This window comes from Schistocerca nitens, chromosome 9 (genome assembly GCF_023898315.1).
Source record: "Schistocerca nitens isolate TAMUIC-IGC-003100 chromosome 9, iqSchNite1.1, whole genome shotgun sequence".
Lineage (NCBI taxonomy): Eukaryota > Metazoa > Arthropoda > Insecta > Orthoptera > Acrididae > Schistocerca > Schistocerca nitens.
Genome location: NC_064622.1, coordinates 212402761 through 212507826, shown reverse-complemented (window position 1 = coordinate 212507826; position 105066 = coordinate 212402761). Strand labels below are relative to the sequence as shown.

At 42.1% G+C, this 105066-nt stretch overlaps 2 protein-coding genes and 1 pseudogene across 3 annotated transcripts; all 3 read right to left on the bottom strand.

Annotated features, from left to right (window-relative positions):
- Nucleotides 1-741: 741 nt before the first annotated feature.
- On the bottom strand, nucleotides 742-58580 carry LOC126202909 (uncharacterized). Of its 2 annotated transcripts, XM_049936990.1 has the most exons (6): nucleotides 58534-58580; nucleotides 11302-11365; nucleotides 8735-8941; nucleotides 8604-8648; nucleotides 5510-5743; nucleotides 742-928 (listed from the first exon to the last, which is right to left on the bottom strand). In XM_049936990.1, exons 2-6 carry the CDS (start codon nucleotides 11347-11349, stop codon nucleotides 854-856), a joined length of 609 nt encoding a protein of 202 aa, XP_049792947.1. In that variant the 5' UTR covers nucleotides 11350-11365; nucleotides 58534-58580; the 3' UTR covers nucleotides 742-853. The 2 variants fall into 2 exon arrangements, with proteins under 2 accessions (XP_049792947.1, XP_049792946.1); XM_049936989.1 differs by lacking the exon at nucleotides 58534-58580 and having other exon boundaries at nucleotides 11302-11440.
- On the bottom strand, nucleotides 3170-3287 carry LOC126204696 (5S ribosomal RNA; annotated as a pseudogene).
- Nucleotides 47879-58604, bottom strand: LOC126202911 (uncharacterized). Its single transcript, XM_049936991.1, has 5 exons — nucleotides 58476-58604; nucleotides 55516-55722; nucleotides 55389-55433; nucleotides 49902-50135; nucleotides 47879-48064 (listed from the first exon to the last, which is right to left on the bottom strand). Exons 1-5 carry the CDS (start codon nucleotides 58521-58523, stop codon nucleotides 47990-47992), a joined length of 609 nt encoding a protein of 202 aa, XP_049792948.1. The 5' UTR covers nucleotides 58524-58604; the 3' UTR covers nucleotides 47879-47989.
- Between the last annotated feature and the right edge of the window lie 46462 nt (nucleotides 58605-105066).

Genomic DNA, 105066 nt, shown 5'->3' with positions numbered 1-105066 from the left:
TAAATCTAAACTTTCTGCAATCTATGAACAACTAGACTGCATTATTCCTTGGTGAAATTGGTCGTTTTTCTATCTTGATTTCTAAGTACTCGATTTCGTGTTGACGTCCTTGAGCATTGACACGGAAGAACGGGAGAGAGCAGGAACGTAGTCCACTGGACAACCGTGTCCCGAATCTACCATGTCTGTTAAAACTAGACTTCCTTTCCTTTGATTAAGACACTACGAAGATATTCGCATTGGAACTTTACATAGTGGATTTCTGACTAGTGAGTGGTAACGATGAAGTGGGCGCAACAGTTCAGATATGGGGGACGTTAATCATCTGATCTTTGCTTGCCAAAAGTATGATAAAGTTAGATAAAAATTCCTCTCTGAGCTAGGGTATCTAGGGATTCCGTTCCCTTTAAGTATTATTAGCCTACTAATGCTTCTATGTCTCGCGAGGTGCATTTTAAGCAGTAATATGAAAATACGAGAGAATCGATTACAAGTGAAGTGATTTTCTAAAATGTATGTGTTTTCTAAAACACTGTGTAGGAGATGTGTCATATTTGTTGGACCTGTCCGTGGCTAAATAGTGTTATATGGGTGAGTGCCAAATAAAATAAATAAAACAGCCTTTAGTCATCCGCGCAGAACTTCTTTAAAATAAGGTATGGTTCAGAACTGAAATGCTTGGCTCAGTGTTACCAACGACTCCAGAGCTTATAAAAGGAATATTCAGAAAGAAAACGCTAGTTATTTCATTTACACATTTTTATTCAGCAATTCCGAATGGCGTCGCATCATTACAGTACATCTGTTAGGACAAAGAAGCTGATGAATCTCTCCTCCACGCTGGCGCCGACTTTTAACGTCTGCTGCTCGTGCTGTTGCTGCTGGCGGCTACCAGAGAATCCACCAGTGACGTCACAGTGTCCACAGCCTGAAACACGGCATCAGTGTCCTCCATCTGAGTAAACGGGCTATGTAGATACTACTCGCAAACTCGAAAACGCGTATTCTCTTAAATCTGCAGTCTGTCAAATGCTTTGATGCTGCTCTCCATCGCATTCTACGGCGCGCTTAATCTTTTAATAACCGGATACTACTACGCTCAACATTCTCTACTTTTTTCACTTGGAATGGAGTCCACTGCCACTGACAAATTTCATAGATGATAACAATTTGCCGCACTGGCTCTTATTGTCGAGATTAAACTAACCTTTCATTGTTCACTACTGGCTGCATAACAATATCCAAAGCGTAAAGTTTAATCCTTTAAGCTTTCATACTTTGGCCGCATTCAGCATACTCGTCTATATCACACAATTTTAGAAGGAGGTGTGTGGCTGTCTGGGTTTTAGAATTACAGGCGTAACATCCGGTATTACGAAAATAATAATTACCAGTACAGTTACAACAGTAAGGGAGTACTGTATCTAACGGATTAAGATTTGCAATTGAGACTCGCTACGCAGCCGAAGCAATGTATCAGTCAACTAACTAATGTAAAATAAATCGTTTAATCCTAACGAGAACAGCCAGTGCGGAAAACTGATTTCATTCATGACGATTTCTGCTCTATATTCTGCTAATCTTACCTGTCCCACTGATTTTCCACTGTATTTCATCTCGTCGCCATATTAAGTGTTCGTAGACGCGTTAGGAAATTTCGCTCTAAGACAGTGGCAGTCAACCTGGTCCCTTCCGCTCACTAGTGTGTGTTCCGGCTTTTATGTTGGGTGTCAGGCGATTTGCATTAAAGATATTTTCTTTACGTTTTCATAAAATTTTGACATCTAGTATTTGGTAAGTAATTATTATCTTATTCTTCATCTTACTGTAACACTGCTTAATAGATTTTATGGTTCAAAAATGGTTCAAATGGCTCTGAGCACTATGGGACTCAACTGCTGAGGTCATTAGTCCCCTAGAACTTAGAACTAGTTAAACCTAACTAACCTAAGGACATCACAAACATCCATGCCCGAGGCAGGATTCGAACCTGCGACCGTAGCGGTCTTGCGGTTCCAGACTGCAGCGCCTTTAACCGCACGGCCACTTCGGCCGGCAATAGATTTTATAAAGTAGTTTCTCTAGTATGCAAATATCAATTACTGTGAACTTCTGGGCTGTTAAAATGTTACTACTAACAGAGATGCATAGGTGGGCAGTAGGTAAGAAAGGTCCGCCCTAATACCTGAACGGCCAGCGCGTTGGAATGCCACGCCTGGGTTCGATTCTCGCCTGGGGTGGAGATTTTCTCCCTTCGGGACTGTTTTTTGTGCTGTTATCATCATCATTTCACCCCCATTGTAGACGCGAAAGTCGCCCAATGTGGCGTCCCACTCCATAAGACTTGCACTTGGCGGCCGAACTTCCCGCATGAGAACTCCCGGCCACTGATGTCACACAATCATTTCCAGGTAAGAAATTTTGACTATCCCTAACTAAACTCTTCATTCTTCTGTTAAAGATATCTGTCGACATGCTTCTTGGCTGAAACTACGTTAGTAGCCTAGTGTGCAAGAAAATGAGTAAATTAAATCAGTTGTACTATGTATAGCTTGTTTTTCGTACCCGAGATGTCATCGTGTGTGGCAGTCCCTGAAGACCTACTTCTTAGGAAGATAGGAACAGGATGTACACAACATTGCCACAACAAATTTGAAACTACTTCAAGTCAGCTGGGGGCTTCGGTTTGCAATTAACGGCCGAAAGAGCATGTGGTAACCATGAGATCGTCTTTGCTAATATTAACTATATTATTAATCCAGAGTTACACAATCGTTCAGAAAAGAAATTTTTAAAAGCCAGCCATTTCTCTCACAGCCACTACCGCAGATTTTCGAAAACATCTTGGTAGCATGTAAAGCGATGTCTGTCGAGCGTAATATAAGCTCTAATATGCACTGACGAAAAATATTGGAAGATCAAAGGTTAATATAGGTGTGAGATAACTAAAACTAAACTAAACTCCTATCGAACAGGCCATGAAGGCCCAAAGGTACCGACCGGCCGCCGTGTCATCCTCAGACCACAGGCGTCACTGGTTGCGGATATGGAGGGGCATGTGGTCAGCACACCGCTCTCCCGGCCGTATGTCAGTTTCCGAGATCGGAGCCACTGCTTCTCAGTCAAGTAGCTCCTCAGTTTGCCTCACAAGGACTGAGTGCACCCAGCTTGCCAACAGCGCTCGGCAGACCGGATGGTCACCTATCCAAGTGCTAGCCCAGCCCGACAGCGCTTAACTTCGGTGATCTGACGTGGACCGGTGTTACCACTGCGGCAAGGCCGTTGGCTAGGCGTGATATAAGCCACTGCAAAAGAGAAATGCTAGTACAATAATAACCGATGTAGCTGCCAGAATGTTTAAAGCAAGCATTCAAACGTGCATGCATTGTCTTGTACAGGTGCCGGATGTCAGTTTGTGCGATGGAGTTCCATGGCTGTTGCACTTGCTTGATGAATTCAGGGACGGTTAGTGGTGTTTGTAGTTGACACTGGTGTTCTCCTCCGATGAGTGGCATCACAACAGGTCGAACCACCAGACTGACGTACAGACTGGCAGTCAGAGCGCTTGGGATAACTACGAGAGTCCTACAGCTGCCATACGAAATCGTACCCCGGACCATAATTCCAGCTGCAGGTCCAGACATGTTGGTTGCAGGCTCTCAGCTGGCCTCCTAATCAACACACGGCCTTCACTGATACCGAGGTAGAAGTGGCTTTCATCGGGAAACACAACAGAATTCCACCCCTCTGCTCCAATGAGTTCTCGCTTGACTCCACTGATGCAGCAGATACTGGTTGTTTGGGGTCTTGGAATGCACACTACAGGGAGTCTGGCTCGGAGATGAAGTAACCGATTTCTAACACGAACTTCCAGCATCCTGGAGTAGCGTGGATCAGCATTTAGTTATCCGTATGTATTGTAACTGTTCATTGCACATTTTCGACATCTTCGGAAATTCCATTTTCGACTATGTTACGCTGATTTGAAAAAGGGGTCTCGGCCTGAAACAAGTCATCGAGTGAAATAACGTATATATTTGCAGCTTTGGATTGGTTATCTGTTCTGCCGATTTGTAACAGTTGGTTGTGTCACTGTGGAGGCAACTGCTGCTCAAACTGCACGACCATGCTCCGAACACATCTCGGCTCTCGGTGGTGCCACGTGGCCTTCTGAGATCCGTTCTTCTTCCGACCGTACATTCCCGTGACCACCGCTGCCAGCAGTCATGTACAGTGGCCACTTTCCTGCCAAGTCTTTCTGTAATATCGCAGAACGAACATCGAGCTTCCCGTAGCCCAGTTACATAATCCTGTTCAAAGCCTATGAGGTGTTGACAAAGGCGTCTTTGTCGCCTTAAAGGCATTCTTGACTAACATCAAGTCACCACGTAAAATCCCAGAGGTGATTTTCACGACCGCTACAGTGTGTAATTAAAGCAAACCTGGTTAGCATCCTCGTAGAGGTATTCCTAGAGCCACTTTGGTGCCCCTGGCGTGAAATTTGAGTAGACATCATGTATTAGATGAGAAAAACGCCCACAAATTGTTTTATGTCTTGCAACTCATACTGTGTCAGCGTATAAGAGCCTGTTACAAGAAGTAGAAACATATGTATGTATGTATTGAACTGGGGACCTAGAAACGACGGGGAGTTTCGTCCCCGCCTTACCCCTCAGTGGAACACAGCACCACAACCGGCTGCAGCAGTCCACTCACCCCACAAAAAATGGCTCTAAGCACTATGGGACTTAACATCTGAGGTCATCAGTCCCCTGGACTTAGAACTACCTAAAGCTAACTAACCTAAGGACATCACACACATCCGTGCCCGAGACAGGATTCGAACCTGTGACAGTAGCAGCAGCTCGGTTCCGGATTAAAGCGCCTAGAACCGCTCGGTCACAGGAGCTGGCATTACCCCACCGCCGCCCCACACCGAACCCAGGGTTAATGTACCGTTCGACCCGTCCCCCCTCGGGAACGTCTCATTCCAGACGAGTGTAACCCCGATGATTGCGTGCTAGAGTAATTCTGGTGTACGCGTACGTGGACACTGTTTGCGCAGCAATCGCCGACATAGTGTAACTGAGGCGGAATAAGGGTAACCATCCTGAATTCGCCGAGACAGATGGAAAACCGCCTTAAAAACCATCCACAGGCTGGCCAGCACATCCAACCTCGCCACTAATCCGCCGGGCGGATTCCTGCCGGGAAGCGTCACGCCTTCCCGCTCGGGAAGCAGTGCGTTAGACCACACTACTTGCCGGGCGGGCTAACAAATATATATTTACAATAAAATAAAAGTTGCAATATTAATCGGAAAAACACTTGCCATTGCTGAACAGAAAACTGTGAAAAACAGTCGTAGGCAGTAGCAGTTATCGACTTACCTTAGTAAAATGGGTCAACTGTAAGAAGCAAATGTTTTGCAATAAACACCTGCTCAACTCTATGCAACGAAATTAGCATCCCAAAATTCACCATTAATCCAACAGGCTGCTATTCTTACCCCTTTGAGTGAGGACACGACCATGTTAAGCTTCGCGTTGCCCACTGCCTGAGCGAGGTCCACCAGCTGGTTCAAGGAGGCGGTGGCGTCGGCCGTCAGCTGGACGATGGCGTCGACGCTGTCTTCGGCCGCGTTGTCGAGCAGGCCGATCACCTGAGCCACGTCGCTGCCGACGCCGTTGGCCAGCGAAGACACAGAGTTCAGAACGCCAGACGAGACGCTGCCGGTCAGGTTCTAGAAAAAGACACGAGAACACACGGATAACTGGGGCCGAGGTTTACAACCAAATGATTGGAAATGAGTTATGGAACGTATTCTGTTTCCTTCTCGGAATGGAATCTAATTTGAAACGAGTGTTTACAGCAGTTCCTCACGTAAGGCGGTTGATTTAGCAAGCAGCGTTCTCACCTGAAGATGGCCGCTAACGAAGGGCTCAAATATCGTGAAAAGGTGATTGCTTTATCCGGCTACGTATTCAACAAGAATATTTTCACTTAATTCGCCGGCAAAGTCTATGTAATGTTGTTACGGTCATGTGCGGAGTGCATAACCGCATTTTCGCAAGCATAGATTTAGCAAGGGAACTTTCGCTTAAAACTTCTATTTTCTTAGCATCTATAGAGAGCTAAACTGGTTAGGGTTAATCTCACCAGTCTGTCGTCTCAGTTACAGATGAGTGACGACAGATTCCTTTGCATGCAAAGGGGAGTAACAGTAACCGTGAAACCCGGGAGCGGCGTTTGAGAAAATAAATAATATGAAACAAGTACCGACTTCATCCATTAATGTTATAAAGTCTATCGAAATCTGCGTGTTAATACAAGTTCCTGACATAAGATTATTTTTCGATATTTGCTGAATAAAGAATTAAAAATGAAGACTATTATCTGGAGTTCAGACAACACTGAAATGCATAATTTCTTTGCTCGGTTGGAAAATACAATATTGCATCAACGTCGGATTTTATAGTTTCAATTTCTCTACTGCAGTTGTAATTTTCGTCACTTTATATGAATTTCGTGTGTGAAAGATGTTGAGAACAGATGTGGAGATCAAACTACAGCTGATATGTGAATCATTTCACATGTGACTGTAGGAGTGGAGTTCTACTTCTTAGATAATAATTTACGCATCTCTTCATTTTTACGTAGATTTAACCACCAAAACTTTCTACTCAAATAAATATCAGCTTGCTTCCGTCATATGATTAACCACCAAGACGACATAACCAACTCATTTTTCAGGTAGAGTTATTATTCCTGTTGGCCTTAGAAAATCAGTTCTTATTTAAACAGAGTAGCCTCCTCCTGTGCGTCTATCCATTAGCATCATTAGTGTTTTATGCCACGATAGTCAGAAAACATCACTAGCAGTTCGGCTCAGCGTGTAAGTAAACAAATAACACATTCCGTAAGGACTTTAGTTGTGCCTTTAGAATTCTCCCCTCTGACACTGACAAGTGCAAAGAAGAAATGTACGTTATGCACCGTACACGCTCCCATAAACGGATACAACTGAATAAATCCGAAGGAAATGGGAGTGGTAACGGACTTACTGAACAGTGTGAAACTTTTGACCGAAAAATCATGTTCACTTTCTACGTGAGACTTACCAGCAAAAAGAAAATTAGTGTTCGCCGCGTAGAGACCTTAGTGAATATCAGCTGTCATACTCCCATCTTAGTAGGAATCGTCCGAGGAATTAATAACGTAGAAGTTCGAAAAGAAACTAATCTAGATTCGAATCATTTCGACACACGTATAAAGCTGAGACATATTCCATTAAATAAAAAATGTGGCAATAAATGCGAACCATGAAAGGCTGCAGGAGAACACATGTGAGTTTCACAGACTGTTACTGGAAAAGAAAAATGGAATCCGGAGATAATATCCGGGAAATTCTGTCAAATCATTACAACTAACGCTCAGACGCAGATAGTGAACTGAAGACTGCGATCAGGCAACTGACAAGCGAGCAGACAATCGTTAAGCTTGATATGTAGAAAAATGGAAGACAAATTTGACAGATAGAAAAAAGCGTGCATACCGACAGCGACAATCCTGTAGCAAGCCAAAAGAAATATATCTCCGGGAAATATAAGAAGAGCCTTCGACATGACTATCAAACCATACTTAAATGAGAAGCAACCATAAATCATGAATTTTTGAAGAGAAAATGAGAAACTGTCAGGGAATAAGGACGAAAATTGTGAGATCTTAGCCAGATACTTAGAGAACTTGTTAAATTGTGAAGAACGCTGAAGATAAATGGCAAAGAACAATTATAGAACAAAAGTTGAAATCCAAAAGACGAAAAATAATTACTTAAAATAGCTGCGGAACCTAGAAATAACAAAGTGGCAGCTAGAGACACAGTCACAGCAAATATTCTGAAAAAGGGTAGTGAAATACCGTTTAGAAGTTCAAAGCAAGAAACGGGAAAGGTCTGTGAATCTGAAGTAATACTCATTCATTCAAATAATAATTATTTTCGTCCTTCACACACAAAAAGTTGAAGAACATTTTTGGTGAAATAATTATTTTAGTGGTTTGGCATGAAATGACAAAGTGAAAAATTCTTAATTTCCCGACACTCAGTAGTCCTCGCTCCGGTTGAAACGGAAATCTGTAACGTTCAACAGGGATAAGTTTCGCCGTCGTAAGATGAACTTGAACAATTCTGTATTAGGGGGATTTATATGAAGACGAATGTAATCACTGTTTTCTTCTGAAGTATGATCATATTTCTTAACATTGCTTGAACCTCTACCCGACTCACATAAAAAATATATCATCTTGACGAAGAGTTCATGGGATGTACTACAAGCGTTAAAAACCACTAACATAAAATCATGTAATTCTCGAAGTAGAGGTATGTGAAAAGGATGTTATTTATTTATATGAAAAAAGTGGCACAAAACACCACATTATGAGTTGTATGTTGCTTCTAAGAAATATTCGCTTGTCACCTGTTATCAAAAATGTATCTAAGCTATGATGTAAGAACATAAAGTGTGTTTCTGAATATCTACCTTTGCAAAAAACTATGCAATACTACAACAATGTTACATCACGTCTGTTACTTAATTGCTTACCAGAACTCCTTCTACCGCGGTCTCAACTTGGTCTTGGACATCCTCCTGCAAAGAATGAAAGAAAATGTTTTCACTATTGTAATGCCTCTTGTAGATCGTGACCGTCTTTCAGCCACAGTTTATAGTCCCACCTGTATGTCAGACACAACGTTAGCAGTCGTGTTAAGGGCGTCCACGAGAAGATCCTCTCCCGTCTGGATAGCAGTGTTGACAGTATTCTCGATACCCGAGACGACATCGTGTGTGGCGTTGACCATCGTACCTACGGCCTGTCCAAGCGATCCGAGTACGTCTCCCAGACCGCCGATAAGGCCCCACGTAGGGGTCGATGTGCCGATCTGTAAAGTAACAAGAGACAATAAAGTCACTCTCTCCATAACATGCAGAGTGTCTGGAACGCTTTGTCTCCATTAGGACTAACGGCAAATCAGGATGGTTGTACCATGAAACAGTGTGTTTTATTTCAACTTTGGTTCCGACTCCTATGTCGATACCACCTAACCGGTTGAACGATAAGCTGAGTGTAAGCAGATATGTACCACCGAAAAAAATGTCGTGTTCTAGTTGGACGATGACTTTGCAAGAAACCAGGCTGCTTGTGTTAATGGAAAACCCCGGAGTGTAAGATGAAGTTTGTTTCAACAGACTTCTGGTGGTAGTGACGGAGTAGCTAAATAGCTTGTCTGTCTCACATTGGCGGCCGGAGTGGCAGAGCGGTACTAGGCGCTTCAGTTTGCAACCGCGCGACCGCTACGGTCGCAGGTTCAGGTTCGAATCCTGCCTCGGGCATGGATGTGTGTGTTGTCCTTAGGTTAGTTAGGTTTAAGTAGTTCTAAGTTCTAGGGGACTGATGACCTCAGAAGTTAAGTCCCATAGTGCTCAGAGCCATTTGAACCATTTTTTTTTGTCTCACGTTATCCTGTCGTGAAAGACTGATAAAAGGTTTGGAATCACCTCACAGTCTGGTTAACGGTATGGTCGTACCGTTGCTTATTTCCGATTAGGCAGCCAAATTTTAACAGTGAAAATATATTCCACAGCTAGAAATTAAATGACTTCCTATACTATCAATATTCACTGAAGTTCCGTAATAAGCTGGACTTCTTCACACTCGGGAAAATGTGATTCGAGGCCCTTATAAATGTTTTACTGCTATGGAAGTGGATACAGCTAAGACTCGAAACTAATAATTTTGTTTCGGAAATGATGCAGCTAAAAGACTGCGAAACTTTTATATATAGAAAATTCCATAAGCTGGTATTGGATGTGGTGCATTGTGCAACAGCTAAACTTTGCATTTTCGATGCAATTTGTACAGGAAATAAAGTGAGACATAAATATGACTTCTGAGGAGAGACTCACATCAACAAAAAAAGTTATGAAACGTCAGTTGAAAAGTCACATAGAAAAATGCCCAAGTTTAGGATCTTGTTCAGAGAATTAATGCTACCATTTCTCTATCAGAATGTATCTCAAGTATGTGATAGTTCGACACGTAAAGTAATCTACTTATTTTAATTCGCTTATGACGTATGGTACTGTATTTTGGGGTAACTCTTCCAATTCTCAAAGGTTATTTTTGGGTCAGATACAGGCGGTTCGAGCGGTTAGTAGTGTAAGTAGTGTAAGTTCGCGAACATGTTGTAGACTCTTGTTCATTAGTCTTAGTATTCTGAAACTGATTTCTCAATGTATACAGTCTTTAATGTCAGTTTTTGTTAACAATATCAGCTTTCACTCAGCGCATGCTAGGCAGAAATCCAATCTGCATTTGGATCCCAACTCCTTCACTCTTGAGCATCCATTTTGAATAAAGAATAAAATTCAAAACTCTCGTCAGTAATACTCGTGTTTGCGAATCCAAACTGAAGAGTTTCCTCATGGGTAAGTCCTTCTATTCTGTCGAAGAATTCCTTGAAAAATCTACAGTTTACAGTTTCTAACACGCACCTCAACAAAACCTGGCGTCCTAATTACACAGAATGGGTGTATGATTAGTGAAAATCAACATTTAAAATTTGTAGGTGTTCAGACTGATAGTAAACTGTCGTGCAATGCCCAAGTTTAGGATCTTGTTCAGAGAAGTAATGCTACCATTTCTCTATCAGAATGTATCTCAAGTATGTGATAGTTCGACACGTAAAGTAATCTGCTTATTTTAATTCCTATGTTACATTGTCGATTGTTTTTATATAAACTGATAGCTTGTCGTTTTATAGGATTCATAAACATTTTATTCGAGCTATTATTACTTTTCTGTTGCAATTTATGTACTCACACGTTCCATGACCACGGAGATTTGCTCATCAGTTTAGTTATAATTAACTAGAGGCGCAAAATAAAATAAAAAAACAGAAAATAAAAAAAATTAACCAGAATCCGCTTCCGCAGTTCAGGGGTCAGTGTGTGTAAGACAGTCACATACAGCAACAACATGTAGGTGCAGGTGGTTTTATTGCTATTTCGTTGGGGAAGACCGGATCTACTTGGTGGGGAAACCGGTTTGTTGATTACATGTGACCTCAGTACCCCAACGGTATACACTATAGGCAGAATGTGCAGTAATGGCTGATCTTCAGGGCAATTCCATACGTGAGTGACTGCACAAAACCCGAAGATAAAAAAGACACAGAGCGCCCGAGGCGCCACAGCCAAGCTCCTGGCCTGCAGTAGGCTCGAGAGTGAAGACTGCACGTACCTGGAGCACAGAGGCCAGAGCGAGAAAGATGATCAGTTTGGACGCCATGTCGGTGAATGCTGCTCCTGCTGCTGGTTTTGCTGCTGCTGAGAAGTGCCACTCCGATGCGGAATCAGCGCAATTTATACCATTTTTCCTCTGAAAACACAGCTTTTGCATAATGTTACAACGATACCAAATGTAACTTCTGCAAACAGCTTGCGTCAGGTCATGAAGTTAGTACAGGTGCAGAGGAGGACCTTGAAACAGTGGTGACGAGGTGATGGATGTGACGTTACTTGCAGTTACCACAAGGAACCGGTTGAACTGTAAGTCACAAGGCCACATTGGTGTACCCAGCTGTTCGCCTTACTGGAAATTAGCGTCTCACCGCCGTCCTTATTCACTCATCTCACACTCTGAGGCTGTTCTGTAGCACCATCAGCCCTGCTTTTTTAATTCATCTCCAAACTTCAACAAGACATTAATCCTCAGCAGCACAAAGCAGTTTACACTCAGCATATCGTCCACCTAGACGAACTCTTGAAATTGGCACAAATACCGAAACAAGCCTGTCGTGAATCCATGCAAAAACAAGAAGGGATAAACTATTTGCAGCTAATTTTGTAAAAGTAAAGAAGATGCCATGTTTTGAGGTTATGCAAGCTGCGGACCAAGCAGAGAAGAAGCCTTGTGCATTTGAAACTAAAAAGTGCTAGTTGCATAATTCCTAAGGGTGTGGCAAAACGATGTTTCATATAATATCTTTTCTGCCCAACTAACTTGTGGGTGAGGTTTCGGAGCAAAACATGTGTTTGGTTCTGAGCGAGCGATAATTAATCTACCCTTATCTTGATGGTTCCTATAAGAGCAGAGTTTAGGGCAACTGCCTAGCCGTTAGTTACGAATCAAATACTGCAACACAGTTTCGTGAGCACCGGTCGGACATACAGGAATACTGAATTTTGTTCAATATAATTTCACAACGTAGAGTTTCAAATGCTCATTTCTGTCATGTAGAAGCCTGTGAAGACTTACTGTGCAGTGTAATGTGTCTCACAAAATTAATAATACGAGAAAGAGAAATTTTGAATGTTAATTTTTCCGAAGGTGGGACATAGCACGTTGAAGACAGAAGACGCACATTAATTACATAGATAAGTAAAAATTTGAGGGGAGTGAAATTAAAACGTCTACAGTAGAAGACAGCGCTATTACCTGGATACTTAAGTGCCTGTAAATTTAGACGCACGAATCGTCCTTGGAGAAAGGAGAAACTAGGTGTCGCCAGACCGTGATAGCATGAAACTAAATGTAATAAATGACTTACATTACGACAACAATAGCAATCGGACTTCGTACTATGAATTTGGTCTACAGGTTAGTATTATGAATGTGATAAGGCACATTTGATAGCGCGTTGATGTCTTGTTATCGTCACGTCACCGAACCAATCGCTCCCAGTGTATTTAGCTTGCTGAAACATATTGTAAATACAAGTTTCATGCATTTTTAGTGTAGGGTATTAATTTCCCAATAAATAAAAACATAGTAAGTACAAGTAATAGTAATATTTGTAACCTAATTACGTATAATAAATAACAGGTCCTTACAACATGGCAGTCTGAGATACACGGTAACAAGAATGAGGCTTACCGTGTCTCATTTCTTTTCAAAAGATAAGCGAAGTTTATGAACGGATGGTTTCCTACGTCAAAGGTATAACTTCAGCTACAGACACAAAATTACCTGAACGTTGATATATAGAATACCGTGATTTGTTATAGCAGGATACGCTTTCGAGAATGAATCTTTAACCCTGTGGTGGAAAGTGCGCTGAAGTGAAACTCCCGGAAAAATTAAAACATTTTGCTAATCCATATCTCTAATCCGCAGTCTTGGTCTTCGCAAGCAGTTGTATCACTAGCCGAGTTATCCAAGCGCACCACATCATTCATCTCAAACTTTCGTTCTGCCAATGTATCTCTCCTAGTGTCTGATCTATAGAGAGGCTTTTAGTATATTCCTTGAGCACTACATATTATGTAGCAAAAATATACCCAAATAAAAGATAAGCGTTGTGAAATATGTTACACTTGTAAAAAATTACATCTGTCATCGCAGAATACTCTTCCCAAGTATAACGTCAATGAGTGGAAAATTGTTTGCTCAAGATATGCGATGTAAAATACTAAACTGCTTTCAGTTTCATGATGACAGTTTCACCTACTTTCTGGAGGGATGCTACCTCAGAGACGAACATTTGAGACAGCAAAGAAAACTATGGAGTGGCATCATGGCTGTGACGTCAGCAGAGAGCGTGTGTACGTCATATGTTTACTGTATGTAGAGGCCCATGGTGAGATGAAATCCTCTAACGTTTGTTCCGAAATTAACTAGATTCTACATAATTGTAAACCTGTGCGTCCGTTAACTTTTAACATTGCTTTATTGTTGGATTAAATGACATGTCTAATACCACTGTTAAATGATCTGTACATGAAAGACTAACTTATCTGCTGCAGTAGCAGCCCTCAAGAGGAGGATTTGGTAAAAATGACACTGGAACAATTTAAGTGTGGCCTGTTTTGGAGAATCATTGTCAATTCACGAGACATCCCTGAACAGTCCGTATAGTGGAAGCAAGGTGAGGGCCCAGGTTCCTTTGGTCCGCTACATGAGTTGGCGTTTTCGATACACTTCCCCCTTGTAATTTAGTTCTTGTATCTTAATAACGCTGTTTTCTTGCGCAATTGAATATCTTATAGATATTTCTCAGTCGAAGAACGGTGAGAAAACATTGAGTGCGGTGTGCTTAAAGTACCATCTCGGCAGTCGCTTAAAAATCATTTGAGGAAGCCATAGAAAACTTAAAATTGGTCGGCAGATGGGTATTGAAAGTCCTCCATACGAATTTGTATCCAGGGACTTAACCATTGCACTATCTCCTTTGGTCGATACTTTAAAATGCTTTGTGAGAAACAGACTAACCAGATATCGCAAAGTACCGAAGTTGTACTGTATTCCATAGTCTACTAACAGATACACTAGCGACACTTTCTGTTGATCCATTTGACAGGAGGAGCAACGCTAGTTCTCTCAAAGCGGTGAAATCATACCATCCGATAACGTCATAGACACCGTATGCTCAAAGGTATCCGGGCACTCCTATGTAATGTGGAGCTGACCACTAGACGTCAAGAGAGACGGACCGCTACAATAGGATGCCGGGAGATTGTCAGTAGAGAAGCTGTAACAACAGAATGGTTCGATCAGGAGAGCTCACTGACTTCCCGTCTGGACTATTCATCGGACTTCGACTGAGTAATAAATCCATTAGCGACATTTCCGGAGGATTATATCGTAATTATGGAAAGAGCAAGCAATCAGCAATATTGTGCTGCTGCTATGTACATGCCTCATGAATAAGGAAAAAGTAAGAATTGATATAAATTTAGGTTAGGGTCAAAGAGTTCGTACTAAGATGTCGCGATCGCCTTTGATTCGATAATCGATAATGATTTTAACACCATTTTCTCCTAGAACCAAGTTTTAAAAATGAACGAAGATTCTAATGTAACGTCTCGTCGACAAAGACCTCGGAATACTTGAGGACGGGGAAAGAAATCGGCCGTGTCCTTTCAAAGAAACCATCCTGAAATTTCCCGTAAGTTATATAGGGAATTCACATGAAACTGAATTGCAGTTTTGAACTCTCTTTCTCCCGATTGTGAGTTCAGTGTGCTAAACACTGCGCCACTTGGTTTGCTACCGAGCTGTAGCTCTTGCATTTAGTACACATCGGCGCGCAGATAATCTGCTTCTTCGAATTAACGACCGATGATGTGATCGTAAAAATCGTGCCTCCATACTTTCACAGACTCGCAATCTTTACAGTAATTCATCACTCACGTGATTCAGAACCATTCCAACTATAGCGAAAATTCAGAAACGTTGAGACCGTTACTTTGTACACGCAGCAGTTGTTCTGCTGCAGCTGTGTAACCATATCGGAAGTCTGGACGTGACGCCCCAGGATATCCGCTGCGTGCATTCAGTTGCCAGGTAGCAGCTGGCACGGGAGCTGCTGATGCGCTGGTAGCACTAACCTGAGCAGCTGCTATACTTCACTGCGAGTATTATTAGGAACAGATGCTCTCAGCTTTGTTATATTGACTGTAACTGCTTTTCAGGTATTGTGAAAAGCGATGACCTCTTCCACAAAACGCCGTGAATTTAAAATAAAACTATCAATATTTAAGGCAATTATGGAAATAGCCTAAACGTAGGTCCTATTTGTAGCTTGTCGCGCAGATGACGTTATGCACATAATATGGCTACTCTTTATTGTATGGATCCAACGAGTTCAGTAAACACGAGAGGACAAAATACAGGGTGTCCTGGCTAGGGGTAAACACAAAAAAATGCTTACAACGAAAAACTCGTCATTTTTTTACGTTTTGGGTAAATATACAATCGATAGAGACACTCTCCAAGGTGTGATCCTCACCATTTCATGTACGGCACTGATTCATTTGGGGCCTACACGAGCATTAGAGAAAGTAAATCCTCCCACATGTAAATCACCTGGACCCAACTCTTCGGGGGAAGGGAAGTTTGACTTCAAATGCTGAAAAGTCTTAAAAGGCACGTGAATGAAGAGACGGTGGAACGCGTGCGCGAGGCATTCTCTAGAAAGCCACATAAATACATTAGACAAGCCAGTAGGGACCAGGTGTCCCCAGTTAGACGGTGCGCGCCATTGCACACAAACATTTATGCTTGCGTGTTTACAAACTTCTGTTTTTGCATCACATTAAGCCTGAGAGTCACAGAAAACAATGTGGTATTGCTGTTGAAATGTTGCATCGTATGGACGAAAACAACGATTACCTCAATGCAGTGCTGTTCATTGTTAGATCTACCTTCGACGTCTGTGGCAAAGTTGAGCGACATAACTGTCAAACAGGGGAAGTGAGACTCCAGGAGAAGTGTCTGAGTACGGAAGACACACACTGAAAGTTAATGTGAAGTTGGGACTATGTAAAGTCTGACTGGTCCATTTTTATGTAGTGGCACAAATATCTCGACATGTTGGCGAACTATGCAGTTGCGCAGATACCTTCCGACGTCATTTTCGAGCACCACTCTGTCCTCACCCCCCTCCCCCCCGCCGCCCCTATCATGAGGATGTTACCACATTTATTCATGAGACGTTTCCTGATTCCTGGACTTCGGATCAGAAGTAGTCCCCATTGTTTGAGCTTCTCGGTCTCCCGATCTGACACCTCTTGATTTTAGTGCTTCGAGGCTTAAACTGGGTAGACAAAAGTCGTGGGATACTTCCTTAAGTCATGTCGGACCTCCTTTTGCCCGGCGTAGTGCAGCAACTCGACGTGACATGGAGTCAAAAGTCGTTGCAAGTCCCTGCAGAAATGTTGAACCATTCTGCCTGTACAGCCGTCCATAATTGCCGAAGTGTTGTCGATGCAGGATATCGTGCATGAACTGACAAATGTTCGATGAGATTCACGTCGGGCGATCTGGGAGGTCAAATTATTCACTAGAATTGTCCAGAATGTTCTTCACACGAATCGCGAACAATTGTGGCCCGGTGACATGGCGCATGGTCAGTCACAGAAATTCCATCTTAGTTTGCGAACAAGACGCCCATGAATGGCTGTAAATGATTTCCAAGTAGCCGAATACCGAGACGACCCACTTTATTCCATGTAAACATAACCACATCTGACCATGCCACAGTTTTCCAGTCGTCTGTGGTCCAGGCAATATGATTACAAGTCCAGGAGAGACGCTATAAATGATGTCGTGCTGTTACGAAAGGCACCCGTTTCGGTCCCCTGCTACCATAGCCTATAAACACCAAAGTTCGCCATACTGTTCTAAAGGATACGTTTATTGGACGTCCAACATTGATATCGGGGGATATTTCACGCAGTTGCTTGTCTGTTAGCACTGGCAACTTTTCGTAAGCACCTCTGCTTCCGTGGTAAGAGGCAGTGCCTCAAATGTGATATTCTAGGCACACTCTTGACATTGTGGATCTCGCAATATTCAAATTCCGTAATGTTGCAGCTCCACAAGCCAGTCTGCGCTATGGGACCCTCTTCATCTCTGCATAACTACTGCAACCTGCGTTTTCTTGAAACGGTTTATTGCAGTCAAGCCCCGATCTCGCTCTGGAATTCTTACCCTCCACACTTGCCTCAAAATCCAATTAACTGTTACCTGACGCCTCAGAATGTGTTCTGTCAACCGATGCCTCCTTTTAGTCAAGTTGTGTTCTAAAGATATTTTCTCTCCATTGGTGTCGTTACATCGTCAGCCTATTACTTACTCGATCAACACAATTAATCTTTAGCATTCTTTTGTAGCACCGCATTTAGAAATCTGTTCTCTTCTTGTCTCAATTATTTATCTACTACATTTTTAGACAAATACATATGGAAAAGATATTCTAACTCTTTAATTTATATTCGAGGTTAGCAAGTTACTCTTGCTATTATCACTGTGTGTTTTATACGTTACTCTTGCTATTATCACTGTGCGTTTTATATCGTCTCTGCTTTGGAAATTGTTGACTATATTTTTGTTCAAATATCTGTGGTTGTCTACTATTTACAGTGATTCAGTTTTTGATCTAATTCCCTCAGCATCACCTGTTTCACATGACCAGACTCCATCATCGTTGTTTTCCTTATGTTGATGTTTATTTCATAATCTTTGTCAAAGATACTATCCGTTTTGTTTAACAGATCTTTGAATGTATTTCCCGTCACCAACAAAATTACTGTGTCATCACCAAACTGCGTTTTCGTTTCCGCGCTCTGAGCTTCAATTCCACTGACAAATTTCTTTTAGCTTTCCTTCACTGCTTGCTCAATGTTAAAACAGAATAACATTAATGATAGGATAAAACCGTGTCTCACTCTTCTCAACCACAGTTTTCTTTTCATATCCTTCCTTTCATCCGACCGGAGTCTGGTTTCTGACAGCTTTCGTTCCTATTGCTTTATCCCTGCTACGTTTTGAATATCAAGGAGCTCTATATTCACAGCTGCTAAATATTAGGTTTGCCTTTCTTCAGTCTGTCAGGCTGTCTCCTGAGTTTCTCCAGAACCTAAACTGACCATGCCTGAGGTTGGTTTTTGCCAGTCGTTCCGTTCGCTTATAAATAATTTATGTTATTATTTTGCGTAAAGTATAATGGTTGTAACGCTACTGCCCTTAATCGGACGTACGTTAGCTGTATAAAGCCTGTACTGTAATAAGTTCACGGGCTTCACCTTATAAACAAGGATTTTCGTACATAAGTTGACCGCGTGTACCTAATAGAAGCAAGATCGGACTTGTATTCAGTCAATAACTACAGCGATGCATCAAGCAAATGTAAAGTATAATTGCGCGTTCGCATGGACAAGAAGTACACACAGTAGATGCTACCTATAATTAATAATTCGGTCGCCAGCCTACTTAGGCAATGAGTGAGTTTTTCCTTGTACAAGTGGGTGCATATACAAGCATAGTAACACGTAGTAATGATGCGTTATATGGCAAAGTTTGGAACCAGAAAAATCCACTGAACTAAAGTTTTCTCGTTTTGTACTAACTTGGACGAGCTAAATTCACACAACACCACACAGCAATGATTACTACGAACTGCATTCTGTATATTGGTCAGACTGAAATCGGGCATAGATTTCCCTAGAATAAGCAGTTTTGAAAGCACACATACAATGTCACTATTGAAATTGGAAAACAACACTAATACACTTAGGATTAATATAGAACTTAACTTTACTGGTCAAATCTGATCGACACATTTCAAGGTTTGAAAGAATGGACAAGACAAGAGGGGGGGGGGGGGCCCTGAAACTGTTATGGTCGTTATACTGAAACTGTTAAGTACAGAAGGCAAATTAACACTCAAAATTATCAATCTATGGATAACTACTCCTTTGCCTTACTTCTGAATAATTTAACTGTCATTAGTTCTGTCTCAAATTAATTAAATAGCATCGCTAACTCAATTCAAACAACTCTCTTCCAATTTAGTCATACTTTTGTTCTTTACCAACATTTACAATAACACACACACCTTTTAAACTTCTTTATAGCATAGATTGATCTACTGATAATTCTTATTAACACTGATTTTTAAACTTTCAGTTCAGGATACTCGGGTTGCACAATACGAGGTAAGGATCCTGTCTAGGTCAGTGATCAGGATAAGTCATGGCTAAGGCAATTCTGGTAAAAGTCACGTTATTATTGAACAATTAGAAACAGTTTCGACACTGGTCCACACAGATACACTTCTAAAGATGAAATAAATGTTTGACCTGTGCAAGTCGGTGCGGCGGTTGGCGGGCAGCGAGATAGCGGGCAGCACGGCACACATACAAGCACGGCTAAGGCTCACACTACATCGGCACTTTCCATCTTCTTAGCGTCGTAATCTTTCCAACTTTGTGCCTCAGATTATAGCCATGCCAAGTATTCGTCGGAATCGGTGCACCCGAGGCTCAATGGAATCCACTTTTCCTTGGTAACCGCCTCGGTACAGTACGTGTTCCTCTGACCAATTCACCACTCCAACTATTACTGTTGCTCGCCTCCGACTGACTACTGAGCCCGTTGTGCCGAACCGCGCCCAGTGTGCGTTTTCCCGCGCTCGCCTGCCTCCACCTTTTCCCGCTCCCCTACAGGTAGGGTATTCACCACAGGTTTTCTACTACACATATCCTAATGCATTACCTACGTATGGACCAAGTGTTTAAATTACAATTTTCACATCTTACAATAGTTTTAACCATAGTACACTTTCTTTTGATTATCACATTATTTGAAATCCAACATAAATAATAATATTCATTTCAAAAGTTGCTCACTATTTCTTCAACACGACACGAAAAGAGAAAGAAATTAAATCACACTTTGTTCACACTAATTTATCGAAATTCATAAAGAAAAAAATTATTATATGTACAGTTGTCGTTACATGGTACATATAATTCTGATTCTTGTTTTCATAAATACTATCTCATATGTTCGGTGAATATTTGTTCTGTACTATGACTTAAGAATATTTCCCTTTTAGCAATCTTTTGTAACCTAGGGAACAATGCAATGTCACAGTGGTCCACACCTGAGGAGCAGGGTGTGTGCAGAAACACTGGAGTTTTGGCTTCACTGAAGAATGACTGATATTGAACGCTGTGTAAGTGGGAAGGTTATCGTGGTAGAGGAACCAATCTCTTGTTCGCTATAATGCAGGCAGTTTTTTTCTACAGCGCCACAAGCACAGTCCGGAGATAAAGCTGGTTAAGAAATGCTTGGGGAACAAATCCTTGGTGGACTATATCTCGCTCTCCCTCAAAAAGCAAACCTCTATACACAGTTTAGTGACATTAATGTGATCACCGCTAATGTTCGACATACATGCATGTCCGAAGGAACGTTGCATCGTAATTCGGGATAATACAGGCACTGCAACATTTTTTCAAAGTGCCCGATGTAACTATTAGCAATGCCATCTGATCATACAGATAAAATTAGCATAGGTTTATGCTCCATATAAGATCTGTAGTAATTACATTCTATGTGCTCACTGATAGTGACAAAGAACATAAATTAAAAAGTTAAAAAGATAGAACCTGTATCTTCATTTAACAAATAAACTAGAAGTAAAAAGAAATCAGCACCAGTGCGAGCGCGAATGTTAAACCGGCCAATAGAAGTGACATATATACAAAAAATATTGTATACGGTTACAACTACACTCACTATTACGACCCATTCGACTATGTAATTTTATTGTAGTCGTCTACAATAATTTTATAGTCATTTTGGCGAATTACCCTCAGACTTCAAGAAGAATATAATAATTCCAATCCCAAAGAACGCAGGTGTTGACAGATGTGAAAATTACCGAACTATCAGTTTAATAAGTCATAGCTGCAAAATACTAACGCGAATTCTTTACAGACGAATGGAAAAACTGGTAGAAGCCGATCTCGGGGAAGATCAGTTTGGATTCCGTAGAAATGTTGGAACACGTGAGGCAATACTGACCTTCCGACTTACCTTAGAAGAAAGATTAAGGAAAGGCAAACCTACGTTTGTAGCATTTGTAGACTTAGAAAAAGCTTTTGACAATGTTGACTGGAATACTCTCTTTCAAATTCTAAAGGTGGCAGGGGTAAAATACTGGGAGCGAAAGGCTATTTACAATTTGTACAGAAACCAGATGGCAGTTATAAGAGTCGAGGGGCATGAAAGAGAAGCAGTGGTTGGGAGGGGAGTGCGACAGGGTTGTAGCCTCTCCCCGATGTACTCAATCTGTATATTGAGCAAGCAGTAAAGGAAACAAAAGAAAAATTTGGAGTAGGTATTAAAATCCATGGAGAAGAAAAAAAACTTTGAGGTTCGCCGATGACATTGTAATTCTGTCACCGACAGCAAAGGACTTGGAAGAGCAGTTGAACGGAATGGACGGGGTCTTGAAGGGAGGATATAAGATGAACATCAACAAAAGCAAAACGAGGATAATGGAATGTAGTCGAATTAAGTCTGGTGATGCTGAGGGAATTAGATTAGGAGATGAGACACTTAAAGTAGTAAAGGAGTTTTGCTATTTGGGGAGCAAAATAACTGATGATGGTCGAAGTAGAGCGGATATAAAATGTAGACTGGCAATGGCAAGGAAACCGTTTCTGAAATTTGTTAATATCGAGGATAGATTTAAGTGTCAGGAAGTCGTTTCTGAAAGTATTTGTATGGAGTGTAGCCATATATGGAAGTGAAACATGGACAATAAATAGTTTGAACAAGAAGAGAATAGAAGCTTTCGAAATGTGGTGCTACAGAAGAATGTTGAAGATTAGGTGGGTAGATCACGTAACTAATGAGGAGGTATTGAATAGGATTGGGGAGAAGAGAAGTTTGTGGCACAACTTTACTAGAAGAAGGGATCGGTTGGTATGACATGACCTGAGGCATCAAGGGATCACCAATTTAGCATTGGAGGGCAGCGTGGAGGGTAAAAATTGTAGAGGGAGACCAAGAGATGAATACACTAAGCAGATTCAGAAGGATGTAGGTTGCAGTAGGGAGTGGGAGATGAAGGAGCTTGCACAGGATAGATTAGCATGGAGAGCTGCATCAAACCAGTCTCAGGACTGAAGACCACAACAACAACAACATGTCATTTTGATTGACTCTGTAACAGTCACTTCGCATCCAGTATGGTTTGCATTTGAATTGAGATGACATTTGAAGTAAGTTCAGCCCCGAGTGGTTTTTCATAACCCCTCTCCCTCCATCCCCCTCTTTTTCATGGATGATACTTCGCAGGACCCCTCTAACTGTGGTCGGTTTTGCATTCGCGCCCACACCAGTGCGGTTTTCTTGTTACGTCATGATGTCTTGTGAATTAAAGATATAGGTTACTGTTGTTTTCTCACACAGTATGTAATTACTACAGATTTTATATGGAGCATAGGTCCATGCTAGTTTTGTATGAATGGTCAGACGGAATTCCTAATTTTTATATCGGGCACTTCGAAAAAATACGCCTTTATTTCTGGGGCACCGACATTAATTGCTTCTAACCATCATTCTTGTCATCATTTAGTTCGTACGACACACGCTACGCAGCGTCGAGATAGGTAACTATAGCGGTTCCCCACCTTTACGTTCACACTCCGCCGGTAGCGCAATGTTGTGTGGCAGTCGTGTGAGAACCAAGTTCGACTCCAATATGCACGAGTCATATGAGGATATTGTCAACTGTGTGCAGTTTGTCAACAGAATTTTTATCAAGATACGTATTCCTGCGGAGCGGCGTTTATGTTTTGACTCCAGGTAACGTAAAATGGTAATTCCATAAGCAGTCCCCTAATATATAATGCATTTTGTATTTTACTTAATTGGTGAAATTAATTGTAGCCTCTCTCCCCGTTTCTTATTATCTTTATGTTTTCTCCTTGGATCATATAATGGAAAGATAAGACTGTTGAAACCTGTCATCATGGAACAATGGAAAAGTCTGCACTGCGATTGCGGCGTACGAAGTCTGTTCTTCATTCCCAACAGTTTACAAGCACGTTCTCTCCGGCCTTCTTTTTGCAAAACTCAATTTGTCCCTTACATTCCCATAAAAATGTAGAAGAGAAATCTGAATACTACGCAGTGTTGTAGAAAGCGGGGGATCCACTGTAGAAAATGTAATTCCGGCATATGTTAATAGTATGCTCACTAAGGATTGAAAGTTTTAAACTTCGTTTGCCTGATTTCCGCGTGGCCTATTGTTAAAGTGACAACGTTTAGAAGTTCCGGAGCAATTATATTAATTGTATTACTGTATGTGTGATATCAACATAATAAGACACTCAGTTGGTAAAATTAACTATAAATGAGAAATATGTAATTCTTAAGTTCATATCATTTAGCGTATAATGGCTTTGTGGGTTTTAAACCTCAGTGCATCGGAGATATGGACGTGTATGGACTATTTGTATAATGGCTGAAGTAAACGACCAATTATATCTTTCTTCATTTGTCACTTCTTTGTAAAGGGAGCTGTTAGATTCGGGGTGGACAAGGTTATTACATTAACTTTTTCTTACAACCACGTAATGAATTTACCTTACAATCAATGCATAAACAGTATTAATTGCAATATAACATTTAACAAATTATATATTACATTTAACTGTGATTTTTACATTATTATTTCTGGAACTATGACTGATTTTAACCTCAAACGTGTTACGTAACAAACATTAGTTAACGCTACCCTTCTATGAACAGCATTACCAAGGTTCTGGTCTATCTTGTTAGAAATGGTTCAAATGGCTCTGAGCACTATGGGAGTTAACATCTGAGGTCATCAGTCCCCTAGAATTTAGTACTTAAACCTAACTAACCTAAGGACATCATACGCATCCATGCTCGAGGCAGGATTCGAACCTGTGACCCTAGCGGTCGCACTGTTCCACACTGAAGCGCCTAGAACCGCTCGGCACACCGGCCGGCTATCTTGTTAGACTAATGTAACAACGGTGATACCAGTATGGCTATACTAATACACTGTTACAAGACATTAATGCATATACAACTAAACGACAACTTGTAACAATGAACGATGGCAGTGTCTTCCGGGCAGGCCACTGCCGTGGTAATTCCCAGCAGGCAGCTCACCTTTCATTTTGTTTCGATGATTGTGATACAATTTCATTCATATTTGGTGTATCGAAATTTTCCCTGACTGATATTAATCTGATGGACTATTAGGGTTAGTGTAAACCATTGACTGATCTCACAGTAACTACATGACTTGAGTAGCAGTAGTAGAATTAAACTCAGCTATAGAGATAGATTTTTGGACGCTGGAGGTGACCATTGCATGAGAGGCAACTTTAGCACTTTCCCCGAGCAGCAAGCCAGTTTGAAGATTCCTTTGAAGTCACCGAAATAGGCTGTTGGCCTGGCAGGGCAGGAGTTTATGGGCCACCATTCTCGTAGCCGGCCTTGATCCACTAGTGCTCAAGCAAGAGGCTTGGAACGCCGTGGCTGAATGTGAAATGACACTTCTTTAGAAACGGGCAGCGTCGGGCACCCTGGTGCCAGCCTAACTGCTATATTAGTGAGTGGATGTGGTGTGGGAGCCTGATCTCCTTATCCTGTGTGCGGGTTCAGGTAAAGCGGCATCGGGCTGGCGCCTGGCTAATGTGTTTATTTCAAGAACAGCGTACCCTGTGAGACGGGATGACGAAATTCTCCGGATGTCGCGTTTCTTAGATGCCGCAGCGCCCTGTGAAAACGGCAGTAACTAAATCGTTTTATGGGCGAGACAGAGCTTGTTTTCACTAGAAAGCTTCCCTGATATTGTGAAATGCTCCGGTGGTTTGGCTGCAGAACCTGCAGCCATTGTGTGCTGTTTTTTCGGAGAACAGAATGTGTACAGCACTACAGTGATTGGTTGAGGAAGATCGGATCTCCTTGCTAGAAAACACGATTGGCACAGTAATCATATGCAGGGGCATGATAGTTTTATTCTAGAACACTGGGGTAAATGGTTGTTTTTCTGAAAGTTTTGAGCAAAGGGGAGAGGGGAGGACTTGCTTCTCGACCGTCGCGGAGTACAGTCGTGAGAGCTCTTCTGTTTCTAAGGAGAGCAGTTAATTGTAAAGACGTGCAGACACCCGGGCGAAACTTAATTTTTGTGCAGACATGAGACAATCACCGGCAGACGTGGTGTCATCTCCCACAGAACGACAGTTCGGCAGTGCCTGCTCGCAGACGACAGCATCTCGTCTTTCACCAGCTATATCAGTAACGTTGCATAGCTTCGGCAAATTCAGAAGCCTATCAATCGTTTTCACGACTATCTTTTTTCATGGTAGCCTTGTGCTTGCAGTAGTCACTCGGAGTGTCCATTGCACGCCAAATTGTATCTTGGTGAGAGAGACAAATCAGTGGAACGATCGATACAGTAGCCAGTCTCATTTACATGTAAATGCCAGTTAGCTTCCCCAAACTTATTGCCAACCAACCTGAGCTGGTGTTAAAAGAAATGTTACACAGTTGAAGTTTCTGTTTATGTGTTTGTTCTTTCTTGACCCTGATATTACTTAATAAATCTTTTTTGTGATACCATAGGTCCTTGTTATTAATTTTTCAAGGACACACATTCTCCTTCCCTACGATGTAATTTATTTTGTTGTGAGTTTAAAGTAATTAAATAAATTTTATGTCTAGTTAGCCAACTCAGGGGTAATCCACACAGGGGTCACTGTTTAATGTCAGATTTCCTTGAGCTATTGTTAAATATGGCACCTCTTGGGTATGGTGGCTACGACTTTTTAGTCAAAAAAATGTTGAAATGTGTGTGAAATCTTATGGGACTTAACTGCTAAGGTCATCAGTCCCTAAGCTTACTCACTACTTAACCTAAATTATCCTAAGGACAAACACACACGCCCATGCCGGAGGGAGGTCTCGAACCTCCGCCGGGATCAGCCGCACAGTCCATGACTACAGTGCCTTAACTTTTTAGTCGTTTGGCAGACGGAGAACTGCCAACACCGTAGGCTAGCTTGCAATAACTCTATTTGCTTGATTTCTTATAGTAAAAGGATTCAGATACTATATACTGAGATTGTTGCCAGTAGCAGTTGTAATGTCTGGGAAAATGAAGAACTTACATGTCAATCGCCGGCCGGTGTGGCCGAGCGGTTCTAGGCGCTTCAGTCTGGAACCGCGCGACCGCTACGGTCGCAGGTTCGAATCCTGCCTCGGGCATGGATGTGTGTGATGTCCTTAGGTTAGTTAGGTTTAAGTAGTTCTAAGTTCTAGGGGACTGATGACTTCAGATGTTAAGTCTCAAGGTGTTCAGAGCCTTTTTTTTTTTTTACATATCAATCGTCATTTATGTCCACCTCCGGTAGCTGCAGTTCCGCTTGGGACGCGACAGCGACCGGACGTGTCGGTACTTCCGCGTGGTCGTAGCGCCGCAAGCCGTGTTTATAGAAATTCTTGGATTGTGACCTGTGATATTCTCAATGCTTGTTCACTACCGTCGTACACAAGCTTCTTAATTCACTCACAGCGGTCTCGGCTGCTCATATAGTGCAGTTATGGCTCCCAGTGTACCTCGTAAGAATACCCTGCGTTTTGCATTTGAGAAATCTTCCAGGAATTTGAAACCGAGTTCTCGAGAAATCCATGACTGGATAGTAGATATAATTGGAATCACGTCCGACCAGGTCCACACAGCATATTATGACAAAGCGAAATACTGTTTCTTTGTGAAGTTTTTAGATCAGATACAACTGGAGAAAAATTTGGTGAATACTGGTGGGAAAGCAGAGTTCCGACATCGTGATCAGTCAGTGAGTTTAGTTTCTATTACTAACGCTGACATAGAATACAAACAAGTGTGAGAGTTCAATTTGCCACCTAAGGATGAGAATCGTTTTCTTAGAGATGTCCTCGCAAAATACGGTGACATCTGACAGATTAGAAACGAAAAACGTTCGAGCCGTCACAAACTCCCATGTTATAGTGGGGTTCGCTCAGTTGGCATGGCCGTTAAAGTCAATATTCCATCCTATATAATAGTTTGTGGTTATAAGGCTCATATCATTTACGATGGACAAGTAGGCACTTGTTTTATCCGTAATACGAGTTGCCATTTACGAGATGATTGCCCACGGCGCGTTGTCTTACTTCGAAACAATTTGCAACAACGACAGAGATTAACATTGGCTGATGTTCTAACTCAAAATCAGACGCCTTCTGTGATTGACTCCCAACCCAGTTCATCTGTGCCAGAGGACAACGATCTCGGTAACGGCACCTTCCCACCCTTACCTCAGAAACCTGTGGCCATCCACCCCCTATCCGCCGGTGTTGCATTATCTGTCGGCAACAAACGACGCCGTACTAGTGACGGCAGTGACTCCGGTGACCAGGTCGTAAAAAATCAAACCGATGACGCGGAGTCACGGGCCTCCACACAGGACACGCATATGTCGGATGGCTCAGTTACGACCTGCCAACTTCACATTGAAGCTCCCGACGCAGAAACTGTCAATACGAGTGCAGTCGAGTGTTTACAGCAATCCGTTCCGATGCCGCTTCTCGACTCGCCACAGGTGGTCAACAAACAATAGGCGGAAGTCAGTCAACTCATCATCATCATCATTTAAGACTGATTATGCCTTTCAGCGTTCAGTGTGGAGCATAGTCCCCCTTTTAAAATTCCTCCATGATCCCCTATTCAGTGCTAACATTGGTGCCTCTTCTGATTCTTAACCGAATCCAGGTATCTTCTCCTTGGTCTGCCCCAACTCCTCCTACCCTCTACTACTGAACCCATGAGTCTCTTGGATAACCTTGTTTCTCTCATGCGTGTAACATGACCCCACTATCTAAGCCTGTTCGCCCTGACTGCTACATCTATAGAGTTCATTCCCAGTTTTTCTTTGATTTCCTCATTGTGGACACCCTCCTGCCATTGTTCCCATCTACTAGTACCTGCAGTCATCCTAGCTACTTTCATATCCGTAACCTCAACCTTATTGATAAGGTAACCTGAATCCACCCAGCTTTCACTCCCATACAACAAAGTTGGTCGAAAGATTGAACGGTGCACAGATAACTTAGCCTTGGTACTGACTTCCTTCTTGCAGAAGAGAGTAGTTCGTAGCTGAGCAATCACTGCATTAGCTTTGCTACACCTCGCTTCCAGTTCTTTCACTATGTTGCCATCCTGTGAGAATATGCATGCTAATTACTTGAAACTGTCCACCTGTTCTAACTTTGTTCCTCCTATTTGGCTCTCAATCCGTTTATATCTCTTTCCCACTGACATTACTTTCGTTTTGGAGATGCTAATCTTCATGCCATAGTCCTTACATTTCTGATTTAGCTCTGAAATATTACTTTGCAAACTTCCAATCGAATCTGCCATCACAACTAAGTCATCCGCATATGCAAGACTGCTTATTTTGTGTTCACATATCTTGATCTCACCCAGCCAGTCTATTGTTTTCAACATATGATCCATAAATAATATGAACAACAGTGGAGACAGGTTGCAGCCTTGTCTCAACCCTGACACTACTCTAAACCATGAACTCAATTTACCGTCAACTCTAACTGCTGCCTGACTATCCATGTAAAGACCTTTAATTGCTTGCAAAAGTTTGCCTCCTATTCCATAATCTCGTAGAACAGCCAATAACTTCCTCCTAGGGACCCGATCATATGGCTTTTCTAGATCTATAAAGCATAGCTACAATTCCCTGTTCCATTCATAACACTTCTCCATTATTTGCCGTAAGCTAAAGAGGCCTAAACCCACACTGATTTTCATCCAATTGGTCCTCAACTAATACTCGCACTTTCCTTTCAACAATACCTGTGAAGATTTTACCCACAACGCTGATTAAAGAGATACCTCTGCAAGTGTTACAATCTTTGCTGTTTCCATGTTTAAAGATTGGTGTGATCACTGCTTTTGTCCAGTCAGATGGAACCTGTCCCGACTCCCAGGCCATTTCAATTATCCTGTGTAGCCATTTAAGACCTGACATGCCACTGTATTTGATGAGTTCCGACTTAATTTCATCCACCCCAGCTGCTTCATTGCAATGCAATCTATTGACCATTTTCTCCACTTCCTCAAATGTGATCCTATTTCCATCATCATTCCTATCCCATTGTACATCGAAATCTGAAACATTACTGATCGTATTTTCACCTACATTGAGCAACTCTTCAAAATATTCCCTCCATCTGCCCAAGGAATCCACAGGATTCACCAGCAGTTTTCCTGACCTGTCCAAAATACTTGTCATTTCCTTCTTACCTCCTTTCGAAGACTGCTAATTACACTCCAGAATGGTTTTCCAGCAGCTTGACCCTAAGTCTCCAACCTGTTTCCAAAGTCTTCCCAAGTTTTTTTCTTGGATGCTGCAATTATCTGTTTGGCTTTGTTTCTTTCTTCAACATAACTTTCTCCGTCTACCTGAGTTCTAGTATGTAGCCATTTTTGATACGCCGTCTTTTTCCTTTTACAGGCTGCCTTGACTGTGTCATTCCACCAAGCTGTTTGCTTCATCCTACTTTTACACACTACTGTTCCAAAACATTCTTCAGCCACTTCTAGTACTGTGTCCCTGTACCTTGTCCATTCCTTTTCAAATGACTGTAATTGACTACATTCAACTAACTGGTACCTTTCTGAGATCATTGTTATGTACTTGTGCCTGATTTCCTTATCCTGAAGTTTCTCCACTCTTATCCTCCTACATAGGGACCTGACCTCCTGCACTTTCGGCCTCACAATACCAATTTCACTGCAGATTAAATAATGATCAGTGTCACCAAAGAATCCCCTGAATACAGGTGTGTCCCTCACAGCCTTCCTGAATTCCTGATCTGTTATTATATAGTCAATGACAGATCTGGTTCCCCAGCCTTCCCAAGCATACCGGTGAATGTTCTTATGTTTAAAAAAAGGAGTTTGTGATTACTAAGCCCATACTGGCACAGGAATCCAAGAGTTGTTTCCCGTTCCTGTTGGCCTCCGTATCCTCTCCAAATTTACCCATAACCTTTTCGTACCCTTCTGTTCGATTTCCAATCCTGGCATTAAAATCACCCATGAGCAGAACACTGTCCTTGTCCTTTACTCTAACAACTACATCACTGAGTGCATCATAAAAACTATCCATCTTATCTTGATCTGTCCCTTCACAATGAGAATATACTGACACAATCCTAATTTTCTTGCTAGACACTGTCAAATCTATCCACATCAGTCGTTCGTTTACATACCTTATTGCAACTACGCTGGGTTCCATTTCTTTCCTGATGTAAAGCCCTACACCCCATTGTGCTATTCCTGCTTTGACTCCTGACAGGTAGACCTTGTATTCTCCCACTTCCTCTTCTTTATCACCCCTTACCCGAATGTCACTAACAGCTAAAACGTCCAGCCCCATCTTACTTGCAGCCTCTGCCAGCTATACCTTCTTCCCAGAGTGGTCCCCATTGATATTAATAGCCCCCCATCTCATTACCATTTGTTTGCCAAGTCGTATCTTAGGAGTCCCTGGTTTGTCAGTTAGAGGTGGGACTCCGTCACCTCCAAAGGTCCGAGGCATTTTGCTCTGATTGTTGCCAGCATCATATTTAAAGTACCAGGGAGGCAGGTTGCTAGCCTTACTTGCCACGAGTCCCATTGAATTTTACCCCTAACGGCTGAGGGACTAACAGGTGGATTTGGTAGTCTTTGCCGTATGAGCACAAAGGCGACCACGACTCAGGATATGTCCGAGATGCCCAGCCTTATTCCAAAGTAACTGGTATCCCGACTGTCGGGCCACTTACTTGGCCACTCACACGTTGCCCGTGGTTCATGAACTAGGACATGACAACAGGAACCCATACCATGAACCAGTCAACTGCACATCGTAAACACAGAGGATGATCCACGCGGTGTAGAGCATAACATTAACACCCGCCACCTCGGAACTGCTACCAAACAACGCGAGGAACCGGAAAGCTGTATAGAAACAGCCAGTGCGGCTCAAAACAAACACAGTGAGCCTAATGAAGCCGCGTCTTCGGACTTGCCGTCACCAGTTCTGAAGCAAAGACTTTCACATAGTGCTTACAGCTATGACTCGCCGACTCCGCCGTCTTCTATGACACTTCGGACGACTGTGCGACAGCAGAATAAAGTTATACCAAATGACTCTGTGGCTGAAAGTAAGTCAAAGAGTAAAGTCAGCACACAATGTGCTACGAAACCTGCGGATGTAGGTTCGAAGTCCGACGGTGAGGTGGACTGGGCTTCCTACGCTTCCCAACACCCACACGTCTCTGATGATCATGAGTCAAGCTTATAAGTTTATGACCCTGAACATTAATAAAGTTAGGACAGATTTAAAATCAGCAATGCTACGGCAGTTTATCTATGAGTCCGAAGCTGATATATTTCTGTTATCGGAAGTGTCTATCTTAAGTTTTCTTGTATCAGGATTTGCAACAATTGTAAACCCCGTGGTGGACGGGTGTACAGGTACGGCCATTCTATCACGAGACATAATCCCAGTGAGCAATATCGAAATGTTGGACTCCGGTAGAGGCACAGCTCGCGAAATTTTTGACGTCACCCTCGTCAATATCTATGCTCCATCTGGAACGATTCTAAAATCAGAAAGAGCTCACTTCTTTAAACAAGACATCATATACTTGTTACGCCACAACCCCACCTAGTTGATAATTAGTGATGATTTTAACTGTGTGATCCACAGGAAAGATCAATCACCAAACTTTAATTACTGTAGGGGAACTACATGATCTGGTGCGTCACCTGCAACTGAAGGATGCGTGGGAACGAAAATTTCCTACCCTGGTAAAGTACACGTACCTGACCTCCACCACATGTAGCCGTCTAGACCGTTTGTATATCTCTGAGAACATTTGCCAACATGTTCTGGACACCGATGTCATTCCGGCTAGTTTCTCCGACCACTGCGCCCTCTGTGTCACGATAAATCTGGCCAAACAGCATACTAAATGGCATAGGATTCCTTGGAGCCTAAATGTTTCTATTCTCGCCGAAGCCGCGCTACGAGATGTCATCTCCACGACATAGGCGGATTGCCTCAGGCAATGCTGCATATATCCGAGCAACATAGCATGGTGGAGTGTTTTGGTCAAACGGAAAATGCGATTAGCCTTAAAAAACTACAGTTGGCAACGGGCGCAAGATGTCAAACGCACGATTGATTTTTACCAGACAGTTCTGCGAGATTTGCATGCGACTACGTCACCAATCAACACGCAGCTGACGACCATCAAATAAATAAAGGCGAAGCTTATAGGCATAAAGCGAACGCAGCTTGAAGGACTGAAGATCAGATCTAAAGCAAAATCGCTTCAAGAGGACGAACTTGCATCGCTGTATCACCTCATAAAACATCGTGCCCATCGCAAGCGAGGTTTTATCGGGTAGCTGGACGCAGATGATGGACTCCGTTTGACCCGACAGAGTGATATTCTTACTGCAGTTTACCGGTACTTCACGGATCTGTACTCGCAATGCGATACATATGGTGATGACGGCGGCGATATCGTGCGTGCCCTGCCCACCGTGGTCACGCCTGCGGAGAACTCGGCGGTCGAACACGATTTTCCTCCAGACGAAGTCCTTGAACTGATTTCTGGCTCGCCATCGGATAAATCCCCTGGCCATGATGGTCTGCCACGGGAATTTTATGTGCGTTTCTGGCCCAAAATCGGACACGCTCTTACAGATGTTCTCAATGAAGTGATGCGAAGGAGTGACGTACAGGCCGAAATGAAGGAAGGTCGAATTATATTGATACCTAAAGGAAATAACCGAAAAACCTTAGATAACTTCCGACCGATTACTTTACTCAATTTTGATTACAAAACTTTTGACAGAGCACTCAACAGCAGATTGTCTCCATTAATGAAGCAAGTGATTCACAACCATCAATCATGCTTCCCTGGTCGCACTATTATGACGCCCCTTTTGGAATATAGAGATGTAATAGCCATAGCGTCAGTCACTAACGTGAATCTCGAATTGGTGTTTTTCGACTTTTGCGAGGCATTTGATCGCGTCCGCCACGAGTACCTCCTACAGCTACTGCAGTGCTGTGGTTTTGATCAACATTTCGTCACCGGCGTTACAACCATAGTCAGAGTAAATGGACAGCTTACTCAGCCCATCGAGGTCCAAAGAGGAGTGCGCAGGGGAGCCCTCTCTCCATGATTTGTTTTATCACTCGAGCCGCTCTTATCAACACTCAATACCGCGGTAGACGAGTACTGTCGTGCTTCCGGTGCTAAAATCAACGCCGATAAATGCACCTTTGTCACCATTCGAGGATTCAACGCCGTTATTGTACCTTGGGCGAAGAGTGTCGAAGCCCACACCACTCTGGGGATGATTATCGACAAATGCCCGCTAAAAATGAATGCAAAAAATTGGAAGCAGGTCACCACCAAAATGCAAGGTGCCATCTATGAAAACAATTGGCGGTCCGTTGACATTTTCCAACGCATACGATTGCTCAGCAGTTGTATATTCAGTAAAGCGTACTATATAGCCCAAATATTTCCAGTCCCCAAGATGCAGGCCAAACACGTGATGAAACTCTCTAATATATTTATCTGCAATGGCATTTTTAAAGTGAAATTCACCACGCTGACGTCTTCCAGACAGGGTGGCTGACTCAACATGCCTGATATCAACAGAAAGTGTATTGCGTTATATATTAAACGAATCACCCAGTTATTGGACAGGGAACCTCTCAGCGTAACCATTTGACTCTTCCGAACCATACAACCCACTGATATGCCCCCACCCATTGATGTAGGTAAAATACATTACAAACTACGACATGTCAAGCAGTTTTTCTTGAAGTAAGCTAGATTGATGGACATTATTTCACGCAGGATTTACCGACGACGCACCTGTTATTAAAAAGATGGACGTCTCCAATAGCCCTGAATCCCATTGAACTTAAATACCCGAGTGTTCATTGGAAGGCAGTTTGGAACAACATAAGTTTAACCGTCCACACTGCTGAGGTGGCGTCCACATGGTATAAAGTGGTAAACGATGTTATACCCACTAATGAAAGGTTGCATAGAATCGGATTATGTGACAGTGACAAATGCGTTCGCTGTGGTCTGGTCGAAACATTACGCATCGCTTCACTTGTGGTGGTCATCTCTGGCCGGACACGATAACATCTTCCTGCAACCAAGAACAACACCACGATGTGGCTGTTAGGACAGTGTGTGACAAATACCATCATCCACAATAATGAAGATAATATCATTAGTTTCGAGTCTTGTATGAGAACGGCACGTTGGAAGATGAAACCTTACCCAAATTTCAGGACGATGTTTGGTAACATAAGACGTAATTTTTGAAAAACAAGGCGTAGGGTAATTCCCGACGCCGGTAAGAACACAAATCACAAGCACGACGATGTAGCGGACAAAATACACAACGAATAAGGGGTTACACCTGTTCTCAGGACTGCTACCGACTTCTCAACGGTGTTATTAACTTAATTTGACGTTTAATTTATGTTGCCTGTGCATGTCTTTGTTATTCGTTTGTATGCTCCAAATGACTTTCTGTGAAGAGTTTGGACGGTTGTGCATCAAATGAACTGCAATTATAGTTAAATGGCTCAAATGGTTCAAATGGCTCTGAGCACTATGGGACTCAACTGCTGAGGTCATTAGTCCCCTAGAACTTAGAACTAGTTAAACCTAACTAACCTAAGGACATCACAAACATCCATGCCCGAGGCAGGATTCGAACCTGCGACCGTAGCGGTCTTGCGGTTCCAGACTGCAGCGCCTTTAACCGCACGGCCACTTCGGCCGGCAATTATAGTTAAGACAATCATTTATATGTATATTTTGTAATTATCTTTAATATGATTGCGTTTTGGTTCTATGCCTCTGTCTGGACTGGAGGTGGTATTGTCAGTTTAAAATTTTTGTTATGTTTTGTAAGCTTAAAAATGGCACTGTTCTTCAGTCTATTGTAGGAAACAATTTGTTTTGAAACAGTTCCAGTACTTCATTATTTTGTTTTTGTGCTTATGTGCTTATATGATTGTTTAACAAAGGAAAAAAAAAGTGGCGAGCGGGTGACCCTGGTTCGAGATCCTTCTGTGCTACTTTTGTTTCCTTTTTTTTTTCAAATGTTTTAATTTGTAATTAATCAAGAAAATTCCGCAAGGAATTGATTGGAAGGAATTGCAGGCTTCTATAAATCAGAATTACACATTTAATGCCAAATTTTTGTTTTAATCTTTTTTGTTTTTTTTTATTTGAACAGGAAATTAACCGCAATGTAATTTCAGCAAAAATTTTATTATTGTTCAATTTTTTTTAAAAGTGGTCAGCGCGACAAAATGTCAATCCTAAGGGCCAGGGTTCGATTCCCGGCTGGGTCGGAGATTTTCTCCGCTTAGGGCCTGGGTGTTGTATTGTCCTAATCATCATCATTTCATCCCCATCGACGTGCAAGTGGCGTCAAATCGAAAGACTTGCACCAGGCGAACTGTCTACCCGACGGGACTTTTACATTGATTTTTATCGTCATTTATGCCAAATATATCACATTTGGTCTAATTGCTGTGGTTTTCTGACTTTTTTTCAGAGAGGTACAATGAGATTTTCCTGCACTGTTGTTGAAATGGACGTCATCTTTTGGAAACCCTTGACAATTTGGTGGTTTAGCTTCAGTTTCCTATTCATACGAGCTTGATCGGTATTGCTAATGATACTACCCGACAAGACTATCCGGCAATATCTTTTTTCAATAGCATATCGGTTTATGTTTCGCTGCTGTTGGTAATCGCTGCTTATAGCACAACAAACGTTCTCTGAAAATGACCATCGATTCTTCAACTTTTGAAATCCTGTCTTCCTCAGTTGTGTGTAATATTACGGTACAGTGCCCCAAAATGTAAACTAAATAGTGACAATACGTATATATTCATTGCCACCGAAGATTCTTTACAGCGAATAAAGGCGAAACGCGTATGGCACGGAAATTGTGTTTCATTCAGTTGCATTCAGACGGTCCAAAAAGTAAAAATTATCAATATACCGTAAATGACCATCGATTGTTTGTAGCAGGGGACAAAGGGAACGATGAATTCCCTCAATATACCGTAAATGACCATCGATTGTTTGTAATAGGGGACAAAGGGAACGATGAATTCATTTTTGGGGAATCTGCAATCCGTAAGAGGCAAGTAGTTCGCTTTCACATGTAGGTTTGCAAGTAAAACAGATATTTATGACGAGACAAAGTTTGTTCTATCGTCACCTGTAATTGGGCGTCACACAAGGAAGTGAAAGAGAGAAAACCTCGCACAATATGTATCAACACAGGCGCGCAATTCACATCACCTGTGCAAGCACATTCTTAGGCAACCACAGGGACCCTGTCCTTGAATATAACACACAAGCTGCACTCAGCGAAGAATCAGACCATATGCACTACTCAAACTCCCCAAGAATAGCAGAGGCTCTGTAGGTTTCGCTGAGTTATCATTTTCTGAAAAAAGTAGTTTAATTATTTGCCTTACCAGCATTGATGACATCTAAAGAAAGAAAAATACAGTTGATTGGAGATGTAAATAAAAACACAGAAGCGCTCATATAGGGATTTCGAGAATCAATATTTATGTATGTTGCCCAAATTGATCAACTTGTAGAACGGATCTTAAACACAGAATTTCAGCATTTACCAGGAATTTTTTTCAATGGAGAGAAACTCTAATTCATAGCATCCTTTACGTTACAGTCTCCGCTATCTGACCTGTTCCAGTTTAACAAACCACCTTCTCCAGGGACATCCCATACTACATTTTTAAAAGGAACAGTAGCGCAGAGCTAGTTTTGGTACGCGATTTTTACCCATTCACAGCATTTAATGTTCGCAGCGTATTTCCATGCCAAACTATTTATTTATTTGTCCGTTAGTTTTAGATCCTGTGGAACTAAAGGGTCAGGCAAATGAAAAGGAGACAGTTGAAAAAAATTAGTAAACAGTTTATCATTTCAAAAGTAATAGGCCATATAGTTAATACATGTATCCCACTGTGAGACAAGATGGCCAATGCCTGTATTGGAAAAATGTTTCGGGTTGCCAATGGAACTATGATTGAACCCAAGCGCGCACCTCTACGTCCTAAGCAACTCGCAGGCCATGAATGTCTTTCTTCAAAGATCAAGAATATGGAATCGCATGAGGAGAAATCGGGACTGAATGACGAGATGTGTAAGGATTTCCCAGTGAAACTTCCGCAAGCAGGAGTTACATCATCTCTGGGAAAGCCATGATGATTTTCCTCGGTCTGTAACGGCCGACTTCTTATTGACCTTCTGGAATACAGCACTATAGTTCACACACAGCATGTTAGTAACGGTGGGATGTGAGACACAGTCATTAGCACCCTGAACCCATTACAGATTATTTTCGAATGGATACCAAGATATAGATTGTTGGTCAGAATTTGGTGTTTATTATCATAATAGTTTGCAGAATGACCACTGATAGCTAAGGGTTTGCGCAATTGTTAATCAACACTCTCGCAGCTAACACAAACATTGCCCGTATTACCTCATTCCAAAGAACAGTCACACCAGAAAGAACAGTCACACCTTGTATTCCATCCGAGCTACCCTCACATTATCATCAACAACGGACTTCTGCTAATAGCACCTGAACTCATGATTGATTATTTTGGAATGGATACCAAAGTATAGATTGTTGGTCAAAATTTGGTCTTTACTATCATAATGGTTTGCAGAATGAGCGCTGATACCTAAGGGTTTGCGTGGTTGTTAATGTACACTCTTGCAGCAAATACGAACGTTGCCCATGGTACCTCATTTCAAAAGTACATAAATGTTTATTATTTCAAGAGTAATCGGCACAACTTTTAATACTTTTATCCCACTGTGAAGCAAAACGGCCATTCCCTTCACGAAAAAATGTTTGTGGTTGGCTATGGAACCATGATTGTATCCTGACGCCCATCTCTTCGTCTGAAGCAAATCGACGGCCGCGAAAGCCTTTCATCAAGGCTCCAAAAATATCTAAATGGCATGCGGGAAGATTGGAACTGTATGGAAGATGTATGAGGGATTTCAAGTGAAACTTCTGACCCGTAGTCGAAACTTCTCGGCAACATGTGGGCAGGCATTATGCTGCACCCGCGTACGGCAATCCTGATTTACATTTTCTGTGATTTCCCTAAATCGCTCCAGGCAAATGCTGGGATGGTTCCTTTGAAAGGGCACTGCCGACTTCCTTCCCCGTCCTTTCCAAATCCGATGAGACCGATGACCTTGCTGTCTAGTCTCCACCTCCAAACAACCCAACCCAATTATGCTGCAAGAGAATAATGCGAACACGCAACATGGAAGGTAGGCCATCTGTACATACACAACCAACTTCGACCAATGAATTTCTTTTGCTCAACGAAATTCTTCACTGATCCGAAAAATCTTCACCACATGTATTAATTTTGAGAACAGATATTCTTCTTTGAGGCCGTCATCTTTTACGCATCGAATGTAGACTGGCAACCAGGAACAAGCTGCAACATATATCGATTCATCTAACTGTGGTGCAAAGAAATGACTTCATCTTATTTCGTTGAGTACGGTGTCCAAAATATCCAGACTCATGTCTTCGAAACGTTTTCTGGTCGTTATGAACAGATATCTTGTTTATCTTCTCCACATCTAGCTCTCCTTGAACTCGCCTCATAGCATCTATTAAGCAAAACCTATGAAATGGTTTCCTATTATATGAAGTTTCTTGGTTTCAGTGATTCCGAGAGGATTCGCTATGAACGTTCAAGACCAATTTACATTGACAAGAAAAGGTAGACATGTGTATCTTTACGTGAACTTTCCTGTATAGCTTCTTTGATTTTGAGAATTCGATGTTCTTTCCACAGAACTCTATGTAACTTCTTTTGAAAGGTGTCTTTTGATTTGTTTGGTTTCATACTCTCTGCTCTTACCAATGTACTGCGCGGAACACAGTGGGGCTTTCCGTTAGTTTCATTAACTATCATGGCTGTCAACATTGCACTATGTATTACCTGTCAAAGGAAAGAGAAGATCTAGTCAAGGTAGCAACACGCTGCTCACGTAAAAGGGTACGATGCAGTAGTCTTCTGCGTAGTACGATCTCTGACGCATAAACTGCAACTCATTACAGTCCCTCAGTATGCACGTATTATATTCTGGTGCCGCAGAACACAGTCTTCGAGGGTGTTATATTTTTTTCCAGCACCGTATGTACTCCGTCAGGGTTTCAGTAGAGACAGTTGGTGCGATAGTACTCATTACATATATAAGAATGAGCAGGCATCTTGAAGAAATACTGTTGTAGGAAATGGTTTGCTGACGAGAAGGTTGGAGAAGTGTTGGTCTAAGACAGGGATGCACAGTAGCGGCCCGCCACTGATACGATGGCGGATCGCAGCTCACCGTTCGTTAATTTAATCTTTTTAGTTGTCTTTGATTCCTTTCACCAAATGAGAGAGCGACCCTGGTAGAACTTACCTCGTTCGATAGTAAATTGTTGTAATTATTTTTAAATAAAGTGAACATTGGTGAAAAAAGTTATTTTAACTAATTATAGTGTGTTGCAATATGGAATTGTGGGTCCGACTTCATGCACAACACGTTTTTTTATTTTCATCCCATAACGAGTTTCAGAGACAACATAGCATCATCAGTAGCTCTTTTGTCTTTATTCTAAAAGCATGCAAAATCATACGGCTACAAAACAGTATTAAACGTTGTTTCATGTGTACTGTTTGGTTCTAAATCCTGAATTGTGTGATTAGTTTTATAATGTCTTCTTACTGTTGAGCTGCTGCATGGTTTCCATGTTTGTTGCCTTTTTCTGCATGCAGTATCTCATCAGCAACGGAATGTGAGGCTGTTATTAACAATTATGGAAATGTGAATTTACATATCGGTCAGTCAATGTTATACTATTGGGAATTACGGTAGTCTTGTGGAAACAGTTTTGGTTCAAAACTGCTCTGAGCACTATGGGACTTAACATCTGAGGTCATCAGTCCCCTAGAACTTAGAACTACTTAAACCTAACTAACCTAAGGACATCACACACATCCATGCCCGAGGCAGGATTCGAACCTGCGACCGTAGCAGTCGCGCGGTTCCGGACAGTTTTGGTGGGCACTGGCTGTAACGTAATCTGTCATGAACTCACGTTCTTTGGTCGGATTGTAGTTGCTTTAGAAACACACAGAAAGATGAATTCACGTTTTGTCAGTACTTCAGAACATTATATTTGTGCAGACAGATATAGTGAATTGAAAGATAATTTGAAAGCTGCCTACAAGTACATAGTTCCTTCTAGTATTTTTCCCAATAGCAGAAAATCCAACAAGTCGATTAATACAGAACCACCCAATACATGACGGAGTTGTAATCTATACAATTTTTTGAAGCCAACAGGTGGTTATTTTCTCATTAGCATTTTGAATAATGCATCTTGAGATACATTTTATCACTGTTAATGTTCTTTTCACTATACATCTTCGTTATGTGATATGTATGAAAATTTAAATTACTTTGTTGTAACTTTCTTCTTTCGAATAAAATCACATTGTTTATGTATGACAATCCACAGCTTTGATTATCTGTGTATTACTGCTGTGTCAATTTTCACTGGTTTATGGTTCATGTATTGTGGACAAGCATGGGTGCGATGTTGCGATGTGCATACATCTGTTACCTTGAAAGGAGCACTTGTATGGCCATAATAAATACTGAAACATTATTTCAAATTCTACTAGACTACACGAGGGATCAGAGATGTCTAGCAGCGGCACAATGTCAGGTGCAATATTCTGTTGTTGGCTCGCTGCTTCACTAGCTGTGCTTTCTGCGAAAGTAGACCAGTCCTCAGTTCGGAACTTCAGATGAAGTACTGGTGAGAATGGATTATGGAGGAGCAGACACTGCTGTTATCTCATTGATATTGGATATTTGACCACACACTTTCATACTTCTGTTCAGCTGTGACTGCATGAATCAGCTAATAGTGTGTCCTCTAGAAAAAATAATATGTTTAGTAACATGTGTGGTTTGTGTGACATTTCTAATGAGTTAAACTTTGCATGACTGTGTCCTATATGTATTTTGTCCTTCGGTTTTAGCAAGACAGTTTATACCTTACAAGACATTTAATTCTCTACTATTGGGGAGCAAGGAAGGTGCCTCCACGTGTTTATATCTTACAAGGCATTAAATTCTCTGCTATTAACATGTTGCTAGATTCTTAATTAATTCAGTTCATTTCTTTTCTCAATATCTACAATTTCTTACTATTGTTCCACATTTTATGTCAGTACTCTGCATTCAAAGCAGTGTTCACACTGTACTATTTTGTGTAAGTCATTCACTTTTGGAATTCATCTAGTTAAACTGCTCACAAACACAACAGTTTCAGTTCTGTTTTCAATTATTTGTTACATTACAGATCTTGGTTGTCTACATTATGTTACCACTACTTATTCGTTATGTTTCATATGTCTACTACTTTAATAGGAAATGATTTTTTGTTCTGTTATGTAATTATTGAATATATAGCCTTTTGTATTTCTTTCCTTCTCTTTTGACATTTATTCACATTTCAGTACATCTATTTCTGTTGCGTATACTTGTAAAATAATTTCTTAAACATTTCTTGCTGTATTTCTAAGCAAAATTCTTCGTAGTGAAATTCTTGACTGGTAGTTAGGAGGTGACGTAAGGTGATAGCTTTATTTGTTATATTTGCTAGAGAGATCGTCTTTGGATACCTAAACACGTAGATAATATACCACTCTTTGGTTACTAGAAGTTGTTTTGGAAGCAGATGGTCTCACTGTGGTTCGGTCACAACCTTTTATTGTTGTATTAAACATATAATGTAATACTACAATAACACATTGTTCTTTGCCTTTGTCGAATCGGGAGATATGCGATCTGTTAATTTAAAATGTGTTGATGAAATTCCTATGTCATGATCGCTGAAAGTCCTTCGTTTGATAACTAGTTCCAGGTCATTGACGAGCCATCTTCAGAGTAATGAATTTCTTTTTATTGTTTGATTCCATGTATACCAGCCCCCCGGCATTACACATCGTCAGAATCTGTTCAGCTGAATCGCTCTCATTTTCCTGTACAAAATAAAGTATGTCGTCGTGGTTAGCCACGTTTGTCAGTCGCAGTGCTACAAGAACAAGGAAGTAGCTGCATGACGGCTGTCAGAGACCTGTATGTAACCATGACGGCCTACTCTAGTCTGTACGTGACAAGAAGAGCCATTCAGGTACACAGTTTATGACTATGTGTATTGCCTGATGCCTTGTATACACGGAATCAAATAATTAACAGATTTTTTATTCAACTGAAGGTGGCTCGTCTATGAGCCGAAACAAATTATCTAATAAAGGAGTTTTAGAGGTCTTGACCTAGGATTTTTTATCCAAATATTTTAACTGCAATAACACATTAAAACTTAACAAACATACATGTGTATAATTACAGGATATGGACACCCTTCGCCTTTATGATGGCTTGAACGCTGGGGACACTTTCAATGAGGTGTCAGATTGGCAGTGGAGGAATAACAGCCTATTCGGTCTCAAGAGCCAAAACGGAAGAAGGTGATAGTGATGGACGCTGGGGTCTGCGCGAATATGACGTTCTAAATCATCATAAAGCGATTCCACTAAGTTCAGGTCGAGACTCTGAGCAGGCCAGTCCCTGTCAGGAATGTTATACGATTGTCGCATAGACGCTGCTTTAGGACAGGGAGCATCATCATACAGTCATGGTCTAAGAACTGTTCCTCCAGTGTCCACAGTATAAAACGCTGTAAAATGTGTTCATATCCTTCTCCATGTAGCGTTTCCTTAAGAGCAATAAGGGGGCCACACCCCTATACCACAACAGCAGCTCCTCCATATTTCACTGTTGAACTATACATCGTAGGTATCGTTCTCCAGGGATTCGAGGAACTCAAACCATTTCCTCTAATTGACACAGGTTATAGCATCATTCGTCATTCCAAATCACTCGTTTCCAGTTATAGACTGTCCAGTGGCGTCACTGTTTGCATCACGTTATGTACTACTTAGCTTTAACTACAGCAGTGTGTGGTTTGTGGGGAGCTTACTCGACCGTTGCACTCTTTTTAACTCGCTATGCACAGTCATTGTCCTAATCGACTGCTGGTTGCACTGAGGAGCTCTCGAGTGTTTCATTCCACTGATTTTATGCGATTTTTGACAACCCCCCCCCCCCCCCCGCCCACACCTCCCCAGTGATTTACGGTCCCTGTCCATCAGTACGTCTGACCTTCGTGGTCTTGGTTCAGCTGTAGTTGTTTCTTCGCGCTGCCGCTTCAGTTTCACATAAGGAAAAATCGGTTTGGGCAGATCTGGTGGGGTTTAAATGTCCCTGAGGGATATGTTACTCAGGTGACATCCAAAGATTAGTCTGCGTTGGAGGTCATTGAGGTCTCCCAGCTGTCTCATTCTGCCGTTACCACTTCTCTACCCGCAACACGGAGAGGCTTGTCGGATGGGTTCTGGACCCCTGTGTCTGTCGAAGGACTGGGACTGTTGAAGCGCATGACTTCTGTCTGAGATTGGAGGGTTGAAATGATGGGTTCAAAGGCGTAATGAGTAGTGTGTCTTTGTTGCGTGTCAGGATAATTGATTTGGTTTAGACTTGAGATTGACGTGTGACAGTCTTTTTCGGAAATTTTGTTGTGGTGTGGTCAGGGGTGATTCCTAAGCTTCTGATGTTTTGATACTTGGAAATGGAGGTTGATGCAAAGAATTTTTCTGATTTTGTTTTTATGAGTTTGGTGATGGGGTCGATATTTGCCAATTTGTACAAATGTGTATTGGGAAAATAGCGGGACGCATTTGGTGCCAAGCGCAATCATCTATTGTGCACTGCTTTAACTTTCTTGATGCTCTTCTTTGATGCCAGTGACCAGAGTGATATCGGCGGTAGTGCTACTGACTTGTATAATCTTAGCTTATTGTTTACAGTTAGCCATTCTCATTTGAAGAGTGGTTACAATGAAGATATATGCTGGGAACCTCTTCTACTGATTCGGGTAACGTGTTTCTTGAGTGTACGTCTCTTATCAAATATTATGTCTAACTAGTTAACGTTGTCTTGCCATACAAAGTTTACATTGCTAAATCTAGTAACTATGCTGGGGCTCATTCTCCTGTGGGTGAACATAATAGCCTGTGTCTTGGTACAATTAATGGTTATCTTCCCCAGGTTTCCCCATTTCTGAATGAACTGTAGGTGGTGCTGAAGTTTTCTGGAAATAAACAGTAGATTTCTTTTGCTACTGTACAGCGCAGTGTCGTCGGCGAACAGCGACAGATGACCCCCTGGTTGCTTTGGTATGTCATTTGTGTAATGAGAGTAGAGTGCTGGGCCCAGTATGGAACCTGCGGCACTCCAGCCTTTATCTGTCTGATATTACTTTGGGCACCAGATAGTTTTATGTAAAAGTTCTGTTCCCTATAAAGGATGCCTGAATGTGAATGATGTGTTTGGGGCAGCCTTGAAGATTGAGCTTGTAGATAGGGCCCAGGTGCTAGACCTTATCAAGGACTTTTCTATATGTCAAGAAAGACTGCCCCTGTAGTATGCTTGATGTTGCGAGCTCTGCATATCTCCTCAGTCAGTCTCATGGATTGGTGGGTGGTGCTATGCTCACTCCTAAAGCCGAATTGCTCCTGTGTGATAATGTTGTTTTATGTAGTGATTTTCTGTAGTTCCTTCTATGTGATCTTTTCCAGCACTTTCCCCAGAGAACTCAATAGGGAGACCGGCCTATGATCCTGGGGAAAGAGGTGGTCCTTGTTTGGCTTTGGTATTTTTATGACCTTTGCCTGTTTCCAAGCCAGAGGAAAGTACTGAAGGGTTAGACAAGCATTGTATAGGGGCTGTGAGAAACTCAATTGCGTTCTGAGGTAGGTGTTTCAGTTGAGGAGGTAGGATGTTGTCTGGGCCAGGTGCCTTTCTCTTGTCCATGGTATGTATCTGAAGCGTGTGCTGACTGTATCGGAGTCCACTGGTGAAAACATGGTGTCGCTTAGATTTCGAAGTATTATGTTCATTTGCCTTACGGCATGTTCCTCGTGATCGTCACTCTCGTCATCGACAGCTGCTGGAGTGGTGAACTGCAGTTCCAGAGTGTCGGCCATTGCTTCAGCCTTGTCCTCCGCTTCGTAAACGATCCCATTTCTACCGTGGAGCGGCTTAATGACGGCTTGCTTCTCCTTTCTGGTTTTGACAAGATTCGAGAAGTTTTCCGTGTTATTTTCAGTGTCAGCAAGAACGTTTCCCCAGGTGGTTTCTCTGTGGGCATGGAGTTCGCGTCTGACTTTTCTGGCGAGTCTATCGGCCCTGATTCGGTCTGCTGGGTCCCGATACGTTTGCCATCTCTGGCGGTAGTGTTTCTTCTCTTGCAGCAGATCTTGAATATCCTGTGGGAAAACCCCTCTGGAGATGGTGTGGATTATAGCAGTGGTGGTTTGCTTCCCGCATTATACTATGATTTCACTGATGTTTGCTACTGCTGCACTGGCTGCTCTCTTTGTGTGTAACAGTGGAATCTCCGATGTGTTCGTCTGAAGAAGGTTACTGAACCTTTCCCAGTTGGTATATGATGTCTTAATAGTTCTAGTGCCGCGCAGGGTAGCTGCGCGTTCTGGGGCGTCTTGCACGGTCCGCGCGGCTCCCCCCCGTCGGAGTTTCGAGTCCTCCCTCGGGCATGGGTGTGTGTTGTCCTTCGCGTAAATTAGTTTAAGATAGATTACGTAGCGCTTAAGATTAGGGACCGATGACCTCAGCAGTTTGGTCCCATAAGACCTTACCGCAAATTTCCAAAAAAATAGATCTAATGTCAAATTGCCTTGCTGGGTCGTTGTCTAGTGACAGTAGTACCGGATTATGATCCGAGTCCAGATCATTTACTACTGTTATGGTGGGCTGGTGTCAGATTTCTACAGACAAATATGTCTAATATGTCCGGCCTCTGAGTTCAATGGTAGGGGAAGAGCGTCGGTGCTATGACTGTAATGCCGCTGTGTGCTTCTAGCTATTTACGTAAGATTCTTCCGTTGGTGTTGGTGGCCCTGCAATTCCATGCACCATATTTGGAGTTGAGGTCACCACCTATTATCACATATTCGGCCTTGTTTGTCAAGTCGGTGAGGTCATCAGGATGTAGGTTTGGCTTCCGTGCAGGATGGTAAACAGATATTAGAGCGACTGATCTCCCTGCTATTACTGTTTCTATTGCTGTGGCGTCTGCTCTTCTAAGGCGTGGTGTGTTTAGTTAACAGTGCGGCAGTCTGTTCTTGACTAACACGACTGTACCGCCCCCTTGTCGATTCGGCCTGTCAGTCCTATACGTTATGTAGATTCGTACGTTAAAGTTGTCATCCGGTGTTAGACGCGTCTCTGTGATTCACACCACGTCGACTTTATATGAGTCAAGGAATTCTTGGAGGGCGTTCCTTTGAAACAGAATGCTATCGACATTTCAGGTCATGATCGTGCACCTTCGATTAAGGCCCAAGAAGCCTGAAAACTGCATTGCATATTATCGTAAATTTCGTGATCGGATCAGAAGCTTGCCTCAGCTGGGCTACTGTGTTCTGAATTGTTCCTAGAATTTTCGGGACGTTGAACTGGCCGATAGGACTGACAGTTTCTTAATTTCTTTGACGTCTGTGTACAGACTTGCAATTCCAGAGGGGGGTGGGGGGAGCGGTGGCGCCTTCCTTTTGTGCAGCTGATGCCACGATTTTGACAACACAACACTCCCTGCCTCCTTTTATACTGGCGGGTTTGCCTCTAGTAATATCTGGTGGACAGTTCCGAAATACAAAGGGCTACGTTTGATCAGATAGTGTAATTAAGTGGTTTCTGTTAACGAATCCTTGGTTTACAACGGGTTGCGAATTTTGCAGTAGTGAATAAATCTAAACTTTCTACAATATGTACACTCCGAGACTGCGATTTTCCTCAGTGAAATTGGTCGTTTTCTTTCTGAAACACGGAGGCATGGGAGAGAGCGCGAACATAGTCCACTGGGAAAACGTGTCCCGAGTCTACCACCTCTGTCAAAAGTGGATTTCCTTTCCTTTAATTAAGGCACTACGACGATGTTCGCGACGAAACTATGTGAACTGGGATTTTGGCCAATGTGTGGGAGCCATGAAGACTACAGTATTTCTCATCGTGGGAGACACCCCACGTTGGTGATCTTGTAGATAAAAGTGTGTTGCCCGCGCAGACGTTTTATAACGTTAGCTGTGGTTCAGATTTGAAAAGTTTGGCTCTGTGTTATCAGAGCTTGAGCTTGTAACAGGAATATTCAGAAATCAGACTCTAGTTATTTCTATCACACATTTTTATTCAGCATTTCCGATTGGCGTCGCATCATTACAGTACATCTGTTAGGACAAAGAAGCTGATGAATGTTCCCCCGCGCTGGCGTCGACTTTTAACGTCTGCTGCTCGTGTTGTTGCTGCTGGCGGCTACCAGAGAATCCACCAGTGACGTCACAGTGTCCACAGACTGAAACACAGCATCAGTGTCCTCTACCTGAGTAAATGAGCTGATTAGAGTTTGCGTGCAGATGCGAAAATGCATGTTTTCTTAACTTTCTTAATTGCAAAGTATTTTGATTCTGTTCTCCATCACTGTCTACACCGCTCTTAATCTTTGAATATCTAGCTGCTGCTGTTTTTAGTTGCAATAGGGTCCACATCCACGCTAAACTTCTTGTATGATAACAGTTTGCTGCACTAACAATTACTGCTGGGATTGAAGCATCCTTATATTTTATGTTGTTCACTGTTATATATTTTTGTCTCTGTAGTCATTTTCAAAGAATAATGTGTAACCTCTTAAATGTTCGTATTTGGGTTGGGGTCAGTGTACTCATCTGCGTCGCCGAATTTTAGAAGCAACGTGTGGCTAGCTGGGTTTTATAATTACAGGCATATCACAGGGTACTACGAAAATAAAAGTTACTCAGTGTCACAAGTGTAAGGATGTGTTGTACTTAACGCATCATGAGTTGCACTAGAGACGCGCCACACAGCTGAAACTATGTATCACTCAACTACGTAATATAAAATAAATCGTGTAATCGTATCGATAACAGCTAGTGCGAAAACTGATATCATTCACGAAAATTTCTGCTCTGTATACAACTAATATCTGTCTCCTCCATTAATTTTTCATTATATTTATTCTTTTTTCGCTATGTTAAATGTTCGTAGATGCCTTAGCAAATATCCCTCTAAGCTATTGGTAGTCACCCTGGTCCCTACAGCTCACTAGTGGGCGTTCCAGCTATAAGGGTGGGTAGTAGGCGTTTGGGGTTAAACAGATTTTCATTACACATTACAAAATTTTGACAGAATATTTGGTGAGACATTATTATTAAATTATCTAACTTGATGTAGCTCTGCTTCTTAAATTTTATGAAGTTATTTCCCCACTTTGTAAATTATAGTTTCTGTGAACTGTTGGGCGGTTAGAAAATTTTACTACTAACAGAGGTACCTAAGTAGACGGTGGGTAAAACAGTTTGACTACCCCTATTCAACCTGTTCCTTCTTGTGTTTAAAGATATCCGTAGTTCTGTTTCTTGACTAAGATTTCGTGTGTAACCCAGTGAAACGATATCCAAGTGAATGAGCAAATTAAATTAGTTGTAGTAAGTATAGTTCGGCTTTCGTACATGAAGCCTCGACGTGTGTTCCAGTCCCTTTATGCTTACTTCGTAGGAAGATGGGAACGGGATGCAGACGACACTGAGTCGATGAATGCGGACCTACTTCAAGGTGAACTAGAGCATTCGGTTTGCAACTAACGGCCGAACAAGCACATGGTAAGCACGAGATCGTCATTGCTAATGTCAGCTGTATTCCTAACTGTATTCTGTTAACTGTGTTAACTGTATTTTTAAGCCAAAGTTTCAGAGTAATTCAGCAAAGGAATTTTTTAAATGCAGCCTTTTCTCTTGCAGTCGCAACCTAGAGATTTTCAAAAACTTCTCAGTAGTGCGGTAACCCATTTGCTGCTTCGATCATGTTTTTCGTTCGTGTTATTTCATCTTCAATATATAGGAGCATATTAAGAGCAGTAGCCACAAATATATAGGGACACAAAAACTAAAACTGCATTGCCGGCCTTAAAGACACTTTTCATAACCGAATACAAAAAAAGATGGAGCAACTGTAAAAGGCAGCAGTAGCTGTCGCCCATTGTATCGTGAAAATTACGAAGGCAAGTGAGTCACCTTGTGAGAAGTAAATGTTTCAGATTAAACTGCTGCTCAACTCTATATAACGAAACTGGCATCCCAAGTTTCATTTTTTATCCAGCAGGCTGCTACTCTTACCCCTTTGAGTGAGGACACGACCATGTTAAGCTTCGCGTCGCCCACTGCCTGCGCGAGGTCCACCAGCTGGTTCAAGGAGGCGGTGGCGTCGGCCGTCAGCTGGACGATGGCGTCGACGCTGTCTTCGGCCGCGTTGTCGAGTAGGCCGATCACCTGAGCCACGTCGCTGCCGATGCCGTTGGCCAGTGAAGACACAGAGCTCAGAACGCCAGACGAGACGCTGCCGGTCAGGTTCTAGAAGAAGGCATGGGAACACACTAATGAGTGGGGCGGAGGATTACAACTAAACGACTGGAAACGAATTAGGGGATGTATTCCCTTCTTGTAACAGAAGCTGATTTGAGACAAATATGCTGAAGTAACGCCGGGTGCTACTGATGTCGTCTTTGTATCTGCATGAAAGTGTCCGTTGCGCCAGCGAGATTTAGCAACCAGTGTTCTTACCTGAAGGTGGTCGCCAGCGGGCCTCCTGAAATATCGCGTCAAGAAGGTCATTTGATCCGGCTGCGGATACATCAAGAATGTAGTCAGGTAGTAAGCCGGTGACGTCTACGTAGTGTTGTTGTTGTTATGTGTGGAGTGCAGAGCAACTTTTACGCGAGCATAGCATTAGCAATGGAACAAATGTGTGACCACTGGTTTCGCTCAAAAATTCTATTTTCTTAGGAGCTATAGAGAACTAAACAGATTGGGATTTATGTCACCAATCTGTCACCTCAGTTACAGATGAGTGTCCAACACACTCGTCTGTAAGCAAAATGGAGAAACAATAGCCATGAAACCTGGGAACGTTGTTAGGAAAAATAAATAATATGAAACAGATACCATCTTCATCTGTTACTGTAATACAGTCTATCAAAATCTACGTGTAAATCCAATTTCTGATTTAAGTTACAATGAAATCACTACGCTTAGCTCCATACAGGCAATTATGTACGTCAACGGGGACGGTCGAAAATGTGCGCCCCGACCGGGACTCGAACTCAGGATCTTCTGCTTCCATGGCAGACGTTCTATCCTCTTTTTTGTCCGTTGTTGATCGTTGTGTTTGGTCGTTGCGGATGTCACATGACATCCGTTCAAGTTCATTTGTTGTTCCTTCCACTCAGTTTTTTATTTGAGATGCCAACCAGCTCTCTGACCGAACACGCTGAACTACCGTGCCGGCATCCATCTGAGTCACCGAGGACACAGAGGATAGTGCGACTGCAGGGGTTTATCTCTGGCACGCATGCCGTGAGACCCTCATTCCCAACTTATTGTCCCGCACTATATTCACAGTGCCCCTGCCCATTATACTCAATACTCGCTGCTTTTTGCCGATTCCCGTAAGAGTTTGGGCACTGTTCGTGCATCCGCATAGAAGAAGCTGGTCAAATGGCCGATGAGCCTTAACTGTATATGTGTATGAAGATGGTATCTGTTCTTTCGGACATGTCTGAAGAAACAGATACCATCTTCATATATATATTCTGATTTAAGGTTATTTCTCGATATTTGTTGGAAAAAGAATTGACAATGAAGGTGATTATCTGGGGTTCACACAATACTGCACTATTTAATTTCTTTACTTGGTAGGAAAACACAAGATTGCAACTAACTCTGATATTGTATTTCAATTTCTGTACTATAGCTGTCATTTACGTCACTTTATGTAACTGTAGCCAAATACTCTGTATGTTTGAAAGGCACTGAGGAGAACTGATGAGGAGCCAAAGCTACAGTTGAGATGTGAATCGTTTCACAAGTTACCGTAGGACTGAAGTTCTACTTCTTCGGTGATAAGTTACGTATCTCTTCATTTTTGTGTAGATTTAACCACCAAAATCTTTCTTCTCAAATCTCTATTGACACCTTATAAATATTGGGAACATGGTGTCATCTGTAGCAACTTTCCTGAGGCCCTTATATAATAAGCTTATTTCCGTAGTATGATTAATTACAGAGACGACATAACCAGCTCATCTTTTTTTCGTATACAACTATAATTCTTGTTGGCTCTAGAATATCAGTTCTTAATCGAACGGAGTAGTTTGTGCAATGGTTTTGTTAGTGTTTTGCAACGTGATAATCAGAAGAAACCATTAACAGCTTGCCGGTCGCGGTGGTCTCGCGGTTCTAGGCGCGCAGTCAGGACCCGTGCGACTGCTACGGTCGCAGGTTCGAATCCTGCCTCGGGCATGGATGTGTGTGATGTCCTTAGGTTAGTTAGGTTTAAGTAGTTCTAAGTTCTAGGGGACTGATGACCACTGCAGTTTAGTCCCATAGTGCTCAGAGCCATTTGAACCATTTTGAACCATTAACAGCTTGGCTCAGTGTTTAGTGTAGGAAAGCCAAAACACATTCTGTAACGGAGTTTAGTTCTCCCTTTAGAATAATCACCGCTGCCACTGTAACGTGCAAAAAAGAAGTGTCCTTTATGTACTGTACACGTTCCCGTAAATCAGTAAAACTCAAGAAATCCAAAGGAAGTAGGAGCACTCTGGGATCAGTTAGAGGACGAACTACACAAAACTTAAACGACACTGTAATAATTCTAAGGGACGATTTCAGTCTACAAGCAGAAAGAAAATGATAGTTTTGGAAAAAAACTTTACTCAACCCACAACAGAGTAAACGCAAGTGTTAAAGGATGGGCGAAAATTTTGACTGTAAAATCAGGTCCACTTTCTATATAACACTTTTCAGGAAAAGGAAAATATAATGTTCGCCGCGCAGAGGCCTCAGAGAATATCATCTGTGCCATATTGCCATCTTAGTACGAATCACCAGCGTAATTGTTAACGTGGAAGTTCCCAAAGAAACCAATCGAGATTTATCATTTCTTGACGCGCATAAAACTATTCATATTCCTGTAAATAAGAAATATCTGTGTCTCAATAAGGCAATGAAAGTGGACTGTGAGAAGCTACAAGAAGGCAGAAGCGAGTTTCACAAACTACTACTGGAAAAGAAAATGGACTCCGGGGATAATATCCTGTAAATTTTGGCAAATCATTACAGGTAACACTTAGACACAGGTAGTGAACTGAAGACTGCGATCGGGTAACTGAAAAAGTTCAGGCATCCATAAAGCTTGTTACGTAGAAAAATGGAAGATACATTTGAGGCAACAGAAAAAACATGCTTACTGACAGCGAAATTGCTATGCCAGTCCAAAAGAAGTACTATCTCTCAGAAATATAAGAAAAGCCTTATATGACTGAAAAACTGTATTCAGTTTGAAGCCAACCACAGATCATGAGTTTTCGAAGAGAAAAAGAAAGAGAAGCTGTCAGTGATCAAGGATGAAAATTGTGAGATCTTAGTCAAATACTTCGAGAACTTGTTAAATTGTGAAGAACCTTGAAGATAAGTGGCCAAGAAAAATTATGGAACAAAGGAAGGAATATTTAGTTCCAGAAGACGGAAAAGAAGTATGTAAAACATTTGCGTGACTGAGAAATAACGAAGTCACCAGGTAAAGGCATAATCAAAGCAAATATTCTGATATTGGAAGACGAAATCACGACTAAAGTTTTGCAGCAAGAAACAGAAAATTTATGGGATTATGAAGTAATACATATTCACTGAAAACTGTTCTTACACATCCTTTACACACAAAAATGTTAAAGAACATATTTAGTGAAATAATTATTTCAGATGTTTGGCGTGAAATAAAGTGAAAAGAATCTTATGTTTGCTATGTTCTGTAGTTCGCGCTGTGGGTTTAAATGATACAGCAAACGGAAATATGACAGGTAAGTTGAGCTTAACCAGTTCTGTGTTGCATTAGGGGGATTTATATGGAGACGAATGTAATCTCTGTTTTCTTGGAGGGTGTGATACTTCTTCACATTATTTGACCCCCCCCCCCCCCTCTCTCACTCACCATAAAAAATGTATTACCTTGATGAAAAGTTCATGGACTTACCACAGGCGTTAAATATCATCTAAATCTCAAGGGAACGACATGTGAAAGGGGTGCTATTTATGTTTACGAAACCAAAGAAAACTAATGAATTATCTTGTAAAAACTGTTGTTTTTATGGCTTCATTGGAAACACTTTTACTGCACATGCATTGTGCCTCGTAAAATATCTTGTTTTTCGAGACTTTTTGTCAGCATTTATGTACGACCTGTAACTGTTCTACAATTATCCTCACTGTAAAATACCTTTAATGATGTGTCTGTTATCTAGGTGGCACACACTTCCGTTTTCAGCGAGAGACACGTTTTGCTGTTACGTCTTTCTTTTCACCAAATCAATTACTGAACACTTGATATTTTAAAGAATTTCTTTTTTATTCCTTGAATTCTTGTAAGGAAACCGACTCATCTAAAATGGTTGTGGAATCGCAAGACAGTGCAGTTCACATGACAAAACAAAGTTGCTACATTTATGTCGCTGGTCAGTAAGTTTACGAAAACAAGTCGACCCCTGTTTTATGAACTGCTTTGTGATTATTCGCCTGGGAAAGAACAAATTATCAATACCTTAAACAAACCAAACGATAGTTATAGACTTGAAAGGAAAATGGTGTTCAGAGTGTAGACGACGACGTGGTTATTAGACACGGAACACAAAGTCGGTTTATAAATAATACCGTGAGAAACTGTCCTTGGCCGTTTCAAAGGCCCATCAGGAGCCTCAAGTTCGATCGCTCTTCAGAAATTTTGGACCTCCACATGGCGATTTCAGTAAGTTAGCAATAGCGCCACATCGTTTGATTTTTGAGCTGAAAAGTTACCCGCCCGGTTTGCGGTCTAACGCACTGTTTTCCGAGCAGGAAGGCGTGCCGGTCCTCGACACGAATTCGCCCGGCGGATGAATGTTGAGGTCCGGTGTGCCAGCCAGCCTGTGGATGCTTTTTAAGGCGGTTTTCCATCTGCCTCGGCGAATGCGGGCTGGTTACACTTATTACGTCTCAGTTACACTTTCTCTACGTACGCGTACACCATCATGCCATCATAACTCTACCACGCAAACATTGGGGATAACACTCGTCTAGTGCGTGACGTTTCCGGGGGGGGGGGGGGGGGGGTGTCAACTGGAGGCCGAGCCGTATAATAACCCTGGGTTCGGTGTGGGGCGGAGGTTGGGTGAGTGGACAGCTGTAGCCTGTTGTGGGGCTGTGTACCACGAGGGCTATGGCGGGGACGAAGCCTCTCCATCGTTTCTAGGTCCCCAGTTCCATACAATACAATACAAGCTGAAAAGTTACGCGTTCTCTCTCTGTATATAAAACTCCGCAGAGAATGGAGCAGTTTATTCGAGTGCAGCTTCAGTCCATTTACTTCGGACGTTGGTTACGAAAGTGGCACAAAAATAACGGCAGTTGGAGTTGTATGTTGCTTTCTAGAAACATTAGCTTCATACAGGTTGTCAAAAACGTATATTCTGACACGATGTATGACCTTAGCGTGTGAATATGAATGTCTACCTTTGCCAAAAACTATGCAATACTACAACAATATGACATCATGTCTAGTACTTAGTTACCTACCAGAACTCCTTCTACCGCGGTCTCAACTTGGTCTTGGACATCCTCCTGCAAACAAAGAAAATGATTTCATTATTGTAACGCCTCTTATAGATCGTGACCGTCTTTCACGCACAGTTTATAATCCCACCTGTATGTCAGACACGACGTTAGCAGTCGTGTTAAGGGCGTCCACGAGAAGATCCTCGCCTGTCTGGATAGCAGTGTTGACAGTATTCTCGATCCCTGAGACGACTTCGTGGGTGGCGTTGACCATCGTACCTACGGCCTGTCCCAGCGATCCGAGTACGTCTCCCAGGCCGCCGATAAGGCCCCATGTGGGGGTAGATGTGCCGATCTGTAAAGTAACAAGGGACAATAAAGTCACTCTATCCATAACATGCACTGTGCCTGGAACGCTTTGTTTCCACTAGAACTAATGATATATTAGAATGGTTGTACCATGAAACAGTGTGTTTCCCTTCAACATTGATTAAGACTTCAATCAAAATGAAAATGAGACACCTCCCAAATGGTTGCACATTATACTGAGCGTAAGTTGCTATGTGCCGCTGAGGAAAATGTTGCGTTTTAGTTTGGGGATGAATTTAAAACAAAACCGGACTACTGTTGTTAGTGAATATCCTCGGACTGTAAGAGGAAGTCTGTATCACGAGGCTTCTGGTGGTCGTGGAGAAGTAGCTTAACCACTGTACTATATCAGCTTATCATGTCCTGAGACAGTCTGGTTTTCAGTTTGTCTATACCGATTTTTTTACTATTGCGAATCCGAATTTTGAACGTGAAAATGTCTTCCAAATCTGGATATTAAATGACTTTCTATATCGTCAGGTTTCACTGAAGTTCTAGAATAGTGTGGACTGGGTCAAACTTGGGGGGAAATGTGTATTCGAGGCTCCCTTAGGGCTTTTTACTGTTATCAAAGTGAAAGCAGTTAATCCTCGTGAGTGTGAGCGTTGTTTTAGAAATGATATAGTTAAAATATCGGGAAACTTCCATGCACAGAAAATTTCCTAAGTATTGAATGTGGACCTTGTGCAACAGCCAAACTTTTGTACGTTCAATTCACAAATGAGGGATGTACAGTAAATAAAGTAAGACATAAGTAAGGCTTGTGAGAAGAATTCCAGTTCAACGAAAAGAGAAATGGGAAATCGATTGAAAAGTCACGTCGAAAGAAACGGTGATATTGAAAGAGTGCAAATAGTTCTTTGTGGAAAGACATAAGGAGAAAGCAGGGAAGAAGGATAGGGAGAAAGCGAAGAAGAAAAAGGAAAAGAAGAAGAATAAGAGGACGATGGTGGTGACTCCACGACAATGCAAGTAACGTGAGAATCATTGTTGAAGATGTGGATGCCAGATACATTATACTGCAGATTGCAGGTTGCTGATATTGAGACCACCCTCCAGCTACCTTTTCACTACCCTTGTAGTTCCATATCTTAATAGAATAACTGGAAAGAAAGAGTATCGGTCTAGTAACGATCACACGAGATCAACTGTCAATTTTGTAAGAGAACCGTCAACAAAGATCAGTCTCCACAGTATTGAGAATGGCTACGTTGTGGGATCCGAGAAGAGCACTTTTAAATGGGGGTGCCCCAGGGTTTAGTGATAGGGCCACTCCTGTTCCTTATTTATGTAAGTATATGTCTGCTAGCATTACGGGTGATTCTAAAGTATATCTGTTTGCTGATGACACTAGCTTTGTGGAAAAGGATGTTGTGTGGAGCACTGCCGCTGTTTCAAATAGTGCAGTTCAAGACATAAGTTGGTGGCTTGTAGTAAATAAACTAACGCTAAATCGCAGTAAGACGCAGTTTTTACAGTTTTTAACACACAGTTCAACAAAGCTTGAAGCTATAATTACACAGATTGGGCATATGGTTAGTGAGACTGAACAGTTCAAATTTCTGGGTGTTCAGATAGATGTTAAACCGTCGAGGAATGCCTATGTTCAGGATCTTGTCCAAAGACTAAATGCTGACATTTTTACTATAACATCAGTATCTGAAGCACGTGATAGTTCGACACAAATAGTAATCTACTTTGCTTATTTCCACTCGCTTATGACGTATAGTACTGTATTTTGGGGTAAATCCTTTCATTCTCAATGTGTATTTTCGGCTCAGAAACAGACGGTTCGAGAAGTAAGTAGTGTAAGTTCTCGAATCTGTTGTCGACTCTTGTTCATCAGTTTTAGTATTTCGAAATAGATTTCTCAATGTATACACTCTTTAATGTTAGTTTTCGTTAACAGTATCAGATTTCACACAGTGCATGCTAGGCAGAAGTCCAATCTGCATTTGGATCCTACCTCCTTGACTCTTGAGCATCCATTTTCAATAAAGAATAAAATTCAAAATTCTCGTCAGTAATACACGTGCTTGGAAATCTAAACTGGAGAGTTTCCTTGTGGGTCAGTCCTTCTAGTCTGTCGAAGAATTCCTTGAAAAATTGAGCTAATTCCTGTGTTACATTATCGAATGCGTTTATATAAACTGATAGCTTGTCGTTTTTTTAGTATTCATAAAAATTTCATTTTATCTGTAATCACTTTTCTGTTGAATTTCATATGCTCACACGTTCCATGACCATGGAGATTTGCTCCTTAGTTTAGTCCTACGGAACGAGTGGTGTAAAATTAATATATATATATATATATATATATATATATATATATATATATATATATATATATATATATATATATATATATATATAAAAGAAAAAACTTAACCAGAATTTTCTTCCGTAGCTCAGTGGTCAGTGTGTGTGCGACATATACAGAAATAACATATAGGTGCTGCTGTTTTTATTGGTTTTTGCTTGGCAACAACGGATCTCCTCGGTGGCGGAAACGCTTTGCTGATTACATGTTTCGTCAGTACCGCGACGGTATACACTACAGGCAGAATCGGAAGTAATGGTTGATCTTCAGGTCAGTTGCATATGTTAGTGACTGAACCACGTAATTTCAATTGGGATGAAACACCTCCAAATCCCAAGATAAAAAAGACACAGGGCACTCCAGGTGCTACAGCCATGATGCTACCATGCAGTAGGCTCGAGAGTAAAGACTGCACGTACCTGGAGCACAGAGGCCAGAGCGAGCAAGATTATCAGTTTGGACGCCATGTCGGTAAATGCTGCTGGTTCTGCTGCTGCTGAGGAGTGTGACTATGATGCGGAATCAGCGCATTTTATACCATTTTTCGTCTGAAGAAACTGCTTCTGCATTTTGTTGCAATGATACCAGATGTAAGCTCTGCAAACAGGTTGCGTCAGGTCATGAAGTTTGTACAGGTGCAGAGGAGGACCTTGAACCAGTGGTTTGCTCGGAAATGCGTCAGGACAGGCGTGATAGATGTGACACACCTGCAGCCCCACCAGGAACCAGGTGAACGGTGTATCACAAGCACACGACGGGGTACCCGAGGCTGGCATCTGTGACCGAGCGGTTCTAGGCGCTTCAGTCCGGAACCGCCCTGCTGCTACGGTCGGAGGTTCGAATCCTGCCTCGGGCATGGATGTGTGTGATGACCTTAGGTTAGTTAGGTTTAAGTAGTTCTATGGGACTGATGACCTCAGAGGTTAAGTCCCATAGTGCTTAGAGCCATTTGTACCATTTGAATTTGGGTACCAGATTTTTCGCCTTCCTGGAAACAAGAGTTTACCAGAGTCCTTATTCATTCATCTTACACTCCGAGGCTGTTCTTTAACATCATCTGTCTTTTTAGTTTTACTATCATTCTCTTTATTTAATCGCCAAACTAGAACCCACATTTTTCCTGCCGACCTCTGGTGGCCGAGCGGTTCTGGCGCTACAGTCTAGAACCGCGCGACCGCTACGGTCGCAGGTTCGAATCCTGCCTCGGGCATGGATGTGTGTGTTGTCCTTAGGTTAGTTAGGTTTAAGTAGTTCTAAGTTCTAGGGGACTTATGACCTCAGCAGTTGAGTCCCATAGTGCTCAGAGCCATTTAGCCACATTTTTCCTCAGCGGCACAAAGCAGCTCATACTAGGCGTGTCGTCCATCTAGATGAACACTTTAAAATGGCACAAATGCCGAAACAAGCTCTTGCTGAGCTTATTTAAAAACAACAAGGGATTAACTATTTGCAGTTAATTTTGCAAAAAGTATAAAGGAGTATGAAGTTATGCAACCTGCGGGTCCAGCAGAGAAGAAGCCATATGCATTTGCAACTAAATTTGTGCTAGATGAATAACTGTTTAGAGTGAAGGAGCACGATGTTTCATACAATAACTTTTCTGCCCAACTAACTTGGGGCTGAAGTTTCGGAGCAAAAGATGTACTTGTCTCTGAGTGAGACGTAGTGAATTTACTGTTATGTTGATGGTAGAATTTAGGGCAACTGCCTAGCCGTTACAATTCAAGTATTGCAACACAGTGTCGTGATCATCCGTCGGACATAAAGGCAAATTGAATTTTGTTCAATACAGTTTCGCAATGCAGAGTGTCAAGTCCTCATCACAGTCATGTTTATGTGCGTGATGACAGACTGTGCATTGTAATGTATCCCACAAAATCATTTACATGAGAAAGAAAAATTTTGAATTTTAATTTTTCGGAAGGTGGGACATATCACAGAGAGGACAGCAGAAGCATTTTAATGACACAGAGTAATAGAATTCTGTGATGGAATGAAATTAAGACTTCTACAATCGAAGACAACCCTATTACTCGGATAATTCTTGTAAATTTAGGGACAGAATCGTCCTTGGAGAGATCAGGTTGATGACTACCAGACCGTAATAACATGAGATTCAATTTAATAATGTCTTGCATTATAACAAAAATAGTAATCGGACTTCCAAATTTTATACTGCAGGTTCGACTTACAGCAGTACAAATATCCATTTGACAGCGTACTGATGGCGTGATAAGGTCACTTCACCAAACCATTCGCTCCCAATGTATTTAAATGGCTGAAACATAAATAGAAGCTGTAGGCATTATTAGAAAAAGGTATTAATCACTTCACCGATAAATTATAGTATTATCTGTAAACAAATTACACATAAGAAAATAACAGGTTCTTACAACGTGGCAGCCTGGAGACTGAAGGTAACATGAGGGAGGCTTACCGTGTCTCATTTCTTTTCAAAAGATAAGATAAGCGAAATTTATGAACGAATATTTTCGTACGTCAGAGGTATAAGTTCAGTTATCAACGCAAAATGATCTGAACGTTGATAGTTTGACCACAGAGATGTTTTATACCGAGATATGCTTTCAAGAATGTAACAATGTGGTGGAACTGGCGCTCAAGTGAAACTTCCTGAAAAATTAAAACATTTTGTTAATCCAGGTCTCCTATCTGCAGCATTGGTCTTCGTGAGCAGTTGCCTCACTAGCTGAGTTATCCAAGCGCACCACACCATCCATCTCAAACTTTCATCCTACCCATTTATTTCTTCTAGCTTGTGATCTACATTGAGGCTTTCCAGCCTACTCCTTAAATACAACATAATATATAGCAAAGAATTACTTAAATAATAAAAGGGAAGAACTGTAAAGTATGTTACAGTTGTTAAAACATCTGTCACTGCGAAACACACTTTCCCAGTATAAGGCCGATGCGAGGGAAAATTGCACGCTCACGTTCTGTGATGTAAAATGCTAAACGTCTTTCAGTTCCATGAGGTCTCCTACTTTATGGAGGGATTCTGACTCAGTTTTTCATACAAACCTTTGGCACAACACACAGAACTATGAAGGGGAAACGGTATCAATATGGTCGTTATCTAAGCAGACAGAGATGTCATTGAATCGTGTAATATTTGTTTCGGAATTAATTAGACCTCTACTTAATTATAGTCTTGCAAGTTTGTTGATTTTTAATTTTGATTTATTGCTTTATTACGTGGCATGTCTAACACTATTGTTAAATAATCTGTGAATGGAAGACTAACTATCATACTTGCTGCAATAGCAACTCTCAAGAGAGAGGATGTTGTGGAAAATGACTGTAAGGAAGTTTAAGTGTTGTCGATTTTGAAGAATCATTGTCAATCCACGAGACCCCCCCTGAAAAGTTCGAATACTGAAATCAAGGCAAGGGTCAAGATTGCTCTTCTGCTCCGTCACACAGTTATAAAATATCGGAAAGTATGCATTTGGCCTTTCCGATAAACATCCACCTTGTAATTTATTTCATGTATGCTAAAAACGTTGTTTTCTTGTGCAATTAAATATCTTACAGATATTTCTTGGTCGAAGAACAATGGAAGAAAATTTTTGGTACTTCCAGTACCATATGGTAAGTCGCTTGAAGTTATTTGGGGAAACCACAGAAAACTTAAAATTGTTAGATGGACAGGGATTTGAAAGGCCTCCATACGAATTTCAGTCCGCTGCGCTGGCTCCATTGGTCGATTACTTAAAATGTTATGTAAGAAAGAAATGAACAAGATTTCGCTAAGTATCAAAGTTGTACTGTATTTCACAGTCTCCTAACACATACACTCGCGACACTATCTGTGGATCCGTGTGAAAGACACAATCTCATCAAAAGTATCCGGACAGCCCTACGTAATGGGTAATTGCTCACTAGATGCCACAAGAGCGGGACTACTATAAACGGAGGCGGGGAGTATTGTCAGTACAAGAAAAAAAAACTGATGGTTCAGTGAGGAGAGCTCAGTAACTTCCAATCTGGCCTAGTCATTGGATGCCAACTAACAAATCCGTCAGGGACGTTTCAGAATGATTGTATAGTAACTATGGAGTCAGCAAGCAATTGGCAATGTTGTGATTTTGTTACAAATATGCCTTACGTAAAAAAATGGAATTCCTTTTATGTAAATTTAGTTTAGGGTCAAAGAGTTTGTTGTTAGGTGTCAGGATCGACTTTGCTTCGTTAATCGATAATTACATTATCTCCAATCTCCCTTTCACTTTCTCAAGCCGACAACACTGAAGAGTCGTATATAGGCTCTCTAAAGTAACGAAATCTGAATGGTGAAAAAATTTTATTTCCCTTCAGTTCGACAGCTGGCGCACGTAATTGAAAACTGATCTTCTTCTAAGTTTATGACGTGAAGTGTCTTGAATCCAAAACTATATTTTCCAGAAGACATTCACAGAAGACACTTTACATACTAAAATGCTGTCACGCATCGAGATTGTGTGGGAACGGGTGAGTGACAATTTTTTTCAAGTCTCCGCAGTCCAGCATTGCGTCAGCACCAAACATGTATCAACATAAGCCAGTCACAAGGGATAAAGTTTTAGCCATGGGTATTCAGTCACCAGAGTACGACATCGACACTTATGTGTGGGAGTTAGAGTGAGCTTATCGGAAAACTGTAAGACAAACACACACTGAACTGCCTTACTTACTGTTGTAATAATAAGTAAGATGCAGCATATGGTACTCAACAATACCTGTTGGTGACCTGGTGCAGAAGTTATGTTACTGAAACAAACCAATTTAGCAAACTAGAACTAGAGACCGCTGACCATTCCTAATAGACTGGACCAAATTGGTCATTATGAATGACGTTAGACGGCAAAGCCTCTCCTCATTTCAATATAAATACCATTATCAGCTACCTTAGTGGCTGTCTATCAGTAGGATCAACGGTATTCATGTCGTTCACACTCGATCTCTCATTACTGTATTGTAACACCTTGTGTGAGATTGTTCCAGTATTGTCAACCTGTGCCAGTAATACTTACGGTGCCCGGTGTAATGCCAGTAGTTTCGTAACCACTGATAACTGTTACTGGAGTCCAGGATAGAAGCTACTACTGATGAGTGGTGCATGGGCACAGTAACGCCATTCCAGTTTAGAGCCTGCACCGCTCTGATACTATGGTATCTTTTGGACCAGAAGGCCTACAAAATGGGCAGGTCAGGATAAGGGTAATCCATAACATCAAACATGACAGCACTGGACACCAAGGTCCATTTGGTGGGAAAATGTGGGCAGTGGATAGAAAGGCACAGAGAGCTCTCAGGGCGACGTGTGAATCAATGACTCCTTCTTCATAGCGGATCTGCTACATGGGAAGCGCCTACGGACCATTGTGCGGGAAACCCGCCAGACCACAATTCAGCAGCCTGGGCTTCAGGCTGACACTGCGATCTCTGGGAAGCTTGAGTCTGCCAGGGATGATACTGTGGTATACACAGCAGCTGACCACCGCTGAGGCCACAGTGATGGACATTGAACATTAAATTGAGTAATAACCAGTCGTTTTATTTGCGTCAAATGGTGCCTCACAGATCATGAGGTCACACATCCTGAAGAAATGGGAGTAGTTTCCAGCTTGGGAGTGGGCGACTTCTGCAAAAGGTGCGACAACCTATATCCATTTGGTCAGTGCATAAGCAGAAGAACCCTGGTCTCTTGCAGGAATCCGAAATGTCAAGTGAGGCGTTGATGGGTAGGTGACACCATGCGAATGAAGGTTAATAGGGTGGGAATTTGCGTTGGATAGGGAGCGTACTCTGAAGACCGAGGTGGCTTTTAGGAACCACTCGCATTAAGAGGGTCTCTGTCTGGCACAAATTTTCACATGTTACCATCGATTCCTTTCGATGCCCAAGTGTGGCTTATGTCATTGAATACCTTTCAGTTGTATTTGTATGGCTGCCGATCTCGCCGTGGGACACCACCTTGAAGTAGCACTGTCCGTGTGGGTGGAGAGGTTTGTGTGTTCACGTGGAGCTAAGGGGTATGCCGGCTGCGGGAACCTATGGTCAGTAAGGTCTTGGCCAATGGAACAGATTAAGTGTGGCCCATAACAACCCGTCACCCCACATCCATTCCATGTCCTTTCTCAACTCCTCAATACCGTACTCTAGGCGTGAAGAGATCCATGAATGTCGTGAATGGAACCTCAGGAATACCAGGCGACATCCCTGAGTAATTAGCCTTGGAACACATGGGGTTCCCGTGGTGTGGACAGATTAGATCCCCAACTCTTGTGGGACCAAAATGGACACAAAAGAAAACTGCAAGACTGAGGGGAAAGTTGAGACCTCAGACACCCAAACATGTGGGGTGGAACTAATGGAAAACATCCGCTCAGCTGAACAGGGGGACAGACCTATTCAAGAAGTGGGAATGGTTACTAAGACTTTTGACCATATTAAGATGAAAGGCTTTTCTGAGGCTCAGAGGAGAAAACGTCTTAGAGAACAAAGCTAAAGGAGAGGCTTGAGCCCTAGATCTCCAAGAAAAGACTGTTCCAGGGAGAAGAGGGTGTACAAACTCTTTCTACATCGAGGGCAGGAAGTAGGAGAACAAGGGAGGAATCTAAGACTCCCACTTCTCAGGATAAGCGTATCAAGAGAAAGCTGAGGCAAGGAAAAAATCTGTATCACAGTGGTCTTATCTTTGTCTGTGAGGTGGTCGATACAGTGAACTAGCTTAAGGAAAAGGGAGGATGCGAAGAAGCTGGTAAAGACAGTGGCTGAGCTCTTCAAGACTGCAAAGATATTAATCTGGGTGCCAAAACTCCTTAAGGATACCTCTCCATACACTCTGATTGAGAAAATAGGGTCTAAAAATCTGAAAGTTTCGACAGAGGATTGGAAGGTAATCAACCGGAAGGTTGCACCACAAGGCAAATCCTTGAGTAGGAAGTCGGAGAGAAGTCCCTGAAGGCAATGCGGGAGCAGGAACTGAGACTATTATTGGGGTTCTCACAGGTTGCTGTCAGGGTAATCAAAGGCATCAGAAGCGACAATGGTGGCCAGATGGAGACTGAATGTGGTGCAGATAAATCTGCAACACGGTAAAGGGCTGCCCTGAGTCGTCTTCTGGGAAGACAAGAAATGGACGCGGCCCTGACTCAAGTATCCTATTTCTATAAAGGGGGTGTATCGGGTCTCAGCGGCATTGGAGGTAAGCTGTTTCATGCTAGAAATATAGGAAAATTGAGAACGTGCATTTATGTAGAAAATGGAATCTCCTTCATGCCAATAGCGGACTTTTGTTCTAGGGACTTAGTGACCATTAGGATGCGGAAACGTGAGGAAGGTATCTCGAGGGAGTATGTAATGGCCTCGGCATACCTTCCTTACGAGGACGATGCCCTTCCTTCTCAGGAGGTGAGGAGACTGACGGAAGCCTGTGCACAACAGGGCAACCAACTATTGATTTGATGCGATGCTAATGCCCACAACTTAGTGTGGGGCAGCACAGACACCAACAGCAGAGGTGAATAACTTCTAGGATTTCTTCTAGCTAATAACTTAGAGGTCCTCAATAGGGGCAAGGAACTTACATTTAGGAATATAAAAAGGGAAGAGGTAACTGACATAACCTTCGGTTACACTTTGATGGGTAGTCATGTCAAACAATGGCATGTGGCTTTAGAGCCATCCTCATCAGACCATATGAATATTAAGTTTGAGGCTGAATGGGCATTAGACAGACCATGTCCTATCGGAATCGCTGGAAAATGAACTGGGAGGCGTATAGGAGGGACCTCAACTCAAGGCTATTGGTTGCCAGTAGAGATTAAGGAGGTATTAGAGGACGTGACCTCTGCCATCATTACCTCATACCACGACAACTGCTCAGTCACCAAGAAGTGCACGATGTATCTTGGTGGAACAACAACCTGGAATCACGGAGGAAACAGGTATGAAGACTGTTTAGCCTTGTGGGAAGGAAAGGTCAATGGGCAGAATATTGGGAGGCCCTTGACAAATACAATCTTGCAACTAAGCGAGCAAAGCAGGCGTCCTGGAAGGTATTCTGTGAAGAGATAGAGCGTACAGCTGTTCAGGCCAGACTTCACAAAATCCCCACTAGGACACCAACTATCCCAGGAGGAACTTTAAGGAAAGAGGATGGAGAGCACAAGGACAGCACACGAAAGGCTGTAACTAATACATCAGACTCATTTTTCTCAATGTACGCTGATAGACGACATAGACCAGAACGCGATCCCTGTGAGGTATCGGTTTTCAGGTATTCGAAGGGAGAACTGGGAATCTGCCGGAGAATGTGTCGACCATAGTAAAATCCAGTGGGCTGTGGGAACATTCAAACTGTTCAAATCACCTGGCCCAGACGGAATTTTTCCAGCGCTCCTGCAACAAGCAGGAGTGAACTTGATAAGATTCCTATGCAGGTTATTTAGGGTTGGCCTAGCAGCAGGAATCATTCCTAACGTTTGGAGGGCAGTGAAGGTTATCTTCATTCCAAAGCCAGGGCGAACTGATCATACCAAGTCCAAGGATATGAGACCAATCAGTCTGTCCTCCGTTCTTTTTAAAACATTAGAAAAACTGGTCAGTGTGCGTGTTAGGGAGAGTAGGTTAACTAGGGTCCCTCTACACATAAATCAACATGAATACCAACCCGGAAAAACGTGTGAAACTGCACTCCACTAACTTGTTGGGAAGGTGGAGAAATCACTACTCTTTCAGCAAATAGCCCTCTGCATATTATTGGACATCGAAGGTGCTTTTAGCAACAACACCTTCGGATCGATGGTTAAGGCAACAGTGGTGTATGGCTTGGAGACTACCCTTTGCAGGTGGATTAGCGCCATGCTTAGTGTTAGGAAGGTAGAGAGAGGCCACCATGATGCAAGAACAAATGTAATCAACACCACCAGAGGCAATCCACAGGGAAGGGTCTTGTCCCCTCTACTGCAGAATTACACTCTAGACAGTACTTTTTCCAGGGATACGCAGACGATCTTATCATAGTAATACTTGGAAAATTTTCAAGTACAGTCAGAGCTGTGGCACAAGGACCATTGAACATTGTGTAAAATTGGTGCAGGAAGCATGATCTAAGGGTCAGTCCTCAGAAGCCTGTTGTAGTACCATTTACAAGGAAGTAAATCCAATACACTTACTGGAATCTCAAGCTTCTCGATGGAACTCTACCACTGAAGGGGACAGTGGTGTATCTAGAGGTAACCCTGGATGAGAAGCTATCGTGGACCCCTCTCGTAAGGAGTACCTGTTCCAAGGCGAAAGGTATTCTAAGGAGTACCCGGAGAGCTTGTGGTAAAAACTGGGGCTTCAGCCCCAAGAGTATGTACTGGATATACACCATAGTAGTAAGACCTATGACCACCCACGGGGCTACAATGTGGTGGAAAAAAAGGTAGAACAGCAGGTAGCTGCTTAGGAGCCTGCTAAGGTGCAGAGATTAGCCTGCTTAGCCGTTACAGGCGGAATTAGCAGCACACCCACTGCTGGGATGGGAAACATGCTGCACATGCCCCCCATTACACTTGTGGGTCAAGATGGAGGCAGCGGCTGGAGCACACAGATAAAAGACTGGCAAAAACTGGAACTCAGTGGAGTATCCAGGATCTCACACTAAAATGACGTAGACGTAGGTATGGTTGGGGAAATGCCGACCGACTACATAATAACTTCTAGCTGCTTCAACAAGCCTTTCACTGTAGTAATTGGAAGTAGAACTCTGGGAGAACAAAATTCGACACTGTACTGGGGACATATTCTGGTTTACTGACTGTTCGAGAACAGACCAAGATGTTGGGGGCGGGGTATACGCAGTGCAACCAAGGCTGGAGAGTGCAATCTCTCTAGAGAAGATGGCCACTGTGTTTCAAGCAGAAATATCTGCTATCAGGGTGTGCTTGTAGGAGAATTTGCGGAGGTACAGAGGTCGTAGCATTTTCATTTATTCAGACAGCCAAGCAGCCCTGAAAGCACTAGCAGCCTCTGCAACAAGAAAAATTGTGGCAGAATGCCACAAAGTCCTCGTGAAGCTAGCGGAAAGCAATAGGGTAAACCTATTGTGGATCCCTAGTCACTCAGGGATTAGGAGTAATGAGCAAGCCGATAGGTTGGCCAGGATAGGGGCGATGACACCATATATTGGACAGGAACCTGTCCTGACAATCACCAAGGCGATGATAAAAATGAAACTACGAGACTAGGCAAGAAGACAGCATGTAGAATATTGGGCTAAGGTCCAAAACCAAAACATGTCAAGATACTGATGCTGAAGCCATGTTCTAAGAGAAGTCTCTCAATCCTGGGCTTCAACAGGAGAGAAATCAAACTCACAGCTGAACTATTGACACGCCATGAGAATTTAAAAAAACACCTACATACAATGGGGATAATAGAAGAAGACCCCAAATGTAGTATGTGTGGTGTGGGCGCGGAAACCGCACCACGTTTGACCTTCGAGTGCGAGGCATGGAGATTAAAAGACACAGAATATTCGGATTAACCAGACCTGAAGAAACTGTGTCTATCAAAGCACTGGTAAAGGATCTCGTTGCACTTCCAAGGGCATTTGTTGGCTTTACTAGGGACACAGGTAACGATACAGCACAATAAACTCTGTTCCGCTGTGGGGAGCAGTGGGCTTGACCAATCCGCATCTCGTGGTCGTGGGGTAGCGTTCTCGCTTCCCACGCCCGGGTTCCCGGGTTCGATTCCCGGCGGGGTCAGGGATTTTCTCTGCCTCGTGATGGCTGGGTGTTGTGTGCTGTCCTTAGGTTAGTTAGGTTTAGGTAGTTCTAAGTTCTAGGGGACTTATGACCACAGCAGTTGAGTCCCATAGTGCTCAGAGCCATTTTTTTTTTGCTTGACCAATGTTGTTTTTGCTTCCACAGTAAAATAAAATCAAATCATATCAAATCAATGGCTGCCGGATATCATAAGTTTTCCCAGTAGATGGCGTTTGGGTCAGCTACAAATGACAGATTAGATGCAGTATGGCGACCATGGTTTGAGTTGCACGTTACATCATCTGTACTTACCGATGTGCATGACTGCACAAATTTTGCAGTCAATAGTTGTGGCACTGTTAGTTAAGCCGATCCACCAAGGCAAGGTTGTACTACATCGGATAAAAAAAAGATCACTATTTAATTGCCTTGAGGCTTGATGGTTCAAATGGCTCTAAGCACTATGGGACTTAACATCTGAGGTCATCAGTCCCCTAGACTTAGAACTACCTAAACCTAACTAACCTAAGGACATCATACACATCCATGCCCGAGGCAGGATTCGCACCCGCGACCGTAGCAGCAGCACGGTTTCGGACTGAAGCACCTAGAACCGCTCGGCCACAGCGGCCGGCCATTGAGGCTGGAAACCGCATGAAACGCAAAATGACATCGTTTTCTAATTACAGTGACACTGGAGCAAGTCATATTCAGTATGCTGTGCACTGTTTTCTGCCACAAGTTGAAATCCAGAAACAGTCACGATCAGAATGCTTCTCGCAATGCGTGCCTTCATTTCAGTTATTTTCATAACTGTACACATCTGTCAGATGATCCCACAGCCAGAGGCCACACCGATTTAGATCACGTGATCTGGATGGCCAGGCTGTAGGGAAATGACGGTTTATAATTCTAGTATTTCCGAAATGCCTCCCACCAGCAACTTCACTGGATGTGAAACGTGAGGAGGAACGTAATCTTCCATAAAAATGATCTTACTCACATATCCACGCTGTTGAGGGGTTGGAATGAAGTTGCCGCGCAAAGGATTCTCATAGCATCTACGAGAGACGGTACGGGTAGCAAACCCCTTTGGACTTATCTCGTCGAAAAAATGTGGCCCTACGATGAACGATGCCGTCAACCTGCACCACACAGTCATCTCGTAGAACCAAGTGGTACCGGTTGATGTGCGTGTTGATTTTCAGTTGCCGACATTCTGAAATTCTGCCTATTGATATGTTCTTGCGGATTGAAATGGGCTTCGTCTGTCCACAGAATGTTCCAAGACGATTCATTGTGCACTTATATGCAAGCAAGAAGTTCCAGATCGTACGTTTGTCTTGCTCGCTGATCAGAAGGAAGCATTTCCAGAACGCGGGTGATTTTGTGTGGGTAGCAATGCAAAGTATTTCGTAGGATTTTATGCACCAGGCTCTCAGGAATATCCAACGTTCGGGCAGCTCGCTGTGCACTGCATGTCTCCTGACCACTAATCGACCCCTCCCTCAGTGCTGTGCCCAAATGTTGCACAGACTTCGGATCAACTGCATTGCCCCCTCTGCGACATTTCAATTCAAAAGAACCTACGTTTCCCAATTTTGTAACCATTTTCTTCAGACCTTTAGCAGACATCGGACCAATACCTTTTTTCATACCCCTGAGTGTCTGTAACTTCTCCAGGACTGCTGACGCATAGTCCCCTTTCTTGTACAAGTTTTATCAGCAGCGCGCGATCGTTGATGGAGACAATCATGTTGAGCGTCTCGGACGAAAACTGAGAAAAAGACGTGTGCCGCGCGTCTGTTGGTGTGCATATTCTGACGCTTACAGCGCCATCTATTGATAAATTTTCGTTACTTTCTTCTGTTCCATGAAGTTATTCCATTGGTGAATAACACGCGGCTCGAATTTGATGTAATTATGGGTTTCTTCCTACAGCGTTTTGAAACTGGAACTTTTATTACGGACACCCTCTACATGATAATATACGTAAGCTGCTTTAATGAAATTGCAGCAATAAGATAGGTCGATATGAGCAGATGACAGAGTATTGGACACGGTGGCGCAGTTGCCAGCATACTGGACTCATATTATGGAGGACAACGGTTGAAATGCCCATACGGCCATCCAGATTTACGTTTCCCGTCGTTCTTCTGAATCGCTGAAACAGTTAATTTTACGATATGGCCTGTGTCCTTCTCCATCCCTCCCTATTCCGAGCTTTTGTTCCGTCTCTAGTGAGTTCGTTGTCGACAGGGCGTAATACATTAATCTTCCTTCCTTCATTCCGTCCTTACGAGACAGAATGGCAGACAGGAGCTATTGTGCAGTGAACACATGGTGTGTCGTGGGGCGATCACTCTGTTTTTAAAATAACTGAAAAGCCACGATCGCTTCAATATCGTTTCCTAGATGACCGGTTTCAGCACTCTGAAGGTGCCATCATCGGATGTGGAACTATTGTGTTACACCGTAGCCATGAAGATACCGTGAATGAAGTTTTCCAATTTGTTGATGTACCAATGAGAACCGCCTAACGTGTTTGGGGACGTCTATTAATTACCTGAGGAGTTTTCTTGAAAACTTGGACCCCCCTCTGGCATTGGTGAGATCTTGTGACATGTAGCGGGATCCCCTCCCACCCCACTTATGTGAGGCTTACCCTGTAGTCGGGTAAAGATACGTAAAAACGAATTCCATAATTTTATTTTCAACATTAGTTAAAACATTAATAAACTCATGTATTATCTGTAAAGCGTATTAAACAGTGTTTTTAACACGTGATTAAAAATATTTTATTTTAAACAATCCTACCACGAGCAGTATTTCACTTTTTGGAGTTGCAGGCGTTAGTATTTTGGTATCGATAGCTGCGGTTGAGCTATATAGGTCAAGGGAAATGTCTGATTCCAGTTTTTGGTGTTCTAGGTGTTTGCTTTTTGACATTGGTAGCTGCGGTTGAGCTGTATATGTCAAGGAAAATGTCCGATACCTGTGGTTTTATCGGCTTAGCGGAATGCTGTAATTTAAATTTTTTTTGGATATTATTTGTATTTGTTGTCTGTTTAGCTTGTCCCCGCCCTAAACCAACAATTTTCCATGGTTGTCGCTTTAGTTTCATTTTATTTTTGGAGTGAGACGTTATTGTGTCATTTTTAGTTTTGTTCGCATTTGTTGGCATGTGTCAGTATACGCCGGAAGTAGCTGTTTCCGCCATGTTGATGACGTCATAAGTCAAAGCAGACGGGTGGAATCGGACGCTTCTATAATGCCTTTTACTGTTACCACTAATTTCATGTATGAAACAGTCTTTGCATGCTGGAAGAAAATCTACAGCGTGGTACTTACTCTCCCCAGAAAAAGTTTTACCGCTAGGTGGCTGAATCATAAGCCACCCTACATTTCCACCAGAAGCACCATATAGTCCTACACCGATGTTCAGGATCAACATGCAATAACCACCTACAGACGACAGATAGTAATCCTAGCAGTGGAGGGTACGATATATACAGGGTGTTACAGAAAGGTACTGCCAAACTTTCAGGAAACATTCCTCACACACAAAGAAAGAAAATATGTTATGTGGACATGTGTCCGAAAACGCTTACTTTCCATGTTAGAGCTCATTTTCTTACTTCTCTTCAAATCACATTAATCATGGAATGGAAACACACAGCAACAGAACGTACCAGCGTGACTTCAAACACTTTGTTACAGGAAATGTTCAAAATGTCCTCCGTTAGCGAGGATACATGGATGGAATCCCTGATGCGCTGATGCAGCCCTGGAGAATGGCGTATTGTATCGCAGCCGTCCACAATACGAGCACGAAGAGTCTCTACATTTGGTACTGGGGTTGCGTAGACAAGAGCTTTCAAATGCCCCCATAAATGAAAGTCAAGAGGGTTGAGGTCAGGAGAGCATGGAGGCCATGGAATTGGTCCGCCTCTAACAATCCATCGGTCACCGAATCTGTTGTTGAGAAGCTTACGAACACTTCGACTGAAATGTGCAGGAGCTCCATCGTGCATGAACCACATGTTGTGTCGTACTTGTAAAGGCACATTTTCTAGCAGCACAGGTAGAGTATCCCGTATGAAATCTAGATAACGTGCTCCATTAAGCGTAGGTGGAAGAACATGGGGCCCAATCAAGACATCACCAACAATGCCTGCCGAAACGTTCACAGAAAATATGTGTTGATGACCTGATTGCACAATTGCGTGCGGATTCTAGTCAGCCCACACATGTTGATTGTGAAAATATACAATTTGATAACGTTGGAATGAAGCCTCATCCGTAAAGAGAACATTTGCACTGAAATGAGGATTGACACATTGTTGGATGAACCATTCGCAGAAGAGTACCCGTGGAGGCCAATCAGCTGCTGATAGTGGCTGCACACGCTGTATAAGGTACGGAAACAACTGGTTCTCCCGTAGCACTCTCCATACAGTGACGTGGTCAACGTTACCTTGTACAGCAGCAACTTCTCTGACGCTGACATGCACGAAGAATTGCCTCGTCCATTGCAGGTGTCCTCGTCGTTCTAGGTCTTCCCCAGTCGCGAGTCACAGGCTGGAATGTCTGTGCTCCCTAAGACGCCGATCAACTGCTTCGAACGTCTTCTTGTCGGGACACCTTCGTTCTGTAAATCTGTCTCGATACAAACGTACCGCGCCACGGCTATTGCCCCGTGCTAATCCATACATCAAATGGGCATCTGCCAACTCCGCGTTTGTAAACATTGCACTGACTGCAAAACCACGTTCGTGATGAACACTAACCTGTTGAAGCTACGTACTTATGTGCTTGATGCTAGCACTGTAGAGCAATGAGTCGCAAGTCAACACAAGCACCGAAGTCAACATTACCTTCCTTCAATTGGGCCAACTGGCGGTGAATCGAGGAAGTACAGTACATACTGACGAAACTAAAATGAGCTCTAACATGGAAATTAAGCGTTTCCGGTCACATGTCCACATAACATCTTTTCTTTATTTGTGTGTGAGGAATGTTTCCTGAAAGTTTGGCCGTACCTTTTTGTAACCCCCTGTAAAGCCAGTCGTGTGGACACAGTTATTGCGAAGCGGGAGCGGAGCGATTTATTTGACATCTGACGACCAAGAGGGAATGGTTACTGGTTTTCGGGCCAAGTGCGGTAACATTGCCGAAACGGCTAAGTCTGTAAACTTTTCGCATGCTGCCTTGGTTAAAGTGTGGCACTACCAAAAACTGGTGCCGAGGCAACTGTGGTAAACCACGGGCCGTAGACGACGGTAGTGAATGACGGCTGCAGAGATATGGAAGCACGAAACACGAGCAACTGCTGAGCAACTTACCATTCAGATGATGCAAGGGGCTTCTAACAGTGTCTCGTCAACGAACCTCCAGCGAATGTTGCTGCGTATGGACCTCCACAGCAGACGCCTGGTTCATGGACCCATGCTGACTGATCTTCATCGGCCACGAAGGCAGGAATTTGCACGCCGGTACCATGACTAGAAGACCACTGGGTGGCGAAAGGTTGCTTTCTCAGATGAATCATATTTTATGTTCCATCGAACAGATGACCGTTGGCATGTCCTGCGTGAAAAGTGTGAAAGCGAACACCCTGAATCAGTCGGCGGAAGGATTCATGAGAGACGAAGGAGCGTTATGATCTGCGGAATGTCTTCGTGGCATTCCCTTGGTGATCTGGTCGTTCTGGATGGCAGACTGGACCAACACATGTATGCAGCTATTCTTGGGGATCATGTTCACCGCTACACGCAGTTGTTCTTCTTCGGCACAGTACACCTACCAGCAGGGCAATGCAATGTTCCACACAGCTCGCAGGACGAATTAACCGTACTCCCCTGGGGGAGGGGATTTCCCAGACTCAAACCCTATCTTGAATCTTTGGGATCACTTCGATCGTGCTGTTCATGCCATGAATATTCAGCAAAGAAACCTAGCGCAGCTACCCACGAGACTGAAGTCGGCATGGCTCCACATCCCTACCAGTACGTTCCAGAACCTCAGTGACTCTCCTTCCGCACGTCTCGCAGCGGTCTGTACTGCGAATGGTGGTCATTCAGGCTTCTGACAGACCATTACATTAATGTGACTGGACACAGTGTATTTTTCAGTTTGTTTCTCGTATGTTTTACATTCTTCGATCGTAGCAGATTGTTGCTAAGATTCTGTGTTATTGACGTTAGACAATATCTCGTTGCCCATAATGAATTTTGACTTGATGGTAGGCTTTGTTCTGCCATGTCCGTAATTGCGGAATCACCGAACACGTGTAACACAGTTCACGACCATGTACACTCCGACCTGGCTAACGCTTCCACACAAATTTCGTGTACTTTAAATCCGAACATTTTAGGTTAGGCTTTACCGTGACTGTTATTGACATAAAATGAAACAACAAGTTTACTGTTACCAGTCACTGATTATTTATATCCACGACGCATTTCAAAGGTTCAAATCTCCATCATCAGGTGGATTTACATTTGTTAATATGACATTTGTGTATGTGTGCTGTGTTACGATTTTTTTTGGAGGAACTTGTGGCACTGTCTATTGTTTTGTTTCTCCACTAGACAGTGCCACAAGTTCCTCCAGAAAAATCGTAACGCAACACACACACAAATGTCATATCAACAGATGTAAATCCACCTGATGATGGAGGCTTGAACCCTTGAAACGCGTCGTGGAGATAAATAAACAGTGACTGATAACAGTAAACTTGTTGTTTCATTTAATTAAATTTCGTGTAGTTAAGAATTCTCTTTACCTTTGGGTTTGTTCGTACAAATTTGTGGAACAGAAATCTCCTTCGCAATCGGATGACCTCATTCGTAGCAAACGAGAATTACGTTTAGGATACTGAAAAGTTTCAGGAAGCTCATCAAGGTGAATTCTGACCTATCTTGCTGCATGGTTGTTGGATTCACTGGTTTATTCAGTCGTTCATTTCCAGGAGATAACAACTGAAGGGTAGAGATAATTCCCAAGAGATTTTGTATTTAAAAAAACATGCGTGACAAATACAGGATGATCATTCGTCTATAACCTCGACCAGCCAAAGCACCCCACGTCTGCACGAAGTCACCATCAAGTTCAAGAGTGTTCGGGGCTTCAAGAGTGTTGATTAGGAGGGACGAAAACGTCATGGCATCTGAGCCTTTCCTCAAACTAACCACTGAACCGTAAGTTCTGCTGTCATAATTAATATGATTCAGTCACCTCATCGGCTGTATATGTCATTCTGGAACTTTGCAAGTTCAAATGAGGTGACAGCCTTGTTGGTTCGCCATTTTCACTATGTTATACATTGTGCTCAATGACGGCTGTGTGACGGCTCCTACATTAAAAAGCCAGTTTCGCATTTGAACTGTTACTCATATTGACGGTAAAACTGATATCTTTGCATCTCGAATGACATCAGGCGAATTTATCGTCAGAGACAGCGGGAAGATTGGATCCGCATTCTCAAAAACCTTGGTGCACATTGTTGCCATTATTAAAAACGCTTGAAATTAAAAGTTTTTTTAATTAAGCGCATGATGAATACTCTCAGTGTCCGTTAAGTGTGGGTCGATGGCGGACGTGGTCCGTTTCACACTAACAATATTCGTATTATGTAGTCCTATACGAATTTTACCATGATCTTGAGGATGATTAAAATCTATATGAGAAGAATTATTAGAGAAAAATGTATACACTGCGGGGAGAAAAATGCAACACACTAAAGGAAAAGATCATTTTATTAACAACGGATGTGATAGGTGGTTCATTATTGTAGGAGTATATGACAACAAATTCTGACCATATGAAATACACAGTAGTGGATCAGAGGTGGTTCTAAGATAAAAGGCCGATTGTTCTCTTCATCAGCAATGTCAGTGTCCTCCGTTCAGAGGCAGTTGTCTATCTCCTCTCCCCTTTCCCGTCACACAATCTCATCCATTCTCTCTCCTCTCTAAGCAAAATGTGTGTGTCACTTGTTTTCTGTACACCGTAGTGAGACTATCATGAAGCTTCAGCAAAGGGCTGTTGTGTGACTTGAAAACGGCAACAAACTCTAAAAATGGATGAGGCCTTACTTTAGCAATTGTGTGACTTAAAAATGGTGACCTGCTACAATGTAGTACCTATTTATATCTATTTATTACACAATAAAAGGGTTTTCGCCCGCCACCACCTTGGTCTTTCTTATTAACAGACCGACTCACATTCGTATTCTGTCTGAACTCCTGTCATGTGCCTCAGCGTTTTACACAGTTGTGAGCCTCTTACATTTATGTGTTTTTGTTTTAGGATTGAAGGTATGGTTGTAAATAATAACAAGGAAACAGTAACAAATTGTCTTCCTTTCTTCGTAATATTTGTGCTACATGGTCTTGCTTATAATGTCAGAGACACTCATATCATGTAATAATTCTGATGTCAACATTTATTTATTTTGTTGCAATATATTCAGAGGTATTTTAATAATAATGGCTAGAAACTTATTTATGCACAAAGAATTGTATTTTTATATTAGTAATTTGAAAAAAGAGAATCTGTATACTACAGTTTCAATGACAGTCTTTGATTCAGTTGTAACTCTTTAATACAGTTGCTATATCCTTTTTCAGTTCCACTTTTCCAGTAGACGGACTTTGGCAATTCCAGCAGCACAGTGCTACACCCCACACGTCCAGAATTGCTACAGGGTGGCTCCAAGAACACTCTTTTGAGTGTAAACGCTTCCACTGGCCACCAAATTCCCCAGACATGACCATTATTGAGCTGGGATGCCTTGCAAAATGTTGTTCGGAAGAGATCTCCATCCTCTCGTACTCCTATGGGTTTATGGACATCCCTGCAGGTTTGATGGTGTCAGTTCCCTCCAGCACTACTTCAGACATTAGTATAGGATGAACACTTGCAGTGCAAATGTTGTGGAAATGGAAAATGCTATTCATGTGTGGTTTTCAAAGAATGGACTGGTCTTCATGGGCTCGTATTGTCGGAAGTGCGCTGCTGCTAAGGTCGCAGGTTCGAATCCTGCCTCGGGCATGGATGCGTGTGATGTCCTTAGGTTTAGGTAGTTCTAAGTCTCACATGCTGAGTCCCAAAGTGCTTCGAGCCATTTTTTGCTCGTATTGTTCCAGCCAATAAACAGATTATAACAATGCTTAGAAAGTGTATTTTTTATACAAAGATACAGTTTTTTTAAACAGAACATTTTCTATTGACATTAACAAATTAATGGTAGGGTACAGCAGAATATCAGTGGTGTCTGTAGCAGTTTCCTAGCGAGAGTCGTTTATGAGTTAACGTATTTTGGAATGTTCCCACAACGACACTTGTACAATACATGTGGTAGCACACACTGAAGAATAACACAACATGGATGGATTCTGAGCAGTAATGGAACAAACTAACCCTCAGCGGTTGTGTTCCAAATGATCACTGGCAGCGGTAATACATGCCTCCAGTCTGGTGTGGAGAGAGTGCTTCATATGTGCTAGTATTCCAGAGGAGACGTCCGAGCAGGCTGCAATAACACATCGTTGAATGTTATCAAGTACTATTTGGTATGACCTTGTAGACAGCGTCTTTCAGCTTTCCCCACAGATAAAGTTTCACAAGCGTCAAATACGGGAATGGGCCAGCCAGGTAAGGGTCCTATGCATGCAGTCTAACTATTTGGAAACAATTCGTAAAGACATGACGTAGTATTTCATGCACTATGGGCTTGGCAGCCATCATGTTGGTATAACAGGTTCTTCCTAGTCTTAACAAGATTGTCTTCTAGCATCCGTTGAAGGTTGTATATTAGAAGGCTGCGATACTTGTGAGGAGTCAGTGTCTATGAAAAATGGGCCTATAAGCTGATAGTTCATTATCCCACGCCATACGTTTACAATCCATGAACGGTGACGTTCCAGCTGTTGAATACAATGGGGATTGTCAACAGATCAATAGTGCATGTTCTGGCGGTTTATCTGGTCATGACTGGTAAATGTGGCTTCATCACTAAACAAGATACATGACACATCTTGAGCACGTTGTCGTAACCTATGTTCAGAAGTTAACACAAGTCTCAAAATCGTTTCGATGCAGCTCTTGACAAAGAGAGATGTGATTGGGATGGAACCTATGCCGATGGAGAATGGGTAGGGCTCTTGCATGACTCATATCACTTCCTCATTCGATTGTGCTGCAGGTAATGTGCGGATCAACTGCGACAACAGCAAAGAATACAAATTTCCGCCTCTTCTGTCATCACTTGTTTCCTTCTGTTACGTTGTTTAGCTGTTACGCAGCTACTTTCACATAACTGGCTGAAGAGGTTGATAAATAATTGCGGAGCTGGTTTACGTCTATTGGGATATCTTGCAGCATAAAATCTACAAAGAACAAACTGCAATATTCCTGCACTCTGTGTACCCCATGAGCTTGTTGGCTTTTTCTACTTGGACTGTAACACACTAACTGACTAGCAAGTCGAAAAACTCTCTCTATATGGAAGTAAACTGTACGCAAACATAACAACATGGTACCTAGCAACTATACAGGCTGAATGGCACGAACAAGTGTCGTAATGGAAACTTTTCAAAATACGGTATGTCGTAAACAATTCACACAGGCTGGTCCTTTGACTGAACTGCCTCAAAAATTGGACATACTGGGTCAGTTGAGCAACGATGCTGGTATCAGTTGTCATGACAACATTCTGACATCTATAAGCGATGTTCTGGACGTCCATTCAGCACAGATGCCCACCAGGATCCTCGTACTCTAAGGGAAGCAGTGGGAGGTCCCACATATATCACACCACTGATAAGAGTCGTGTCAACATGGTTATTAGCAGTGAGGCTATGGGCACACACACCTCTAGACCATCATCCATTCACGCCACAGCAGCGACGTGCATGGCATGAATGGTGCCATAAGGGATCACGTGGAAGCTGGAATGGCACGTCATAGTCTTCAGCGATGAAAACAGATTCTGCCCACACGCAGGTGATAGTTGTGTGCGCATACGATGTAGTCCTTGTGCACGCTGTCTCGGAGATTTCTAAGCACACTGGGACCATACCAGGCGTTATTGTCCAGGGTGTGGTAAGCTCTCGTTCACCTTTGGTGTTTTTGGAGGGGACGCTAACCAGTGCTCGGTACGTTCAGAATGTTATTAGACCGATTCTTTTGCCATTCTTCCTACAGGAAGACGATGTTTTGTTCCGACAAGATAGTACTCGCTCAAACACTGCTAGTGAAACTCAATATCCTCTGCAAGATATGCAGCAACTGGCCTGGCCAAACGATCTCCAGACTTGTCTCCATTTGAGCAAGTATAGGATATAATGGAATGAGAAGAAGCTCGTGCGACTCATCAACCAACAACTCTTACAGCACTAGATGAGGAGGTCGAGCAGCATGAAATAACGTATCCCAGGTCCATACTCTCCATCCATATCATCGACTGGCTGCCGGAGTCAGCACCTGCATTGCCCCCTGTGATGGCTAACCACGTCGTAATATGAGTGTTTCAGCATGGGTCGATATATGCTACCTCTGAACCACATGTGGTATCGATCTGTGAACGTAATCATTTTATATATGATATGTACATTCATGCATCATGCACAAATTGTATACAATCAACACATTCACTCCTCTTTGCACAATGATAGATGGGTCAGACTATGCAGACGCATTTTCATCGTATTTGCAACAAATAAACACATCCTTTCTTTCTTTCTCTATCACCTGAGCTACGAGTTCGAGTATGGAAACGTCTCGATTGCCTTCTCGCAAATGACCCCTTTGTTGTCATGGCACGACTTTCAGTTCCTACAGAGTGTGTACCACATGGTATAATGGCCAAATAATTTCTTGGTGTACCATATGTGGAGCAGTGTGAGCACCGTTGAGCAGCATCTTCTTGTAATGAACAATCCCGATCACCACTGAGGCCACACAACAAATATCCTTTGCTTGCCATTGACTGGGACCTGTATCTGTACGGTATATATACACTTTTGATCTGAGGCCTACAAACTACACAGTCTATAACCCGTTCACCTGGTCTTTCATTAGCCCGATATCCTCATTGTTAGCAGATGCGAGTGTTGTCCAGAAAATAAGTCCCTATCGGCTGCGAAGTGGAAATTACAGTGAAAATCGGAAATGCTCTATTTCCAACAGTTAGCTACGACTTTCAGCTATTTTTCCACACATTCACCGAAATGTCGTACAAACTTTCCAATACCATCGTCATAGAAGGCAGCCGCATGTGCTTTGCCGTTTCAACCAATTTTCTACACTGGTCTGCAGCTAGCTGCCTGCGCCAAAATTTTGTCCTCATAGCCACTGGCTCATGCGAGCAGAGATGGAAAATATCAGAGGGAGCCACGTCAGGGCTATATGTGGGTGATCAAACACTTTGCCTCAAAAACGCCGCAGGCGCATCTTCATTGCCCCTGCAGCAGAGAATTTTGATGAAGAAGGAAATGCATGACTGTTGCGTTATGTGGGGTTGCATGAAATCGGGATAAACCTCTCGGAAGGCACCCTTACTTACCGGGAGATACAATTTTCTAGGCATCTTAGAGTGCTCACTGTGGGCTCGAAACTGCAAAGTGCAACGTGATTGATCTACAGGCCTACTAGAGACACTGCCCAAAACATCTGTGTGAAGCTTCATCGAATTTTCATTGTGCTTTCCATTCCGCGGCCGAATGGAACTTACTTTTTGAAAACCCCACATATTATGCCGTAGCGATTATCGCCACATATCCAGATTGTCCCGCAGGCCGGTGTGGCCGAGCGGTTATAGATGCTTCAGTCTGGAACCGCGCGACCTCTACGGTTGCAGGTTCGAATCCAGCCTCGGGCATGGATGTGTGTGATGTCCTTAGGTTAGTTAGGTTTAAGTAGTTCTAAGTTCTAGGGGACTGATGACGTCAGACGTTATGTCCTATAGTGCTCAGAGCCATTTGAACCATTTTACCAAGATATATGTAATCCGTCGGAGACGCAACTTATTACTTCATATGGATCACAACCCTTCACCCAGTAGATGAAGCTCTCCATACTGTTATCTGCGGAAAGAGCTTTCATCAACTAGTACTAGTGGAGTTATACACTCAATATACAGGGTGTTACAAAAAGGTACGGCCAAACTATCAGGAAAATTCCTCACACACAAATAAAGAAAAGATGTTATGTGGACATGTGTCCGGAAACGCTTAATTTCCATGTTAGAGCTCATTTTAGTTTCGTCAGTATGTACTGTACTTCCTCGATTCACCGCCAGTTGGCCCAATTGAAGGAAGGTAATGTTGACTTCGGTGCTTGTGTTGACTTGCGACTCATTGCTCTACATCAAGCACATAAGTACGTAGCATCAACTGGTTAGTGTTCATCACGAACGTAGTTTTGCAGTCAGTGCAATGTTTACAAATGCGGAGTTGGCAGATGCCCATTTGATGTATGGATTAGCACGGGGCAATATCCGTGACGCGGTACGTTTGTATCGAGACATATTTCCAGAACGAAGGTGTCCTGACAAGAAGACGTTGGAAACAATTGATCGGCGTCTTAAGGAGCACGCAACATTCTAGCCTATGACTCGCGACTGGGGAAGACCTAGAATGACGAGGACACCTGCAATGGACGAGGCAATTCTTCGTGCAGTTGACGATAACCCTAATGTCAGCGCCAGAGAAGTTGCTGCTGTACAAGGTAACGTTGACCACGTCACTGTATGGAGAGTGCTACGGGAGAACCAGTTGTTTCCGTACCATGTACAGCGTGTGCAGGCATTATCAGCAGCTGATTGGCGTCCACGGGTACACTTCTGCGAATGGTTCATCCAACAATGTGTCAATCCTCATTTCAGTGCAAATGTTCTCTTTACGGATGAGGCTTCATTCCAACGTTATCAAATTGTAAATTTTCACAATGAACATGTGTGGGCTGACGAGAATCCGCACGCAATTGTGTAATCAGGTCATCAACACATATTTTCTGTGAACGTTTGGGCAAGCATTGTTGGTGATGTATTGATTGAGCCCCATGTTCTTCCACCTACGCTCAATGGAGCACGTTATCATGATTTCATACGGGATACTCTACCTGTGCTGCTAGAGCATGTGCCTTTACAAGTACGACACAACATGTGGTTCATGCACGATGGAGCTCCTGCACATTTCAGTCGAAGTGTTCGTACACTTCTCCACAACAGATTCGGTGACCGATGGATTGTTAGAGGCGGACCAATTCCATGCCCTCCACGCTCTCCTGACCTCAACCCTCTTGACTTTCATTTATGGGGGAATTTGAAAGCTCTTGTCTACGAAACCCCGGTACCAAATGTAGAGACTCTTCGTGCTCGTATTGTGGACGGCTGTGATACAATACGCCATTCTCCAGGGCTACATCAGCGCGTCGGTGATTCCATGTGACGGATGGTGGATGCATGTATCCTCGCTAACGGAGGACATTTTGAACATTTCCTGTAACAAAGTGTTTGAATCACGCTGGTACGTTCTGTTGCTGTGTGTTTCCATTCCATGATTAATGTGATTTGAAGAGAAGTAATAAAATGAGCTCTAACATGGAAAGTAAGCGTTTCAGGACACATGTCCACATAACATATTTTCTTTCTTTGTGTGTGAGGAATGTTTCCTGAAAGTTTGGCCGTACCTTTTTGTAACACCCTGTATACATACCAACATAGACAGGTTGTGTTGTTGTATGCTACAAACAGTCGACATCATCTCTATCTCTCTACCTGACACCCTGCGTGAGTCTCCAGGTTATGTTCACATGTATTTGTCCCATTTGCTTAATCACAGGTAATCATACGCTTGTTTTGAAACAATTATTCTCCTTCTCCAGCTGTCATGAACATGATTGCAGAGAAGAAGCAGAAAGAGCTACGGTTTAAGACGGAATGTAATTTGATTCGCACCATGATTCCATGGGGTTTTGCGTATCCCACTGCACGTTCTGTCCGCGGGGAGGAGGTAACATGTGACTCCTGCCGATTCCAAAGACTCTCAAAGAAGGGAGTTAAATTCTGTAACCTATACTTTACGAATCTCAAAGGCTGCAATTAGTACACATAGCAAGAGTAAAAAAATTTCTCACCATAAAACCTTGCCTGTACATGCAGAGCAATTGTTCAGTCATGTGGAGGTGGAGGAGGAAGAGGAAGAGGAGGAGGAGGAGAAGGAGAAGGATGAACTGAATAAAAACGATACATCATATTTTTATGAGAAAATAATTTCTTTTCCATCCAGCTTGAAAGTAATTTTACATTTTCTGAAGCACACTCAAAACGATTTTCTTCTTCTCCACAGTTCTTCTTCAGCTGCTGGAGGGTATTACATCCATATGATCTGTGTAGATACTGTGAATCCATGCGGTCTTCTTGCCACATTTGAGGTAGGCAATCAAGCTTATCTGATCAAATATTCGAAGCATTGTCGCCATATATTTATAAGGTGTCCTGGATTGTTCCATCGTATTGAATGGTGACCATGTGTTAATCATATTGCAGTTCCTCATGTTTTGGCGCAATTAACATTCCTGAAGGCCTTTGGTAAAGCGATATTTGTGAAGAATGTTGTTATTGCATGTCAACTGTCTGTGAAGGTGGTAAACGCAGTGTCTTTGAATACAATCTGCTCACATTGACTGTAGAAGTCTTGAGCATGTATAACGATGTTTGCATGTTGAGATTTCACTATGAAATGCTTTAGGTGTACACAACTTTTGTTCATTTATTTAATTTGTTGTATAGTTCCTCTGAGTGGTGAATAGTTAATTACATGGTCGTGTAGCAATAAAGAATAAGCTACGGTACCAGATATGAAATTGGTTCAAGATTCAAACTCTGTGTGGACGTTTATCTGTCTTGCTTCAATTATTTCCTTCTGTTTTGAGCAATCTATCAGGATGTCTCCGTGAGGTGAATGGTGAAACCTGGTACAACCTATTATACGGCAGTATTGTTGTTGAATATGGTAAAATCCTCTCCTACATTTTCCTTCCTCTCACTTTGGAATCCTAGTGTAATGACACAGGGTGTTTATATTTGAATGAAATGGAATGAAGAGCCCAGGTTTGCTTGGAGGGTGTTGGTAGCATGGGATATACAAAGAACTCTCATGAACTTAAAGTCTCAATATTCCTTGCCTGTTTCAGTGACGTGAGTCATTTTCCGTTATAATTTATTAGTGATAATATCATAATCTTCAGGCCCTCCTTATCAAGAGCATATTAAAAAAGTTGTACAAAGTTTTTGAAGAAAATATTTGTGGTACCTATAAGCTGTTGATTTAAAGTATTTCGATTTTTCGCTCTATGTATTGTAGTCTACAATTATTGTAGTAGATTCAGTTTCCTACTCTTAACTTGTATATGTAAAATTGCGAGATCCTCATCAGTACACAAATTAGGGCTACCATTTTCATGAATATGAATTAATACTTTTCAAAATTATCAATCCAAAACGCATCCCTGTGACTGCTTTTACTTCAACTTTAAAGAGCTGCCTTTCTGGCTGATGCAGTTCATAGTACAAGTGTTTCATTGTATTATGTAGATATCAGCTTTACCGTATTTGTTTACAGCATGTTTTAATTTACTTCTTAATTTAAATTGTAGGATGTTGTTGGTTGTAAATGCGGCTTATGTGTCCTCTTTGTTCTGTGACGCCTCTTTAATTTCGTATTTAAAACGTAAACTCTGTCCACAGGCCCTGGTGGACCCAGCGCAACCGACCGATCGCTGTGTCATCTTCAGCCCACAGGCATCACCGGATGCGGATATGGAGGGGCATGTGGCCAGCACACCGCTCTCCCAGCCGTAGGTCAGTTTCCAAGACCGCAGCCACTACTTCTCAATCTAGTAGCTCCTCTGTTTGCCTCACAGTGGCTGAGTGCTCCCCGCGTGCAAACAGCGGCAGACCGGATGATCACCCATCCAAATGCCAACCCAGCCCAACAGTGCTTAACTTTGGTAATCTGACAGGAACCGGTGTTACCACTGCTGCAAGAGCATTGGCCTTATTTTCATGTTTACAGTCCTTAAACCCTCGATCACATTACCTCTGCTTTTCTCTTTTGGGTGTGCATGTGAATAGCTGTTACTGTGGTGCTTCCAATACTCAGGACATCATATGACATTTCATTTTAGTCTATTTCATCAGTTGATGGTGATGTGGATGTACATCTTAAGCAGACACAGTTTCATAGGAAGTAATCACGTGAGTTTACTGTTGTTATTTATATTCCATCTTCCCCACTTTTAGAGATTCTGTAAAACAGTTTTGACAATAAAGACTTGACCTTCGACACGAGTGAATGTTAGTGTTCTTCACATTGTAAATAGGTAGGTGCACTGACGTTCTAATATTGACTGTAACAACCAAGGCCTCCTATCCATTACTGATAAAATCAAATATCTGTATATGATATCGGTATATGTAGTAGATTTGAGAGATTGTAGGGTACTCTCACTTCTTATTCGGTGTAGGGAATACGATCTATGGCGATTTGACATCATACATTGTGGGCAGCAGTTTATGGTCTTGTTTGCGTGCTCTAGGGAAAGAAATATGGTAAGCTTTACCTATGTTCAAAGGAACAGGTTGCAGACTTAAATGACTGCAGTAAAAGCACAGCGTTGGTGGGGCAATAAAGTGCGTTTTTTCTGGGTAACGATGAAGAGACACTTCCAGACGGCCGCGTGAAGTGGTCGCATTGTGCAAAACACATTATCTTTGGCGCCAGACGTCCAGGTATCCGGCCTAGGGCCGAAAAGTCGCCGACAGCGCATTGTAGGCCATGTTAGCGAGCAAGCCACCAAAAGAAATGTAAACTTTCTGAAAATGTCGATGGGACAGGGAAACTAGGGCTCAAATGGCCAGACTCTGTTACAAAACATGTTTTGTCAATGCGAGTTTATGGCCGACCTTTACAAACTTTGAAATGGACGCAACAGTGGAGATAACAAGCTGTTTATGGAGGGCTGTGCTTCCATCCTGTATTGTGTTAACAAAAGACACGGCAAACGTGTGAGAAAGAGGCCGCTAACTGAATTTTTTTCCGTTTTCTGCCCATTAACTTTAAGTCTCTGATTCGTCAAATCAGTTTGCAGTGCAAAGACCATTCACCGAGCTTAGAATGCCGGGCTCCAGTTTGTGATTGGCTTGTGTGAAAATGGGGGAAATCAAAAACGAGAAATGTACTTTTGGAACCGAGCTGACGAGGAAATGGGGAGAAAGCGAGATCGGCACTCTTGTACAAGTCGCTTGTACTGGCGCTTCGCTAGTAAAGAACTGCAGGTCTCTACCTAAATGGTGATACTTGTGTCCTTTGGTAGGGCGCGACTTAGAGCCTGTACCAGTCACCTTCTGAACCGTCAGAGGTACTCCTTATGTCGTAATGCTCACAACGAGTGACGCGTGGGGGTACTTATTTGTCTTGAGTCGGCTGTCTAAACATCTGACATATTCCGACACGCACAGTCGTGGCACGGAGTCAAATTGGTTAGGCAGACCAGAAAACGGGTCCACTTGCACACTGGAATCCATCAGGGTTTCAGAGGCTCTTAGGGAAGTACCGCATACTTGCATTTTTCGGAAACGCGCGTTTAATAACAGATTGCCGCCATCCATGACTTCAGTAGCCGAGCGCATCGTTGTGTGCCCCCTTGACCAGTAGGATGGTAAAGTATTCGCTGCTGCGACGTAGGGCTATAATATCTATTTCTGAGCACCCTGTTCTTTCGAACCATATTTTACCTTTTTAAAATGGTAGAATATAGATGCTTGGTGGTGGCGTAGTTTGATGCCATAACCTAGATTCACGTGTAAGAAGTGAGATAGAGCAAGTAGTGTTCTGGTTAGTGTCATGTGTCGATCCCCAGCAGATCACATTGTCCATCATAGATCCCATTTTAGTAAGGCTTTTGTTACATAAATATTTTTTGTATGATGTTTCCTTAATAACTTTGTTGTCTTGTCTTGTTTAAGATCAATAAATCAATTGTGAATTAGACTACAACTTCTCCCTGAGTTCTGATTAACAGTTCCTTCACATTTTTATGGCAGTCTAGATCAGAGATCCCCCCATGAACCATAGACCTTGCCGTTGGTGGGGAAGCTTGCGTGCCTCAGTGACACAGATAGCCATACTGTAGGTGCAACCACAACAGAGGGGTATCTGTTGAGAGGCCAGACAAACGTATGGTTCCTGAATAGGGGCAGCAGCGTTTTCAGTAGTTGCAGGGGCAACAGTCTGGATGATTGACTGATCTGGCCTTGTAACATTAACCAAAACGGCCTTGCTGTGCTGGTACTGCGAACAACTGAAAGCAAGGGGAAACTACGCCCGTAATTTTTCCCGAGGGCATGCAGATCTACTGTATGGATAAATGATGATGGCGTCCTCTTGGGTAAAATATTCCGGAGGTAAAATGGTCCCCCATTCGGATCTCTGGGCGGGGACTACTCAGGAGGACGTCGTTAACAGGAGAAAGACAACTGGCGTTCTACGGATCGGAGCGTAAAATGTCGGATCCCTTAATCGGGCAGGTAGATTAGAAAATTTGAAAAGGGAAATGGATAGGTTAAAGTTAGATATAGTGGGAATTAGCGATGTTCGGTGGCAGGAGGAACAAGATTTTTGGTCAGGTGAATACATGGTTATAAAAACAAAATCAAATAGGGGAAATGCAGGAGTAGGTTTAATAATGAATAAAAAGAATAGGAGTTCGGGTAAGCTACTACAAACAACATAGTGAACGCATTATTGTGGCCAAGATAGACACGAAGCCCACACCTACAACAGTAGTACAAATCTATATGCCAACTAGCTCTGCAGATGACGAAGAAATTGATGAAATGTATGATGAGATAAAAGAAATTATTCAGGTAGTGAAGGCACACGAAAATTTAATAGTCATGGGTGATTGGAATTCGAGAGTAGGAAAAGGGGGGGAAGGAAACATAGTAGGTGAATATGGATTGGGGCTAAGAAATGAAAGAGGAAGCCGCCTGGTAGAATTTTGCGCAGAGCATAACTTAATCATAGCTAACACTTGGTTCAAGAATCATGAAAGAAGGTTGTATACATGGAAGAACCCTGGAGATACTAGAAGATATCAGATAGATTATATAATGATAAGACAGAGATTTAGGAACCAGGTTTTAAATTGTAAGACATTTCCAGGGGCAGATGTGGACTCTGACCACAATCTATTGGTTATGAACTGTAGATTAAAACTGAAGAAACTGCAAAAAGGTGGGAATTTGAGGAGATGGGACCTGGATAAACTGAAAGAACCAGAGGTTGTAGAGAGTTTCAGGAAGAGCATAAAGGAACAATTGACAAGAATGGGGGAAAGAAATACAGTAGAAGAAGATTGCTTTGAGGGATGAAGTGGTGAAGGCAGCAGAGGATCAAGTCGGTAAAAAGACGAGGGCTAGTAGAAATCCTTGGGTGACAGAAGAAATACTGAATTTAATTGATGAAAGGAGAAAATATAAAAATGCAGTAAATGAAGCAGGCAAAAAGGAATACAAACGTCTCAAAAATGAGATCGACAGGAAGTGCAAAATGGCTAAGCAGGCATGGGTAGAGGACAAATGTAAGGATGTAGAGGCTTATCTCACTAGGGGTAAGATAGATACTGCCTACAGGAAAATTAAAGAGACCTTTGGAGAAAAGAGAACCACTTGTATGAATATCAAGAGTTCAGATGGAAACCCAGTTCTAAGCAAAGAAGGGAAAGCAGAAAGGTTGAAGGAGTATATAGAGGGACTATTCAAGGGCGATGTTCTTGAGGACAATATTATGGAAATGGAAGAGGAGGTAGATGAAGATGAAATGGGAGATAAGATACTGCGTGAAGAATTTGAAAGAGCACTGAAAGACCTGAGTCGAAACAAGGCCACGGGAGTAGACAACATTCCATTAGAACTACTGACAGCCTTGGGAGAGCCAGTCCTGACAAAACTCTACCATCTGGTAAGCAAAATATATGAGACAGGCGAAATACCCTCAGACTTCAAGAAGAATATAATAATTCCAATCCTAAAGAAAGCAGGCGTTGACAGATGTGAAAATTACAGAACTGTCAGTTTAATAAGTCATAGCTGCAAAATACTAACGCGAATTCTTTACAGACGAATGGAAAAACTGGTAGAAGCCGACCTCGAGGGAGATCAGTTTGGATTCTGTAGAAATATGGGAACATGTGAGGCAATACTGACCCTACGGCTTATCTTAGAAGCTAGATTAAGAAAAGGCAAACCTACATTTCTAGCATTTGTAGACTTGGAGAAAGCTTTTGACAATGTTGACTGGAATAATCTCTTTCAAATTCTGAAGGTGGCAGGGGTAAAATACAGGGAGCGAAAGGCTATTTAAAATTTGTACAGAAACCAGATGGCAGTTATAAGAGTCGAGGGACATGAAAGGGAAGCAGTGGTTGGGAAGGGAGTGAGTCAGGTTTGTGGTCTCTCCCCGATGTTATTCAATCCGTATATTGAGCAAGCAGTAAAGGAAACCAAAGAAAAATTCGGAGTATGTATTAAAATACATGGAGAAGAAATAAAAACTTTGAGGTTCGCCGATGACGTTGTAGTTCTGTCAGAGACAGCAAAGGACTTGGAAGAGCAGTTGAACGGAATGGACAGTGTCTTGAAGGGAGGATATAAGATGAACATCAACATAAGCAAAACAAGGATAATGGAATGTAGTCGAATTAAGTGGGGTGATGGTGAGGGAATTAGATTAGGAAGTGAGACACTTAAAGTAGTGAAGGAGTTTTGCTATTTTGGGTGCAAAATACCTGATGATGGTCGAAGTAGAGAGGATATAAAGTGTAGACTGGCAATGACAAGGAAAGCGTTTCTGAAGAAGAGAAATTTGTTAACACCGAGTATAGTTTTAAGTGTCAGGAAGTCGTTTCTGAAAGTATTTGTATGGAGTGTAGCCATGTATGGAAGTGAAACATGGACAATAAATAATTTGTACAAGAAGAGAATAGAAGCCTTTGAAATGTGGTGCTACATAAGAATGCTGAAGATTAGATGGGTAGATCACGTAACTAATGAGGAAGTATTGAATAGGATTAGGGAGAAGAGGAGTTTGTGGCACAACTTGACAAGAAGAAGCGATCGGTTGGTACGACATGTTCTGAGGCATCAAGGGATCACCAATTTTGTGTTGGAGGGCAGCGTGGAGGGTAAAAATCGTAGAGGGAGACCAAGAGATGAATACACTAAACAGATTCAGAAGGATGTAGGCTGCAGTACGTATTGGGAGATGAAGAAGCTTGCACAGGATACAGTAGCATGGAGAGCTTCATCAAACCAGTCTCAGGACTGAAGACAACAACAACAACAACACAGATCAGAGACATAAGGAGTAGCTTTTTCATTTGGTGTGCACTACGTGGATCTTTTACGTCATTAACAGTAATGTTCCTACAGATTAACCAAACTTAGTAATCTCTGAACATGACTGATAAAGTCGGATGTCATTTCTTACGATTCCATAATAAAAAATTCACATGTATTTTTTAGAAATCGTCTGAAAACTACATGCTTTTCTTTCCATTGCTGTTGAAGTGGTAAACTGTATAATACATAGTGATGTAAAAAGGGTGTATTCACTGAAGAAAATGTTAACAGTTTACTCAAAAAGAAGTTTTAAACTTTGTTTGTATCGCTTTCACGCGTGCGATTGTTCAATCTTTGGAACTTCTCAGATATTTCATTAATTGTAGTGATATATACGTAACACAAAGGGAACAAAACGATCAGCTGGTAAAATCAATACCCGATTTCAGCTGTGAAAGAGAAATCTGTAACTGGTAACTCTACATCGATAAGTGTATAATGGCAGACATAATTTGTTTCCACTCGCTACGTAGGTTCCAGACCTCAACACGGAAGAGATATGGAAGTGCTCAGACTGAATGTATCAGTCAAGGATTAGTGGCCGAAGTCAAGTGCTACTTGCTCCTTTTTTATCTGAAAAAATTCCCTTACACATCAATGTCTAAACGTTATTATTCACAATATAACATTTAACAGTTTATACGTATTATTTAACTGTCATGTTTACATTACCATTTCTGAAACTATAATGAAGTTTAATCACAAACGTTTTAGATAACAAAGATAAACACTTCGTCTAAGTAGATAAACTGACGGAATCGATTAAAATAGTTAACCATAAACATCTATGCACAGAAATACAATGAGTTGTATGGGCTCTGGGCTGTCCTGGTAGACTAATGTAACAACAGTGATAGCCAGTAAGGCTATGTTAATAATTTCTTACAAGCTCCTGATACATATGCAACAAAAAACCCACTGTATCAAACACTATTTGTATGATTTGTTATAGTAAAAGGGTTCGAACATTATATACTGAGATTGTTGTCAATAGTAATTGTGACGTATGGGAAGCTGTTGAACGTGAATCCAAATATCGATTTATAGTCAATAATGTATCTGATCTGACCCTTTAATCGTTCATTTATGCCAAACACATTGCGTTTGGTCATCATTTTGTTGTTTTATGATTATTTTTTCAGAGAGGTACAAACAGGTTTTTCTATCATTTTCATTGAGACAAAATCGGTCTGTTGGAAACCTTTTCCTGGTGTCAACTATTTGGTGTCTAGCTTCAGTCTAAGAGAAGGGCGAGTTTTATGTGCTTCTAGCGATACTGTTTGACAAGAGAATCAGGCCACTATTTTTCAGTTGCATATCCGTTTATCTTTCGCTGCTGTTGTTAATGCTGTTGTTAATGGCTGGTTAAAGCTCAAAAGGAGTTCTGTAAAGATGACAGTCGACTGTTCGTAATATGGTACAAAGGGAACGGTAAATTTATTTTTGGGAAAGCTACAGTCTTTAAGAGGAAGACAATTCCCTTTGAACTGTAGGACTGCAAGTCAAATGGATTTGTGTGACGAGGCAATGTTTGCTCTGTTGTCATCTGTGATTGGGCGCCACACAAGGAAGTGAAAGAGGGAAAAACATGTCACAATCTCTGTTAGTACAGGTGCGTAATTTTCTACACCTGTGCAAGCACATTCTTGGGCAACCACAGGGCTCTGTCCTTGAGTCTAATACACAGGCAGCACTCACCGAATAGTCAGATCATGTGCTTTACCGAAGCTCTCCAGAGCTTCTGAAGGTTTCGCTGAGCTGTAATTTTTTTAATTGTTTATTTGATTTATCAGCATTGATGAGTTTCAAAGAAGAAGAACTACAGTTGATTCATAATGTAAATAAAAGAACCAAAGTACTCATACAGGGACCTCAAGCATTGATTTTTATGTACGTTTTCCAAATTGATCAGCTTGTAGCACACAACTTTAACGCGGAATTTCAGCATTTGCAGGGAGAGAATACTCAAAATTACAGCATCATTTACGTCATAGTCTAGGCTATCTGCTCAGTTTAACAGCCTACCTTCTTCTGGGACTTCCCACATTGTGTTATGAAAAGAAACTGTAACTTAATTTTGATGCTTGATTTTGATCCATTCATAACATTCAAAGATCGCAGTGTATTTTAAGTTGAGCAATTTATTTCTTTATCTATTCGTTTTGTTTAGTGGCTAGTATAAAGGACAATCAAATGAAAATGAGACAGGTGAAAATAAAGTAACAGGACTTTTCGTTATTTCAAAAATAATCAGCGTAACTGTTAATACTTTTATTCCACTGTGAGACAAGACGGTCAATAGTCTCATGGAAGAAAGGTTTACTGTCGCCTATGGAAACTAGATTGTACCCATGTGTTCACCTTTGCGTCCGAAACATATCGAGGGCCATGTCTTCCTTCTTGGCTCCAAGAATTTGGAAACCGCATGGGCGGGGGGGGGGGGGGGGAGGTCCAGATTGTATGGAGGATGTGTAAGTGCCTCCTAGCGAAACTTCTGCAGCATAGACGAAATAACAGGCACGCCAGCTTTGGGAAAGTCATGATGATCTTTTGCTTTGACTGCAAGAGCCCACTGCTAATTGAACACGGCGCCACAGTCAACGTGGGCATTTTGCATAGACTACAGCGCGCCAAGTCCAAACGCATAGGAACATTGACAGACGTCATCATTCTGTTGCAGGATAATGCCCACCCGCATGTTGTTTCGATCAGGCCTAAGAAGTTTCGCTGATATGTCCTTCCACATCGTCCATTCTGTCCCGGTCTCTCTCCATGGGATTGTCGTATTTTTTGAGCCAAGAAGAGAGACCATTTGGCCGTCGAATTGCTTTAGGAAAGAAGTTGCACGCCTGTGTATAAACTTGGTTTCGTAGGTAACCGCAAGCACATTTACATGAAGGCATTCACCGTTTCGTCTCGCAGTTGGACAAATGTATGAACAGTTATAGGAATTACTTTCCAAACAATAAGCAGTTTACTTACTTTTTTTCATCTGCCTCGACTTTATTAGACTTCCCGTTATAGATGTCTACCTTTTTTTTAAAATCCTTATTTGCTAGTGTCATTCCGAAACAAATTCTCCACATTTATTTCCGTAAAAACTGTAATAGACGCAGAATCGCAATAACACGATTACATGGGAAAGTTTTCACACACATACTCTCATTTTTCTGCTAAGTCACAACTGTTCGTTGTGGACTTGTTCCAACGTCGGACAAGAGCTTGCATAGAGCACTCTGAAAAACCTGAACTAGCTTTGGTTTGCCACTGTCTTGTTGCTTTGCCGACAACACCTGATATGACATGTAGTCCAAATTTCATAGACTACTAAACAGATGCTTAATCATGACTGTATACTGCTTCTGGTGGGACAGACCAGCCAAATAGGGCAATGTGTTCTACGGCTGCAAAATTGTTGTGAGGCCTGTTGTTGGCAGATTCGCTTGTCAAGGCCCCATGGAATATATTTTGGATTCCAGCCCGCAGCAGGGACACTACTTTTCATCTCTGATGTTGATGGTGTTCAGGAAACTGCCACCTTAACCCTCGTACTGGCCTTTCAACTGCCTTAAACGTCGGCTAAATTAAAAAGAAAATTTTTAAGTATCTGTGGGTCCTAACTCTCACACACTTTGTATAGCGAAGATTGCGTAACTAATTGTTTAATGCATTTGTGCCGATATTTAGCTGTGTACACATTTCTTTGGTTGTAATCCACCAAGCATCATGGGCGATCTGACATTACGCTGTTCGTTGTGAGCACTGGTAGCTGAACAGGGTTGATTGGGCATGGACTGTGAACATCGTCTTCACCACCAACGAAGCTCAGTACCCACCACCCCTCATTACTCACGTCAGCTGTGTCGCTTTCGTACACCTACAGCAATCGTCAATGGATTTAAAACGGTGAAATTTGTTCGGCATGAGGACTTCAATGACACATCTGTTTTTCGAGAGCCTCGGTTTCAAATGCCATTTCGGAATGCTAACCTAATACTGCTATCTGTCAATGGACGTGAGTGGTTCAAATGGCTCTGAGCACTACGGGACTTAACATCTGAGGTCATCAGTCCCCTAGAACTTAGAACTACTTAAAGCTAACTAACCTAAGAACATCACACACATCCATGCCCGAGGCGGGATTCGAACCTGCGACCGTAGTGGTCGCGCGGTTCCAGATTGAAAGGCCTAGAACCGGTCGGCCACACGGCCGGCGACGTGAGTGGGAAAGTGAATTAATTTGTACTACGCCAACATTATCGGGCTCTGAATTCAAAGCCATTAAAAGAAAAATAAGAGGTCCTAGTTTTGGAATGACCCTTTCCATCATGTAGTCTCTCTTGGAGCAGCCCCATTCTACACATAAGAGACTCATTTTTGCTGCTTGTATCTGGAATGCATTCTAGCAGTTTACTACACATACCGGATGGTTACAACTTCACTGACGGTGTCCTGAGTGCTGCAATAAGGGCTGTGTACATCGCAGTACGCTGAAACATAGCAGGTATACTCTTTAACCAGTGTGTTAGGAGAGTGTGCTGGAAAAAACAATAGTTCCACGTTCTACCAACAGGTCGAAAAATGACGCTGCAAGCAATCAGAATGTGAAATGTTTCCTGTTTCGGTATCAGTATCATGTCTGTCACCTGACAATGCATATTGATTTCTTTTGTGAAGTGACTGTTGGTGTAAAGCTTTAAGAAGATCAAGTACGAAGTGCAATGGCTATTGTGAAGAAAGATCGTGCACCGTTGGTAAAGTTGTTTTATCAGAACGAGAACAATAGAAACGCTGTTGGTCGGTGATATAGCCGACAGAAACAGCTTGAAAGAGGCCCGTGACAATAAATGGGCCCAAGAATATGATCAAGAAACTGGAAGAAAGAGGGAGAAACAGGGAGAGGGAAGCGGCCCGTTCCAATGACAGCTGTTGATCCAGTGGCTGTAGCTGTAGCCGACGGTGCAGCACATGCGTCATATTCTGCAGTCAGTACTCGAACTGTTTCACGGGGAATTGTCTCTCTCCTGATCACCAGTTCAAGAAATTTCGCGTCGTATTTTGCTGTGGTATCCGTATATGAAGGTGGCAGGGATAAAATACAGGGAGCGAAAGGCTATTTAAAATTTGTACAGAAACCAGATGGCAGTTATAAGAGTCGAGGGACATGAAAGGGAAGCAGTGGTTGGGAAGGGAGTGAGTCAGGGTTGTAGCCTCTCCCCACTGTTATTCAATCTGTATATTGAGCAAGCAGTGAAGGAAACAAAAGAAAATTTCGGAGTAGGTACTAAAATCCATGGAGAAGAAATAAAAACTTTGAGGTTCGCCAATGACATTGTAATTCTGTCAGAGACAGCAAAGGACTTGGATGAGCAGTTGAACGGAATGGACAGTGTCTTGAAAGGAGGGTATAAGATGAACATCAACAAAAGCAAAACAAGGATAATGGAATGTAGTCGAATTAAGTGGGGTGATGCTGAGGGAATTAGATTAGGAAGTGAGACACTTAAAGTAGTGAAGGAGTTTTGCTATTTTGGGTGCAAAATACCTGATGATGGTCGAAGTAGAGAGGATATAAAGTGTAGACTGGCAATGGCAAGGAAAGCGTTTCTGAAGAAGAGAAATTTGTTAACATCGAGTATAGATTTAAGTGTCAGGAAGTCGTTTCTGAAAGTATTTGTATGGAGTGTAGCCTTGAATGGAAGTGAAACATGGACAATAAATAGTTTGGACAAGAAGAGAATAGAAGCTTTCGAAATGTGGTGCTACAGAAGAATGCTGAAGATTAGATGGGTAGATCACATAACTAATGAGGAGGCATTGAACAGAATTGCGGAGAAGAGAAGTTTGTGGCACAACTTGACTAGAAGAAGGGATCGGTTGGTAGGACATGTTCTGAGGCATCAAGGGATCACCAATTTAGTACTGGAGGGCAGCGTGGAGGGTAAAAGTCGTAGAGGGAGACCAAGAGATGAATACACTAAGCAGATTCAGAAGGATGTAGGCTGCAGTAGGTACTGGGAGATGAAGCAGCTTGCACAGGATAGATTAGCCTGGAGAGCTGCATCCAACCAGTGTCAGGACTGAAGATCACAACAACAACATCCGTACAATACTCTTAATGTGCACTAAATGAAGCCCCAAGATAGAGTACGACGTATTGCTTCGTACTTAGTTTTGGCACACATGGAAATGGATGATATGTGTCCGGGCAATAGTTTTTGGACGGACGAAGCACGTTTTGCACTGCACGGTGCTTTGACTTCACAGAACTATCGCATATGTGGGGCTCTACTCCGCCACATGTTGTGCAAGAACATTCATTGCACTTAGTTTACGTGAATCAGTGATCTGGTTTCACGGGCTCCTTCACTCTCCATCCGTGTTTCTTCGAGATGACACCTCAGGGGTTTGTCAGTTGTGCAGTGACATCTGCACGTTATAAGGACCTTCTCGTGCTACACGTGGTTCCAGCTTTGCAAGAACGCAGCTGTGTCCACACCACTGTTTTCATGCAAGATGGGGCGACACCGCATGTCGCCTGCCAGGTGAAAGATCTGCTTCGAGAAACCTTTGGTAACGAATGCATCATCTCTAAACAATTTCAAGACGTGTGGCCTTCCAGATCCCCCAGCCTAAATCTGTAGGACTTCTGGTGTCTGAAAGACGGTGTGTATCAGCGATGTATCCGGGCTCTTCCTGATCTGAAGGATAGCATACGACGACATATCGCTGCGATTACATCGGATGTGGTGCGAGCAACTGTTGACCGCGCCATGTTGTGGATGCAGCATGTTGCTGGGTTGGCAGATTGACTTAAAACATATGTTGTGACTTGACCATATCCTTACAGTCGTGCCAGAAGCAGAGTTCCTCCCTTTTCCTGCACCCACACCACATTCCGACTTCTTACATCACCACATTTTCACCTTGGGGGCAGAAAGTGCAATTTTTTTTTCAGCATACTGCGCGAGCACACCGATTAATGAACCTACTACCTACGAAGTTGCAGCGTCCTGCGATGTACGCAGCCAAAGCTGCAGCACTCGGAACTCCGTCAGTTGAAGTATAACCACCTGGTATCTCTTTCCCGTGGAATGGAGATGGAGCAGCAATTGTTTCACAGAATATCGCTTCTAGCGACCTGTGTTTTATGTCATACATTTTAAAGAACTTGTCTTCAAGCGTAGTTCGAGGTTGTAAATGGCGTTACACGCTAGAGTTCTGAAATGTGTATGCTGATCTAATATCTCGTTATTGACACTGTTTTTAATCAATCGTTTCCCTCGAAGTGTAATGTTCTTCATTTTAGCAATTTGAAACTTCGTTATTTAAATGAGTGTGTCAGTACTTAAATTGCAGACTGACTGAGAAGATGAAACTTCTGCGTTATTTGACTCTGAAACAACTGAGTAAAACTGAACATACTGAACCTAATTTCTCTTTACTTTTTCTTATCACCTCAACACTGACCCACAATATTCTAGCGCAACGCAATCTGACTGCTCAAAAAAATTTCAACCTGACTTCAAATAAATAATTCAAAAGAATGGCCCTGACTAAAAAGAAATCTTAACAATAGCCTATACATTTCATGAAGCACTTATCTAACAAAAACATTTATTACGCGAACTACTGCAATACAGCGAGCGTCAGTGTTGCCAGCTAACTAAAAGATTTTAACTACTAAAGCCACTAACTACCAATAGGAATGTGGTTAGAAAAGGAAAGATTTTGTTGCAAACCAAATAATGTATTTTTTACCTTAATAATGTGACATCCAGTTCAAACATGAATATAAATCGACATTCACATCCAGTACAAAGATATATAATCATGAATAATTTCCAGTTCCAAGTCGGATACTTTCAGATCGTTAGCCTTCGCTAACACTTCAGACCTCTACCCTCCATCAATGCTAACTTCTCACATTTAACACCCATCACTGCTGGCTGTTCACCTCCAACTGCCCAACAGTACTTCCCTCACTGTTGCCGACTAACTTCGAACCGCGCAACACTACTAGCGATTAACATCCAACAACGAGTTTGACCAACCACAGAATCTCTTATACAGAAAGCACAGTCAGAGATCCAATGCAAAGCGCTACACAGCGCTGCCAACACAAAAGCAGCCCACTTACAAATTGAGATCAATTACATGTTTTGGTGGCTTTGTTTAGCAAATAAACGAATTTTTGTGGGTGCTCCTGTGAGTTTTCTACACCTACTTTTCATGCTTGGACTATACTAACAGTTTATAGTGGGTTACGTCCTCGTGACAGAGTGCGCCTTATCTAGCCCCTTGGTATATGTTATGAGTTCACTGTCCCTGTCAATGATGTTGTCTATTAATAGAGAGAAGTGTTTGGATTTACCATTATAAATTCTATGATACGGCTTGAAAAGCCCCAGTCAGAAATTATTTCATTCAACTTTCGTCTAAAAATTCTATCGAAGATTGTTGTTTATCAATGTACGAAATGTGTGTTTCACAATAACCTACTCGCAACTTCTCATTTATCTGTTATATGTTCAATAAAGTTTTTTTTTTAAATTAGATTTTCAACTTGAGCGACTTAAAAAAAACAAAAACAAAAAATACAGAAAAACATCAATTAGTACTTTGGATACCACACTTTTCTCAACATAAATTCTTTTAACGTATGTGAACTCTGCCCCACGATCAGGCAAGTATTCGTGCATTCTTGAAGAAGTACTTTGTTTAGTTCCACAGTTTTGGCAGAGCGCAACTCTAGGTAAGAGAATACGCTTTTCTTCGTTTCGACCTACTTACGGCCAGGCTTCTGTTAACGCATGGCACTACACTTGCGCCAACCGATCTACTGGCCTTATGCAATTTCTGGTTACAATATGTGGAGCGTATGTGGCCTTCGGAAACACCTGTGTTAGGAAACGAACTGCTGTGTAAGATTTGCAGCTCCTGAAACTATCATACAATGGGAACAGTACTGCAGTAAAGAAAGAGATGCGACAATATGTTGATTCGAATTCAGTCCACCTCAGGCGACAATTAACGGACATTTAATGCTGTCTGTGAGTGACGATGCTGGCTCATCCGTGAGTGGGACCTTCAAAATACTCGCAGTTTAAAGTAAACTGCCATTTTTCGATACGTTAAAATTGTTACTAGTCAAATTCTATGGGGATGAAATTAAGGGAATTAAAATAAAATTAACTACTGAAGAATTAAGAAATTAGCAAATTTTAACAAAGGGCACAGCTAATGTCGTAAAGTCGATTAAAGAGGCATCAACAAGAAAGGTAGTAAATTATGGTTTGGTCATAGATGGGCTAGCTTTAAGGCGGACAAAAAGCAGCTCATGCAGTTTTGTGCTTTCAAAAATAGCTCTTAAACAATTAACGTGTGTTACTAATAAGAAGTTGTACGTTCTTAGATGAGTGTTTTGATGAAAACCTCAGTAGGAGTAAACTTACTACTTACCTGCTAAAATGTTTAGAGGAAATTTTTTTTACACAAAAGTAATTGTCAAGTTTAGGATACAGGAATCAGTTAAATCTAAAACTATTTTACGCATTTTCAGTCGTTGATGTCAAATAGGATAACATTTTGTGACAATTTCGCACAGTGCCAAGAGTGTTGTTTGCATAAAATAAAGCTTATAAAAGACGTGAAAGAGCTCGAAATCTCCTAGAACGCTAGTGACGCTTATGAAGAAGACACTGTGAATAATGAAATCGTTTAGAGAGTTTAAAAGTGTGAGTGATGAAGTGCGAAGTGGTCATCTGCCAAACTTGAAAATTTGGAACAGAGAGTTAATGCGAAAATGCTGGAAACACGTTCTTTACGAAATCGCTTTTATCCAACGAGTTTCCTCAAGTTTCAGTAAGTGTTCTTTACCCATGTGGTACAGAATGCTTAACCTATCGTTAAGTCTTGCTTATGCTGGAAACCAAAAACATTGATTGAGGCGCAGAAAACGAATAGCTAGTGCTTCGAATTTACTTGATTGGTACAATAACGAAAATGATGAATTTTTATGCTGAGATGTCGGAGGGACGAAATGTGGGTGACACATGTTGCACCAGAATAGAAACAATAATCCGTGGGGTGGAGGTATTCCATATCACCAAAGTAAATGAAGTTCAAGCAAACAATTTATGCCCAAAAAATCTTGGATAGATTTGTGAAGTTTTTGCCTTCGACTAACAAATTCAATTCTGAGACATATTAGGACATCTTAATGAAACTGTATTGAGCAGTCCGAACCCATAGAAGTGGAAAGTTTAGGAGATGCTTTTCCTTCTTTTCTTCCTTTGCTTCATCACAGTACATACCATATAAGCTCAACGAAGGCAACATCTCATCACAGTTCTGTAGTGTAAATTTTCATATTTGTGCAAGACCTTTATGTACTATTTGGAATACAGAAGGAAGTGTTCTGAAATCTGATTACAAGATCGCTAGTATGCCGTGACCTAGAAGTGCCAAACCCTTTTCCAATTTTGAACATAAACATTAACTATGTAAATTTCATCAAATATGTGATATTTAATTTCTCTAATTTCACGCCGACAATGTTTAAATTATTCATAGTTGAATGTAAAGAATAACTTTCTACGATATGCTGAATAACTTCCTCTGGACAATCTAATACTACAATGGTCAACTGTCGTATATTAAATATGCATGCTGTTAGAAAATGCACTTCTAGGTTATATGAAAAATACACAAATGATCACAGTTCACTAATTCTTCCTTAGAAGTTTCGTCTTGCTCTGCCTCGTCTTTAATGACAGAACTATATCGCTGATCTGTATGTCCCTCTAGGAAGTCACTGCCCGGCAGATAGCATTAAAATTTACGTTAGCTGCTTGCCAGTGAAGATCGATGTGTTTCCAAGAATGCAGATAGGTAATCCGCATTAGTACAAGGTGCGTCACGTAAGTGGTGTTAAGTTTTACGTTCAGACATTTGGAGGGAAGCTTAATTAACTGTTGTCAAATAAACGAAAAGTTTTTGTTCAAATGGAAATTATATTACGACTTCCAAAGAAACAGAATCTGAATTACATTAACATGAGAGATAAAATCTTCCTTGGGCATTCTCACAAGCAGAAAAACAAATTCGCTTGGAACTAAAGAACAGGGAGTATTTTCTGTCGACACTTCTCCAATATTATCTCGCAATCACTGTCAGCACCCACACGTTGTGCTTTTTCGTTTGTTACATAACTGATAGAATAATCACAGCACTTGGCACTTCTGATATATCCTATGACTTATCTGCTGATTATACACAAAGCTCACTGGCTCACATCAGACTCGTTTCCCAGCACGCCAGCGACATAGTCGGCCACTAAACAGCTATAGATGCTACAATAAATCTTCACTCTGCATTGGAGTGTCCGTTGAGTTGAAATTTTACTGGCAGATGAAAACTGTGTGCTATATCTGGAGCCGAAAGTGTTGACATTGGCAATGCTCCAGTTTCCACTCCGACACACAGTTTTAATCTCCAGGAAGTTTCCACAATATGTGTTGTACGAAAGACGAACGGAAACGAAAGAAATAACAGTAAGAAACTCAAATACTCTTTTTTATGTATGAGAAGAAGGGACAGCATGATAGGACATCTGTTAAGACGTCAGGGAATAGCTTCCATGGTACTAGAGGGAGTGTAGAAGGTAAAAACCGTAGAGGAAGACAGAGAGTGTAATACATCCAGCAAATAATTCAGGACGTACGGTGCAACTGCTACACTGAAATGGAAAGGTTGGCACAGGAGAGAACTTCGTGGCAGGTCGCATCAAACCAGTCAAAAGACTGATGACACAACAGTCGCTGCAAATTTCTTGAAGAAACTGTAGCACGATGTCGCGGTTATGAAGCTGTGTTGCTGAAAAAACTACTTAGGAAAATGACTTCCTTTAAAGAAGAAAATGTCTTGGGAGAAAGAGTAGCATACTTAGAGGTATGATTCTCTTACACTTGAAAACTGCCGATATGACTTAATATTATTAGAGCAGTTTTCTTCTCACTCAAGTTCCTAAGTGAAGTGCAGCCTTCAGTTACAATTTCCGTATTATCTTATGGTATGAAAATGGTACAGGGTGAAAACACTGGACTGTTTCACAGGAGCGAGATTATAACCGTCGGCTATTGCCCAAGTTTAAATATTTCACATTTCTCCTAAACACCCTCAGGCAATTTCTGGACAATCCATAAGCAATTGCTAAATCGAACTTGCATCCAGGATTACACACTTCGATGTATTATTAGAGAATAACATGGTTCACAGACAGTTGTCGTTTACGTTAGATTGGTAGACTGGAGTCAATAGAGAGAAGAAGACACTATCTGCTCCTCTGAATTGTTAGCTGTATCTGCGCCAGCATAATACAAACGCTGGAGAAATAGAGAAATCGCAGAACTGTCATTGTTTTGCTACATTGATCAGTATGTATATGAATAACCAGCTATTAGGACCTTGCCCAGTAAGGCGGTGAAGGTCTCCCGCATCGTTCCCCTATGTTCTGTCAAGAAGCATGGGACTTCATTTCAATATAGAATCGAATTTTTATCCTGTCAGGTCCAGTGGTTCCTCCTCTGCTAAGCGATTTCAGTTGATTTCTATCCCTTCTTCAGTTATTTTCGATATCTGCCATTTTGTCGTTCCTGAAATGATTTAAAGGGGAAACTATGGTACCATCTTCCTGTGCGAAACTGTTTTGTAGGGAAATTATTCAGTAATGCAAAAGGGTAGTCACAAACTGTTAATTCATTTCTCACTACCACCTACTGCACATCCTACACACACTATATACATGATGTAATAATACGATGGTTATTCGGTAAGTAAGGAATGATCGGTCGCGAAATGGAAACCACAGTGAAAATTCGATGAAGTTTTGCACATGTGTCTTGGCCACTGTCTCTGGTATGCCCTTCGATCGCATTACGTAATTCTTTTTGGTTCTGAGTACACAGGGACCCCATAAAGATACCTAGAACAATAGTGTCTCCCGCCAAGTACGAGGGCCTGGTGAGAAATTTCGCCTGAAGCTATGCAGCCAACATTACATAACTGTCGTGCGGTTTCTTCTTCAAGACAATTCTCAGCCGCATTCTGAAAGGACAATGAAGATGCTCCTGCATCGTTTTCAATTGGAAATGTTTGATTACCCACAATACAGCCCGTAATTGTCTCCGTCTCAGTTTCATCTCTGCTCACATGAACCGCTGGCTATGAAGACAACATTTTGGCACAGACAACGAGCTGTAGACCAGCATAGAGAATTGTTGGAAAACAATGGGGCTGCCTTCTATGACGAGGGTATTGGAAAGTTGGTACAACGCTGCAACAAACGTCTAAGTCGGATCGGCGACTACGGAGATAAGTAGCTGGAAGTTGTAACTAACTGTTGCAAATAAAACAGTTTTGATTTTCACTGCAGGTCGCTGTGGCCCAGCGGTTCTAGCCGCTTCAGTCCGGAACCATGAGGCTGCTACGGTCGCAGGTTCGAATCCTGCTTCGGGCATGGATGTGTGTGATGTTCTTAGGTTAGTTAGGTTTACGTAGTTCTAAGTCTTAATCTTTTACCAATATACACCGGAAAAAACCATTATCTTTACGTACCAAAATTACCAGTTGTGTGGATGGCCACATCTATAATTTCTATTCATGGAAAATCATCGAAATTTTTACCACATGTTATGAAGGGAACCAAGAACCTTTATTTGATATAATTATCCGACACCGATATCCAAAGATCGAGAATTACCGTACTTGTGCGCG

Bases quoted from the DNA above. Each gene is read 5' to 3' on its own strand.
- LOC126202909 (XM_049936990.1), bottom strand. From the start codon at position 11,349: ATGGCGTCCAAACTGATCATCTTTCTCGCTCTGGCCTCTGTGCTCCAG. The intron at 8,649-8,734 runs GTGGGACTATAA...CATTCTTTGCAG, and splicing joins ACGTTGTGTCTGACATACAG to GAGGATGTCCAAGACCAAGT. The intron at 5,744-8,603 runs GTAAGCAATTAA...GTCTTTTTCTAG, and splicing joins CCGCGGTAGAAGGAGTTCTG to AACCTGACCGGCAGCGTCTC.
- LOC126202911 (XM_049936991.1), bottom strand. From the start codon at position 58,523: ATGGCGTCCAAACTGATAATCTTGCTCGCTCTGGCCTCTGTGCTCCAG. The intron at 55,723-58,475 runs GTACGTGCAGTC...GTTACTTTACAG, and splicing joins CTCTGGCCTCTGTGCTCCAG to ATCGGCACATCTACCCCCAC. The intron at 50,136-55,388 runs GTAGGTAACTAA...GCCTTCTTCTAG, and splicing joins CCGCGGTAGAAGGAGTTCTG to AACCTGACCGGCAGCGTCTC.